This window comes from Hordeum vulgare, chromosome 4H (assembly GCF_904849725.1).
Source record: "Hordeum vulgare subsp. vulgare chromosome 4H, MorexV3_pseudomolecules_assembly, whole genome shotgun sequence".
Taxonomy (NCBI): Eukaryota; Viridiplantae; Streptophyta; class Magnoliopsida; order Poales; family Poaceae; genus Hordeum; species Hordeum vulgare.
In genome coordinates, this window is record NC_058521.1 from 381,198,825 (window position 1) to 381,343,003 (window position 144,179).

The window sequence follows — 144,179 nt, forward strand, 5'->3', positions numbered from 1 at the left end:
TACCTAGTCCAGGTTTATCGCCTATCTGAGAGTAACCCGTACGGAAGTCCGGCCGAGGTTTCCGCCACGGCCTCAAACGATGTGCGCAGGGTTCCCAAGCCCACCATCTGGGTGCCACTTGGTACACCGTGCCACTGCCTACCGCATCACGGCCCACCTCTCAGGTCAGCACCATGCACGGCCTCCAACATTACTATAAACACCAGAAACTACTTGCAACTCCTGGACCGAGTACTACGCGATTAATAGGCCGAGCGGGGTCATATTTCAGGCCCAGCATGTGGTAGTATCTAGTCTTGGAATACATACACGGAATTCAGTTCCTAAGGACAGTTCCAATGAAACAACCCGCCATGTACTCCTACACAGCCTTTCACCGGTACCTTTACCAACTCAAGTTCAACACACAACCTTTGCCTACCGAACACATTCCACATTTCTGTTCATCTCCCAGATGACAGACCATACACAACTGTAAGCATAGCATGCATAGCAGGATAAGGCACATCATAGCTCAAGCAACTACCAGGTATGCTAGGTTGCAAGGTTCGGCTATTTACTGTGACAAGGTTAAGTCATGCAAAGGAAGTGGCTTCAACTATCATGGCAAAAGCAGTTGAAGCATTTGATCTTAAATGCAATAAATACGTGCAGGAGCAAGAACATGGGAGTTATCGGAATGATCAAAGGGGTTGCTTGCCTTGTTGCTCAGAGGAGGAACGATATCCGTCAGATGGATATTCGGTGGAATCCGGGGGTGCGGAGCCTACCGAAATGAATGGCAACATTCAATAACAATCATATGCACTCAAAATGATGCATGAGCATGGCATGAGAATGCAAGGTGATAAGTTATTATTTTCAACATGTATTAGGTTTAGAGTTGATTTGAATCACATTCGAATAGCAATTCAAACGGGGTATTCTCGGATACCGGTTTAATTGATTCGATCTGATGCTCAGATCAACTTGATGTTAACATGCATGAAATGTCATGTTATGGTACTGAATTGTAATTAGGACAGTGGTGAACATTGTATATATAATGAAATTTGAATATTTTTGCAAATTCCATTTAAAAGGTGATTATAAGAATAGAATTATTCCTTATTCCACAATTTAGGGTTCTGTAACTTTTTTAAACATGGTTGAAAATAGCATAATCAGAATCATTGAATTTTTTTGATACTTTTTCATATATAAATTATTTTCGTTGGAGTTACAGATTAATTTCTATGATTTTTACAATTTTTAGCAATTTCCTGAATTAGTTTTATACTGGAAATTCTATTTATTGCATGAGACTGACGTCAGCAGGTCAGCCGACCTGTTCAGGTCAAACCTGACAGGGGGGCCCCACTGGTCAGCCTCTCTGGGATTAATCCCGCGCTGACCAGCCCTAACTGAGGTTTGACTTGGCCTTGGGCCCACTTGTCAGTGAGTGATTAGGTGCTGAGCTACTGGGTTAGCTTTGCCACGTCGGCATCCACCGGCGGCGAGGTCGTCCTTGCCGGCGGGGAGCCTCCGGCGACCACCAGCACGGCGGAGGGGCTCGGAAACGGCGCACAGGGGGCCAAATGCTGCGCGGAGAGCACCAGAGGAACGCCACGTCTCCCGCAGCTTCATTTCTGCACCTAGCCGGGGCTGATCTGGCCGAAGATGACGCCGGCGACGAGCTTGGCGGCGGCCAAGGCTCGGGCGTCATCGGAGTCTTTGAATCACAGGGATCTACGCTCGGTTCTTACCTGCTACAGCGTCTAGCGTCGACCAGGAGCTGCTGGTGCCCTCGGAAGGACGAGCTGATCATCGGAGGGCTACCGGCGACGAGCGGCAGCGGCGGTCCTCGTCGGGCTCCGGTGAAACTAGAGATAGAGGAGGGGATCGAGGGGAAAAACTTAGGGGAAACGACCGCATGCTCACGGGGAGTGCAGAGCAGAGCTTAGACGGCTCGGGGAAGGCCTGGGGCGACGAATCCACGGGAGAGGTCCGGCGGCCGGAGGTGGAAGACGACGGTGTTGCGGGAGTTGAAAGGCTCAAGGAAGCTTCGGCTTCTACAGAGATGACCAGGGCGACGAGGCAGAGCTAATGGCGTGCTCTGGGAGGGAATCCTATGGCCAGGGGCACGGGCAGCTCGAGCTCGAGCTCAGCTCTAATGGCGGCAGCAAGGAGGAGGAGGAGATCCGGGAGGAGGAAGAGAACCGAGGCGGGGAATGGATAGGGGAGGCCCTGCGAAGCTTATCACCATCGTCGCCAGCGCGAGGCAGCGGCCAGGCAGGCACGCAGGTGCGTGGCCGCGCCGGAGGGGGCGGCGGCCACCTCCTGCTGCCTACTGGCGCGAGGGAGGGGATGAGCCAGGGATGGGCCGGGCCAGGCTTAGGCGACAGGTAAGGTTTTTCCATTTTTTTCTGTTTTTGTTTTTCTGTTTTGCTAATTATTGTTTTGCTAATTAATTCAGCTCCAAAACAATAAGTGAAAACTATTTTAGACCTCTTGAAATATTTGTTATCATATCCCCAACCATTTCCAAGGTTTTCAACATTTTTGGAAATTTATAGTTTCTGATTTCAAATTTAAAACTTGAAACCAGTAGCCTTTTTCATTTATTCAAAAAGCTTAAAGTGTCAAGAAAATAGTTTTCTCCAATGCTCATTTACTTTCATGATTTATCAGAAAGTTTGAACATTTCTTGAGGCCATTTTGGGTTCATTGATTTTGAACTAGTTTGAGATTTCCTTTAATTGAAATGGTGGCTAGGGTTTTGAGTTTTTCCTTTGCCACTTTGTTGTTTTTGTTGAATCTTCTTAGATGCAAATGCAAAGAAGACATGAGCACAATGCTATCTTGCTTAAGGGTTAGGGATGTGACAACTCAGGGATGTGACAACTCACCCCCACTCACAAGAATCTCGTCCCGAGATTTAGAAGTCGTCCGGAATAACGCAGGATACTCAAGTCGGAGACGATCCTCTCTTTCTCAAGTTGCCTCCTTTTCAGAATGATTTGACCATTGAACTTTACGAAACTTGAGGTTCCAACGTCGAGTGGTACGCTCAGCTTGATCAAGAATACGCACGGGGTATTCTCGGTATGAAAGGTTATCTTGTAGATCAAGCGTTTTGTGGTCCACTTCACGGATAGGATCCGAAAAGCAACACCTGAGTTGCGAGACGTGGAAAACATCATGAACCTTGGAAAGATGCGGAGGAAGTTCCAACTGGTAGGCAACTTCTCCTCGTTTGGCAAGAATGCGAAAAGGACCAATGTAACGAGGAGCCAACTTGCCCTTGATACCGAAACGATGGGTACCCTTCAAAGGTGTAACCCGAAGGTAAGCCTTCTCGTCAACTTCAAAGGCCACAGCCTTATGATGACGATCATATTGGCTCTTTTGACGAGACTGGGCTGTTTTCAACTTTTCACGAATAATGCGAACCTGCTCTTCTGCATCCTGGATCATAGACGGGCCAAAGAGTTGCCTCTCTCCGGTTTCTGACCAATTAAGAGGGGTTCGACATCTTCGTCCATAGAGAACTTCAAAAGGGGCTTTGCCCAAGCTTGATTGATAACTATTGTTATAAGCGAATTCGGCGAATGGAAGGCACTTCTCCCAATTCATACCGAACGAAATAACACAAGCTCGGAGCATATCTTCTAGGATTTGATTCACTCTTTCTACTTGACCACTTGATTGAGGATGGAAAGCAGTGCTAAAAGATAAGTGAGTCCCCATGGCATTCTGAAAACTTTCCCAGAAGCGAGAAGTAAAGATACTTCCACGGTCCGAGTTAATTTCCAGGAGAACACCATGAAGAGACACTATTCGAGAGATATATAACTCTGCTAGCTGGCTAGCTGTTATACTCTCACGAACAGGAAGAAAATGAGCCACTTTGGAAAGACGGTCAATGACCACAAAGATAGCATTATTTCCTTTCTTGGTCTTGGGAAATCCGGTAATGAAATCCATGCTAACTTTATCCCATTTCCATTCAGGAATAGCTAGAGGCTGAAGGGTGCCAGCAGGCTTTTGATGTTCTGCCTTAACTCGACGACAAACGTCGCAGTTAGCAACGAACTCAACAATTTCTCTCTTCATCCTAGTCCACCAGAACCTCTGGCGTAGGTCCTGATACATCTTAGTACTACCGGGATGAATAGTGAGAGGAGAATCATGAGCCTCCTTAAGGATTAACTGCCTTACATGTGGGTTCTTAGGAACCACTAAATGATTCTGGAAGAACACAACACCTTGATCATTCATGGAAAATTCTTTAGCGTTTCCGCTAAAAATATTCCCCTTGATCCGTGATATACCCTTGTCACGCCTTTGGCCATCTATAATTTGATCCTTAAGAGTAGGCTTCGCCACCAGGGTAGAAAGGAATCCTTGAGGAACAATATGAAGATTCAACTTCCGAAAGTCCTCATGGAGATGTGGTTGACCTTGTTGTAGCATCAAATTGTTACAATAGGATTTACGACTTAGTGCATCGGCCATAACATTGGCCTTCCCCGGGGTGTAAGTTATCCCTAAGTCGTAATCCGAGATCAACTCAACCCACCGTACTTGCCTGAGATTCAAATCCGGCTGGGTGAAGATATATTTCAGACTTTGGTGATCAGTGAATGTTTCGCAACGATTACCCAGAAGGTAATGTCGCCAGGTTTTTAGTGCATGGACCACAGCTGCAAGCTCAAGGTCATGTGTGGGATACTTATCCTCATGTGGACGCAACTGTCGAGATGCGTATGCGATCACATGACGATCTTGCATGAGAATGCAACCTAATCCTTGTCGCGAGGCGTCGCAATAGATAACAAAGTCCTTAGAAAAATCTGGTGGTAGCAACACAGGTGCGGAAGTCAGGCGTTTTTTCAGTTCCTGAAAACTATGCTCACACTGTGGTGTCCACTCGAACTTTTTGTCCTGCTAGAGGAGTTCAGTTAGAGGCTTTGCAACCTTGGAGAAATTCTCGACGAAGCGGCGACAATAGCTCGCTAGACCAAGAAAACTCCTAACTTGCTTAACCGATTCAGGTTGAGTCCAATCAAGGACAGCTTGAACTCTATCGGGATTGACAGCAATACCCTTACCAGAGATTACGTGGCCTAGATAGGTCACTTCTGGTAACCAGAATTCACATTTTGAAAATTTGGCATAAAGGCGATGCTCTCGAAGTTTCATCAATACCAGCCTTAGATGCTCGGCATGTTCTTGTTCATTCTTTGATTAGATGAGAATATCATCGAGGTATACTACGACGAATTTATCCAAATACTCCATAAAGATTGAATTCATCAGTCGAGAGCAGGTGGCTGGGGCATTGGTTAAACCGAAGGACATAACGGTGTACTCATATTGGCCATAACAAGTAACAAAGGCCGTTTTTGGAATGTCCCCGTTCTAAATCTTGATTTGATGGTATCCCAACCTCAAATCCATTTTAGAGAAGACTGAGGATCCAGGGAGCTGATCGTACAGATCATTGATCCTGGGAGCGGATACTTGTTCTTTATAGTGACGAGGTTAACTGGTCGGTAATCTACAACCATCCGATCCGTTCCGTCTTTCTTCTTGACGAAGAGGACGGGACAAGCCCAAGGAGAAGAGCTAGGACGAATGAAACCTTTGTTCAAGGCCTCATCTAATTGCTTCTTAAGTTCGGCTAGCTCTAGGGGTGCCATCTTATAAGGTCTTCTGGCTATTGGGACAGTTCCCGAAACAAGATCTATCACAAACTCTACATCTCTGTCAGGTGGAATTCCTGGCAGTTCCTGTGGAAGAACATCCGGGAAGTCACGGACTACCGGAATGTCTTCAAGTTCCGGAAGAGGGTTGGCATTTAGGGAATAGAGCTGGCATTTGGCAACTCGAGTGGAGACATTTACTATCTCACCCGAGGGATGGGTAAGTTGGACATTTCTAGAATGAGTATCAATCTTGGCATAGTGAGCTGACATCCAGTCCATGCCCAAGATGATATTAATATCCGAAGATTTCAATGCTATCAATGAGGCTAGAAAAACTAGCCTGTCTACTAGAATTTCATTGTCAGAGGTTATCCTAGAGGTTTTCCATTTACTACCAGGGGTTTGGACAACCAATGGGATTGGCATATCACAAAATGACATGTTATGCAACTGTGCATAACTTTCCGAAATGAAGGAATGGGAAGACCCAGTGTCAAAGAGAACGGACGCTGGGTGATGATTAACAAGAAGCGTACCCAGCATGACGTCGGGATCCTCTGCAGCTTCTTCTGCTGACCAATAGTTCACACGGCCACGTGCAGGAGTTGGCTTCACATAATAAGCTTTGCCCGACTTGGCCTGCCCGACGGACTTTCCGGGTTGCTTGGCACCCACATTCTGAGGACACTCACGGGAATAATGCCCTGGTTCTCCACACTTGTAGCATATCACGTGGTTAGCACGTGGTGCAGCATTGCTAGCTGGACCACCATAAGCTTTTGCTGGAGGGTTGGCCTGATTCGTCTGAGGCGCCACGTAGGATGGCCTCGGAGTGTATCTTGGCGGCAGAGAACTGTTTGGAACCCATAGCCTGCGTTTAGGAAACGCGGAACCAGAAGATGAGCCAAAGTCACGGGAGTGCTTCCTTGTGGCTTCGAAGTCAGTATGACCAGTCTCCACACTGATCTCTTTCTTGACCAAGGCTTGAAAACTTGCACACTCATGGAGGCGTAGGTCTCGACGGAGCTCAGGGCTCAGACCCTTACGGAATCTTGCTTGCTTCTTGGCGTCAGTAGACACCTCCTCTGTTGCATAGCGGGCGAGGTTACCGAACTCGCGGCTATAGGCATCCACAGACAACTTGCCCTGAGTGAAGGCACAGAACTCCTCTCTCTTTCTGTCCATCAGGCCCTCTGGAATATGGTGGAGACGAAAAGCTGCACTGAAGTCTGCCCACGTGGCCACTGGTTCAGCGGGACGCATAGCTTCAAAATTCTCCCACCACAGATTGGCGGGTCCCTCCAGGAAATACCCCGCAAAGGTCACCTTGTCGGCCTCAGACACATTCGCCGAGCGAATCTTGCGTGAGATGCTGCACAGCCAGTCATCAGCGTCGAGGGGATCGACGGAATGATGAAACTTTGGAGGATGCAGCTTCACAAAGTCATTGAGGGACACTGCAGCATTCCTTGGCTGTCGAGCCGTATTCTGCTCAATACGCTCTAGCAGTCGGTTGGTCTCCCTTTTGTTGCTTTCTGCCTCAAGCATCACTTCTACCAGAGAAGGTGGGTGAGGCAGGTCTTCCTGCGAGGCTTGACTACCCTCACCTTGCTCATGAGCAGGGGCACGGTTCAACCTGGTGAACACCATCCTGACAAACAAACTCATAGCTTAGACCAATATCATACCAATACTAACTATGGATTAAGAATGTACTGAACACACGGAATGCGGAAATGAATATCCGAACAACATGGTAACAAGCAACTGCTATATATACACCATGGTTCATACACACCCTTACATAGTTCAGTACAAACTTAATCGAAGAGCAAACTACTGGCATTATGAAACTACTCATCAGAGGCTTACAAGCTTCCTATACATTATTTATCTAGGCCTCCGGAATTCATTTCACATTACATGCATACTTCACAAGTCATGCAGGACTGTGAACGTACGGCTACTACCATACTATCCTTCTGCTCACAGCTCAGGCATCCGCATAGAACATCTCATAGAGACTACCTCCATGACCTGGAAGCTCAACCTGCGGATCAGGAAACACTCTAGACTGAGATCCCTTGGATCCATAAGGACACGGCTGTGGCCTTGGTCCCCTGACTGGTGGTTAGAGGGGTCCCCGAAGAGGTGTGACTCCTCCTATAGCTGGCCAGTCAACGTGGGCCGGAAGATGGGTTCTAATAGGGTTCATCATCTCCATCTCTCCATACCCTGTCTGGACTACCGGTGCCAGCTGCGTCAAAGCTGTCCACAGACGGGCACGGGTAGCATAAAGCTCCATGCGGAGAGCACGAGCATCCCTGTCTCTGTTCTCTAGCATCTCAACAGTGGACTACAGAAGTGGATCCTCCATAGAAGAATCAAAATAGACTCCACTGAGGTATCCCTGTTCACCAGACTGAGAGGCCGGAACATAGCAGAACTCTGAATTCTGCAGCAGTGCATGTCTCGCTCTCATAATAGTCAGCATTGAATAGGCAGCATCCTGTACTGCCATGTCAACGGTGACCCCCAACCCATAGGACCAATGGATTGGCTTCTCAGCTCCAGGGTAGTCCGGAAATACCCTAACAGTGCAGATGTACTGGCTCTGGTTGAAGTCTCGGTACTGTTCCTCCACTGTGTACTCGGGGTACCAGCGGTAACCGCACACCGACATCACCCTGACCAGCATGGCCGTATGACCCGGTACATCAATGCACCTGGTCAGACGTACCACCTGACGAGAAGGACGGCCAGGCATCTGTAAATAGAGAGTAGTGCAAAAGCATCAGAGCTCTGAATGCAAAATTGGGCAGCATAGCGGTTGTAAATGCTCAAAACAAATTTGAGACAACCCAACATGGAATAGCGTAACCACTCAACTATCAAGTTCAACTCTCTGATCATCAAACTTACTTCCTGCTTCCTAGGAATAAAAGAAACCCAATATCTCTAGACCCGTAGTCCTATAATCTACCGATCAAAAACACGAGCCTAGGAGAAGATGAGTAACCTAGTCCTTAATTCCCGCAGAAAGGACAAGGATGACCAGAATAGAATATCTTGAGAAGAGAACAAGAGTGTTACGTTCCGTTCCACAAACAATTCCCTTATATATAACTAAGAAATTCTAGACTCAACTTCGACCAGTTTGGCTTACTAATCCTACAGTCAGTCAGGCTCTGATACCAACGCTGTCGGGACCCCGATCCTAAGCCATAGGAATCCAGCCTGTAACACATCGCATCCCTTTGTGGTCTCACGCACGGTTAACTCCACGGCTGCAGCCTTACCTTAGCCGGGACCGTTTGCGTCTTTTGACTCACGTATGTGATAGTGTCGCTAGCAATCCAATATCAAAGAACCCGGATCGACATGTCTAGTCATAGACCAAAGTGGCAGTACCGCACAAGGACAGGAATACATGACCCAACAAAGCAGGTGTCGGTCATCAACGAACGTAAACGAGTCGTAGCAAGCTACAAGGACTCCATTACGTCGCGTGACATTTCCCCAAAGGGGACAAACACAACAGCTAAGAAGGACACATGCCAGTCAACCAATGTGTCCGGAGCAGTAGCGAACTACCAAGGCTCGTTGGATCACAAAGGGGCATTTCCTTGTAAGGAGTGCTACTAAAGTTCACGACTAGGTAATCGAACCCCATAGATATCAAGTACGACACACGTACGCATGGCATACAGATATGTATAGATACATCGATGGCATCACAACATAACCATAAACATAGAACCTTGATTTAAGAGGCTCGGAAGAGCCACACACATAATATTACACATTAAGGGTCTCACGAACCATAATAACAGTCATACAAATACAAGCCAGCAGAAGAGTTATAAACTGTCTGGGTATAGACAGGGCAACTAGTAGGCACATGGACTGACTATACTACAGAGCCGACGTAGGGCCAGTTCGTAGCTGGGACACCAGCTACTCGTCGTCGTCGATGTCTACGAAGAACCCTCCATTAGGGTCATTAGCAACCTCTGCAACATTTATTAAGCAAACATGAGTACAAGGGTACTCAGCAAGACTTTAGGAGAACTAACTACTCATGCAAGGTATCAAAAGGTATTGTGGGGTTTCATGCGGGAAGCCAGCATTTGACTCGTGGCTAGACAACTTGCATTTTGAAATTAGTTTTGACAACTTGATTTCTCGCACACGAGTCCACTAACACCACAACAATACACTATCGTGGAATGATTCTGTCTCCATACGGAAATGTCGTCCACGACACTCACGCTTATCTTGTCAATTTTATGAGTAGCCATTGAAGTTATCTATGAACAACATATGTCTCCAAGTAGTCCATATCCGCGGACGCGGCTATTCGAATAGATCATAACCCTGCAGGGGTGTACTTCATCACACACGCTCTCGCCACTTATCGCTATGTGCACGTCATGCACCTCGGCAACCTTCAAGCGGAAGCCCAGCGAGGGAGTCGGCCACGACCGTTAACCACACTAGTACCTAGTCCAGGTTTATCGCCTATCTGAGAGTAACCCGTACGGAAGTCCGGCCGAGGTTTCCGCCACGGCCTCAAACGATGTGCGCAGGGTTCCCAAGCCCACCATACGGGTGCCACTTGGTACACCGTGCCACTGCCTACCGCATCACGGCCCACCTCTCAGGTCAGCACCATGCACGGCCTCCAGCATTACTATAAACACCAGAAACTACTTGCAACTCCTGGACCGGGTACTACGCGATTAATAGGCCGAGCGGGGTCATATTTCAGGGCCCAGCATGTGGTAGTACCTAGTCTTGGAATAAATACACGGAACTCAGTTCCTAAGGACGGTTCAAATGAAACAACCCGCCATGTACTCCTATACAGCCTTTCACCGGTACCTTTACCAACTCAAGTTCAACACACAACCTTTGCCTACCGAACACATTCCACATTTCTGTTTATCTCCCAGATGACAGACCATACACAACTCTAAGCATAGCATGCATAGCAGGATAAGGCACATCATAGCTCAGGCAACTACCAGGTATGCTAGGTTGCAAGGTTCAGCTATTTACTGTGACAAGGTTAAGTCATGCAAAGGAAGTGGGTTCAACTATCGTGGCAAAAGCAGTTGAAGCATTTGATCATAAATGCAATAAATAGGTGCAGGAGCAAGAACATGGGAGTTATCGGAATTATCAAAGGGGTTTCTTGCCTTGTTTCTCAGAGGAGGAACGATATCCGTCAGATGGATATTCGGTGGAATCCGGGGGTGCGGAGCCTACCGAAATGAATGGCAACATTCAATAACAATCATATGCACTCAAAATGATGCATGGGCATGGCATGAGAATGCAAGGTGATAAGTTATTATTTTCGACATGTATTAGGTTTAGAGTTGATTTGAATCACATTCGAATAGCAATTCAAACGTGGTATTCTCAGATACCGGTTTAATTGATTCGATCTGATCCTCAGATCAACTTGATGTTAACATGCATGAAATGTCATGTTATGGTACTGAATTGTAATTAGGACAGTGGTGAACATTGTATATATAATGAAATTTGAATATTTTTGCAAATTCCATTTAAAAGGTGATTATAAGAATTAAATTATTCCTTATTCCACAATTTAGGGTTCTGTAACTTTTTTAAACACGGTTGAAAATAGCACAATCAGAATCCTTGAATTTTTCTGATACTTTTTCATATATAAATTATTTTCATTGGAGTTACAGATTAATTTCTATGATTTTTACAATTTTTAGCAATTTCCTGAATTAGTTTTATAGTGGAAATTCTATTTATTGCATCAGACTAACGTCAGCAGGTCAGCCGACCTGTTCAGGTCAAACCTGACAGGGGGGCCCCACTGGTCAGCCTCTCTCGGACTAATCCCGCGCTGACCAGCCCTAACTGAGGTTTGACTTGGCCTTGGGCCCACTTGTCAGCGAGTGATTAGGTGCTGAGCTACTGGGTTAGCTTTGCCACGTCGGCATCCACCGGCGGCGAGGTCGTCCTTGCCGGCGGGGAGCCTCCGGCGACCACCAGCACGGCGGAGGGGCTCGGAAACGGCGCACAGGGGGCCAAATGCTGCGCGGAGAGCACCAGAGGAACGGCACGTCTCCCGCAGCTTCATTTCTGCACCTAGCCGGGGCTGATCTGTCCGAAGATGACGCCGGCGACGAGCTTGGCGGCGGCCAAGGCTCGGGCGTCATCGGAGTCTTTGAATCACAGGGATCTACGCTCGGTTCTTACCTGCTACAGCGTCTACGCGTCGACCTGGAGCTGCTGGTGCCCTCGGAAGGACGAGCAGATCATCGGAGGGCTACCGGCGATGAGGGGCAGCGGCGGTCCTCGTCGGGCTCCGGTGAAATTAGAGCTAGAGGAGGGGATCGACGGGGAAAACTTAGGGGAAACGACCGCATGCTCACGGGGTGTGTAGAGCAGAGCTTAGACGCCTCGGGGAAGGCCTGGGGCGACGAATCGATGGGAGAGGTCCGGCGGCCAGAGGTGGAAGACGACGGCGTTGCGGGTGTTGGAGGGCTCGAGAAAGCTTCGGCTTCTGCAGAGATGACCTGGGCGACGAGGCGGAGCTAATGGCATGCTCTGGGAGGGAATCCTATGGCCAGGGGCATGGGCAGCTCGAGCTCGAGCTCGGCTCTAATGGCGGCAGCAAGGAGGAGGAGGAGATCCGGGAGGAGGAAGAGAACCGAGGCGGGGAATGGATAGGGGAGGCCATGCGGAGCTTATCCCCGTCGTCGCCAGCGCGAGGCGGCGGCCAGGCAGGCACGCAGGTGCGTGGCAGCGCCGGAGGGGGCGGCGGCCACCTCCTGCTGCCTACTGGCGCGAGGGAGGGGACGAGCCAGGGATGGGCCGGGCCAGGCTTTGGCGACAGGTAAGGTTTTTCCTTTTTTTTTCTGTTTTTGTTTTTCTGTTTTGCTAATTATTGTTTTGCTAATTAATCCAGCTCCAAAACAATAAGTAAAATATATTTTAGACCTCCTGAAATATTTGTTATAATATCCCCAACCATATCCAAGGTTTTCAACATTTTTGGAAATTTATAGTTTCTGATTTCAAATTTAAAACTTGAAACCAGTAGCCTTTTTCATTTATTCAAAAAGCTTAAAGTGTCAAGAAAATAGTTTTCTCCAATGCTCATTTACTTTCATGATTTATCAGAAAGTTTGAACATTTCATGAGGCCATTTTGGGTTCATTGATTTTGAACTAGTTTGAGATTTCCTTTAATTGAAATGGTGGCTAGGGTTTTGAGTTTTTCCTTTGCCACTTTGTTGTTTTTGTTGAAACTTCTTAGATGCAAATGCAAAGAAGACATGAGCACAATGATATCTTGCTTAAGGGTTAGGGATGTGAGAGAGGGTAATATTGATAACATGGGTATGAGAACTGGTTGGCGGAACCATCTCATTAACAACCAACAGTGTATTAATATTTTGCTTTTAGCCCCTCTTGTTGTAGGAGAAAATTTGCTTTACGCTAAAACTTACAACCCCACCTGCCATATATGCATATAGTATAGATGAAATTCTACCCCCTCTCATACGTGACTTGCCGGCATATTCAATATGCTGACCTACACGGCTGCAACGTCTTATGTCGCAGATATTTTCTTCGACGAGTAAGAGTACGATTCAGGGTTACGGTTCGCACTCAACTTGCCGTTGGTGTTTATTGGGACTCCACTCCCTTGACTGCTTCCGCTGAGATATTTAAGGTATATATCAATTTTACACTATTTACATGTGATTGCACTTTGATATATACATTGATGTACTGTGTGTGCTAGCATATTGATCCAGGGATGGGACAGATACACAGAGGCTTGAATCGTTTTGAGTCAGGTCGCTACAGAAATGGTATCAGAGCACATGTTGACTGTAGGACGTGACCATAGAAACTGAAAACTTCTTACGATAGGATCTCTCAAAAATCTTATTTTCGAGAACACCTTTCACTTCTCATCTCTTTTGATTTCATCAAATATTCTCTCTCACCTCTAATAGTTATACAATCCCCTTACCCCTTTGACCTCATGAGGAATCAACGGAGCTCTACTTCAAAGTAAAGAGGATTTCAACATGCATTTGAAGAATTGAAGGTGCACCAATTGAAGACTCTCAAGACCCGAAGAATTCGAAGACCCTGAAGCGTTCGAATATTTGAATGACCATTAGAAGTCCAAACCCCTATTATATACCCACGTTAGATACGATGATTTGTGAGCCGTCATTGGTGTGTGTCTTCCGACGGCCACAAATAAAACCTATTCTCAAAAATATTGTTTGTATTGTGTGTATCTCCCTCCCTCTCTTACCCATCTCATCCCCAAAACCTCAACCCTAACAGATGGAGTATGAAGCTGGACTTGTAGTCTCTGGACCAATGACCCAGCTGGAGGCTGATATATGGACTCAAAACATGGAGAACCGCTTCGGGAGCAACTTGATCTCAAGGAAGTATGAAGTGGAACACGCTCTTCAGTACTTTACACAAAGTGCTGCAATCTGGTGAAAAATGCATCATGCCATACAAGGATTTAGTGGAGCAGAAACCTGGGACGAATTCAAGAAGACTTTGTTAAGATCCCGTCTTATTCAAAAGTGCTATGATAATCCGAAGGAGAAGACTTGTGCATGCAAGATCTGTGGAGAAATAGGACATACCCAGGAATACCTGAGTGAAGTGCATGCGGAGATGATGGAGATGAAGCTAACGGCCACCATGATGAAGCAAAAGATGGATGATTTCAAGGAGCACCTCGGAAAGTTCGAGTGGAACTAAAGTACCTCCAAGAGAGACAGATGAATAAAGTTGGCAGAAATGCTTGACCATACCGAACAATGTGGATGGCGGCATTGTAAAGAGTACTTTTGAATTGAAGTTTTTGAGAAGAAATTAAGGATGTAATAAAGGATTGATTATGAAATGAGTATGATTTATGGATGAACCAATATAATTTCATGGTAAACACACTAAAAGCATCCCGCAGAATGGAGTGTGTACCAAAAATAAGTCTGAGGACTATTTTTATGATGGTTATCCCAAGAGTATGATGGAATGAAACACTATGGAATTTAAAGGCAGAGTAATTCCAAGTATGCCTGAAACCCACAGACCCCAGGACTAATAAGGATCAAGTACTATCTTTTTGGAGAAGGAAACTTGTTTTAGCAAACGTTTTCTTAGGAGCATACGAAAACCTGAGAGTTGTGAAGAAACGATAGACGTTTGTTCAGCTTGCAGAATCATTGGATTTATCCGAACTTCGTTCGTGGACAAGAGGAATTCTGCAATGCTTGTGAGGGTGCCCAAGTGTTAGAATACGAGATTCACTAAACCTTATACAAGGTAATGATTTCAGTGCGACATGGCTTGGACACCATGATGACTTACTATTGTCATTCTCTTGCTATTCGGAATGGTAAATCTGAGAGACTTACCCATAGTGAGAGACGACGTTCTTTGAAGCTTTTGTTTGAGCCTTAGATTGGTATAACGAAAGCCCATGTACATGGCACTTGTTGTCACGCATAGGAAATTTTACAGTGAGGATGAAGCCAAGACCCCTCTATCTGCAGGATAACCACAAATGGTAGACCACCATGAGAACCATCGATATGTTATTTAGAATTGGCCATGAGACTGTGAGTTAAAGAAGACCCAGTACCGGAAGAAGCCTATATCCATAGAGGAACCCTCGATTTTGATGGAAACGTTATGAATATAACGGTAGAGCATCACCAAAGGATTTAATATGAAGACTGTGCGAAGTCAGTTGCCAAAACCCCAGAGGATCGTTAAAACATTTTGAGGGACCAGTATCTCTCATTTTAAGTGTGGTAGCATCCCACCTTGCCGGAGGTTGGATTTGTTAGAAGACCCCCAAACCCTAACCTTTCTTTCTAGCCCCTCCGAATCTCGAGGACGAGATTCATTCTAAGTGTGGTAGGTTTGTAACATCCCAAATTTTGGAATGTTAGAATAATTATTAGATTGATTGTTTGTTTGTTTGAGTGATTGAAACTTGAGTGAAATTTGAAAACTTTTCAAAACTTTTGAATGAGAGGGAATAAAATGACTTTCCCCTTCTCCGGTAAATTCAAATTCATCCAATTAAAAGCAATGAGAGAAGATGACATGACTTCTTCAACTATAAAGAATTTGAACGGTGTTTTTCATTTGAATTCTTTCAAATATTTGCCCTTGCTTCTCTATTTTTCTTCCCCGAGAAATACCCCGAAAAATAATTTATTGCAAGCAAGAAAGAGAGGAGGAATATGACCCTCCAAAATGACCAGGGGAACTTTTGATATATTCTGAGACAAGGAAAACACAAACCTTGTGGAGAAAATAATTTTAAAAAAAAGAAAGTAAAGCCTTAGGGGTTTTTTCTGAAAAAAAACATTTTTAAAAAGTTTTTATTTTGGTTTTGGAAAAATGATAATCAATTAGGAAATATTTTTTTGATTGATTTGGTATATAATACCCCATATAAATCTTTTTATTTTGTTTCCTTTTATTAAATTCCCTTGCTGTTTAAAAAAAAAGAATTTTTTTTTTGAAACCGCCAGCAGGCGTAGGAAAGGAGCGAGCCAAATCTCGTGGCCCAGATCCAAAATCCCACGGGTTCTTCTCCACCCAGCGCACCCCTTTTCTTCCTTTCTTTTTTTCTTTCCTTTCTTTTTTTTCCTTCCTTCTTCTTCCCATTTCCTTTTCTTTCTCCCGTGCCCTTCCCTACCCAGCGCCACTGCCCCCTTTTCATGGCGTTACCCCTGCCTCGCCGGGATCCGACGACCGCTCCCCGATCTCGCCTCCCCTTCCTCCCTCGCACCTATATAAACCGCCCCCCCTCGCCCCCTCGGCCCCCTCCTCTTCCCACGCCAGTACGCCGCCGCCCTTGCTGGAGCCCAAGTTCTAGTAGAACCGCCACTACCACCCCACGCAACTACCGCACCTCCCCGCCCCCAACCGACGCCGCCACAAGCACCCCCGCCTCCATCGCATTCCATTTTTCCACCCAGCCCGAGCCCTCGCCGCTCCACGCCGCCACCCTCGACTCGCCGGAGTTTGTCCAGTACGGGAACTTCCCCGACCTCCCCCTGCTTGCCCCCGGCTCCCTCTCGCCTCGCCGACGCCTCCCTCGAACGCCGGAGCCTCGCCGCCATCCTTTGGACCCGCCGGAGACTCGCCGGAGCCTCGTCCCCGTCGACCACCACGTCCATGTTCGCCGGAGAAGAGCCAACACCGGCAGCCCCCTGTGAGCACCCCATCTCCCACTCCTGTAGCCGTCGGATCTAAACGAACGCATCAGATTAGATATCACGTACCCCTTCGGTCTTTTAATTAAAAACCAAACGGTTTTCTTCACTTAAAATTAGCGAGGGAGATTTTGTTTACGTTGCGGCCGTTTGTCCGTTAGTCACCGCAGCACACACACCGTGACCAATCAGAAGATGCCACATGGACCCCCTGTTCACAAATCAGTTTTTTCTTTTTTCTGTTTTAATTCCAAAACAGAGAAAGTTCCAATCTTGTTTTGATCATAACTTTTTATCTAGAGATCCAATGAGGTTGATTCTTTTTCCAGTAGATCACAATTGTTCTTTAGTTTTTAAAAACATATAATGTGTCTATGTTTGAAATTTGAAAATTTGAATTAGAGCAGATTTAGTTTAAACCTTGTTTTGCTTATTGTGGGAGATTAAAAATATATTTTAATTTAATTCTTTTTTCTACTGATCACTAGTGATCTTAATTATCAGAGGTAAAGAATTTCCAAATTATTTGAGTATTTTAGCTCATTCTTTCTTGTGAAACAATGGCTGTTTCACCTGTTTTAAGATTGTGACTAATTTCCTTTCCTTAGTTGTTTTTAAATTATTTTTCTTTTATATTTCAGAAAGATTATGTTTTGTGTCTGTTAGTTAACAGTAGGTTTGCAACAAGTTTTGATTTTTATTTTTATATGTTATCATGAAATCAATTCTAGTTCTCTAATAACTTGCAATTGGTTTCTCCACTGTTTCAAATCCCGTTTGGAAATAATTCCAAATAGTTTTGTGAAAAATACTTTATTTCATCTTAGTTAAATTTATATCTTAGTTCCCTGTTATTATTTTACGTTGGACAAAAACTATTTAGTGTTTGATGTAGTAGAAGACGCCCTAGTCTTATTTGAAGTTTCCTTCGGATTCTTATTCACTCTCTCTTTTGTTTTGATTGCTAGAATGATTGCTAGTATGAGTGCTTATGTGAATGATATGTTTATTATATAGATTTCATCGGAGAGTGACGAGTAGACTATCAAGTTATTTCTCGAGAAATTCTTCTTCGTCAACATCACCAGGCAAGTCATTTGATCATGTATCACCTATGTTTTATTGCATCGTAGTTCTACCATCCTATGCCCAATTTGCATGCTGAGTAGGTACATGGAAATTATGGTTACATATTGTAGTATCATGGGGTAGGCACCCAACGACCCCGTTACTTGGCCCGGGACGACAAATTTCATATTGCTATGCTTGAGTAGACGGGATTCTGGTTGAGAGTTTATCACGAGTGATGCGAGAATAATTTAATAACCAATACCGGTTAATTCAAGACTTTTCAAGACCTCATGATGCAATGCAACTCTGGGTGAAGGATGGTTGATCGGCTCCCTGGAGAAACCAGTGGATGACCCGGGATGCAGGAGACGGCCATGACATCTTACGGAAAGCTTCACCCAGGCTCAAAGAGACATACGGATATTTTCAAGACCCAAGGCTTACCTACACAGCCACAAGTCATTATGGGCTCTGGCTTGGTTGGACAACGCGGCGACTCTGGACAGGCGGTGCTAGCAGATGTAGAAGAACGGTAGGAATAGATGGGCACCGACAGGGATTCAGAGGGACCCGTTGAAAGACCATGTTTTGATCATCCGGTCTTCAAACACCCTGAAGGGCGAGGACATACTCGGAGGCAATCAAATCTTGTGGGGAACATGTGCACAACTCTGCAGAGTACTCAAACCTAATCGATTAGCCGTGTCCACGGTCATGGACAACTTGAGCCAAAGGAACTGAAGTTATCTGGAATTCTCAACACCATTACATATATTTGATGAGGGTAATATTGATAACTTCGGTATGAGAACTGGTTGGCGGAACCATCTCATTAACAAGCAACAGTGTAGTAATATTTTGCTTTTAGCCCCTTACGCTAAAACTTACAACCACACCTGCCATATATCCATATAGTATAGATGACATTTTACCCCCTCTCATATGTGACTTGCCGGCATATTCAATATGCTGACCTACACGGCTGCAACGTCTTATGTTGCAGATATTTTCTTCGACGAGTTAGAGTATGATTCAGGATTACGGTCCGCACTCAACTTGTCGTTGGTGTTTATTGGGACTCCACTCCCTTGACTGCTTCCGCTGAGATATTTAATGCATATATCAGTTTTACGCTATTTACATGTGATTGCACTTTGATATATACATTGATGTACTGTGTGTGCCAGCATACTGATCCAGGGATGGCACAGATACACAGAGGCTTGACTCGTTTTGAGTCGGGTCGCTACATCCGGAGAGGGGAGATCGTCGCCATCGTCATTACCAACCTTCCTTCATCCTCAATTCCATGATGCTCTTCACCGTTCGTGAGTAATCTCATCGTAGGCTTGCTGGACGGTGATGGGTTGGATGAGATCTATCATGTAATCGAGTTAGTTTTGATGGGGATTGATCTCTAGTATCCACTATGTTCTGTGATTGATGTTGCTTCTACTTTGCCATGTTTAATGCTTGTCACTAGGGCCCGAGTGCCATGATTTCAAATCTGAACCTATTATGTTGTCGCCAAAATATGTGTGTTCTTGATCCTATCTTGCAAGTTGTAGTCACCTACTATGTTTTATGACCCGGCAACCCCGGAGTGACAATAGCCGGAACCACTCCTGGAGATGACCATAGTATGAGGAGTTCATGTATTCACTAAGTGTTAATGCGTTGGTACGGTTCTTTATTTGAAGGAGAACCTTAATATCCCGTAGTTTCCATTAGGACCCCGCTGCCACGGGAGGGATGGACAATAGATGTCATGCAAGTTCTTTTCCCTAAGCACGTATGACTACATACGGAATACATGCCTACATTACATTGACGAACTGGAGCTAGTTACGTATCTCTCCGTGTTATAACTGTTGCATGATGAATAACATCCGGCATATTCATCCATCACGGATCCAATGCCTACGAGTTTTTCTACTGGTCCTTGCTACGTTACTTGGCCGCTACTGCTGTCACTGGTGCTACAGTTACTCTGTTGCTATTGTTGTTACTTTGCTGCTACTGCTGCCACTTTGCTGCTACTGGTTACTGTTGCTACTGCTGCTATAATACTGCCTTGCTACTGATACTTTGCTGCAGATACTAAATCTTTCAGGTGTGGTTGAATTGACAACTGAACTGCTAATACTTGAGAATATTCTTTCGCTTCCCCTTCTGTTGAATCAATAATTTGGGTTGAATACTATCTTATACGAACTGTAGAACAAGCTGAGATCCTATTGAATAATATCTTGTGCAATGAGAACACTTGGACTATTCCCGAACCACCTCCTAAGCCAACTCCTAAGAAAAGAGGTATTTTATTCCTCATTCCTGAAGATATGCAAGAAGCTAAGAAATCTATGAAAGAGAAAGGCATTAAATCTGAAGAGATCCATGGTCTCAATAACCTGACACAGGTAGTAGAGGTAAATTCTCTTCATAGATTCAATGAGAGTGATATTCCTTTTGATAAACCTGCTAGCTTATGCCTGGATGAATTTGATAACTTTGTTGCCAAACAACAAAGTTTCAATGATTATGTTAGCACACAACTGGAACAGAATGCTCGTATGCTTAGTCATTTAAGTGCTTGTGTGGATAGAAACGTCAATGATCTTAAGCTTTTGAGTAAACATGCCTCTATTGTTACTACTCAGCTAGAACAAGTACTTAAGGCTCAGAATGACTTGCTCAATGAGTTGAATGAAAATTCTTCTGAGTCGTCACTAGAGGCGGTAGAATGACCCAGGAACCTTTGTATCCTGAGGGTCATCCTAAGAGAATTGAACAAGATTCTCAAGGAGTTAGCACCGATGCACCTAGTCATCCTAGGAATAAGAAGAAAGATGATAGGAACCTTCACGCTATCAACCCTGTTGCTCCTACACCCGAGAGTCCAAACGATATCTCTGTCTCTGATGCCGAAACACAATCTGGTGATGAACAAGAACCTAATGATAATATCGATAGTGATGTTCATGTTGATGCTCAACCTAGCAATGATAAGATGTGGAGATTGAACCTGTTGATCTTGATAACCCACATCCTAAGAATAAGAGATACGATAAGAACGACTTCGCTTCTAGGAAGCGTGGTAAAGAAAGGGAACCATGGGTTCAGAAACCCATGCCCTTTCCTCCCAAACTATCCAAGTAAAAGGATGATGAGGATTTTGAGAAATTTGTTGAAATGATTAGACATGTCTTTCTGCAAATGCGTTTGACAGATATGCTCAAAATGTCTCCCTATGCCAAGTACATGAAGGATATTGTGACTAATAAGAGGAGGATACCTGAGGTTGAGATTTCCACCATGCTCTCTAACTATACCTTCAAGGGTGGAACTCCTAAGAAACTAGGTGATCTTGGAGTGCCCACTATACCTTGCTCCATTAAAGGAAACTACGTTAGAACTGCTTTATGTGACCTTGGAGCCGGTGTTAGTGTTATGCCTCTCTCTCTCTTTATCGTAGACTTGAACTAGATAAGTTGACACCCACTGAAATCTCTCTGCAAATGGCCGACAAATCAACTGATTTCCCTATCGGCATTTGCGAGGATGTGCCTGTTGTGGTTGCTAACGTTACTATCTTGAAGGACTTTGTTATCCTGGATATTCCCGAGGATGATGCCATGGCGGTCATCCTTGGAAGACCCTTTTTAAACACTGCAGGCGCTGTTATTGATTGCAACAAAGGCAATATCACTTTCCATATCAATGGTAATGAGCATACGGTGCACTTTCCAAAGAAACAATATCGGGTACATTGCATCAATGCTATCGAAAAACTTCATCGATTCTTATTGGGAGCTTTGAATGCCCTATACCTACTTTTAAGATGAAGTATGATTTGCTTGTTGGGGAGATTCACATCCCCATTGAGGTAACCTAGTGGCTATTCGAAAATTCTCTGTTTTCTTTTGCGATTCATAAAAGTTTGTCAAGGAGACTTGATCAACCTCATTGACGGATTTCTTTCGATGACCATGGGATGGATGAATCGAGGAACCACAAACCTCTGTTCCAAGCTTTCGCCTTCGGTTGCTTGGAGGAAAAATGATAGATTTAGTTTAGTTTTCCCTGTTTTCTGTTTAAGCCTCCCATAGAAATTACCCTGAAAATAGAAGTTCTCCGAATGTCCTGAAAATCAAGTATGATTTTTTCTGGAATTTTTGAAAAATACTGAGACGAAGAGCTAGTCAGGGGGCTGCACCAGTGAGCCACAATCCCTGGAGGCGCGGGCACCCCCTGGCCGCGCCTACTAGGCTAGTGGGGCCCACGTGTACCCCCTCCACTTATTCTAGCTTCCATCTATTTCTCCTACCTCCAAAAAAAATTGTTTCGCAGCTCAAACCCGTGTTCTTGCTCTTCTTGCTAGGATTTTCGATCTCCTTGTGCAAAGCACCATTCACCAAGCTGTTTTGGGGAAATTGCTCCTTGGTAAGTGACTCCTCCATTGGTCCAATTAGTTTTTTCTCTAGTGCCTTATACGTCGCGTATTTTTGCTGCCTTGGTGACCCTGTTCTTGAGCTTTGCAAGCTAATTTTTGTTGGTCCCAAGTAGTTTTGATACGTGATATGGCCTCTAGGAACTTGTGGGCGTAGTTGCTACGAGTTTCGTTGGGGCCTTGTTCACCTTTCCTTAGAGTCAATACAATTTCAGAAATTTTCAGAGATAGAAAAGGGAAAAGATGAGGAGGTTCTTAAGAGGCTCTTCAAGCCGCGACCCACAGGATGATGGGAATGAGAAGAAGAAAACCAAGTATCTGGTCCCCCGAGTTGAAGAAGTTCAAGCGTGCGAGTGGCCAAGCGATGAGTTCTTACGCGCCGCCAGAATTTATGAGGACTTTTAATACTTTCTGGAGAACGCAGGCCTTACCGCCTACACTGAAGATAAGTGTCCGCAATACCTCCTCCTCACTAATATTTTCGGGCAAAGCTTTAACTTCTATCCAAGGAAGAATCCTCCTATGGTTGTGTTTAAGTTATATGATATCCCCCAGCGCATGTCACTCCAGGATTTTTGCAATGTTTGCAAATTGCCTTTTGTTGGGAATATTCATGAACCTCGTCCACGGGACTTGGAGGCTTTCATAGATATTATTGTTGTAGGAGAGGGGAGAGGATTGTCTTGCGCTAGAGCTGCTAGCATACATTTTCCCGTGCTTTGGTACTTCTCTTTATTCATGGGAAAATGTTTGATTGGCCGTGGGAAAGCCGGAGCCCTTAGCTCTGCAGATCTTGCGGTCTTGCGCGAAGCCCTTTATAATGATAAAACTTATAGCTTGGGCGCTATAGTAGCTCAACGGTTGAACACGAACCATTATAAAGGCATTGTCTATGAAGGTATCTATGCTACTCGTCTTGCTGCACATTTTGAGATACCTATTAGACTGGACAAAGAAGAAGAGATTCTTCTTCCTGAGAGATATCTAGATTATGATAGCATGGTTCGCCATGACTTTCTTGATAGAGATATAAATAGAAGGATGATTTATAACCTGGTATTTAGTAAGGGTACTCGTGAGACTATTACTTTGCCTGCTCCTTCTTTGTGCAATCTTCATACAGGCAGGTACATTATTATGCCCTCGGACATCTACGCATATTGGGGCATAGCCCAACCATAGGTGCCCGTGTCCATGCTACCAGTCGAGTACCAGACGCCAGTTTATCAGTGGAAGACAGAGGAGCTCACACAGCAGTGGCATCCCCAATCCACTCCGGAGTACCCCGGAGACGGTTATTTCCCTCCTTGGGAGTAGACCAACTTAGGCCAAAAGCCTAAGCTTGGGGGACTACGTGTTTCTCACCGACTTTATATTCTTGCTCAAGCTTTCGCTTTGTTAGTCGGTGTTCACACTTTGCCACTTTATCATCCATGCTAGTTTATTTCTTTTTCTCGCTTTCTTTTCGTGTGTTTGTCTAGTTTGAGAAAACCCAAAAAGATTTTCTTTTCTTCTTTTGCTTGTTGGGAGATTTCCCGTGTAAATAGTTTTCTTTTTCTTTGGGTCAAGGTAGAAGACCATGGTTACAATGTGTAGTGGCTCTCGCATGCATATATGTTTATCTGTCAAAGAGCCATATTACTTTGTCTTCTCCTTTGTGTTTGTCTGTAGATTCCAGCTTAGTCCAATGCATGAGCACGCTTATTATTGTTCACATCATTCGGTCGTGCAAGTGAAAAGCAATAATGACGATATATGATGAAGTGACTGAGCCTTGAAAAGCTGATATGAACTTGATCTATTTTGTTTTTGTAAATATGACTAGCTCATCATTCCTGATTCAGCTTTGTTGTGAGACAAACATGTTTGCAATGACAACTTAGAGATCACAGTTTCTGGTGCCATGCTTAATTAGCTAGGAGCTTATAATGGTTTGTCTTGGATGCCAACATGAATCTTGAGATGACTATGATGTAGTATGATAGGATGGCATGCTCCTTTGAATGATTCAAGTGGCTTGACTTGGCGCATGTTTACGCATGTAGTTGAAACAAAATCAACATAGCCTCTACGATATTCATGTTCATGGTGATTTATGTCCTACTCATGCTTGCACTCAATGTTGGTTAATCTCAATGCATTTTGATGACTGTTGTCGCTCTCTAGTTGGTCGCTTCCCAGTCTTTTGCTAGCCTTCACTTGTACTAAGAGGGAATACTGCTTGTGCATCCACTTCCATAAACCCAAAGTTGTTCCATATGAGTCCACCATACCTACCTATATGCGGTATCTACCTTCCGTTCTAAGTAAATTTTCATGTGCCACTCTCTAAACCTTCAAGAAATAATCTGTTTTGCATGCCCAAACCGATCATGTGGTGACAAGGGGCGATCAGTATCTTCCATGCTAGGCGTGTTATCCTCGATATGTGTTTATTCACTATCATTCACGAGAAAGCGGTCGGTAATTGGAATGCCCAGTTAAATGCTCAAATCGAAAAGATAATTGCAAACAAAACTCCCCCTTGATTGATGTTGGTATGGATGGCACCCGAGTATTCGGCTAGTCGTGGAGTGTGATTGATCGGTGGTGGGCGAGTCAAAACTTTACTTTTCTGTTTGGGAACCGCCTATAGCATGTGTAGCGTGGAAGATGGTGAAAACTCTTGGTCATTGCGTTGACAATGAAAGCATGCCACCCAAAATTATTATCTCTGTTTTCAAAGCTTGAGCTCTCGCACCTCTGCAAATCAATGCTTCCCTCCGTGAAGGGTCTGTCTATTTATGTTCCTGTTGAGTCATCCTCTTTTTATAAAAGCACCAATTAGAGAGCCCTCTGTCATTTTTTGCTTTGCTTTTAACTATGATTGAGTATGACTATGACTGGATCTTCTTTGCCATGGGTTACAATGTTTTGTCAGCCCTTGGTCTTTGAAGGTGCTGTGCATTTATGTTTTGCGGTCTCAGAAAGAGCTAGCAAGATACCATCTCTTCATACTGCTTCATGATTGTTTTGATAGAAGTGTTGACATTTGAAACTCATTATTATTTGCTCGCTAGCTGATTACGCCATTGATATGAGTTTACCGTGAGACCTAGATGTCATTTGCTTATGTGTTTAGCTTGTGATCTTGCTGAAATTCTAGATATGGGTTAGACATAGTTGCAACAACAATATCAAACAGAGTCCGTAAAAGTTTTTCTTTTGTCTCTTTCAGTTTGTCAACTGAATTGCTTGAGGACAAGCCATGTTTTAAGCTTGGGGGAGTTAATACGTCTCCATCGTATCTACTTTTCCAAACTCTTTTGCCCTTGTTTTGGACCCTAATTTGCATGATTTGAATGGAACTAACCCGGACTAACTCTGTTTTTCGCAGAATTGGCATGGTGTTGTATTTGCGCAGAAATAAAAGTTCTCAGAATGATGTGGAAATTTATGGGGATTTGTTATGGAATATATAAAAAATACTGGCACAAGAATCAACCGGAGGGGTGGAGCTGAGAGCCCAAAAGCCCACCAGGCGCGGCCCGTGTGGTCGCGCCTAGCAGGCTTGTGGGGCCCACGTTGCTCCACCGCCTCCAATCTCAGCTCTATTTAGTCCCTTTCGTCCGGAATAAAATTGAGGAGAAGACTTCATCGTGTTTTACGATACAGAGGCGCCGCCACCTCCTGTTCTTCCTCTGGAGGGTAGATCTGGAGTCCGTTCTCGACTCCGGAGAGGGGAGATCGTCGCCATCGTCATCACCAACCTTCCTTCATCGCCAATTCCATGATGCTCTTCACTGTTCGTGAGTAATATCATTGTAGGCTTGCTGGACGGTGATCGGTTGGATGAGATCTGTCATGTAATCGAGTTAGTTTTGACGGGGATTGATCCCTAGTATCCACTATGTTCTGACATTGATGTTGCTACTACTTTGCCATGCTTAATGCTTGTCACTAGGGCCCGAGTGCCTTGATTTCAGATCTGAACCTATTATGTTGTCGCCAATATATGTGTGTTCTTGATCCTATCTTGCAAGTTGTAGTCACCTACTATGTGTTTTGACCCGGCAACCCCGGAGTGACAATAGCCGGAACCATTTCCGGAGATGACCATAGTATGAGGAGTTCATGTATTCACTAAGTGTTAATGCGTTGGTCCGGTTCTTTATTAAAAGGAGAACCTTAATATCCCATAGTTTCCATTAGGAGCCCGCTGCCACGGGAGCGATGGACAATAGATGTCATGCAAGTTCTTTTCCCTAAGCATGTATGACTACATACGGAATACATGCCTACATTACATTGACGAACTGGAGCTAGTTACATATCTCTCCGTGTTATAATTGTTGCATGATGAATAGCATCCGGCATAATCATCGATCACCGATCCAATGCCTACGAGTTTTTCCTACTGGTCCTTGCTACGTTACTTTGCCGCTATTGCTGTCACTCCTGCTACTGTTACTCTGTTGCTACTTCCGTTACTTTGCTGCTAGTGCTTTCACTTTGTTGCTACTCGTTACTGTTGCTACTCCTGCTATAGTACTACCTTTCTACTGATACTTTGCTGCAGATACTAAATCTTTTAGGTGTGGTTGAATTGACAACTCAACTGCTAATACTTGAGAATATTCTTTGGCTTCCCCTTGTGTCAAATCAATAAATTTGGGTTGAATACTCTACCCTCGAAAACTGTTGCGATCCCCTATACTTGTGGGTTATTAGTGCAGCGTAGAAAATCTCACCCACGGTGAGGAACTGGGGCGGTTGGTCACTCGCTCACCTTGCTGGGCCTGGCCCAGTTGGAGACGAGGCCGCTGGGACTCGACTCGCTACTAGGCTGAGGCTGGGCGGAGGAAGGCCGGGCAAAGACACGCGTGGGCTTGGGCGCCACTTGGCCTCGAGTGAGGAGGCTGGCCAAGGCATGTGTGGGCTGCTGAGGGCGAGCTGGACCGCTAGCACAACTGAGCCGAGGCGATGCGGCAGGAAGCCCTGTTCGCACTGGCCACTGGTTGTCGTCCCCGATCCCGGTTGGATCGAGATGCTTAGGTCAACTCGCGGTCAACTCCAGCAGGCCGACGGCATAACCAGCAAGGGGAGGCTGGATCCGGTTGGATTCCAATGGCGGCTGGGCATCTAGGCTAATGGAGCAGCTTAGCTTGGTGGCGGCGAGCTACGAGATGGCGGGGTTGTCATTCGTCGAGGGCGGGCGGTGGCGCCGTGCAGCGTCTCGAGAGGTGGCGCTCCGGTAGTGGTTGCAGCGATGGGCGATTGCATGGGCATGCCAGGCGGTGCGGGAGGCGAGGTGCAGGTCGACGGGGAGGAGCATGGGCGGGGCATATGGTGGCTGTGACTACTGCGGTCGTCCATGGCGGCTACCGATTTGGGGCCTATGGTCGCCTCGACATGTCCGCGTTGGCCGTGTACAATGTCTGGGTTGGGATTTTGGACGATTTTTGGCCATTGGATGGGGATCTCATGGTCCAAATTTGGATCTGGGGTAGGATTTCGGGAGAGAGAGGGTTGGAGGGATACAGGGGAGGTCTTGAGACAACTCGCTGCAAAAATAGCTAGGGTTAGAATGAGAGAGGTCTCTCCATGGGTGGGTTTATATATAGGGAATGGCCTATGGTGGGCTAGACCTCGTCGATCGGATCGCGATCCGAAGGCCACAAACGCAGGGAGGGGCTATGTGGGTCTAGTGGGCTGTGTAGATGGGCTAGGTGGGGATGAGAGAGAGGTTTGCTACTGTGAAAAATTGTTTTAGAAAATGAAATCGTCTGGAAAGTAAACCGGCAATAGTACTGGCATAGGTTTAAACATTGGGGTATCAAATGATCTCTCATTGCAATGAAATTTGGCAGGTGGTCTACCTACATTAAAATAAGACCGCATGCAAACTTTCAACCCATTCCGAGAATGTTTTCTATACACTTTTAAAAACCAAATTTCTAACAACTATGAATGGATGCATGTTTGAAAAATGACGGCAATGGAGTGTCGGTGCAATGACGATGAAGCGCATGATGCAATGATGAATGTGACACACAATAAATCATACGACATAATGAAATAAAAGGGGAGTCTTTTGGAGCGTTGGTTCCGAGCCGTTAGACCTCCCCACCAATCAGGCCTCGAAGGGGAATTCTCTGCTAGACGAACTTGCGGAGAACGGGACTGCATCACACTACACTCTTCCCCGGTTGCCTAGGAGATCGGGGAGGTGCTATATCGAAAGACCCCCCTTAGATGAAAATGAAAGGCGGGGGTGATGCTATCATGGCTGATGTTAATACCTCGGTCGCTGAAGACCAGTAGGGTGAATCCCTTTTGGCAAGCAAAGAGGGGGAGGCCGGAAAGACCGAGCTCTCTCGAAGACAATTCCGTAGATCCACAAGCCTCCACAGTCGTCTATTCCAGCTTCTCCAAGAGGGGAAGCCATAGTGCCTCCACCAGGGCCGCCCGTAGTAGAGAGGTCCGAAACCGGGTGGCCGACCATGTTGGATAAGGCTTTAAACGACTCCTCCATCGCTGAAGAACACCGCACTCTTCTGGGTGCGGTTTTACACAACAGTTGGTCTGTTGACGGCAGATTGAAAGAAGCTTTTGGTGGCCTGTGGACGGGCTTCAAAGTAAATCACTTAATTTTCCTTTTTACAAAGAAATTTGGATTTATGCATTTATATGCAATCCCTATATATAGTAGCCCGCTAACCGTGTGTGAGTTTGAAAAACTCTTGTGGGGGTCAAATAGCTCATAAAAAGATTTACATTTTTAAAGTGAGCCGTAGCCCCCGAGACTCTGGCAGGATTGAGGAAATCCTGGCGGAGGATTCAAAATTCGATAATTTCGGGAGCATGACACATATAGGTTGTCATGCAGGTCTTTGGCGGCAGCCCCAATACCATGGAGTTGGCAGAGATGAAACAGAAGCTCAAGAGCTCCAAGGAGGAGCTCAACCTTGTCAACAAGTGGTTTGATGACGTGCAAGGTAAGACTCATATCATTATTTTCCTCATTTAAGTGAGATATTTTGGGTTGTATCCTTATGCATGAGTTGTTTTATGACAAACGTTGTTCTCACTGTGGAGGTCAAGGACTTCAAGACCGAGATGAAGAAAGCAAGGCTAGAGGTGTTGAACATAACCTGGAGGCCGAACGAGAAGCCACCAAATTGTCGATGGCAAAGATTGCCAGTGACAAGAAGGAGGGTAGGGTTGTTGAGGTGCAACACGAGCTCGAGGATGCAGTCACTAAATGTGAGGTTCTTGAGCAAAATAACAAGGATCAGGCCTCGAAGTTGACCTCATTGGAGCACGAAGGGAAGTGCAAGGCCACGAGAAGCAGCTCCGCGAAGTAAAACTTATTGTGGATGGTAAGCGATAGTTACTACAATGTGTGTTTGATGGTAACATGTGTGCATTGCTCACACGAGTGTGCCGTTCTCCACGCGCGTTTGCGGATCTCCCGAAGAATTGAGCAAATGCCGCAAGGTACAATGCGTCCCAAGAGGGGAATGCCGAGCTGAGGCTATTCTTGGCACAATTTCAGGCCTCTAAGCAACCTCTCCTCATCTCAGATCAGATGAAATAGTTGATGGAGTTGCATTAGATGGTGGAGCCTGCAATGAAGGACCTCTAGATCAGGCTATGGTCTACAGAGCCGTTGTCGAGTAGCTACTTCAGCTCGATCTAGTAGTTGGTCGACGTCGTGCCTAGGATTGACATCCTAAAGCGTTCTGTTAGCATTGAGGAATCTCGGATGGACTTTGCAAAGACCATGGTGCACTCGCGGAAGTTAAAGATAACCTAAATGGCCACCGGATCCCGGCCGGCTGGAAAGGAGCATAGGCACACCGAGCAGTATTTTCCCATTGTTATGGATGGTGCTCGGGTGATAAAAGCCTTGTGCCCGACGGATGTAATTCATGAGCGATAATGCTAACATGTGTTTGTATGATAGCTTAAACTTTTGTGCTTTAAAATGTTCTTACTTTGCATGGTATTTCATGCTTTGTTAACTTTGACTCATGTGTGGACGTTTTAATCTGAAATTTACTAGTCGTTGGCTTCAACACCCTTGTATATGCTACAAAGGGTGTCTCGACCTCCACACTATCATCTTTGACCGACGTCTCGGTGCCCGAAGGTGATAGTGTGGAGGGGAATTGAGTCAGTCAGACCATGTGGCTTTCGTAATTTCACTTTGCCGTAGGATCTTGACTTAAGGGAATGGTTATTAGCCCCCAGTGTTGTGTGATGTTCGGACAAGTCGAGGTTGAAACCATTATCACTTGGTTTAAGTAAGTACAAACCCTTCGTATAACACGGTGCAACCTCAATTGATTTTTAGTTTCACACTTTTCATTGGATCGCATATCTGTTCGCGCTTATTATGACTGATAGTTTTTGGCTTTCTCCACTGAGGTACTTGACGACGCGAGGTATAAATACAATCACAATGGTTCTCTATTTACCCTTTTAGCCGATCATGCAGAACATAAGAGGCTAAACACAGGATCTCGGCAATCCAACTATTGACCCAAGACATAATTTGGAACCGGTGCATATAACGCAATATCCAAGACGCCGATCACATAATGTAAAAATGGTGTTGAAGTGATGCTTGGGCCGAGCTTTATGGTCGTTCTCCTGGTCAATTAGCCGGTCACCTCTAAGTACGACATGTATCGAACTAGCTTGGTTCGTTATCGAAGAGCGGAAAAAGGAGAAAAGAATATGCAACACAAAGAATGGCCATGAGACCGTAAAATTTGGTCTTTATTTCTCATGAACTCGTCAATTGTGTCCGTACAATGGAAACTTCCCAAGGAACTGTTAAAGATACAATATATGAAAAATTAACTTATAGAGGAAAGTTTTACGCATGGCCTTTACGAGAGGTTTGACTTCCTTATTGTATCCTCCTGCACGTCTGCGCCTTTACTCTACAAGAGGTGCTCCGTAAGAGGAGATAGTGATCGGCAGGTACACCTCATTTAAACGAGGGTCTTGAGAAGTGGCCGTAGTATGTTAGCTTGATGCTGGGTAGGTCCTAGATGGTACCTACTATTGTCTGAAGACGTTATTGACCATATCTCGGTTAAGCCAAACACTTGGTACTTGTATAGTTTGTCTCCAGAACTGCCCATTGTATTTTGAGCGTAGAGTTGTGCCTTCAAGGCACATACTTAGTGGCTAGCAAGGCCATGTTTTAGGGAGTGTATCCCTATTTATATGGAGCATGTGAGGACTTCAGGAACTGCGGCGGCGCTCGGGCTCGTTTGTTAGCCTCTCGTGCCTTGACGGCAGATTGAGATTTTGGAGCCTCATTCCCGATCTGGACTTCTGCTGCCAGAGATGATGTATGTTCCTCAGTCCAGAGTGAGCGCTGAGTGTTGCCATTGACAGTGATGAGACCTTTGAGTCCTCATGTCTTAAGCTTCAAATACGCATAATGGAGGATGGCGTTAAAACAAGCGAACATTGTACGACCGAGAAGTGTGTGGTAGCCTTTGCGATGAGGGTAAATGTCAAAGATCAAGTCCTCGTTGTGGAAGTTGTGACACAAACTAAACACTACCTCCAAAGTTATGGTGCCCGAGGAGCGGGCCTCGACGCATAGGATTATTTCTTTAAAGGTGGTGTTGTTGGGTTTGATCCTTGACGGGTCGACAACCCTTTTCTTCACCTTATCTGCGTAAATTAGATTGAGGCTACCGCATCATCTACGAGGACTCTAGTTAGGTGGTACTCATTGATAATGGGGTCAAGTACCAAGGCCGCCCACCCTCCATGTTGAATATTGGTTGGGTGGTCGGTGCAGTTGTAAGTGATCGGGCATGCCGACCATGGGTTGAAGTTCGGGACTACGAGCTCTATGGCGTAGACGTCCTGAAGTGTGCGCGTCCTCTCCTTCTTTGGTATATGTGTGACATAGATCATGTTCATAGTCTTTACCTCGGGGTGGAATTTCTTCTCGTCTCCATTGTTTTGCCTACGAGTCCCATCATCGTCCTTGCTAAGGGGATCTTGCCCTCTTACTCGGCTATGAGTTTGCCTCCCTGCTTGATCACCCAATGGTTATGGTTGGTGTCACTGGTGGGCTTGTCTTCTGTGTCGTGGATCTCGCATGGCCTATCCATGATTTTTTCCAGCGTGGTAGGTCCATCCAGATTTCCTTTAGAGGGTTTCTTCCGCGGTCCTAACTTTGAATTGCGGAATCCGGATTTTACTATCGTGTCCTCGACATCGTCGCCGTTGCGTCGACGCTTGTTCTTGTTGTGTCATGGTTTCCCATTGCTATCCCGAACTTTAGAAGTGTCGGGATCTCCAGGATGGTTATTTTGATGGGCTAGCCAGCTGTCCACATCCGTGCAAAAGCGCATCATAAGTGAGGTAAGGTCCTACATTATTCTAGGCTTGTCTTGGCTGAGCTGACGAGCTAGCCATCTGTCCCGAGTGTTGTTTCCGAAGGAGGCTATTGCCTTGGCGTCCAAACATTCAATGATTTGGTTTTTCTTAGTCAAGGACACATGTGCAATTTATGTTGTACCATACTTTTTGTGTTTGGGTTTAGTCCTTCCCTCGACCCTGGAGTTGATTAGCATGAGCGGTACGGAGTTGAGTTATGTGGGATAGTATCTTGATAAAATAGGGTGATTTTGTCCAGTGTGAGAGGTCAGACTATTGGCATCTAAGGAATGTGCTTAGAGATAAGATGATAACCGTTCACCCACATCCTCAGCTCCTTGAGACCCTAAAGCTTCACCCAGCCATAAGGTGGTCGGACTACGACCATAGAAGATGCCTCTAAGTCATTGGAATATGGCCACTACTCCGCCCGACCACCACCCATCGTGTTTATGATGAACATGGGCATGAAGGACTAGGTCATGTTGGACCACAACCTCTTGGCTAGCGACCAGGCATAGCAAGTCCCCGTTCTCCTCACCTATCTCATGAGCACCGTGCTCATGTGATGCTTGGGAAAATATGTGTTTAACCTCACGGATGACATTCTTATTTCACCCAATAAGAGGATGAACAGCTTAGTCTTGTTTGGCCAAGCCCCAAGGACGCCGATCGCCATGCCCCTCGAGAGTAAGGTGTCATCTCGAGAAGGCGGGATTCTCGAAGCAACCTAAAGATAGCGGAAGTCTACCCTATCCAGGACAATACGAAGAATCGACATGGTTGGGAAACCATGGAAATGACAAAGAAGCCGAAGACGTCAACAAGCGATCCTGCTCCGACTAAATCCACAATGCGAAGAAGCCTCAACGATTCAAGCCGATGAAGCCTTTGGACAGAGAAGGAAAATATAAAGCTTCTTCTTGGTCCAAATCAAGGACGAGAGTCCTAATTGGGTGAAGGTGAAAACCTGCTAAAGGTGATTCACCCGCTTGTCGAGCCACAACCTTGGGAGTGGATGACTGTTCTATACTCTTGGGTGACCAGCTCATCCAGAACCCTCGCAAAGCATCCCCGTCGGTAGAACCTATTCTGGACACCCAGTCTCCGAGCTTAGACTCATGGCCGAGACCTGACCCAGAACCCTTCACGAGAAACCTTCGAATACCACTTCAACACCCTCGAGGATGAAGACCACCTGCGACCATAGCTTGCCTGCCTTAAGGGAGTCAAGGACTTTCCCGTCAGCAGGGAGCTACGCGAAGATTTTGACAGTATGCTCTATCATGAGACATCTAGATGTCACTAACCGGCATGAGCAGCCCGAGACCAAAACCCACACACACTATCTTGCCACATATTCCGACCTTGGAATGCACTTGCAAGCCAGAACCTTGCACGAACTTAGTGCACAAAGCCCTTGACCCTCGATCAAGCCTAACTTATTGCCAAAACCCCGCTCACGGACAGACAAGGACGTGCAGAGCATTCGAAGCTGTATGATCAAGCACCTCAAGACCCCCAACAGCAACATGGGGACATGAAGACTACCTCCGACTCAAGATTTTGTATCTGTCCAACACCTAGCCTTGAAATCTCGGGGACGAGATTTTCTTAAGGGGGTAAGGTGTGTAACACCCTACTTTTAGCTTTCCTGACCAATTAACTTATTTCAAAAATTAGGACCAATTAAAACATTTTGTGAATGCTTGTGATGCTTGAAGTAACTATTATTTGCTTGCTTGCTTGTATGCTTGTATTTGATTCTCAATAATTCTTGTTACTTTCCAGACTCTCCTCCTTAGCCCAAAACTCCTGCCTCATGATCATGCCATCTGTTTAGGACCAGAAACTATTTTTACCAAACAATATTTTCACCAAAAAGCATTTCTTTGAATTAAGCTTTCAAAACCCCTAAGATGGGATTTGTACTACATGTCCTCAAATTAGGGAATTTATTTTGCACCAATTATTTTATTTAAAACCCATTGTCAAAATGGCTTCCCAAAATCACAATATTATTATTTTAAAGGTTATTTTACTATTTTATTTAAGTGCCTTCCTGGGAGGCTAGAAATGGTCTCTTATCAAGGAAAGTAATTTTTATTGCTTCAAAAATATTTGAGAAAATTTAGGTAAACTCAGTGGACACATATATTACATATATATGAGTTTCAACACATGGTCATCTTGAAAATATTGGCAAGCCCCTTCAAAACCCTTCGTGCCTATTTCATGCTTTTGGAATATTTCTATAAGAAATATTCTCAGTAAATTCCTGTAAAACTGTAACATGTCACATATGATATATGATGATATTGCCAAGTTTCATCTCAATCCAAGTTGATTTGACTCCCCTAATTATTCTAAAACCATATTTGTACACATCCAAGTTTGAGCAACTCTACATTGCCAAGTGTATCCAATTGTGCTCAAATTTGGTAGACATGTTCTAATACTCCAATAATGCATCCACACCAAGCGGTGCATCAAGGAGAATAGAAGAACTTGTCCCAAGCCCCTTAAAACCCTCTCTGTTGATTTCAGACTTTGGGAATCTTTACATTATAAAGTTTGTCCAATTGACCCCAAACTTATTGGGCATGCTTTAATGCTCAAATAATGTCCCCACACCAAATATTGGATTTGTGGGAATTTATTTGAATAGCTTTGTAAGGAGAAGGCCACTTCTGCCCTTTCATGGGTTTTCCAAGTCTACATTGGAAACCTTCTCCACCAAATCCCAAATTTGGTGTCCAAGCCTATTTTCATCTATTATTTGATCCTGTTAAGTTTCATATCATTTTAAGTTCGTCTTGTTGCCCTGACACTCATCAAACACCTTGTGTGCACTCACCAAAATGGCTACTTTGGCCCCTTCCACATTTACCCTTGAGCTTAAACTTTTACCACTATCTTCCCTATTTACCATTTTACTCCAGTAGCTTAGTCACGACCACTGGTCAGTTATTGGAGAGAGACTCCTTTGAACCACCCTTCATTTTCACCATGGCAACACCATTTTTATCCCTCTTGCCCCACTTATACTTAAGCCAAAGCCCACATCTCTTTCCAGAGGGTCCCTAGCATCTCAAGGCATCATTTCAAACCAAGATATGGCATGCTCATGTGGAGAAATAGGAGCACGTCTGCAAGTTGAATTCTGGCTGAAATGTAGCATTGTACAGCAAATGCTAGCCACCCTTTGCTGCTTGAGCTCAAACTTGGTAGAGTTGTAGTCCTTGTATAGCTAGAACTGTTAGACATCATTTCAACCCAAAACCACCCCACTTTAAACCACTTATGCCTGCCCCAAGTTTGTTGTTGCAAACTTGATCAGAGTCCAAACCTATTCAAACCAGCTCTGCTAGCTACCAAACTCCAGAATCTCCTTCCTGCATGTATGCCTTATGCATGGGACATGTTTGACAGGTTGTAAAGGCCCTGTGGACACAGGTGGCCGCGGTGACCACCTCCGTGGCATGCAGAATCAGTGCTCTGCACCTTAAGCTATTGTTGCATGTCGGGTCCATCGATGGCCGCGTGTCCTAGCACGCCAAGGCAATCCCCTTGACCGGTCCAAGCCCTCCCCAACGACAGGATGCAGCCAAGGTGGCTCAGGCACACGTGGCCACCGTGCCCAGAGAGCACCAGGGAGCATCCGAGATCTATCTCGTCTCCCCCTCTCCATACGGCCTCCCCGAGCGCCCTGAGCCCTCTGATCCACTTCCCTCTCTCCCTAGAAATCTCCCGAACCTCCCCTTTCGAGCCTTGCCCTCCTCTCCTCCTCCCATGGCCGCGAGGCCACTGATTCGGCTCACCCAAATTCGAGCTTCCCCGAGCTCCTCCTCTCCGTCTGGTTGGCGTGGAGCACCCCCTCTTCCTTCTTCGTGCCCTGCCGCCGCCGTTTTCCCTCTAGGGCACCGTGTGCATGGAGCCACGGCGGCCGACGGCCCTCCCTACGGCTCACTACTAGAAAAAAGGTTATTAGTGGCGCACCTGTTTTGTCTATTAATGGCGCCCTATAGGTGCGCCACTATTATCACGCCACTACTAATAAATAGTAATGGCGCACTCCTGGTGCGCCATTGTTAATCTACATAACAGTGGCGCACCACCTAGTGCGCCCTTACTAGGCCCAGAAGTGCGCCACTACTGTGGGTTACTAATGGCACACTTTTAGATGGTGCGCCACTATTATGAATATTAGGGAAAAAATTAATTTTCTGATATTTGCACAGGTTACTAAATAAATTACAACACAAAATATAAGTGATGTAGAAGTGAGTGAGACATATTCTATACAATGGTTTTGTAAAATATCATCACATCATCTCGAAAATAACGATACATAGTGATGTAGAAGTAATCATCATAGTCAATGAGACATCATATAACAAAAGTTGGTCACTAGTCATAATCACAACTCCTCCTCATCATCATCGTCAACTCTAACACATTGTAGCACATCATCACATCATCTCGGAAATAGCTAATAATCATCATACTCATTACCACCAATACTATTTAATACATTGTAGCACATCATCACATTAACACATTGTAGCACATCATCACATTGTAGCACATAATAAAACATTGTACCTAGGACCTACTCCTCTGCTTAGGTAGAATATCATAAAACAAGATAGGCCCTGACTCTCCATTATGGAGAATGGATATCATATTGTCTCCAATTCTTGGCCTACGCACAATGTTGCTTCGAAGTAGCTCCCTAGGATAGACCATACATTTTTGCCAATCTTTGATTGTCATGACTTTATGGGTTTTAGAAATCTGGTACGAACAGGAGTAAATCAAATACCTAGGCTGAGCTGGCCGTGCTGGTCATATCATCATAACATCAACACGACCTCTTGGTAACATCAGATGAGGCACACAATATTCCAAGATTATCTGTTGAAAAACATAGTATTAGCTTTGTAGCTAGCAATGTAGTTTAGTTTTACAAGAATTTATGCAAAAGATGCATGCATGTCGTAATAGTAGAAAATCTTACCATGCAATCTCCATGCATGTTGTCGTAGTTCACCACGTGCACTAGTGGCACATATTGACAATAATGTTGGGGAGTTTGCTGATAGGTATTGTAATTGTCAAGATAATTGATGAATTGATCAAGATGATGTTTCTCCTTACAAGTTAATTCTGCTTCATCATTGTAGTAATAGGTTCTGTCTACCATTTTCCGTACATTATTTGAAGAATGAAAATAAGATGTCAATGGAAATAATTTGTCAACTATTTTTAAATAAACAATATAAATTACTTAATAAATGTGGTTGAGAAACTCACATAATGGTAGAACTAGAGGCGTCTGCACATCGACCCACATGTCGATATTACCTTCACTTTCATCTTCCGGACGAATATCAAAGGTGACAAGTATACAAGGCTCAAATGCATAAGCCTTGCATAGTGCTACCCAAGTTTTGCATTCAAAAAAGGAGTACGTGTCTGCATTGTACAATTTTACGGCAAAAGTATAACCATGCCCGGTCCTCAAGTGAACTATCTTTACCTCCATATTTATTTCAGTACTGAAACCAATCTTATCCAACACATAATGTCTTGCATGGTAGGGGATACGCTAGTAGAATAGTAAGAAATAAAAATTATGAGTTGAAGCAAAAGAAGTCATGCTTAATTACGAAAAAAGACTTGTCGTTGTGACTTATTGTATCCACTTCAAAGTCCTCATCCAGCATGATGCTGAAGTGCCTATCATCAACTAGGAAAGGCGTGTCGCAAAGGTCGCGCTTGTCTTGGAAGTGTTCGCACATAACGAATTCTTCGTCATATGACATTTCCTAAAATAGAGAAAATTTTGGCATGACATTTACTAAAAAGTGGACATATGGAGCACGTGAAATTTGCCGTAACAGAAATGAATCAACATTTTGGCAAAACAAGCAAAGCTACCAAACATGAAGAGCACTCTTTTGGTGCAAAGGAAGTATCAAAAAGGAAAAGCATGAATGAACAAAAATAAAGAACATCAAAATTATACTTTCATCTTTGTCAGATAATAATTGGCAAACATCATATCATAGGAGGGGAATGTGAGGATTAAACAGGACCATCACAAGTTAACAACAACAGCTAATAAATTTTTACCCAAGAGAGCATAGCAACAAGGTTTAATCAACCCCATAGATTTCAGAGTGACACTCCTCATATCTTATGATCAACTTAAGATTTTTAAAAAAAGATTCAGGTTCACCATAGGGCATAGCTTTCTTGTCGTTGAGATCCAGATAATATAGAGATGACAAGAGCGCAAGTGTTTCCTTCTGGAGATTGTAAAACTACACTACAAGCAGGCCAACAAGATGACAAACAGATAACTATTTCTCAGTCTGGAATCAATTTGTTTTGACGATCAAAATCAGAACATGATAGGAAAAAGGTTTAAGCAACTCCATCTTATAGTCATAGCATGGGAGGGGAATGTGAAGAAGATTAAACAGCACCAACCCAAGTTAACAAGAGCAGTTGCAACATTTTTTCTCCAACACAGGATAGCAACAAGGTTTAATTAACTCCATATCACTTGGTATTGACGCTGATGCCTTATGATCATAGCGCGGTAGGAGAAGATAATCTGAAGATTAAAACATCACTAAACTAAGCTACCAGTAGCTAGGAGTACTTCTTGTGACTGATAAACAACACATGGATGGCGCAAGATGTTTCGATTGGAAAATGAGTCCCCTCATCCATTAAACAAGAAAGATGTTCTTGAGAGATGAGCGAACCAATTTCTGTTTTGTTTGACCTAGTATACAAATCCTTCAAGATGTGTGGATGTAGAATTACAAGGTATACATGCCTGACCACAGGTGCATGAACCTTGCTTGCCATGAACTATCAAAGGGAAGTGCTACCGATAGCGCGACGATCATCGGTGAAAGAGGATTTTGAGTCCTATGCCCGCTTAGGTCGATCACGAAGACGAAGACAGGAGGAAGGAGATAGTCCACTTCGCAGTCGGGGCGGCGTAAAACATGGCTAATTATTGGATGGCAGGATGGATCATACATGAGCTCTACCACCATCTGCGATGAGTTCTTTTTTACTGGAGGTTTCTTCTTTGGAACTCGCACTTGTAGGAGCGCCAACATTAGTGATTGAATCACTGGAACAAGTAGGGTGCTGCTTGTCATCTTCTGTAGACGAGTTTCTATCACAATGCAACAAAAGTGATTGGTTGGGCAGCTCAAAGCTGATAGCACCAAGGGACCAGATAATAATTCCTTCAGGGATAATCTTGAACACCTGGCCCTTTTAGAACCATGTGTTCCAGAATTTAATTTTGAGCATTGTTGTCGTGGTGTCAAATTGTCTTCATTGAGTAAGCAGAAATAAATCTGTCTTCATTGGAATGTTTAAAAGGAGTGTTGTACTCACCTTCCTTTTCTAGTGGAATTTTTATATTAGTGAAAATATCTTGGCTTTTTTAGCCTTAAAAAGTGATCACAATGCTTGAGAATTTTAGGAAGCAGCAGCTAATAAATCAGTCGAATCATTCGTGCTGTCATTGTCATCTATCATTTTTCCGCAGGATGGTACACACAACACAACCCTAGGATATGCAAAGAGTGCCACAATAAAGGCACCAAAGCACTTCACTAAAAGTGCATTATGCAGTGCTAAAAAATGGATACCTTGGCAATGGGGCTATTTCATGAAAGATACCAGGCACGGATGTTTTTAGTACTCAATCAGAACTCACAATGTTAAACAAAGAAGACACGAATCCTTGGTAAAGAGGCAAACCGAAGATGAAGGTGCAGGAATTGAAGTTGAACAATGCCTAGAAAGTGTGGATGAATGCTACAACCACTTCAGACACACAGAAACGAGTGCAATACACATCTCAGGAAGGGATCTGGTTATAGACTGAATTGTGTCACATTTCATTTAGTCGCCTAAAGTAAATGTTAGCCATATCCACCTATCATTCTACTCCTAGTTCCATCCAACACAAGGAGAAATATGCCACTTCCTTACACACATATTGAATCATAACGCCAGAACCAGTAGCTAGGGGAACAAAGCAGGCGTGAAGGGAGGGAGGGTGGGCGAGAGGGGTAAACCTCGTGGCCGGAGGAGGAGAGCGCGATGGAGGCAGAGGGGGAGGCGGCAGTGGCCGGCGCGGTGGCCGGCGCGGGTCCGAAGGAGGAGGAGGCCTCGCTCGTCGGAGGGAGGAGGCGAGGACCGGGCAGCGGGGGAGGAACCCTGGCGGCAGCGCTCAGTCAATCGGCAGGGGAGGACCGGGCGGCGGCGGGAGGTGGTTAGGGCCGGCCGAAGGGGGAGGAGATAGGGGAGGGAAGAGTCCATACAATGGGGGCGAGGGTTACCAATGGCGCACCTCCTAAGAATGCGCCATTGGTTACCAGGGTTACTAATGGCGCACCTGGTGTGTGGTACGCCATTACTAGTTTTGAAAAAAAAATTGAAAAAAAATTGTTAGTAGTGGCGCACCGTTGGTGTGGTGCGCCATTACTAATTAAAACTAGTAATAGCGCACTTTCCCCTGGTGCGCACTGCTAAGTCTCGGAAGGGTGTGAGGCCAGGACAAAAACTAGTAATGGCACACCGCACACCAGGTGCGCCATTAGTAATATGGCCAATAATGACGCACCTGTATCTGGTGCGCCATTGCTATATAGAAGTGGCGCACCGCATACATGGTGCGCCATTAATGTCCATATTAGCTATAGCCTTTTTTCTAGTAGTGGCTATCCCAACCCGACTCCGCAGCAGCCTCTCCCTGGCCTCCTTCTCCCTCTCCAGGGACACCCCATCCTCCGGCGCGTCCTCCCTCCCATCTCCTCCTTCTTCTGGTGGCCAGAGCGCCATCCCCAGGGATGCCATCATCAGCCTTCACCGCGGCCAGGGCCCCCTCTTTCCAGTGCTCCTTTGTGGGTGGGGGGGACACCCCTGGTTGGGTGCGAGGCTCTTCCCGGAGTGCTCTGGTGGCCGAGCCTTGCCGGGGGCGCTATGAGCCGTCAAGAAGCGTCGTCGGTGCGTCGGGCCTCCCCTCCTATGTCGAGGCACGCGGGAGCGCGCGAGGAGGAAAAAGGGCCTGCCAATGCGGCCGACGACCCCACTGGTCAGCCTCTAAACCGTGGGTCGGGCCCGTCGGTCTGGTTAAATGTATGCGCCCCACGGGCATTGCGTTTCCCAGCACCGAAAGCGCATTCCGCCGAGTGCGCCATCGACGTGGCCTTCTCATGCGCCCGCAGAGGTTACTGGGCCGGCCCATGGCACCCAGCCACTATCTGCCGCCCGGTGCGCCTTCTGGTTAAGCCCTCTCCTTTCCTTTTTCTTTTATTAGGAAACTTCATAAATCCATCAAAAATTCATTTGAAGTCCAAATTTGATGATTTAAATTTCTGCATGTTCCAAAAATCAAGACCAATCCAAAAATGTGTTTTGCACATTTTTCCAAGCAAGTTCTCTGTTATGTCTTTACTCAAACATAGATTTGAATATATTTTCCCCCACCTTTCCAAAATCTTATAGGGTTCAAATCCACTCCAAATAGAGTGATTCCAAATTCCAGAGCCTTCTAATATCATACCCTATTTTTAGAGCCTTAGCCAACATTTTTATATGGTATATTTCTATTGCAATAAAAAATTAGCTCCCTTTTTCTATTTATCCAATATTGAAAAATCCCTAGTATATTCACCTCAACTCCTAATCCAGTGAAACAACTTACTATATGTTTCTAAAATTATGCTGTGTAAAATGAGTTCCTCCACTCATTTTTATCCGAATGTTTTCTGTAGACTTGTTTTAGGATCACCTGTTCTTCCTTTCATCCATTCAAAATTCCCTGATGATCCAAATATCCTATAGCAAGCTTCATGTATTTTTCTTATGACCGGAGAGGTCCAAGAAAAATAAAAATTCTATTTATATAACACTTTTTGTTCTGCTTGATGTGTGGCTTACCGTGATTGTTTCCGACGATAGTTGATGGAGTAGACAGTGTATTCGGAGTTGGATCGGAAGACCTCGAATACCCCAAGGACTTATGAGAGCAAAGGCAAGCAGCCGTTTGACCATGTTTGAGCAAATGTTATATTGCATGCTAAGTAGAACAAATATTTCTGTTGCATGTGATCATAAGTAATCAGTAAATCATTGATATGATGTTACCGATGGCTCCTCCGGAGCACTTGCATTTGAGCATGATCCTACAACCTATGAGGGTCATGCTAATATCATGTTGACAAGTAAAGCGAAGAATAGTAGAAGCAAGAGCTTGATGATGGCAAAATTCAAATGTTTATGAAAACCCCGTCGGGTGCCACTAATGCCCGAGGGTGATGATGAGTTGGGTGGCCACTTTTGGAGAAGTGGTGCACCGGGTACTTTGGTGTGAATGGTTTTGGAAATGGGATTAGAATTTTGATGTATCGATCGTCCCAACCTTACATGTGCGATGATACGTCTCCAATATATCTATAATTCTTTGTGGTTCCATGCTATTACTTTGTCAACTTTGGATGTTTTGTATGCATGAATACGCTATTTTATATCTTTTCTCGGACTAACCTATTAACTCAGTGCCAAGTGCCAGTTTCTGTTTTTTCCATAATAGAAGATACACAGGGGACTTGAGAACCAAGGCAAAGGACCTCGGGGGAGGTCACAAGCCCCCTAGCCACAGCCTGGGGGGCGCGCCTAGCAGGCTTGTGCCCCCCCGTGGCTCCTTTGCGCTACTTCTTCCGCCTATAAAGTGTCTAAAAATCCAAAACCACCAGAGAGAGCGACGAAAATACTTTTCCGCCGCCGCAAGCTTCTGCCTCCGCTAGATCCCATCTAGGGACCGTTCTGGTTCCCTGCCGGAGGGGGGATTCGGACACGGAGGGCTTCTTCATCAACACCATTGCCTGTCCAATGATGCGTGAGTAGTTCACCACAGACCTTCGGGTCCATAGCTAGTAGCTAGATGGCTTCTTCTCTCTCTTGGATCTTCAATACAAAGTTCTCCATGATATTCATGGAGATTTATCCGATGTAACTTTCTTTTGCGGTGTGTTTGTCGAGATCCGATGAATTGTGGATTTATGATAAGACTATCTATGAATATTATTTGAGTCTCCTCTGATCCTCGTAATTAATGTGAATATGCATGATTTCGTATCCTTGTAATTCTCTTCGAGTTGTGGGTTTCGTTTGGCTAACTTGATCTATAATTATTGCAATGGGAGAAGTGCTTGGTTTTTGGTTCATACCATGCGGTGTCCTCACCTAGTGATAGAAGGGGTACCGAGGCACGCATCGTGTTGTTGCCATCAATGGTAAAAAGATGGGGTTTATATCATATTGCATGAATTTATCCCTCTACATCATGTCATCTTGCTTAAGGCGTTACTCTGTTTGTTATGAACTCAATACACTAGATGCATGCTGGATAGCAGTCGATGTGTGGAGTAATAGTAGTGGCTGCAGACAGTATCGGTCTACTTGTCTCGGACATGATGCCTATATGTATGATCATTGCCTTGGATATCATCATGACTTTGCACGATTCTATCAATTGCTCGATAGTAATTCGTTCACCCACTGTAATACTTGCTATTATGAGAGAAGCCTCTAGTGAATAATATGGCCCCCGGGTCTACTTCACATCATATTTTCAGATCCACACTTTTACTTTGTTGCACTTTCCACCTTCAGATCTCACCTTGCAAATAATCGTGAAGGGATTGACAACCCCTTTATAGCGTTGGGTGCAAGTTTGTTTATTTTTGCGCAGGTACATTGGTGCCTCATCTTGATACTCCTACTAGATTGATACCTTGGTTCTCAAACTGAGGGAAATACTTACTGCTACTGTGCTGCATCACCCTTTCTTCTTCAAGGGAAAAACCAACGCAAGCTCAAAAAGTAGCAAGAAGAATTTCTAGCGCCGTTGCTTGGGAGGATCAAGTCAAGAATAGTCTTCCGTCAACGTGCCAATTTCTGGCGCCATTGCCGAGGAGGATCAAGTCAACAATAGTCTCCCGTCAACGTGCCAATTTCTGGCGCCATTGCCGGGGAGTATCCAAAGTGAAGCATATCCAAGTAACTGTCGCAGACTCATCTCTTGCATTTACATTATTTTCCTTTGGCCTCTCGTTTTCCTCTCCCCCACTTCTGAAAAAACAAAATTTACAAAAATATTTGCCTTTTTTCGTTCGCCCTTTTCTTTCGCTTGCTTTCTGTTCACTTGTGTGCTTGTCTGCTTGCTGAGTCACCATGACTGAAAACACCAAATTGTGTGACTTCTCGAATACTAATAATAATGATTTTATTAGTACTCCGATTGCTCTAGCCACTAGTGCGGAATCATATGAAATCAATACTGCCTTGGTGAATCTTGTTATGAAAGAGCAATTTTCCGGCCTTCCTAGTGAAGATGCCGCATCCCATCTTAATACCTTCATTGAGTTATGCGATATGCAAAAGAAGAAAGATGTGGATAATGATGTGATAAAATTTAAGCTATTTCCATTCTCATTACGAGATCGAGCAAAAACTTGGTTTTCATATTTACCCAAAAATAGTATTGATTCTTGGAACAAGTGTAAAGATGCATATATTTCCAAGTATTTTCCACCGGCTAAGATTATCTCTCTCCGTAATGATATCATGAACTTTAAGCAACTAGATCATGAACATGTTGCACACTCTTGGGAGAGACTGAAATTGATGATTAGAAATTGTCCCGCTCATGGCTTGAGTCTTTGGATGATTATACAAATCTTCTATGCTGGTTTGAATTTTGCTTCTAGAAATATCTTGGATTCTGGCTTCGTGGAACTTCCATGGAAATCACACTAGGAGAAGCCACAAAACTCCTAGATAATATCATGACAAACTTTTCTCAATGGCACACTAAAAGGTCACCTACTAGTGAAAAAGTGCATGCTATAGAAGAAATTAACTCTTTGAGTGCTAAGATGGATGAGTTAATGAATTTTTTTGCTAGTAAAGGTGCTCCTCTAGATCAAAATGATATGTCTTTGTCTTCCTTGATTGAGAATAGAAATGAAAGCTTGGATGTTAATTTTGTTGGTAGGAATAATTTTGGCAACAACAATGCTTATAGAGGTAACTTTATTCCTAGGCCTTTTCCTAGTAATCCCTCTAATAACTTTGACAATTCCTACAACAAGGCTCATGGAAATTACAATAAATTACCCTCTGATGTTGAGAGTAATATTAAAGAGTTTATCAACTCGCAAAAGATTTTCAATTCGTCCATAGAAGAAAAACTGCTCAAAATTGATGACTTGGCTAGGACCGTTGATAGAATGTCTCTTGATATTGATGCTTTGAAATTCAGATGTGCTCCTCACAAGATTAAAATGGATGAAACTTTGAAATCTATGCGTGTTTCCACGAATGAGAGTAAAGAAAGAACCACCCAAATTCGTGCTAGACATGAATGGCTTAAAAAGGCGTCTTCTCGTGATGAGAATCACGAACATCTTAAAGTGCTTGGTGTGACTCCTATTGAATTCTTGTTTTCTAATGTCAATCCTAATGATGATGGGGCTGGATATGAATCCACTTTGGTTGATAAACTCCCAAATGATTCATAGTCTATTTTCCTTAATGCTAAAAGCACTGAAAGTGGAGTAGAGGATATCAAAACTTTGAGTAGTGATGAAATTACTACTTTGGGTTTCAAGGAATTCAATTATGATAGTTGCTCTTTGATTGAATGCATTTCCTTGATGCAATCTATGCTAAACTCTCCACATGCCTATAGCCAAAATAAGGCCTTTACCGATCATATCGTTGATGCTATGATGAAATCTCTTGAAGAGAAACTTGAGTTGGAAATATCTATTCCTAGAAAACTTCATGATGAGTGGGAACCTACTATCAAAATAAAGATTATAAACTTTGAATTCAATGCTTTGTGTGATTTGGGTGCTAGTGTTTCCGCTATTCCGAAGTCTTTATGTGATGTTCTAGGCTTCAATGAGATTGATGAGTGCTCTCTTAATTTGCATCTTGCGGATTCTACTGTTAAGAAACCTATGGGAAGGATCAATGATGTTCTTATTATTGCAAATATGAACTATGTACCCGTGGATTTCATTGTGCTTGATATTGATTGCAATCCGACATGTCCCATCATTCTTGATAGACCTTTCCTTAGGACAATTGGTGCTATCATCGTTATGAAGGAAGGGAATATTAGATTTCCATTTCCATTAAAGAAGGACATGCAACACTTTCCTAGAAATAAAATAAGATTTCCTTATGAATCCATGATGAGGGCTACTTATGGTTTGAGCACCAAAGACGACGATACTTGATGCTATCGCCTTATGCCTAGCTAAGGGCGTTAAACAATAGCGCTTGTTGGGAGGCAACCCAATGAATTTATGTTTGCTTTTTTTGCTTTGTGTTTTGTTGTCTCCACACCATCATAATTTTGTTATGATTTTGTTTTTTGTGTTTGTGCCAAGTAAAACCTTTATGATTAGTTTTGGTGATGGTTGTTTGATCTTGGTGAAAAAGATAGAAACTTTGTGCTCAGGAAATTATTTTTAATTCCTATCCAGAAAGAGATTTTGAGTTTATTCTTTTTGCTGCTGGTTGATATGCAAATTGACCTAAATATCCTATTTTTTTAGAATTTTTGGGATACCAGAAGTATACAATGTATATAGATTGTTACAGATTGGTATGTTTTTGACAAATTCTATTTTTGTTGTGTTGATTGCTTATTTTGATGAAACTATGGATAGTATCGGGGGGTACTAGCCATGGAAAAGTGAGAATACAGTAATCTAACATATATCTAAATAGAAATCAAGATTGCTACAGTACCTAAAGTGTTGGTAGTTTGATTTCTTATGCTAATGATATCACGAGTTTCTGTTTAAGTTTTGTGTTGTGATGTTTTCAAGTTTTGGGTGATGTTCTCATGGACAATGGGATAAAGAGAGGAAAGAGCTTAAGCTTGGGGATGCCCAAGGCATCCCAAGCCAAATTCAAGGACACCAAAAAGCCTAAGCTTGGGGATGCCCCGGGAAGGCATCCCCTCTTTTGTCTTCAATCCATCGGTAACGTTACTTGGAGCTATATTTTTATTCACCAAATGATATGTATTTTGCTTGGAGCGTTGTGTATTATAGGAATCTTTTCTTTTTGTTTTGTCACAATCATCCTTGCTGCACACCTTTTTGAGAGGGACATGCGCTCATCATCAATTTGCGAGAATACTCATTGAGCTTCACTTATATCTTTTGAGTTAGGCAATTTAGCTCGGATGTGCTTCACTTATATCTTTTGAGCTAGATGACTTTGCTCTAGTGATTCACTTAGATATTTTTAGAGCACGGCGGTATCATATTTTTAAGAAATAATAACTCTCGATCTTCACTTATATCTTTTTTAGAGTGCTCTCTGTAGCTAACTTGGTGATTGGCGTGTGCTATGAAAGTAGTCCTAAAGATGATAGGCATCCAAAGAGGATATAATAAAAACCTCCATATTCAAGTGCATTGATTAGTAAGAGAAGTTTGATTCCTAACAATTAAGTTTTGAGATTTGGATTTGGTAATATTTGAGTTATGTTAGTAGGGTGTTGTGAATCTAGAAATACTTGTGTTGAAGTTAGTGATTCCCGTAGCATGCACGTATGGTGAACCGCTATGTTAGGAAGTCGGAGCATAATTGATTTATTGATTGTCATCCTTTGTGTGGCGGTCGGGATCGCGCGATGGTTAACACCTACCAACCCTTCCCCTAGGAGTATGCGTTTATCATTTTTTTTGATTACTAATAAAACTTTCGCAATAAGTATATGAGTTCTTCATGACTAATGTGAGTCCATGGTATAGATGCACTTTCACCTTCCACCATTGTTAGGCTCTCTAGTGCCGCGCAACTTTCGCTGGTGCACAAACCCAACATATAGCTTTCTCAAAACAGCCACCATACCTACCTATTATGGCATTTTCATAGCCATTCCGAGATATATTGCCATGCAACTCCCACCGTTCCGTCTCATGACTTGTGCCGTCACTTTCATATTGTCATTGCATGATCCTAAGCTAGATTGTTGCACATCCCGGTACATTGCCGAAGGCATTTCCTATAGAGTCATCATTGTTCTAAGTATTGAGTTGTAAGAATAAAAAAAATGTGATGATCATCATTATTAGAGCATTGTCCCATGTGAGGAAATATAAAAAAATACGCCAAATATGCCCACCAAAAAAATGAAAAGAGGCCAAAGAGCCCAAACAAAAAAGAGAGAGAAAAAGAGAGAAGGGACAATACTACTATCTTTTCCACACTTGTGCTTCAAAATAGCACCATGTTCTTCATGATAGAGAATCTCTTGTTTTGACACTTCCATATACTAGTGGGAATTTTCATTATATAACTTGGCTTGTATATTCCAATGATGGGCTTCCTCAAAATTTCCCTAGGTCTTCGTGAGCAAGCAAGTTGGGTGCACACCCACTAGTTCTCCTTTTGAGCTTTCACACACTTATAGCTCTAAGTTCATCCGTTGCATGGTAATCCCTACTCATTCACATTGATATATATTGTTGGGCCTCTCCATAGGCCATTAATACGCCAAGTCATTGTGACCATCTCCTCCTTTTTGCCTCACAACCTCCACCACACTCTATTCCACCTATAGTGCTATATCCATGGCTCACGCTGATGTATTGCGTGAGAGTTGAAAAGGTTTGAGAAATTAAGAGTGCTAAAACAATTACTTGGCCAATACCGGGGTTGTGCATGATTTAAATTCGTTGTGTGGGGATGATGGAGCATAGCCAGACTATATGATTTTGTACGGATAACTTTCTTTGGCCTTGTTACTTCAAAAGTTCATGATCACTTTGCTAGTATGCTTCAAGTATTATTGTTTTCATGTCAATAGTAAAGTATTGTTTTGAATCTTACGGATCTGAAGATTCATGCCACAAGAAAGAAGTTACAAAGGACAAATATGTTAGCTAGCATTCCACATCAAAATTTCTATCTTTATCACTTCCCTACTCGAGGACGAGCAGGAGGTAAGCTTGGGGATGCTTGATACATCTCCAACGTATCTATAATTTTTTATGGATCCATGCTATTATCTTGTCAACTTTGGATGTTTTGTATGCATGAATATGCTATTTTATATCTTTTTTGGGACTAACCTATTAACTCAGTGCCAAGTGCCAGTTTTTGTTTTTTCCGTGTTTTTGACCTTTTTCACAGAAGAATATTAAATGGAGTCCAAACAGAATAAAACCTGCGGAATGATTTTTTCCATAACAGAAGATATCCAGGGGACTTGAAAACCAAGGCAAAGGACCTCGGGGGAGGTCACAAGCCCCCTAGCCGCGGCCTGGTGGGGGCCGCGCCTAGCAGGCTTGTGGGCCCCTCGTGGCTCCTTTGCCCTACTTCTTCCTCCTATAAATTGTCTAAAAATCCAAAACCACCAGAGAGATCCACGAAAATACTTTTTCGCCGCCGCAAGCTTCTGTCTCCGCAAGATCCCATCTGGGGACCGTTTTGGTGCCCTACAGGACTAGGGATTCGGACATGGAGGGCTTCTTCATCAACACCATTGCCTCTCCGATGATGCGTGAGTAGTTCACCACAGACCTTCGTGTCCATAGCTAGTAGCTAGATGGCTTCTTCTCTCTCTTGGATCTTCAATACAAAGTTCTCCATGATCTTCATGGAAATCTATCCGATGTAACTTTATTTTGTGGTGTGTTTGTCGAGATCCGATGAATTGTGGATTTATGATCAGATTATCTATGAATATTATTTGAGTCTCCTCTGAGCTCCTATATGCATGATTTCGTATCCTTGTAATTCTCTTCGAGTTGTGTGTTTCGTTTGGCGAACTTGATATATAATTCTTGCAACGGGAGAAGTGCTTGGTTTTGGGTTCATATCGTGCGGTGTCCTCACCTAGTGACAGAAGGGGTAGCGAGGCACGCATCATGTTGTTGCCATCAAGGGTAAAAATATGGGGTTTATATCATATTGCATGAATTTCTCCCTCTACATCATGTCATCTTGCTTAAGGCGTTACTCTGTTTGTTATGAACTCAATACACTATATGCATGCTGGATAGCGGTCGATGTGTGGAGTAATAGTAGTAGATGCAGACAGTATCGGTCAACTTGGCTCGGACGTGATGCCTATATGTATGATCATTGCCTTAGATATCATCATGACTTTCGCGATTCTATCAATTGCTCGACGGTAATTCGTTCACCCACCGTAATACTTGCTATTATGAGAGAAGCCTCTAACGAATGGCCCCCGCATCTACTTCACATCATATTTTCAGATCTACACTTTTACTTTGTTGCACTTTACACCTTCAGATCTCACCTTGCGAATAATCATGAAGGGATTGACAACCCCTTTATAGCGTTGGGTGCAAGTTTGTTTGTTTTTGCGCAGGTACATTGGTGCCTCATCTTGATACTCCTACTGGATTGATACCTTGGTTCTCAAACTGAGGGAAATACCTACTGCTACTGTGCTGTATCACCCTTTCCTCTTCAAGGGAAAGACCAACGCAAGCTCAAGAGGTAGAATGCGACCACGTTACCCTTTATGGGACGGGGCCTTGTTGATTACTCTGGTCGATGCTAGCAAAGAGCCACATTACTAGTGGCGGGTGTGATGTGTGGTCACTCTCGTGACAGGGTCGTGCTAGGTAGGGCAACTATGCCGTTTTTACGTGTTCCGGGCACACCGTTGGTCCCCACATGGATGATACTGTCCAGAGTCGGTGCTCGTAAGACATAGATCATGTGGGCTGGGTACCAATCGAGTGGATCTCTTTGTCTAGTATCGTCAGGGGAAAGACATTGATAGGGTACTTACCTCGGGTATGCTATATACCGCGAGTCATCGATGACACGGGAGTTTCCCGGATCTCGTGGGTACAACGTACAACCTCTGCAGAGTGTAAAACTATTCGAGTAGCCGTGTCCACGGTCATGAACAGTTGGGTAATCTTGCTTAAACTACGTCGTGTCGTTTCCGCATAAATCAAGAGTGTGTGTGTTTAATGATGTTATCTGAGAAAGATTTGATACGACCAAGTTTGGTGACTTGGCATATCGGGTGAACCCGAAGTGTTCAGCCCACATCAGATATTTTGATATTTGTAACCTGTTCTTCTAAATACCATCTAGCTTATGATGCACATCCATCTATGATCATGTTTATTACAGTTAAGCTGCTATCCACCAATATTGCATATTACTTGTTACCGTACCAACTACATTACCCATATCATGGGCTGTTTGCGAGTACATTCAAAGTACACATTGGCTTGCCACTATTTATTTCATTGACCAGGTATGCGAGAACAGGATATGGTGAAGAGTAACTTGGTGAATTTGCTGCGAGCTAGGATGCTTCCTAGCCAGAATGTGTGTAGGTTAAGGCTAATGGCATTGGTTCACGCTTTCGACCAATATTTCCGCTATTGATCTAGTTGGGTGTGTTGGCCCTCAAGGTCCTATATATGTAAGACTTGACCACAATGGTCATTTATTGTATCAAACGGTATGTATGGATGTAAGACTCTTGTTATTCAGTTTCTGTGTGTTCACTGAGCATTGATCTCTGGGATCACTAAGCACGTTCATTCGGCGATCTTGACTCGTAAGTCGTGGTCCCCACACATACACACCAGCGCCCTTTGTTTCCCCCGATGTGAGAACCTCCGTATCTGAACCCTGTTTGTTGTAGATCCATTCTGGCGTCCTGCTATTTTTATAGGATCGCCATGATGTTTTAGCACAAGCATGTCTGTTGCTGAGTTGGTAGCACAGTCATCTTCTAAGCAAGGGATCTGGGTTCGAATTCCAGAACTCCCTATATTTTTTGGCACAACCATGGCCAACCCCGTTTCAGTTTCAGTTTGTTTAGGTTCAGGTTTAGCGTGTGTGTATGCTCATCTAGAGAAGGAACCCAGTTTTATCACAAGTGCACCACCTAGCCGAGATGGTCAACCGAGTGAGCTAGCATGGGATCAAATCCCCACGGCCTCTCTTTTATCTTTACCGTGTGTATTTATTTATTTTCTTCTGCATGCATGTTGCATCCATATCTTATGATCTCGTGTGCTTCGTAGCTAGTTAGCCTTAACCCCGTTGGATATGAGCTATATATTTAAAATGACTAGAATGACGGGTAGTATCACATGAACCACTTTATTTTGTCGTTTAAAAACTTAAAATATATTTAGGTCAGATCTGGACAGATTTTGAAGTTAAAACATGGGGTCAGTTCGGAGATGCTATATGATGTTTCCGGCCTCATTTAAAATTCCTAGATAGGTAGTTTATTTGTGCTTCACCTCTTTCTATGTTTAAACAACATTTAACATTGCGTGTGCGTAAACGTGAGTGAATTACATAATTCGTATGTTGAGTTTCGTCAATATGCAACTTGTTGCATATTGACCTTCACTTAATGTGTAGTGTTTAATTATTGTGAATTGCCATGCCATGCCTTACATAATTGAAATGGACTTGCATCATATTAGCTTGCGCATCATATCGTGCATGTTTCATGGTGAATATCGTGTGTTGATTCTTGTTTCTGGTTTGCTTCTTCTTGATAGAGTTCTGATCCGCTTCGGAGAGTGAGGATCCGTTCGACTACGTTGGTTCGTCTGCTTCACGGATTCGATCTTTTTCCAAGCGGGATCTCAGGCAAGATGATCAATTCCCTAGATACCATTACTATCATTGCCATGCTAGTTGTTTCATTTCAATCGCTATGCCTGGCTGCCTACCACTTGTTAAATTTCAGCCTCCCAATATTGCCATGAAAACCTCTGATCTTTCCACGACCTAGCAGACCACTGTTTGGCTATGTCACTGCTTGCCCAACCTTTTGATAGGATTTCTAGTTACAGGTGCAGTTGCTTCCATGTGACAACATGGGTTCCTTGTTATATCACCATATTATTTAATTTACTGCTTGCTCAGCCTATTTAATTTAATGCACCTATAGACTTGGTAAGAGGTGGAAGGCTTGGCCTTCTAGCCTGGTGTTTGGTTCCACCTTTGCCGCCTTAGTTTCGGCTACCGGTGTTATATTCCATAACTGAGCACTCCTAACACGCTCGAGGTTGTTATGGGGACCCCCCTGATAAGTCGTTTTACTTTAAAACTGGTCTCGCAAGGCACAACTTTGGTACTATTTGCCTAATAACTAATGAACCGCATAGGGAGTAATTAACCCAAGGAATTTTCATTAACCCCCGGGCCAGTGCTCCTCATGAGTGTTGGTCCAAAACAGAGCCACTTGCGGGGGCCACCCGGGGCAACATGGGGGATGTCTATCCACACATCGTACGTACTACTCATCCGGTCGTGTCCTGAGAACATGATACACGGCTCCTATCGGGTTCGTCGACATGTCGGGCGGCCTTGAGGGACTTGTTTTATCTTTTACGAAATATCTTGTGCATCAGGATTCCGGTGATGCTTTGGGCTATCTTAGAGTTGAGGTTTCCCACTAAGGCATTCAAGGAGATCACGAGTTTCGTGATCGAGGCATTCTATGCGACTTATGGTAATTTGTGATGGACTAGTTGGAGCACTCCTCGAGGGTTAAATCTTTTGGAAAGCCGTGACCGCGGTTATGTGGCAAAAGTTGGAAACTTTGTGTAACATCCGGTTCTAGAAAACTTGAAGTAAGCTTAATTAAAATCTTATCAACTATGTGCGTAACCATGACTGTCTCTTTTGTAATCTCCTTCTACGACTGAGGACACGGTGGGGTTATGTCGTACGTAAGTAGGTGTTCATGATCATTCATTTGATCATCATTAGTTCCCGTCCGAATATGCGTATATCATCCCCCTCTTATTCTTGTACTCCTAAGTTAGCCACCTCAAATAAATGTTTAGTCCCTTCGTGCAGCCTCACCACTTAACCATACCTCACCGACTAAGCTTTGCTAGTCTTGATACCTTTGGAAATGAGATTGCTCAGTCCCTGTGGCTCACAGATTACAACAACACCAGTTGAAGGTACAGGTAAAGCGATACTTTGACGTCAGCGCAATGATTGTTCTAATTGGAGTTTCTTCTTCTTCTTCTTCTTCTTCGATCAAGGATGGGTTCCAGGCCCACAACCTGGGATAGCAAGGATGGACGTCGTTCTTTTACCGTTAGTTTCAGTCCATAGCCGAACCCTGCTCTCCTACATGGTGATTGAATAAGTTGATGTATTGATGTGATATTATTGTACCTTGTGGAAAGTGTAAGCCAAATCCATATACTCATCTCTACGGTACATGTACTTGTAAGGATATCCATTCTTGCAAAATGACAAGATGCGCTTCTATCCCTGTTGAGGCCCTCGCCTCACAATAAGGATAGGATTGCATCTTCGGCATGACAAGTTGGTATCAGAGCAGTACCGACCTAGGAGCCCCCTTGATTGATCGAACTTGGCCGAGTCGAGTCTAGTGCAAAACTAATTTGAGTCTAGTTATATATCTCAGAGTCAGATTCTTATTTTTCTCTGCTTCTATGATCTCATGAGGAATCTTGACGTAATAATTTTAATTCTACTCCTCTTCTTACTAAAAAAAATTAGGATCACACGGATATTTTTCGAATCTATATGATGTCGATGTGACGGAGTTCTGACTTGGTGCCTCCTGTTGTGTTGATTTTATTCTAGGGAGTGGAGATCCATGGGATTCTTGAGCACATTATTATAATTCAGATTTCTTAGTATAACAGGACGGAGGATGTTCGAAATTGCTTCAATACTAGTAGTGGTGAGATAAGCCCGGCATCCCTAGTACTGGTGCAAAGAGTTCGGGTGTACCGCCATACTTAGTTTCGTTGTGTTTTCGAGGGTCTGAGATAGATGAGTTTCCAAGATCTATCGTTATGTGTTGATGGATGTGATACGCTGGACGAGTAGTGTTATGCCTCGGAGTTGAGTGATGTATTTTACCCCTTGTATCCACGGACCCGATTGCATGACAAGAAATTTTCATAAGTTCTTAGGTAGGAGTTCAAGTAGTTACCTATAGAAAAATCTTCCAACAGATGCATGATGTGAGGTTGGGGTTCGACATCTAGTGGATTCATTTGTTCACGGTCGTTTTTACACAGGATTGTCTCGAAATATGTCATCAGTATGCTTCGACAAGCCCTGTAGTTCGCTACGCCTAGGGAGCATATTCGACCATCATTTCAATATGAGAATCCAATGTACGATGGAGCCCGTGCCATCCTATCCACGAAAATATTGGATACAATCTCTGTCATGAATTTGTTCGAGCTTGTTTCATAGGCCTCATACTTTGTTTTGTTGGAGTATGGTAATTCAAGTTGCTTTGATATCAAGTGGTGAATTCATATAGTTCCATGAGGTCTTCTCACATTTTGATGGGAATTCTAATTCTTTTGCTCAATGAAATTCTTGTCAACCAAAGTTTTCATGTTAATTCTTTTCAACCAGAGTGCTTCTAATCAAGCTAATTCAATCTTCCCCAATATATTTGCAAGATCAACCTCTCATTTCTTTCTAGAGTTCATTTCATCTGTCCCAAGTTGTCTTCGTTTTTCCCCGCCCTCCCGCCCATTTATTCAGTGATTAGATCTCATCCAAGTCCATTTCTTTTCACGGTGCTTCCGCTATCTTATCTTCTAGATTCTATTGAGTGATTCTTGTAAGGATTCTCAGGAGTTTCTAGTTCATCATCCTTTATTCATGTTCACTCCGATGGATTTAATTGAACCTTTCGGTTTTCATCATATCCTTTCCATCCTTCAAATTCTTTCCCATGTTGGAAACTCTTATCAAGTCTTTCTTGTTTTCATATCTCCCTATTCTATCCAGAGTGTTCAAGATATCTGAGGGTTTCTAGTTTTCAATCTTTTCAATTATTTTGAGGTTCTCACCTCTTCAAATTTTGATTTATACTGGTGAAATATCTCTCTTCCTAAGCACTGTTTAAGATCATTGGTTTCTTTTGAGTGGGCTCATAACCCACAGGTTTTCCCAGGATCTTACCTAGCTATTCTAATCTTTTCCAAAGATCTCAAATATTTTCAAGTGTGACGTAAGAATGATTCCATCAGTGATACCCCTTCTCCAAGATTTATTCGAATTAATTTCCTTTGTTGGCTCAACTTTTCCTTATTCATTACTCCGGGTGTCTCGGTAATTCATGGTATTGTTTATTGCCATCATTCTCAGCTTGGAAGACCGAAGGAGGGTTTCTCTTAAATCTTGTTCGTTCTTTTGAAGATTGTCATCTCATCTTGGTGTTATTCCTTCTAATTGTTTCCAATCATGAGAATTCGTTCACAATCTATCTGGTGCATTTCGGAGTTGTTTTCATTCTCGATCCTCCGAAGGCCATCATTTCATAAGATTTCTCCGTTCTGAACTTTCATCTTTCGTTCTCAAATTCTTCTCAATTGTTGTCTCTTTGTTCGTATCTCAACTATTCTGGTGCCTCATTCAAGTTTTATTCTTCATTCTTCTTCCCAATGATCTAGTTTCTATTCTCTCGTTCCGGAGTTGTTGTAATGTTGCTCTTTTTACATATTATCTAGTGTTGTCAAGATTGCGTTCTTTCCTTTCTTATTCATTTAACCGGGGTGTTGTGTTTTCTTTCATGTTCTTTCCTTGCTTTTCAATTTAGTTGGTTTGTTGTGAATCTTGTCAAGATCTTTCCATCTTATCATTATTTTGGCTCGATTTCCTACCGAAGTGCTGCCAAAATTTTGTTTGAATTCTTGCTTGTTTCTCATTTCATTCTCCATCTCCTTGAAACCTTAAAGGATCGTTGGTTTCACTCATTTCTCAAAGAAGAAACTATTTTTTACCTTTTTCTCTTGTCTTCCTCTTCCCCTTTTCATTCTTAGATCTCGGGGCGAGATATCTTGTTAGTGTAGGAGAGTTGTAACAGCCCGAGACCGACGCACCAGAAAATTCCCCTTTTATTCCGTTGCTGCAGTGTGATTAGATTGTTTGTCCTATTCGTGATCACATTGTTCACATCATCCGCATTGCATCTCCACTCCATTGCCGTCAGTTTTCAAAACATGCATCCATTTCTAGTTGTGAGTTCTCTCCGTTTTTGTCGTTGACCAATTTGAGACCAAGCACACATGCACACGCCCGTGGCATCGATTAAATATTGTTTTTAAAAGAATGTATAAATCTTTCTCGTATTGGGATAAAGATTGGTGTGTGTTCTTATTTTAATGTCAGTAGCCTCTTGCTAAATTTCGTCGTAATCGGAGTTCGTTTCATACATGAACCGTTAAACCTATAGCGGCACTATAGTCGGTCAATTGTCGGACGTTTTCGTATTTCAAACTCTGTCGCCGGGTTGTCGTTTTCCCTCTCATCCACGCCTACCACCTCTGCACAGTGCACCGACCAGCCCGCAACCTAGACCGGAAAGCCTCTCGGAATCCGAAACATACGGTTGTGACCGTGTCAGACCCAATTTTTACCTCACTTCAACTATAGTTTCAAAATCTGACTTTATTAAAAAAATTCAAAAACCAATGTTGTGTGTGCCGTTATTGTCATTGTGTGTTTGTATGCTTGAATGAGTGGATTCGAAAACTATATTTTATGACATGATTATTTCCAAAGACCTTTTTCTTATTTTTGACTATTTCAATAGCTTGCTTCGGGTTGCACTACAAGTCCCTAATGACAAGGGAGTGCCTTTACCCAAAGATGGTAATCTGGTTTTAGAACTATTTTAACTCTCTGATATCATAAAATAGTTATTTTTCAAATTATCTCCCTATTTTATATGCATGTCCATTTCTAAGGCCAGAAATGATATTTCTATATGAAAAATTACTTTTCTGCCTTAGAAAATTCTAAGAAAATTTGGAGATACTCACACGACATATATTTTCCATACTAAGATTTTCAACCCATATTTATACTCAAAATATTTGAGAAAACCCTTGAAAACCTATTCTATGTGTTTTGATCTTTTGAAACCAAAGGAAATATTTCCAATATAATCCTAGAACATCCCAGTTACCTTCCCAAGCTATATTCGGTGGCCACACCAAGTTTCACCTCATTCCAAGGTGGTTTGGCTCACTAAATAATCCTAAAATCCTCTCTGTCGAGAACCAAATTGAAACACCTCTACATTGCCAAGTTTATCCAAATGTCTTGAAACTTTGCAGGAGTGTTCAACACCCCAAATGAGGAGTCTCTTCTAAAAATGGGATTTGCAAGGCCCACATTCCCTTTGGAAGGTACAAAACTTCCCATTTGGGGATGATTTCAAGTTTGCATTGCCAAAGTTGTCCAATGAAGCTCAAATTTGGTGGAGCATTCTATTTTGGCACCAAACTCAATCCTGTTAACTTTCATCACCAGTGGTAAAGTGTAGCTACCCCAAACACCTGTCGAACACCTTCTGCCAGATTTGAAAATTAGCTCCTACCTCACTCCACACCCATGCATTTTACTCCAAACTCTTTGACCAAACATCCAGCACCACTCCTCAACTGCAGAAGAGTGGCCCCTCCTTGAATCCAATCAGAAAAGCCAAAACCCAATTCTAGTTTCTGGTTCAAAGGTGGCATCACTCCTTTAATCACCGCCATGGCCAGCAGAGAGTCTCTCGGCTCTCAAACGACTAAGTATCTTTAGACCTAGCCCCAGGACACGCCAGACACGGCCAAGGCGCCCCAAAGCGTGCCAGCATGCCGTGGCATGCCAAAACTACGCTCTGGGTACCGTACAGGGCGCACCCGAAGCAAAGGTGGCCAGCCCCGGCTGGTTCAAGCCTCCCCCCATTGCCCATTCACGTCCCAGACAACCCCTCTGTATCACGGGAGCCTCAGGGCCCCTCCTCCCTCGCTCTGTTGACCGGAGCTATGCGTGCCTGCGTGCGCCAGATTGGCCAAAAGACCGTGGCCACGCATGCATGCTCCTCCTCGCTCTCTCTCCCTCTCAGTGAGTCACATGGTTCCTAAACCATGTCCGCAATACCGTTGTTTCGACCCTGAGCACTCACTACCCCTCCTGCGAGCCACGGTGCAACCACTCGCGTTTCCAGCTCGGTGCACTGCTACCTCTAGAGCTTGCGTTGGTTTTTCCATTGAAGAGGAAAGGGTGATGCAGCACAGTAGCTGTAACTATTTCCCTCAGTTTGAGAACCAAGGTAGCGATCCAGAAGGAGTATCAAGACAAGGCACCAATGTACCTCCGCAAAAACAAAAAAACTTGCACCGAACGCTATAAAGAGGTTGTCAATCCCTTCACGGTTATTTGCAAGGTGAGATCTGAAGGTGGAAAGTGCAACAAAGTAAAAGTGTAGATCTGAAAATATGATGTGAAGTACACTCGGGGCCATAGTGTTCACTACATGCTTCTCTCAAGATAGCAAGTATTACGGTGGGTGAACGAATATTGTCGAGCAATTGATAGAATCATGCAAAGTCATGATGATATTTAAGGCAATGATCATACATATAGGCATCACGTCCGAGACTAGTAGACCGATACTGTCTGCAGCCACTACTATTACTCCACACATCGACCGCTATCCAGCATGCATCTAGTGTATTGAGTTCATAACAAACAGAGTAACGCCTTAAGCAAGATGACATGATGTTGAGGGATAAATTCATGCAATATGATATAAACCCCATCTTTTTACCGTTGATGGCAACAACACGATGTGTGCCTTGCTACCCCTTCTGTCACTAGGTGAGGACACCACACAGTATGAACTCAAAACCAAGCACTTCTCCCAATGCAAGAATTATAGATCAAGTTGGCCAAACGAAACCCACAACTCGAAGAGAATTACAAGGATACAAAATCATGTGATGGGGTTATAGTCCTAGGGTAGGGTCATAGGCCTGCCTCATGGGTCCTACCCAAGGACTACCCTTCATAAGGGATAAGGCCCTTAGTCAGTTTCGACTGAATTAGGGACTTCCCATCATCCAGTCGGTGATGAATCCTCCATCATCCAGTCGGGGATGAGCATTCGGAGCGTATCAAACTTACCGACTGGATTCCACTCTGTACATCATAAGCCCCCTGGAGGGCAACGGTCATATGTTTCCACGTACCTTTATTAGCATTTAAGACATACGTTACCTGTAACGTAGGCATTTATTCACCACTACTCCACCCCTGTGCACCGAACCGTTGTGAAGGGCAGCGCACACTATATAAGACACCCTTCCCCACTGGTGCAGGGGTTAGCAATTCACTTTAATCCATATTCCACTCGACAACAAGCTCCCAAGAGCACTGAGACGTAGGGCTTTTACCTCCACCGTAGAGGGGCCTGAACTCATACAACCTCGCTGTAGCTAAGGCTCTGCCCATCCTTTCGTACCCTACACATCTACTATCAGACTTATACCCACGACAGTTGGCGCCCACCTTCGGGCAGGCGTCTAAGCGACTTCCAGCGAGTTTGCGACTACATCTTCTCATCATGTCATCCGGTGGATATTTGAGCATGGGTCACGAGATCCTCTTCGGCACTCTTTCCTTCATCGTCGATGATCCGACATGGCTGCGGGATGCCCCTCTTGACGTCTAGGAGCTCCCCAGTCGCGGGGCTACGCACTTCCGTGCCGACGTCCCGCGTTATCCTTCATCTCCATCAGTCGGCTCCGGTGTCGACCTACGCTACCGTCGCTTGCCGCAACAAGCGGTCCCGCCGTCGGCGACTCCAGTGTTGGGTGCAACATGCCCAGGCATGCCAGAACGCGTCCTCACAAGTGGCGGTCCTAGAGTCGGTTGTGGTTGCGCCGCTGCCCCAGCGCTCGGACTCAGTTCCAACTGAGTTTCCTTCCGAGTACTTGGGTCGCGGGCCTGCAGCTGAAGTGCACATGGCCAACTCCCATGAAAGTCCCCACCAGACCGGCCGGAACGAGCACGAGGTCGGCGAAACATCCAGCGCTCGCCGTCAGCCCCGCCGTTCTGCCAATCGGCACACTCGGCGGAGCAACGTGGAGGTGTTCCGCACACCCGTCCTCAACCTTGCTGCCACCGCCAAGATAGCCGATTCCCTCCAGCCGACTGATTCAGAGGCTGGCAGAGGGATTGAGCAAATCCGTGCCCTCCTGCACACGACGCAGCAGCAAAATTCGGCGGTCTCCGAGTCGCACAACAGGATTCACAATAGTTCTGTTCACGCGAACACGCATCGGTCAGTTCACAGCCCCGGTTCTCATCAACGACACAGGGGAGGCAGCCGTTCCATGAATCCCGAAGATCGTCGCCGCTCACGCACCCCTCCGCGGGGTGGGCCCTACGGGCCCCGACATCATGATGATCGAGGTTCAGTCGGTGACACTTATGATCCAAGGCCCGATGCGAGAGGGCATATCGCCCAGAGGAGGGTCGACAGGGGCCGAGCCCACCGCGATGGTCATGATATGGACCGTCCGAGTGGAACCAGGACCATCGTCTCTGGTCCCGAGTGTTTCAGTCGAGCCATCCGTTCGGCTGACATCCCTCCCAACTTCCGATTGGCGACGGAGATCAACAAGTTTATAGGAGAATCCAAGCCAGAAACGTGGTTGGACGACTACCGAGCGGCAGTCCAGGTCGGAGGAGAGGACGACCACGTCGCCATGAAACAAGTCCCTCTGATGCTCGACGGCTCGGCACGAGCGTGGCTGAACCAGTTGGCTCCCTCAAGCATCTACAGCTGGGCAGATCTGGCCCGAGTCTTCATCAGGACCTTCGAAGGGACGTGCAAACGCCCTGCTGGCCTCGTGGAGCTCCAGCACTGTGTCCAGAAGCAGAATGAGCCCCTGCGCGATTTCATTCAGCGTTGGACGACCCTCTACCACACGGTGGAGAACGACACAGAGCACCAAGCAGTCTGCGCCTTCAAGGCAGGCGTGCGGTACAGAGATCTGTACCTGAAGTTCGGTCGAATAGACGACATCTCCATGAGTAAGATGATGGAGATAGCGGCACGCTATGAAAATGGAGAAGAAGAGCACCGCATTGGTAGCGGCAAGCACAAAGTAGTCGCCGATGGTGATGGGAATAGCACTCGGAAGCAGAAGCAGAAAGCTCCGTCCACTCCGCAGGCAGAGGCCGCAGCTGTTACCAATGCCAAGTTCAAGGGCAAGGGGAAGGCTCAGTTCACCCCCAAGAAGAAGAAGTTCGGAAACCCCATCCTGGACTAGCCATGTCCAATTCACACGAAGATGGATGATGAGGGCAACGGCATATATCCGAAGCATACCACTCGGCAATGTCGCCTCCTGATCCAGGGGTTCGGGGTAGGGCAATGAAAAGGATGAGGAGGACAAGAAGGATCCGTTCCCCCAAGTCCATGCAACACTGATGATTTTTGCTTACGTTGAGAGCAAGAGTCGACTGAAGCTGGTGAACAGGGAGGTGAACATGGCTACGCCGACCAACCCCACGTTCCTCAAATGGTCTCAGACTGCGATCACCTTTGACGAGTCGGATCATGCAGCACACGTAACCACCCCATGGAGGCAGGCTCTAGTCGTCGACCTGGTGGTGGAAGGAGTCTGACTACGCAAAGTCCTCATGGACGGCGGCAGTGGCTTGAACATCATGTACGCTGACACTCTCAATGGAATGGGCATTCCGATGTCCAAACTTAGCGAGAGCAGCATGCAGTTCCATGGAGTCGTCCCTGGACAAAAGGCCAAGTCACTCGGCCAGATCGCGTTGGACATCGTCTTCGGCTCCGACAAGAACTTCCGCAAGGAGAAGATGACGTTCGAGGTGGTGGACTTCCAGAGTGCGTACCACGTAATTCTAGGCCGCCCGGCGTATGCGCGTTTCATGGACCGTCCATGTTACGTGTACCTGAAGCTGAAGATGCCAGGCCGAAAAGGTGTGATCACTATCACCGGCAATCGGCAGTGGGCCGAGGAGTGTCTGCAGCAGGGATCGAGGATCGCTGATCAGCATATGGCGGTCCTCGAGCTTGACGAGTACAAGAAAACAGTCGACCCCACTGACTTGATGCGTTCGAAGAAGCCAGCTTCGGAGTCCGCATTCCAATCGGCGGGAGAGACGAAGAAGGTCAGCATCCACCCGACGGACGACACCGCTGCCCCGACGAACATCTCCACCACCCTCGATCCTAAATAGGAAGCCGAGCTCATCCAATTCCTCCGTGAGAACTGGGACATCTTCGCATGGAAGCCCGCTGACATGCCAGGTGTACCCAGGGAGTTGGCTGAGCACCGACTGCATGTGGATCCCGCCGCTCAGCCTGTCCGAGAACGCCTGCGTCGGTCCACCGCGCACAAGAGGAAGGCAATCGGAGAAGAGGTGGCTAAGCTTTTGGCAGCCAACTTCATTCGCGAGGTACACCACTCCGAGTGGCTCGCCAATGTTGTCATGGTGCACAAGAAAGACAAGTCGCTCCGAATGTGCATCGACTTCAAGCATCTCAATAAGGTCAGCCCGAAAGACCATTTTCCGCTCCCCCGCATCGATCAAATTGTCGATTCAACTGCGGGTTGCGAGCGTTTGTCATTCCTTGATGCCTACTCGGGCTATCACCAGATCCGTCTGTATGGCCCCGATGAATTAAAAACAGCCTTCATCACCCCATTCGGGTGCTTCTGCTACATCACTATGCCATTTGGTTTGAAGAATGCAGGAGCAACCTTTATGCGCATGATCCAAAAATGCCTCCTCGACCAGATCGCGGAATGTGGAGGCGTATATGGACGATATCATAGTCAAGTCACGCAAAGGTTCCGACCTGCTGACTGACTTGGCAGAAACATTCGCCAACCTTCGTAGGTACGATATCAAGCTCAACCCAGCCAAGTGTTCATTCGGCATTCCCAGCGGAAAGTTACTCGGTTTCTTCGTTTCCGAACGAGGGATCGATGTCAACCCCGAAAAGATCGGGACCATCATACGAATGGAGCGGCCGGTCAGAATACACGATGTTCAAAGACTCACAGGTTGCCTAGCGGCTTTGAGCAGGTTTATCAGTCGACTCGGTGAGAAGGCACTTCCTCTGGACCGACTCATGAAGAAATCAGATACTTTCGAGTGGACAGACGAAGCCCAAATCGCATTCCACGACCTCAAAGTCCTACTTTCCACCCAGCCGGTTCTTACTTCTCCGCTCAGTAAAGAACCCCTTGTTCTGTACATCGCGGCTACAAATCAAGTCGTCAGCACTGTTCTCACCGTCGAACGGGAAGAAGAAGGAAGAGCATACAAGGTTCAGCGGCCAGTGTATTATGTCTCCGAAGTCCTGACTCCTTCCAAGGAGAGGTATCCCCATTATCAAAAACTTATCTACGGGATTTACATGACTGCGAAGAAGGTGGATCATTATTTTCAAGACCACTCGGTGTCCGTCGTTTCTGATGCTCCGTTGTCGGAAATCCTACACAATCGGGACGCATCGGGCCGAGTGGCGAAGTGGGCAATGGAGATGTTATACTGCGACATCATGTTCGAGGCCAAGAAAGTTATAAAGTCTCAAGCTCTGGCTAACTTCATAGCAGAATGGGTAGAACAACAGCAACCGGCCCACATCTACTCGGCTCATTGGACAATGTTCTTCGATGGTTCCAAGATGTTGAATGGCTCCGGCGCTGGCGTTGTGATCATATCGCCAAAAGGTGACAAACTCAAGTATGTGTTGAAGATACACTTTGATTCCTCCAACAACGGGGCAGAGTATGAAGCTCTCCTTTACGGACTACGCATGGCCATCGCACTCGGCGTCCGTCGCCTGATGGTCTATGGCGATTCGGATTTGGTGGTGAATCAAGTGATGAAGGAGTGGGACGTGAGGAACCCCACCATGACCACATACTGCAATGCGGTGAGGAAGCGCGAGAAAAAGTTTCAAGGTCTGGAACTCCACCATGTTCCGCGACTGAAAAACCAAGCAGCTGATGAATTGGCAAAACTCGGATCCACTCGAAGACCAGTCCCGAGTGACGTCTGCCTCGAGCACCTCCACCTTCCCTCAGTTAAAGAAGATCCTTTCACGGAGGAACAAGTACAACCAAAGAGCTCGACAGATCCGACTGAAGTCGAAGTCCCTGCTGTGGTTGATTTGAGCATGGAGATTCTTGCTATCATCCCCAATTGGACTGTGTCGTTCATTGCATACATCCTGAGGCAAGAATTACCAGAAGACGAAGTCCAAGCCAGACAGATCATCCGTAGGTCAAAGTCGTTCACAGTCATTGATGGCCAGTTGTACAAGGAAAGCGTTTCAGGCGTTCTTCAATGATGCATCTCCCCTGAGGAGGGACAGTTAATCCTGGAAGAAATTCACTAAGGAACCTGCGGTCATCACGCCTCCTCAAGAGCAATCGTCGCCAAAGCATTCAGAGCTGGCTTCTTCTGGCTGCAGGTGAATGAAATGGCGGAGGATATGGTCGACCGATGTGAAGGCTGTCAGTTCTACTCTAACAAGTCCCACAAGCCAACTTCTGCGTTGAAGACAATCCCTCTTGTTTGGCCGTTTGCAGTATGGGGATTAGATACAGTCGGTCCATTCAGGACAGGCCAAGGGGGATTCACACATCTGTTGGTGGCAGTCGACAAGTTCACAAAGTGGATTGAAGCCAAGCCCATCAAGAAGCTCGACACCCTTACGGCCATCAAGTTTGTTAGGGACATCATCTCCAGATTCGGGGTAGCTCACAGCATAATCACTGACAATGGAACAAACTTTGACTCGGACATATTCAAAAGTTTCTGTACAAGCCAAGGTATCCGAGTGGATTTTGCATCTGTGGCGCATCCCCTAACAAACGGGCAAGCGGAGCGGGCGAATGGACTTATGCTGCAAGGTTTGAAGCCTCGACTCCTGCGAGAAGTGGGACATGCCGCCGGTGCATGGATCACCGAGCTGCCTTCGGTGCTTTGGGGTCTCCGCACAACCCCAAATAGATCTACAGGGCGATCCCCGTTCTTCCTCATTTACGGAGCAGAGGCAGTCCTTCCGAGTGACTTGCTTCACAACGCTCCACGAGTTGAACTCTTCTCCCAAGCTGAAGCAGAGCAAGCAAGGCAAGACGGAGTGGATCTTCTAGAGGAGGAGCGCGAGATGGCACTGACTGGCTCAACCATTTATCAACAAGATCTCCGGCGTTTTCATGCGCGACACGTCAGAAGTCGTACATTCCGAGAAGGCGACTTGGTGCTCCGAGTGGATCAGCACAGACCTCACAACTTGGCTCCCGCCTAGGAAGGACCCTTCATCATCTCCAAGGTGCTGAACAACGGAGCATATCGACTCTACAACCTCGACAGGGAAACGGACGAGCCGCAAGCATGGAACGGAGATCTCTTGAAGCGCTTCTACACGTGACCGTCGACTGAAGCAATGTAAAGAACAAGTATCGTCGAAGTAATACAAAGCAGATTGAGCTTTTGCAGATTCAAAATTCCGCGCTCGCAGACTCCGGTCTCAAAAAAAAACTTAGCTGCGAACCAGAGTCGCCTAAGTATAAACTTTCCCCGAGTGTGCACTAAACGTCGCACTCGGGGACTTAGCTGCGATCCAGAATCGCCTAAGTAATAACTTTCTCCGAGTGTGCACTAAACGTCGCACTCGGGGACTTAGCTGCGATCCAGAATCGCCTAAGTAATAACTTTCTCCGAGTGTGCACTAAACGTCGCACTCGGGGACTTAGCTGCGATCCAAAATCACCTAAGTAATAACTTTCTTCGAGTGTGCACTAAACGTCGCACTCAAGGACTTAGCTGCGAACAAGAATCGCCTAAGTACAAACTTTCTCTGAGTGTGCACTAAACGTCGCACTCGGAGACATAGCTGCGATCCAGAATCGCCTAAGTACAAACTTTTTCCGAGTGTGCGCTAAACGTCGCACTCGGGGACATAGCTGCGATCCAGAATTGCCTAAGTAATAACTTTCTCCGAGTGTGCACTAAACGTCGCACTCGGGAACTTAGCTGCGATCAAGAATCGCCTAAGTACAAATTTTCTCCGAGTGTGCACTAAACTTCGCACTCGGGGACTTAGCCGCGATCCAGAATCGCCTAAGTACTAACTTTCTCCGAATGTGCACTAAACGTCGCACTCGGGGACTTGTCTGCGATCAAGAATCGCCTAAATAGAAAGCTTCCTTCGAGTGTGTCTTACAGATCCACTCGGAGGCTTAGCAGACCCTCATTGAGGCTCATGTAGATGTCAAGACAACTGAAAATTACATGAGTAGCAGAACCTCATTGAGACTCATGTAGATGTTTAGACAACTGACAATTACATGAGTAACAACTCGCTCCGAGTACGACCTTACAGTCGCACTCGAAGACTTAGCCGCGATCAGGAATCGCCTAAGTACACAATTGCCTTCGAGTGTATCCTACAGATCCACTCGGAGACTCAGCAGACCCTCAGTGAGGCTCATGCAGATGTCAAGACAACTGACAATTACATGCTCCGCATGTTTGCAATTGGCTTCACCAAGAAATGCCAAACAAAAACCATGAGCCAAAATCGTGTCAACAACTCTTTGGCAAAGGAAGAGTAAAAGATTCGATTCAAATTCAAAGTTCGTCTGAAGATAGTTGGTTTGGTGTAGATCACGCTTATCCACACCGAACCACGAATGTGACGGCCAACAGCAGTGGCCAAAGTTTCATACAACTAACACTCGCCATACCGAGGTAAAAGTTTTCTCAAGCGTCGTAAGGACAGGCAATGGGACTGGCAGGCTCCACGAAAGTGTCAGGGTCGATCCCGTCTGCGATGCGAGTGGTGCTCTCAAGGAAGGTCTCCATGAAATCTTCGGATCGAAGCTTTTTGGTGTTGGCGACTTGCAACGCCTTCACCTTCTCTTCACGAGCCTCCTTGCAGTGCACTCAGACCAGCGACAGCGCCACGTCCGCACCACAGCGAGCCGCAGACTTCTTCCACGCCTGCACTGGGTTCGGGACCTCCTCCAGCCGAGTCATCAACCCTTCCATCTCTTGCCGAGACTCGTCTTCGGGCCACAACTTCTTGTCGATTCGGTCGACGACCTCTCTCAGTCGACCGATGAAAGGTCCCACTTTGCCCAAGCGAATGTGCGCTCGGAGCATGTCTCGATTGGCGTCCTCGCCGAGTGGAACGTTCGGAAGAACCGACCGCTCAACGTCAGCTGCTTCAGCCTCATCGTCCATGCAAAAATCTGCAAAGACAAGATGAGCAAAAAGTAAGCGCAGAATGAAATACACAGTCAAGAAGCACTCGGAAAAACAGGACTTACCACCGAGAAGCGCAATCATCTTCCTTGCCCAGTCACTTACGTACTTCTCCTGTGCTATGCACCGCCTGTTCATCACCTGCATCTATCCCATTAGCTTGGTTCTTTGTTTCCCCATTTTCTCCATTTCGGCCACGAATGCCTTGTTTGCCTCACGGGACTCCTCCAAGGACTTCTCTCGTTCAGCCAGAACACCCTTCATACCAGCCAAGGCAAGCATTGCTGCATCCAGTTCTGCAGCAAACTGAATCTTTTCAGCCTTCAGAGTGTCGTACGCTGATCCCATCTCGCAAGTCTTCTGCAAGTCAGCGCCAAGAGACGGTCAGACACATTCAACAAGGACAACAATAAAAACTCGAAGTTCTTCAGACCCCTGCCGACGCAAGCAGTCGACAGCGGTCTCGGGGACTACTACTGGGTTCACTGAGAGTGACCCCACTGGCATGAACCTCAAACAGGTCCGCCCTATTGAGATACATAACAAAAAACAAGCCTACGAGGTTACTACTACCCGACCTGAGTAAAATTACACTCGGGGACTCATCCAGTAGGTGCACTCGGAGTGCCCCCGCCGGTAACATTCGAACAGATTAGCTTTGATCTGATCAAGTTAAAAGAAAATGTATACAAAGACAACTGCCGGTGCAAGCACTCTACAGAAGTCTCGGGGACTACACCCACTGGGTTCACTAAGAGTGAACCCATTGCAAAATAATCATACTGTATCCGAGTACATTGCTTAAACACCCAGTGGGTTACACGGGCAAAGTAAATACTTACTAGCCCACTTACTCGGATATCGTCCCGGAGTTCCAAGCTTCGCTTGTACACAGACGCGATGGAGTCGTACGCTCTCTTGGCATCACCCGCCATCAACTCCACGTGCACCATGGCCTCCTTGGCAGCTCCCACCTGATCTTCCGGGAGGCGCCGGGCGTCGTACTAGACAGTCGACGGACCTGGCATCACAAGAGACTCCTTGGGCATCCCAAGTCCTGCTCCAGTCGGTTCAGCAGCGATAAGCGCCGTTTCAGTCGATGGCATCGTCTCAGTCGGCGGCGCATCCATGGCGGGAGTAGTAACTGGTGGAACAGCCTCAAGGACAGGCACCGCAGCTTGCTCAGACCTCTTCTGGTCGCCCTTCTCCACATAAATCACCTGTGAGGGAAACCCGACCGAACGGCGTGAGACCACAGGAAAAAGGCAAAACCAAAGACAGAATTCGTGATGCCATAATGTAAGCTCTCAGAATCGCCACGACGCACCTGGCTGGGATGTGACAACATTGTCTGTATCCATGGGATCGTCTCCCTGGCGTGGCGGAGAGGTGGCGGAGGTGGCAGCTCTGTCGAGTAAAATTCACTCGACCAATAAGCATGAGTTCAATCAAATACTGGAAGAAGATAGAAGAACAATGCACTTACGCTGAGGTGACGGGAACGGTGATACTCATCCGCGACAAAGCCTTCCGAGGCTTAGATCCACTCCGTTTTGCCACCTTAGAGGGCTGGCCCGCAGGCTCAGCAGAAGAGTCCCTGGTCCTCTTTGTGCTGGTAAGGCACTCGGAACCACAGGAGCAGCTGGCAGGGCACTCGAGGCAGATGGAGGAGCCGACGGAGCCACGGGTTCATGACGGCGTTTAGTTCGAGGCTCTGGTGGTGGGGGTGGTGAGTTATGTTCCTCATTTTCCTCTTCTTCTTCTTCGGACTCCTCCTCCGTCTCCCCACTGTCGGAGACGTACTCGACGCTCTCCACGCTGCCCTCCTGGCTACCTTCCTCTTCCTCGGCCGGATTCCCGTTCGAGACAGGAGAAAACCAGTTGGTCCACGCCTGCACGAGATACAGTCGACAACATCACACGTCAGACGGTGATACAAGAAAAAGCGATAAATCTAAGACAATTGTGTGCACTCGACAAGTTATACTCACCTCATTCGGAGGAGGGTTGTCTGTGCGGAAGGGCTTCAATCGCCGGGCTCCTCTGGGGTTATCGCACGTGCCTGTGATGTTGAGGACCCACGTCGCCACCACCTCCCCGGTCACACACTCAGGGTTAGTCCGAGTGGAGTCCTCAGGCCCCGTGTAGTGCCACATGGCGTGCTGTCGAGCTTGCAAAAGCTGGATACGCCGACCCAGAAACATCTCTAGCAAATCTATGCCAGTGACTCCCTTTCGGACGACCTCTACCAGCGCATCGACCAAAGGCTGGATCTGGATCTTCTCCATCTTCGTGAGTGCAAGCTGCCTAGGTGGAGCCGGTCGGTCTAGGCTAAAAGGTGGCAGTCCATTGGCGGCATTCGGGCAAGCAACGTCCTGGTAGTAGAACCAAGTCGACTGCCAGTTCCTAACGGACTCAGACAACTAAGGAGCTGGATAGCTACCTTTACTTTTCTTTTGGAAGCCTAAGCCTCCGCAGAGCTGGAGGATGTGAGTTTTGTCATCCGACTGGCTAAGTCTTTTGATGGTTTGAGATCTAGTAGAGAAGATGTGCTTAAAAAGCCCCCAATGGGGAGGACTGTCGATAAAACACTCGCACAGCACGGCGAAGGCAGCGAGATGAGCTATTGCGTTGGGAGGAAAATGGTGGAGCTGCGCCCCGAAGTGGTTCATTATATCTCTGAAGAAGGGATGAGGAGGCAGAGAGAAGCCTCGGTGCACGTGACTGAGCAGCAAGACGCGCTCCCCCTCCTGGGGCGCCGGCTCCGTCTCGCCCTCCGCCGGCAACCTCCACGTCTTGTGCTCGATCATGCCGTGCTCCACCAGCTCCAGCATGTCCTCCTCCATCACCGTGGAGGGGAGGAAATCCCCCTGGATCCAACCCGCCGACAGTGCTCGCTGCCGCCGCTGAGCAGGAGCCGCCGCCTTCTTATTCTTCCGCGCCTCGAGCTTGCTCGTCTGCCCCTTTGTCATGGTGGAGGCTGCAGATCCGCGGGGGAGGATTAGAAGGAAGGAGCTCGGGATGTGCAGGAGGTCGCGAGAGAAGCGGGGCAAGTGCGAGCTATCAGGCGAGTGCAACGAAAAACCCTCGCTATAGAGGTTTAAATAAGGTTCCGACTGGGTCACTAGCAGGTGGCCCCGAAATCTTATCCCCCGATCGGTCGCTACGATATTAGTGGAGGAGATGAAGGCACGGAAAATGAGGCGGCAGATACTACTCGATTACGATGTCATCATCCCCGCCGAGCGCGCGGCAACCGAAATTTGAGGATCCCAAAAAATCCGTCGCTGTCAGTTGACGGGTCATGTCAAAAGATTCCACGGAAGCACTCGGTCGCTGACGGTTCGTTTCACAGATACATCCACTCGGATCACTGGTAAGAGGATAAAATGGATCGAGGCAAACAACGCCAAAGTCACATCCATACCAGTCGGGTCCGTACTCCAAGCATCGCTTCGTCGTTCCAACCCCAATCCATTCGGGGACTAATGATGGGGTTATAGTCCTAGGGTAGGGTCATAGGCCTGCCCCATTGGTCCTACCCAAGGACTATCCTTCATAAGGGATAAGGCCCTTAGTCAGTTCCGGCTGAATTAAGGACTTCCCATCATCCAATCGGTGACGAATCCTCCATCATCCAGTCGGAGATGAGCATTCGGAGCGTATCAAACTTACCAACTGGATTCCACTCTGTACATCGTAACCCCCCTGGAGGGCAACGGTCATACGTTTCCATGTACCTTTATTAGCATTTAAGACATACGTTACCTGTAACGTAGGAATTTATTCGCCACTACTCCACCCCTGTGCACCGAACCGTTGTGAAGGGCAGCGCACTCTATATAAGCCACCCTTCCCCACTGGTGCAGGGGTTAGCAATTCACTGTAATCCATATTCCACTCGACAACAAGCTCCCAAGAGCACTGAGACGTAGGGCTTTTACCTCCACCGTAGAGGGGCCTGAACTCATACAACCTCGCCGTAGCTAAGGCTCTGCCCATCCTTTCGTACCCTACACATCTACTGTCAGACTTATACCCACGACATCATGCATATAAGAAATCAGAGGAGACTCAAATAATATTCATAGATAATCTGATCATAAATCCACAATTCATCGGATCTCGACAAACACACCGCAAACGAAAGTTACATCGGATAGATCTCGAAGAAGATCATGGAGAACTTTGTATTGAAGATCCAAGAGAGAGAAGAAGCCAACTAGCTACTAGCAATGGACCCGAAGGTCTGTGGTGATCTACTCACGCATCATCGGAGAGGCAATGGTGTTGATGAAGAAGCCCTCCGTGTTAGAATCCCCCCTCCGGCAGGGTACCAGAACGTGCCCCAGATGGGATCTTGCGGAGACAAAAGCTTGCGGCGGCGGAAAAGTATTTTCGTGGCTCTCTCTGGTGTTTTTAGATTTTTCGAGAATTTATAGGCGGAAGAGGTAGGGCAGAGGAGCCACGGGGAGCCCACAAGCCTGCTAGGCCCTCCCCCTAGGCCGGGGCCAGGGGGCTTATGACCTCCTCCGAGGACCCCTGCCTTGGTTCTCAAGTCTCCTCTGTATCTTCTGTTATGGAAAAATCATTCCGCAGGTTTTATTCCATTTGGACTCCGTTTAATATTCTCCTTTGTAAAAGGTCAAAAACACGGAAAAACAGAAACTGGCACTTGGCACTGAGTTAATAGGTTAGTCCCCAAAAAGATATGAAATAGCATATTCATGCATACAAAACATCCAAAGTTGACATGATAATAGCATGGAACCATCAAAAATTATAGATACGTTGGAGACGTATCATGCACCGTCGGCGGCCTATAAATAGGCCTCCCCCCTCGCTTCAGCACCCTAATCCCACTCCTCGAGAGCCTAAATTGCACCCCTAGCCACTCCATTTGAGCACAGCGAGCTCCTGTGCTCGAGATCGACCGAGGCCCCGTTGCTTCGGAGCTCCGCCGATATCGGGCTATAGGCCAGCTCCGATGCTCCTCTCTCCTTCTGCGTGACCCTAGAAGCCTCACGGAGCTTCCCCATCACCTCCCCGAGCTAACCCAGCCTGTAACACCTAGTTCATCAACCTCCCAAATCGGCTGCGCCGCAGCCACTCGTTGCCGGTGAACCAGGGCCTCCCGATTGACCCCTCAACCACCAACAGGTAGGCGACGGTGAGCTGGTTCCACTCCTGCCATCAGTTGGGCTCGAGGGCGCCGGTAGCGTCGCCGGCGTGCCATCCCCCCTCTGTCCAGAGCTGGAAGACGACCCCAAGAGGTGGGGCACACTTGTCGGTGGCTCTTCTCTCTCCCCCTCTCTCCTCTCTGCTGCTGACCCCACGGGCCCGCACGTCAGGTTTGAACCTAGCTGGCCAACTAGGCGAGCCCAAGGGTGAGGCCGAGCGAGGCCTGAGCCGTAGCCCCTTTTTTCTTTTTCTTTTTAATCCAGTTTTCAAGGATTTTTGTAAAATTTGTTATACAATATAATTTAATTATTTTTCCACCATAATTCTTCTATAAACGAGTAGAGCTATTGCACAAATTTTTGAGATAACTTTTCTGTATAGCAATAAATAAAAAGGCTAATTTGAATATTTTAGCTTCCGTTAAAATGACTTTAAAATAATCCTTTCACCAAAACCAGAGATAAATATTGTCAAAATGATAATATAGATTTATTAGAATAAAGGAACATTTTTAAAGTGAGTTTGTGCTATGTTTTTGAGTGAGCTACTTATTATTTTATTATTTACTACCACGATAGATACCGCGTTTGACGAAGGAATTGGACTTGAAGACCCCAAAGACCCCGGATACTTAGTTGATCAAGGCAAGCAACCCTTTGACCATGTTTGAGAAAATATCGTATTGCACGCTAGTAGAGAGATTATTCCTGTTCCATATGATCATGAATATTCCATAAATAATCGATATGATGTTTCCGATGGCTCCTCCGGAGCACTTGCATTTTGAGCATGATCCTACCACCTATGAGGGTCACGCTAATATCATGTTGACAAGTAGAGCTAAGCATAGTAGAAGCATCATCATGATGGTGGTATATATAAAAGGTTTATGAAAACCCCGTCGGGTGACACTAATGCCCGAGGGTGATGATGAGTTAGGTGACCACTTGTGGAGAACTGGTGCACCGGGTATATTTTGGTGTGAGTGGTTTCGAAAATGGGAATAGATTTATGATGTGTCGACCGTCCGAAGCTTACATGTGCGATCATGTTACCCCTTTATGGGATGGGACTCTGTTGATTAATCTGGTTTGTGCTAGCAAAGAGCCACATTACTAGTGGCAGGAGTGATGTGTGGCCACTCTCGTGATGGGGTCGTACCAGGTAGGTCGACCATGTCGTTTTTATGTATTCCGGGCACACCATTGTTCCCCGCATGGATGATACTGTCCATAGTAGGTGCTCGTAAGACGTACATCATGTGGGTTGGGTACCAATCGAGTGGATCTCTTTGTCTAGTATCGTCACGGGAAAGGCATTGATCGGATACTTACCTCGAGTATGTTATATACCGCGAGTCGTGGATGACACGGAAGTTTCCCGGATCTAGTGGGTACAGCGTACAACTTCTGCAGAGTGTAAAACGTGTCGAATAGTCGTGTCCACATTAAAGGACAGTTGGGCGCTGCTGCTTAAACTACATCCAGTCGTTTCGGCATAAACCAAGTATCTGTGAGTCTAATGGTGATATCTGAGAAAGAGTTGATACGACCAAGTTTGGTGACTTGGCATATCGGGTGAACCCCGAGTGTTCAGCCCACAATACATATGTTGATATCAGTCACCTGTTCTTCTAAATACCATCTAGCTCAAGTTGCATATCCATCTATGATAATGTTTATTTAACTGTTAAGCTGCTATCCACCAATATTGCATATTACTTGTTATCATACCAAATGCATTATCCATATCATGGGCTGTTTGCGAGTACATTCAAAGTACTCACTGGCTTGCCACTAGTTATGTTATTGACCAGACATGGAAGGACCAGAGTTTGGAGAAGAGTACGTCATCGGAGACGGACCTGTGATCTAGGACGCATCCCAGTTAGAATGCGTGTTGTTGTAGGCTGATGGGATGGGCACCCGCTTAGCCCCATGATTTTCGCTAGTAGATGTATCAGTGTGAGTTGGCCTTATAGGCCCTGCCTGTGTGAATTTGACCTTGTTGGTAATTTGTTGTATTATTTCGGTATGTCGGATGTAAGACTCTTAATATTCAGTATTTGTGTGTTCGGTGAGCATTGATCTCTGGGATCACTTAACACGTTCATTCAGCGATCTTGACTCGTAAGTTGGGGTCCCCACAGAGCTGGTATCAGAGCCATCCTGACTATAGGAAGCCTTAGGTAGCATGGACGATAGCCAAGACGAGCACTGCACTGAGCCGTTACACTAGAGATTTTTTGCACCCACAAAAATTAACTAACCCTCTCCTACAACCTTGTAGATGGCCTTCGTACCTGAGATGCTTCTGCAAACAGGCTTTCCCCTACTCTTGGGAGATAGTCTCGAGAAGTGTCAAGTACTCCGCACGCCCATTTTCCTCAACCACGAGCACTGGGTCAACGCCGACACAAAAGAATATCACGTGGATGTGATAGTGAAGGCTAATGACTCCCCAACTAGTTGGTTCTACGAAGGACCAGAGATGGAGAATCTCATGTTGGCAGTGGAGACAGCCACACGAGAGGCGCTCGTGCGTCTCCGCGATATCGTTCCCGAGATGGCGAACGAGCCGGCCACTCGTCACTTGCCTTTTATTAACGATGGCATTGACGGGAGTTGGACTCTTAACCCAACCTCGGGGGACGGAGCACCTCTCAGGTTTCAGACCTACTTCAGCCTCTCCGCCGACACCTTGACTCACCTTCTGATCAAGGAGTTCGTGACGTTTCGCCAAGAGCTGCACCAAGTCAAGGACCTACTTCTCGTGGAAAAGATGAAGACCCGCAAGGTCAAGAAGGAAAGAGCACCCGGAGGGCAGTCATCCATTGCCTTCCGAGGAGGTGTACCACCGCTCCAGGCCACTCCTATTGAGAGTCGCTGTCTGACCGCGAAATAATATACTGAGCTCCTCACCGCTTCGCCAACAAAGAGACGTCGTGATGGACCGCTCCCATCTCCCACACCTGTGATGGAGAAAGGTATCGATGAGGATGAAGATGAAGATCCCGCTGAGCCTGCCTACTAGACCAAGTAGTCCGCCGCTTAGAAGAACGTCTTAGGCAAATTAGGAGACTCCCCATGCGTAGTTGAGTCCATGTATCGGTTCATTAGAACCATGAGTGTTGTGTGGTCATGCATGATGCAAGCCGCATTTCTTCCTTAGGTAGCTTGTAAGCGACTACATAACTTGTTTTAAATTCAATGCATCAGATTTCCCAAAAATCATTTCTTAACTCGCACACTAGCACAGTACCAAACCCCCATATCTAGGAGCATCCTCCCTTATGATTGCCGACCAATTTGGCATATTGACTTGTCTACTCCCCTGGTAGGATGGTGATTTCAACATGCACCATGACCTTCGGCAACCCCAACTCTGCCACCTCTAGTCAGCAGCAGGGAACCGGTGGGAATGCTCAAGCTGGAGATCACCACAAGCAGCAGCAAGGCGATATTCCTCCGCCACTGCCTCCTCCGCAGAGCGTGACTGTGGCTCAGTTCCTCCAAGCTTTCCGAGAGGAACGTCAAGCCAACAATGTCACCATCCAGCAGCTGGCTCAAGTCTTGGTGAACAATCCACCGCAAAACGGAAATGGCAATGGTCGCTCTACTTTGTATGAGTTTATGCGGACTACGCCTCCTATATTCACAAAGATAACTAAACTCTTGGATGCCGATGACTGGATCCACACTATCAAAGACCTCCTCGCGCTGGTCAAGTGCACTGATGATCGCGAGAAATTCCTTTATGCTTCTCACTATCTCGGAGGCACGGCCAGAGCTTGGTGGGACGGGTTCCAGATCATGCGAGAAGGGCAAACTATCACTTGGGCAGTATTCAAGGAAGGATTCCGCACTGCACACATTCCCCCTAGAATGATGACCATTAAGAAGCAGGAATTCCGAGCCTTGAGGTAAGGAAGTGGAACCGTAAAGGAGTATCTGCAGAAATTTAACCTCCTGTCTAGATATGCAACGGAAGACGCCAACACTAAAGCCGCAAAGGTGGAACGCTTTATGAAGGTATCTGCAGCAGTCACTCCAATATCAGCTGGTCGTCTGCGAATGCCGGACCTTCTGCGATCTGGTGACCAAGGCCCTCAAGTTGGAGGATAAGCATCGTGCAATGGACGACACTTGTAAGCGCAAGATGATGGGTAGTGGAGGACCTAGTAACCTGAAGTGACGCCCATGGCAGTCAGCCCTAGCAAGACCCAGCTATCAGCAACAGCAGTACAAGGCACCAACATTCCACCAGAACTACCAGCCCCAGCAGCAAGTCAGCACCAAGCCAACAATTAACCGGCCCAATAACAGTGGAGTCAAGCCCAACATCCCAGGGCAGGTTACCTCCTTTGGATGTGGTCAGACTGGGGACTACTTCAGGCAGTGCCCCAACAAGAAGCCCGATGCACCACGCCCGAATGCGTCAAATCAAGGACAAGGTCAAGGAGCAGCAGGCAGGAACCAAGCTCCCCACAATCAGAAGTACCACAGCAGGCGACGTATAAATCACATCTCCGCCAAAGGAGCACAGGAAGACTAGGACTGCATTCTGGGTACGTTCCTCGTCAACTCCACCCCACCAACAATATTGTTTGATTGTGGTGCTTCACATTCTTTTGTTACTTAGAAGTTTGCATAAAAATGTGGTTTGAAGCCTACCCTACTTAATGGGCAAATGACAGTACATACGCCGGTAGTAGTGCTAAGGACCAACCCAGGATGTAGAGGAGTCCGGATCAATATTAATAGGATAAGCTTCTCAGAAGATCTCATCGTCATTAAGTTGCAAGTCTTAGAAGGGATCCTTGGAATGGATTGATTGGCCAAGCACTAGAGCATCTTGGACTGTGCCAACATGACTATTACCATGACAAGCGACCAAGGGGTCAAAGTCAAGTATGTCCCTGAGCCTACATCAACTCAAGTCCCTGAGGTAAATTGCCTATGGGGAGAAGAGTTGGACCGAGTGCCAATAGTTTGTGAGTATCCGGACGACTTTCCTGATGAGCTGCCAGGCATGCCTCCTGACAGAGACACCGAGTTCATCATTGAGCTCATGCCCGGGTCAAGGCCTATCTATAAGAAGCCTTATAGGATGGGATCCGAAGAGGTAGCAGAGTTGAAGAAGCAGCTGGATGAGCAACTCAGGAAGGGATTCATCCGTCCGAGTGTATCACCTTGGGGATCACTTGTCTGTGTGTGTCTAAGAAGGATGGGACATTCAGAATCTGTGTCGATTACCGTTCTCTCAATGAAGACACGATCAAGAACAAGTACCCACTACCCAAGATTGAAGACTTATTTGACCAGCAAAATGGAGCCAAGGTATTTTCCAAGATCGATCTCCGATCTGGATATTACCAACTGAAGATACGACCCAAAGGCATACCTAAGACTGCATTCATGACCCGGTACGGTCTATACGAGTGCACCGTCATGTCATTTGGGTTAAAAAATGCCCCAGCATACTTCATATACCTCATGAACAATGTCTTTATGGAATACCTGGATAAGTTTGTCGTCGTCTTCATCGATGACATATCAATCTTCTCCAAGTCCGAAGAAGAGAATGAGCAACACTTGAGGTTAGTTTTGGAAAAGCTTTGAGAGCACCAACTTTATACCAAGTCTAGCAAATGCAAATTATGGCTCCACGAAGTTGGATTCTCGGGTTATACCATGAAGGCAAACGGATTGGCAGTCGATCCCTCTAAGATCACCCCAGTAACCAACTAGGGATCACCAATCGATGTGAAGGAAGTCAGAAGTTTCCTCGGACTTGCGGGATACCACCGCAAGTTCGTAGAAGAGTTCTCCCGCATCGCTCGACCAATGACTCAGCTCTTGAAGAAAGGCAAGCAGTTCAAATGGACGCCGGAGTGTGAAGAAAGCTTCCAGGAGTTGAAGAAGAGATTGACTACCGCCCTGGTATTGGCAACTCCATATACCAACAAGGAGTTTGTGATATATTGTGATGCCTCTAGAACCGGGCTCGGTGGAGTCCTAATGTATGACGGCAGGGTCCTGGCTTACCTGTCACGGCAACTGCGCCCGCATGAGGAAAACTATGCCACGCATGATCTTGAGTTGGAAGCCGTAGTGCATGCCCTGAAAACATGGCGTTATTACCTTCTGGGGAAGCGATGTGACATATACACCGACCACAAAAGTCTAAAGTATATCTTTACTCAAAGGGAATTGAATATGAGGCAGCGAAGATGGTTGGAGCTAATCAAAGACTACGACCTCAGCATTCAATACCACCCCGATAAGGCCAATGTCGTTGTCGATGCCTTAAGCCGGAAGGCCAGCACCTTGCATGTTATGCTCAAGGAAAGGCTGCCCTCCTTGTATACACAGATGGAAAACTTTGGGTTGGAGCTAGTTGAACCACAATTCCTAGCTAATCTTCGTGTCAAACCCACGCTAGCAAACGACATCGAGGAGGACCAGAAGGGGCACAAGAGCATCGAAGGCATCAAGAAGAAGATCCAGGTAGGCAAGGCCCTAGAATTCTTGGTGGATGAGCAAGGAGTAGTGTGGTTTGGGAAACGTTTATGCGTACCCAAAAACGCGGAACTCAAGGACTTGATCCTACAGGAAGCTCATGACACACCCCTACTCTATTCACCTTGGTGGCACCAAGATGTATCAAGACCTCCGGGAAAGATTCTGGTAGCATGGCATGAAGAGGGAAATAACATCCTATATCACCAAGTGCGACGTGTCGCAGAGGGTCAAGGGTGAGCACCAATGGACTGCTGGATTGCTACAACCTCTCCAAGTGCCCGAATGGAAGTGAGACAAAATTGGCATGGACTTCATCACCAATGTGCCGAGATCGAGCAAAGAGCACAACTCCATATGGGTCATTGTCGACCACAAAACCAAGGTGGCCCATTTCATTCCAGTCAAAACAACTTATGATGGTAGCCAGTTGCCTAGCCTATATATCCATCATATTGTAAGCCTCCATGGAATCCCCAAAGATATAGTATCTGACCGAGGCACACAATTCACCTCAAGGTTCTGGAAGAAGTTCCAAGAAGCTCTCGAAACCAAGCACTCTTTCAGCACCGTCTTCCACCCGTAGACGGGTGGATAGACAGAGAGAGTGAATCAGATACTCAAAGATATGCTCTGTGCTTGTATCTTGGCACATCGGACCAAATGGGAAGACTGTCTGTCGTTCTCTGAGTTCTCCTACAAAAACAGCTACCAGTCGAGTCTCTAGATGGTCCCATTTGAAGTGCTATACAGACGGAAGTGTCGCACCCCTCTCAACTGGTCCGAGATTGGCGAAGGACTGATTTTCGGACCAGAACTTCTTCGTGAAGCAGAATACAAGGTGTAACTTGTCCGGGAGAATATGAAGGTGGCCAAGTCATGACAACAGAGGTACGTGGACTCTAGCCGCAGGGAATTGGAATTCAACCTCGGAGACCACGTGTATCTTCGCATCACACCTCTCAAGGGAACCAAGCATTTCCACGTCAAAGGCAAATTTGCTCCAAAGTTCATTGGACCTTTTAAGATCACGACAATGCGTGGAGAAGTTGCTTACCAGCTGGAGCTACCACCGGAACTTTTGGTTGTGCATAACGTCTTCCACATGTCACAAGTCCGGAAGTGTCTGCAAGCGTCGAACCGTCCAGATCTTTATAAGGAAATTGACCATCAAGACAACAACCTCCAACCAGACCTCACCTATCGTGAGAGGCCGATCCGCATCCTGGATGAAGCAGAGCGTTGCACCAGAAGACACACCATCAAGTACTTCCAGGTTCAGTGGAGCAACCACACCGAGGCAGAAGCAACATGGGAGCATGAAGACTATCTCCGATCCAAATTTCCGCAGAGTGTTAGGTCTGGATCAACCCCGTAATACCCCAAATTTTCATTGGCTTGTCCACTGGATTCTCCTAACCTACTTCCCGACCGTTCGATTATAATTGGAGGGTAATGAGCTAGTTCTTTTTCCTATATACATAAATGAATCCCTATACTAACCTAAACTGTAGGGATAGTACCCTAGCGCTGCGAGCCACATTTCTTTGGGATCCAGCCCCGACCACCTCCTTCGATTTCAACCAGTGGCCAATTCCCCCGGATCCACCGCAGCCAGCCGAATCCAGCCAGCCTACCCAATTCCTCCCTTTTCTCGACTGCTGGATTGCGTATGGATGGCCAGGGGAGCCTCCCAGCCCCCACGCTCGCTCATGTACATGCCTCCTATCATGGCGCTCGATCCCTGGATCTGGAGAGCCGTCACCACCTTCGCCACTTACCGGGCGCCGGCGAGCGCTGCCGCTGGACCAGCATCGCCGGAGGCTAGCCCCTGTCGCCCGCTGCTCTACCTTCACTTCTTTTTCTTCCATGACCTCTCCCTCTAATTTCTCTCTCTCTCTCTCTCTGTCCAGGACACTCCATGGTCGTGCCCATAGAAGCCCCGACGGCGCCGCCATAGGAATTGGCTGGATCCGTAGAACCTCACCCGGATCGATTGTCCTTGGCACCTGTTCTTCCTGTTCCGAGACGCCCCATGCCTCGCCGCCGCTCCCAAGTCTCGTCGCCAGCAACCGTGTTGACCCATCTCCTTCAGCTCGCTCGTAGTGAGCGCACGGACGCACATGGCCGCAGCCAGCATGCGGATGCACAAGGCCGTCACCCAGGTCCAGCCACCTCCAGCGCTGCGCCCTCGAGCGAGACATGGACGCCAACGCCCTATGTTTCCCCCACTATGAGAACCTCCATATCAGAACCATATTTGTTGTAGATCCGTTTTGGCATGCTGAGATTTTTCTAGGATCGCCACTATGTTTTAGCACGAGCATGTCAGTATCTAAGTTGGTAGCGCATTCATCTTCTAAGCGAGGTATTTCGGTTCCCATCGTAGAATTCCTTATATTAATTTTTTCACAAACATGGCTAGCCACGTTTCAGTTTCAGTTTGTTTAGGTTCAGGGTCAGCGTGTGTTTATGGTCATCTAGCGAAGGAACTGAGTTTTATCACAAGTGCACCACCTAGACTAGCTGGTCAATCGAGCGAGCTTGCACGCTCAGTTCCTAGTTTCGAATCCATCCATCCCCAATTTTGGTTGGTTTCTGTTTTGCCATTTATGTGTCTCATTCAGATTCCAAGGGCATACTTCACCCTTAGTCAAACCCTTTAATGTTCAAACACTAGTTGTAGCATAGGTGGTGAAGCCACGACGCTAGCACCGTGAGGTCCAGGGCCTCTCTTTTATTTTCACCCTGTGTATTTATATTGTTCTTCTGCATGCATGTTGCATCCATGTCTTACGATCTTGTGTGGTTTGTAGCTAGTTAACCGTAACCCCGTTACAGATGAGCTATATATTTCAAACGACTAGAATGACATGTAGTTTCATGTGAACCACTTTATTTTGTCGTTTAACAAACTTAAAATATGTTTAGTTCAGATCTGGACAGATTTTGAAGTTAACATATGTGGTCAGTTCAGAGATGTTATATGATGCTTTCGACCTCATTTAAATTTCGTAGATAGGTAGTTTATTTGTCGTTCACCTCTTGCCATGTTCAAACAACATTTAATATTGTACTGTACCTGAAATGGAGTGAACTAAATAATTCGTATGTGGAGTTTCGTCATTATGTAACTCGTTGCATATTAAGCTTCACTTAATGTGTAGTGTTTGATTGTTGTGAATTGCCATGCCATGCCTTGCATAATTGAAATGGCATGCATCATATTAGGTTGTGCATCATATCGTGCATGTGCCGTTGTGAATATCATGTGTTGATTATAGTTTCTGGTTTGCTTCTTCTCGATAGAGTTCCTATCCGCTTCGGAGTGTGAGGATCCGTTCGACAACGTAGGTTCGTCTGCTTCACGGATTCGATCTTCTTCCAAGTGGGATCTCAGGAAAGATGATAATTTCCTAGATACCATTACTATCATTGACATGCTAGTTGTTTCGTTTATATCGCTATGTCTCGCTGCTTACCACTTGTTAAAATGTCAGCCTCCCAACATTTCCATGAAAACCTCTAATCTTTCCACAACCCAGCAAACCACTGTTTGAATATGTTACTGCTTGCTCAGCCTTTTGATAGCCTTTCTAGTTGCAGTTGCACTTGCTTCTATGTGACAATATGGGTTCCTTGTTACATCACCATATTATTTGCTATTTAATTTAATGCACCTATATACTCGGTAAAAGGTTGAAGGATTGGCCTGCTAGCCTTGTGTTTTATTCCACCTTTGCCGCCTTAGTTTCAGTAATTAGTGTTATATTCCATAATTGAGCGCTCCTAACATGCTCAGGGTTTTTTTGGGGACCCCCTTGATAATTCATTTTAGCTTGAAACTGGTCTCGCAAAGCCCAACTTTGGTACTATTTGCCTAATAACTAATGAACCGCATAAGGAGTAATTAACCCGAGGAAACTTAATCAACACCCGCACCAGTGCTCCTCATGAGTGTTGGTTCAAAATGGAGCCACTTGCGGGGGCCAACCGGGGCAACCCGGGGGATGTCTATCCGGCCATCGTACGTACTGCTCATCCGGTCGTGTCGTGAGAACGAGATACGCGGCTCCTATCAGGTTCGTCAACACATTGGACGGCCTTGCAGGACTTGTTCTATCTTTTATGAAATATCTTCTGCATCGGGATTCCGGTGATGTTATGGGCTACTCAGAGTTGAGGTTTTCCACTAAGGAATCCGAGGAGATCACGAGTTTCATGATCGAGGATTTCTATGCGGCTTCTGGTAATTTGTGATAGACTAATTGGAGCACCTTTGCACGATTAAACCTTTCAGAAAGTCGCGCCCGCAGTTATGTGGAAAAACTTGGAACATTTGTTCAACATTCAGTTCTAGAAAACTAGAAGTAAGCTTAATTAAAAACTTGCCAACTGTATGCGTAACCATGACTATCTCTGTTGTGAGCTCCTTCTCCGACCGAGGACACGGTGGGGTATGTCTTATGTAAGTAGGTCTTCAGGATCATCCATTTGATCATCATTAGTTCCCGTCCGATTGTACGTAGATCATCTCCCTCTTATTCTTATACTCATAAGTTAGCCACCTCAAGTAAATGATTAGTCACTTGCTGCAGCCTCACCACTTAACCATACCTGACCCATTAAGATTTGCTAGTCTTGATACCTTTGGAAATGAGATTGATGAGTTTCTATGGCTCACAGATTAGTACAACAACAGTTGTAGGTACAGGTAAAGCGATACTTTGACGTGAGCACGATGGTAGTTCTATTTGGAGTTTCTTCTTCTTCTTCTTCTTCTTCGATCTATGATGGGTTCCAGGCCGGCAGCCTGGGATAGCAAGGATGGACGTTGTTCTTCTACCATTTGTTTCCGTCCGTAGCCGAACCCTGCTCTACTACATGGTGATTGAATATGTTGATGTATTGATGTGATATTGTTGTAGCTTGTGGCGAGTGTAAGCCAATTCCATATATTGATCTCTTCAGTACCTGTACTTGTAACGATATTCATTCTAGCAAAACGGCGGGATGTGCTTCTATCCCTGTCGAGGCCCTCGCGCCAAAATAAGGATAGGATTGCATCTTGGGCGTGACAATTTGGTATCAGAGTAGTACCGACCTAGGAGTCCCCTTGATCGATCGAACTTGGCCGAGTCGAGTCTAGTGAAAAACTACTTTGAGTATAGTTATAAATCGAGGAGTAGGATTCTTTTTTTCTCCTCTTCTATGCTCTAGTGAGGAATCTTGATGTAATAATTTTTATTCTACTCCTCTTCTCACTCAAAAAAAATTTAGGATCACGCGGATATTGGTTGAATCTATATGATGTCGATGTGACAGAGTTCTGACTCAGTGCCTCGTCATGTGTTGATTTTATTCCGGGAAGTTGAGCTCCAGGGGATTCTTGATCACATCCTTATCATTCAGATTTCTTAGTATCTCAGGACGGAGGATGTTCGAGATTGCTTCAATACTAGTATTGGCGAGATAAGCCCGACATCCCAAGTACTGGTGCAGAGAGTTCGGGGATACCGCTATACTTAGTATCATTGTGTTTTCGAGGGTCTGAGATAGATGAGTTTCCAAGCTCTCTTGTTATGTGTTGACAGATGTGATACACTGGACGGGTAGTGTTATTGCTAGTAGTTGAGTGATGGATTTTACTCCTTGTATCCGTGGACCCGACTGCATGACCAGAAAATTTTGGATGTTCTTAGGTGGGAATTCAAGTAGTTACCTACAAAAAATATTCCAACAGATGCATGATGTGAGGTTGGGGTTCGACATCTAGTGGATTCGTTTGTTCACCTCGTTTTTACGAAGGATAGTCTCGATATATGTCATGAGTATGCTTCGACAAGACCTGTAGTTCGCTACACCTAGGGAGCATATTCAAGCATCATTTCAATATGACAATCCAATGTACGATCGAGCCCGTGCAATCTTATCCACGAAAATATCGGATGAAATCTCTGTCATGTATCTGTTCGGGCTTATTTCGTAGGCCTCATCCTTTGTTTTGTTGGAGTATAGTAATTCAAGTTGCTTCGATGTCAAGTGGTGAATTCATATCTTTCCAAGAGTTCTTCTCATATTTTTATGGGAATTCTAATTCTAGTGCTCAATCAAATTCTGTTATCAAATTCTTGTCAACCAGAGTTGTCATGTCAACCAGAGTGCTTCTCTTCAAGCTAATTCAATCTTCCCCAATATATTTGCAAAATCAATCTCTCATTTCTATCCGGAGTTCATCTCATCTGTCCCAAGTTGTATTTGTCTTTCCTCGCCCTCCCGCCCTTTTCTTCAGTGATTAGATTTCATCCAAGTCCAATTCTTTTCATGGTGCTTCGACTATCTTATCTTCTGCATTCTATCCGGTGATTCATTGTGAAGATTCTCAGGAGTTTCGAGTTCATCATCCTTCATTCTTGTTCCCTCCGATGGATTCAATTCAACGTTTTGGTGTTCATCATATCCTTTCCATCCTTTAAATTCTTTCCCATGTTGGAAATTCTTATCAAGTCTTTCTTGTTTTCATATCTCTCTATTCTATCCGGAGTGTTCAAGATATCTGAGAGTTTCTTGTTTTCAAACCTTTAAATTATTTTGAGGTTCTCACCTCATCAAGTTTTGATTTATACTGGTGCAATATCTCTCTTCCTAAGCATTGTTTCAACAGTGGTTTCTTTTGAGTGGGCCTATAACCCGCGGGTTTTCCTAGAATCTTACCTAGCTCTTCTAATCTTTTCGAAAGATCTCAAATCTTTTCAAGTGTGACGTTAGAATGATTCCATTAGTCATATCCCTTCTCCAAGATCTATTCGAATTAATTTCCTTTGTTGGCTCAACTTTTCCTCATTCATTATTCCGAAGTGTCTCGGTAATTCATGGTATTGTTTCTTGCCATCATTCTCAGCTCGATAGACCGAAGGAGTCTTTCTCTTAAATCTTGTTCGTTCTTTTGAAGATTGGCATTTCAGCTTGGTGCTATTCCTTCTAATTGTTTCCAATCATGAGAATTCCTTTCATATGTATCTGGTGCATTTTAGAGTTGTTTTCATTCTTGATCCTCAGAAAGCCATCATTTTAGAAGATTTCTTCGTTCTCAACTTTCAGCTTTCATTCTCAAATTCTTCTCAATTGTTGTCTCTTCATTTTTATCTCAATTATTCTGGTGCCTCATTCAAGTTTTCTGCTTCATTCTTCTTCCCAACGATCTAGTTTCTATTCTCTCATTCCGGAGTTGTTGTAATGTTGCTCTTTTTACCCATTATCAAGTGTTGTCAAGATCGTGTTCTTTCCTTTCCTATTCATTTAACCAGAGTGTTGTGTTTTCTTTCATGTTCTTTCCTTGCTTATCAATTTAGTTGGTTTGTTGTGAATCTTGTCAAGATCTTCCCATCTTATCAAAATTTTGCGTTTATTTCCTACTGAAGTGCTGCTGAAATTTTGTTTGAATTCTTGCTTGTTTCTCATGTCATTCTTTCATCTCCTTGCAACCTTCAAGGATCGTTGGTTTCACTCATTTGTCAAAGAAGCAACTAATTTTAGCTTTTGATATTCTCTTCCTCTTCCCCTTTTCATTCTTAGATCTTGGGGCGAGATCTCTTGTTAGTGTTGGAGGGTTGGAACAGCCTGAGGCTGATGCTCCAGAAGATTCCCCTTTTATTACGTTGCCTCCGTGTGATTAGATTGTTTTCCGCATTCGTCATCGCATCATTCGCATCATTCGCATTGCATCGACACTCCATTGTCGTCAGTTTTCAAAACATGCATCCATTCTTAGTTGCGAGTTCCCTCTGTTTTCGTCATTGAACATTTTGAGACCAACCACACACGGACGCGCCCGCGACATCAATAAAATATTGTTTTTCTAAAAGCATGTATAAAACTTACTCGTATTGGGTTGAAGCTTGCCATGCATTCTTATTTTAATGTAGGTAGGCTGTCTGCCGAATTTCGTCGCAATCGTAGTTTGTTTCATACCCGAACCATTAAACCTATAGCGGCACTAGTATCGGTCAATTGTGGGATGTTTTGGTATTTTAAACTCTGTCGTCGGGTTGCCGTTTTCCCTCTCATCCCCGCCTAGCACCCCTGCACAGTGCACCAACCTGTCCGCAAGCTAGTCCGGAAAGCCTCTCGGAACCCAAAATATACTTTCGTGACGGTTGGGTGCGGATCAACCCCGTAATACCCCAAATCGTCATCAGCTCATCCATTGGACTCTCCTAACCTATCTTGCGACCGTCCGATTAAAATCTGAGGGTCACCAGCCAGTCCTTTTTCCTGTATATATAGATGAATCAATAGCCAAACCTAAACTCTAGGCTTCCTACCTAGCGTCGCCAGCCACATTTCCTCGGGATCCAACCCTGACCACCTCCCTCGATTTCAACCAATAGCTAATCCCCCTAGATCCACCACAGCCGGCCGAATCCATCCAGTCTACCCAATTCCTCCCTCGTCTACACTCCTTGATCACGGATGGACGGCTAGGGGAGCCTCCCAGCCCCCACGCTCGCTCGTGCACGAGTCTCCTGTCATGTCGCTCGATCCCTGGATCAGGAGAGCCGTCACCGCCTTCGCCCAGCCACCGGGTGCCGGCGAGCGCCGCCGTTGGACCAGCTTCACCAGAGGCCAGCCTGTGTTTCCCGCTGCTCCACGTTCTCTTCTTTTTCTTACATGACATCTCTCTCTAATATCTCTCTCTCTCTGTCCAGGACACTTCATGGTCGTTCCCATAGAAGCCCCGACGGCGCCACCATAGGAATTGGCCAGATCCATCGAACCTCGCCCAGATCCGTGTCCTTGCCACCGGTTCTTCAGATCCTGGGTTGTGCATCATATCGTGCATGTGCTGTGGTGAATATCGTGTGTTGATTCTTGTTTCCGGTTTGCTTCTTCCCCTTAGAGTTCCGATCCACTTTGGAGTGTGAGGATGTGTTCGACTACGTTGGTTCGTCTCCTTCACGGATTCGATCTTCTTCTAAGCAGGATCTCAGGCAAGATGATCATTTCTCTAGATACCATTATTATCATTGCCATGCTAGTTATTTCGTTTCTATCACTATGTCTGGCTGCCTATCACCTAGTAATTGTCAGACTCCCAACATTGCCATGAAAACCTCAAATCTTTCCACAACCCAGCAAACCATTATTTGGGTATGTTACTACTTACTCAGCCTTTTGATAGCGTTGTTGGTTGCAGGTGGAGTTGCTCCCATGTCACAACATGTGTTCCTTGTTATATCACCATATTGTTTGCTATTTAATTTAATGCACCATTATACTTGCTAAAAGCTGGAAGGCTTGGGTTTGTAGCCCGGTGTTTTGTTCCACATTTATTTTGTCGCCTTAGTTTCTGCTACTGGTGTTATATTCCATTATTGAGCGCTCCTAACACGTTTGTGGGGATCCCATTGATAATTCGTTTTAGCTTAAACCTAGTCCCGCAAGTCCCAACTTTGATACTATTTGCCTAATAACTAATGAACTGCATAGGGAGTAACTAATCTGAGGAAACTTAATCAACACCCGGGCCAGTGCTCCTCATGAGAGTTGGTCCAAAATATAGCCACTTGCGGGGGCCACCCGGGGCAACTCGGGGGATGTCTATCCGGCCACCGTACATACTGCTCATCTGGTCATATCTTGAGAACCAGATACGTGCCTCCTATCGGATTCGTCGACACATCGAGCAGCCTTGGTGGACTTGTTTTTTATCTTTTATGAAATGTCTTATGCATCGAGATTCCGGTGATGTTTTGGCTATCTTAGAGGTGAGGTTTTCCACTAAGCAATCCAAGGAGATCACGAGTTTCGTGATCGAGGCCTTCTATGCGGCTTGTGGTAATTTGTGATGGACTAGTTTAAGCACCCCTGCAGGGTTAAACCTTTCGAAAAGCCATTCACGCGGTTATGTGGCAAAACATGGAAACTTTGTTTAACATCTAGTTCTATAAAACTTGTAGTAAGCTTAATTAAAAACTTGTCAACTGTGTGCGTAACCGTGACTGCCTGTTTCGTGAGCTCCTTCTCTGACTCAGCACATGGTGGGGTTATGTCCGACATAATAAGGTGTTCAGGATCATTCATTTGATCATCATTAGTTCCCATCTGATTATGCGTAGATCATCCCTCTCTTATTCTTGTACTCGTTAGTTAGCGACCTCAAATAAATTCTTAGTCGCTTGCTGCAGCCTTACCACTTAACCATACCTCACCCATTAAGCTTTGCTAGTCTTGATACCTTTGGAAATGAGATGGATGAGTCCATTTGGCTCACAGATTACTACAACACCGGTTGCAGATAGAGGTAAAGCGATATTTTTAGGTGAGCGCGATGATTTTTCTATTTGGAGTTTCTTTTTCTTCATCATCGATCTAGGATGGGTTCCACGGCGACATCCTAGGATAGCAATGATGGACATCATTCTTTTATCGTTTGTTTCCGTCCATAGTCAGACCATGCTCTTCTAGTTGGTGATTGAATATGTTGATGTATTGATGTGATATTGTTGTAGCTTTTGGCGAGTGTAAGCCAATTCCATATACTCATCTCTTTAGTACATGTACCTGTAATGATATACATTCTTCCAAAATGACGAGATGCGCTTCTATCACTGTTGAGGACCTCACACCAAATTAAGGATAGGATCGCATCTTGGGCGTGACACACGTCCCACACCTTGTCCATCCCCTCCTATCCCAATCCACCACCACATCCTTCCTCAACCCCAAAGCCCCCAACACCGCCTACTCCCACCTCACACCACTACTGGACAGCAGGCCTGCCGGAACCCCACGGTGCTCTACCTCCCTTCCATCCTTCCGCCAAACCATTGGTCACCCCATCTCCCTTGTGCCCGACACCACCTCACTCTCCACTCCTACGAGCTCCTACCCCACTCGCCGCCACCTCCCTTGCCACCGGCCACCACCACACGCCCTCCTACAATAAGATCTGATAGCATGGCACACCTCCTCCTTCCAGCCATGTTGCGCTCCTTGTGGTAGTTGGAATAAAAAAACTACCCTGATCCTAGTCCCCATGGATCTATGCCCTCACGCGTTTGGTGGCTGGATGGGAGGGCCAGCGAGGTCCAGCATGTCGGAGACGGGAAGCAGCGGTTCCCCAGGCCTCATGTTGATCCCATGGCCTCGTGCTCCCCGTACTCACTTTCCTCGTAGGTCAATTGAGCTACATGTTGCAGGGATGCACGGGACAACCACATCTCCCCATCCATGGCATTACTGCTCGCCATGCATCAAAGAAGCACCGCCACCCCTTAGCCTCCCCTCGCCACTCCGTTAGATCTGACTAGAGCACTGCATAAGGGACATCCAACTGCCCACCTTGTTGTCATGCCTTTGTCATCAAATCAGGAGCCCACCCACCCACGGGGGTGGCCATCACGGCATCAAGGCCCCTTGAGTCAAACGTCGTACTGCATTCTCTCGTGCGTGCAATGTAGGTGTAGTTTGGTGCCTTGTTTGTGATCTACTGCGGCTCTGTTGGTCCTCAAATGAAGCTGTGTTGATCCTCAATTGCAGCTCGGCTAGGTGCTAGTGCTGATTTTGTGTGTATGTATGTATGTGTGGCTGTGTAAAACAACAAAATCGATGTATTATGTGCATGAGCATCATCAACGTCCATAGATAGTGGCGCAAATCAAAAATTGCGTGTGTAGTTTGGTTTGCTTGGTTGTGTAGTACTTTGATTTTGTTTGTGCGGTTCAATTGTTTGTTAAATTATTCAAAGAATGTTGGTCGGAGGTAACAGTGTTATGATGCAATGTAATTTATGCACACCACTTGCCCCTATTCATGCAGCGCACTAAACATTTACCATGTAGTCTAGATGAATTTACAAAACAAATTAAACAAAAACCAAAATATTTCGAAGAAGCTCACTTTTTATTAGATGTAGTTCACTCGTTCATTCATGTGGTTCACTCATTTGCTCTACATGCATAAAAAATAAGAATAATGGAAACAGACAACATAAACTCATGCAACTCAATTTAGTGTCGGGGATCACTTCTTTCAATGTGAATTGCATAAATTTTTCATGGAAACGATAAAAAAAAGTAATGAGATTTGATTCCCCATAGCGTTGTGGTTCACTTACGTCAGGTTTATAGTGTGGTCCACTTCCTCGCATGAGAAAATTCACGTCGAAAAAAAGGAACTATGAAGTTTGCATGCCCGTTAGATGTAGTGCGGTCTTTAATCCGATGGAGTGTGTTATTCTATCTAATGCGGTTCACACGTCGATTTTGGTGACATGAAAAACAGAATGTCCGCATTTCGGTAATTTCAAAATGCGGACATATTTCCAATAGTGTGTCATTTGCATTGTTTCTATGAGCAATTTGGAAAAATTTATGAAAATACACTTGTTGCCACTCTATGGCAGCCACACAATTTTCAAATTTTATTTAAGCCCGTGAGGAATCTCAACAAATGACCTACATATGAAAGTTGTGCCTATTCCATAGCTTTCCAACACTGTATCACACGCCTCATTTCGACGAGCGGCTAAAAAACTGCTCTCAGAACCTTACCGAAAAAACAATAATTCAAAACATAGAATTTCACATTTCACTATATTTGAAACTACTGTCTTAGACCGTAAGGAATTAGAGATTATTATATCAATGAAAAATTATGCCTCGACGATATCTTTCCAACACTTACCATTTGCATAATTCCGACTAATAGTTTAGAAAAATTCACAAAATACGCCCACTGTCACCCATCACGCACCCATCGTTTTCGAAACTGCTCTCAAACGGAAAGGAATATCGAAAAGTGTTCGACATGATGAAGCTTCGTATTCTCCGTAGATATCCAATAGTATATTGTATGCCTAATTCCGACAAATGTTCTAGAAACTGGAGTGAAAACAGTGCAGAGAAATGTATGAAGTCATTTCTGCTCACATTGAAGTGCTCGACCGATGGAGATGAAGTGCACTCGGGTTAACCATATAGTTCGGAAGTGATGTCAGAATAGTTATTCTGCACCAAATGTCAGAATAAACAGTATATATATATGGAAAATGCATTCTACCACATAGTGGAGTAAGACTATTCATCATCTAGTGTGTAGGTGTGAGTTATTCTTCATTCTAGGTAATCTTACGATTGTCTCATAAATAAATTTTGTTTTGTATACAAATATTTACATGAATATTGATTGAGTACATAAAATTTGGCTTAAGAAAACAAAAATACAGGTCATGAGACCAGAAAAATTACATTTTATGTATATTTTCCACTATGGTTTTTCATTTGTAACTTCTTGTAGCGTAAAATATTTTTTCTGTTTATTTAATATTTTCTTAGGTTCTCTTTTTAGGAAGTAAGAACAAAATTACGGACCATAAAAATATGGTGCATCGATGGGAAAATAGAGGGGGTGTAGAATAACTATTCCTCGCCCAGGGTGATGACTACATATACAACCGGTCTATTCTGCTATTATTAGCAGAATAGTTATTCTACTAACACCTCCCAACTGCATGCTCAATGGTAGTGCACCGCATCCCTATCAAAACGAGCAATGTAATGCCATGAAAAACAGGCACACGTTTTTTCAAAACCCATTTTTAAACCGTTTGTCGGAGCAAGGCATATAATATAGCATTTTATTGCCATGGAAAATTCCCAACTTGGTCATGTTGAATACTTTTCAAGATTCCCCGCGGTTTTGAGAGCAGTTTCAAAAATAGTAGGCGCATGACGAGGTGTAGGGAGCATATTTTCACGATTTTTTCTAAACTGCTCATCGGAATGAAGAAAACGATATGGCGTTGGAAAGATATCATCAAGACACATCTTTGTCATTTATATTTGTCTCACTAATTTCTTATGATTTGAGAGTAATTTTAAATTAACTAAAAAACGGAATTTTGTTTTTAAAAAATTTCGTTTTTTCTATACATTTTTTGCTGCAATTTTTGAACCATTCATCGGAACTAGGCGTACGATACGACATTGCAAAGCTGTGGAAGAGGTGCAACTTTCGTATGTTGACCATTTGTTGAGATTCCTCACGGATTTAAATGAATTTTCAAAAAAGATGTGGCTACCTACGAGTGACAGCGAGTATATTTTCGTAAATTTGTCCAAATAGCTCATCAGATGGATGCAAATGATATGGCATTGGAAAGGCATCAACGAGGTGCAAATATTTCATGTACAACTCCCTCCCTAGTTCCTTACGGTTTAAGAGCAGTTTTGAATTTACAAAAATGCGGACACTCTAATTTTCGCGTCACCCAAATCACCACGTGAACCATATTAGACAGAAGACCGCACTGCATGGGACTGAAGGCTGCACTCCATCGAACGGGCAAATGAACTTCATGGTTTCTTTTATTCACACTTGAAATATTCCAAATGGAAAAGTCGAGCGCACTTCAAATCAAGCATAACTGAACCGCAACACTACTAGAAGTGAACCTCTCGAGCTTATGTATCGTTTCTTTCACATTACTTTTTGTTATCTTTTTTAACACATAATATATTTTACGCGCATTAGCTGGTTGACTGGAACTATACCTGCGCATTGGTAGCCCAACCCGGCCGGCCCGACCCAAACCGACCCGAAAATCACGGGCCGGGTCGGGCCTATTTATCCCATCGGGTCGTGCCTCTTGGACCTAGTCGGGGTTTTTCTGGTTCGGTTCGGGCTTGGGCCCAAAATGAAGGCCCGACGGCCAGGTCGAGCCGGGCCCGGACCTGGGTTTTTAGCGCCCATCTTTTTGGGCCTGGCCAGAAACCCAGCCCGCCCGAGTAATGCCTAGGTAGAAGTGGAACGCATACATAGAGCGAGTGGATTGCATAATTTCGGATTTGTTTTCCTTTCTTACTGCATGGGCAAAGATAGTGAGCTGCTCGGTGAGGAGTGTTTACACGGACAAAAAACATGAGCCACACGGTCGAGAGAAATGAACCACAACACGGTGTTGGGGCGGACTACTTTTAAGACAAAATTATATACATGCACCTGAAAACAACACACAATGTGCCTAAAAAATAAATTCCCCGAACCATACAACTCAGCCCGCCGCCCGACTACACAATGCATGGTAACCGAAAAAGGGTTCGTAAATTGATACTAATCTACAATGACAGTTCAAGTAGATTGCCTGAGAACAAAATAAGCTAGCTGCTCATCCAGGGCTACCAAACCGCATGCGCACTACAAATGAATGATAACAAATAGTGAGCAGCACTCCACTTTGATTTTTCCAATAGAAATCACAAATAATAATGTGTACCACACCAAACCACACAAGAGCCATGACGAAGTATCTCGTCGACGTTTTGGATACTAACCAGACAAGGTGCCCACCCCTGCTCTCGTTCTAGCCATGTTACCACCACAACGAATCACCCGTAGGTGTTTAGAGTGCCAAACCGCACTGTGCACCCTGCCAAACCGCATGGCATGCCCATTCAAACTACAAAGTGGTTCAAACGAACCCAAAAATGAGAAAATAAAATAAAATTGCATGCATAGGAAATGAACTGCAACAATCCGATTATGTGGATGGCATCAATGGCGACCAAAACGAACTGCAACATGGGGCATGGCACCATCGGTGACCTGCAGGGTTGTGGAGCGAAATTCTCAAGTATCAGGTGGACTTGATGATCTTAATGTCCATGACCCCATCTCAACAGGTAGACGCAGGGGATCCAGCTTCCTGGGCGCACGTGCGGCCATCGGCCCTCTCCCAGTGTAGGATCAGACCTTCACGGGCACGCAGGGCTGCTCGATTATGCGAAGCCTGGCATGGGTGGGGCCAAGTCGAGGTCCATGATCACAACGTAGCCACCACCGCCATCTCTCCTGTGCAAGAAGAGCCTCAAATACAGTTCCTCCCCCAGCTCGTCCTCGTCCTCCTGCAGCGCAACGAATGGGGTCGTCGACTGCTAATAGTGCTGCTCCAGGGGGTGGTGGATAGTGGTTGTGGGGGTGGGAGGGTGCGGGTGTGTGTTGGGGTCGATGAGGGAGACGCGACCCTGGGAGAGGATCCGTTGCTAGTAGTCCTCCCTTCCGTGCGCCCTCGCCGGCAAGGGATCCTAGCGTTGCTCATTGCTCTCTTTGGGGAGGCAGTGGTGGTGGAGGGTGTGGTGGTCAGGGCTGGGAGGGACGTCGACAAATGAGAAGCACCAGCCGGCGACAGGGCCGTGGAGGTAGAGGTGGCCGAGGGGTTGTGGGGCGGGGAGGAGTGGGGGTGGTGGGGTGTCGTGGGGATGGGAGGTGGTGGCGCGCTGGAGGGGGTGGGTAGTGTGATGCAGCGGGCAAAGATGTGGTTCGGAGTGGGAGATCATGGGAGAGACACGAAGGTGATAAGATGAGTGTTTTTTTGCCCCATGCAGTGCGGGTTAGATCATGGACGAGAGGATAAGGTATCATGGAAGTGTTAGTAGAATAAGAGAAGTGTAATGAGAAAAGACACACCCTATATATATAAACACTATTTTGATCCTGAGATAAGAATAATATTCTGATCCCGCGCTGACTCGTCCCAGCAGTAGCACTTGAACTTTCCAAGATGCTCGGTTGAAATTCCACTAAAAGTGTGCAAATGGGACTTGCGATATACCGATTGAAAGCTATGGACACCCTGGTAACAGCCTAGGTTGAATTTTTGTCAAAATGTTCATGGTTTAAGACCAGTTTTGAAAACCGTGTTTGTTCATACAAAAAACGTGAATCGTATTTTCGATCCTATTTCTAAAGCGTTTGTCGGAATGAGGCAAATGAGATGGCGATGAATAGATGCGGCAAATCCCCTCATTTCATACGTTGAAAGTTTTTCAAATTACGTACGGTTTAAGAGGAATCTTGAAAATGGCAGAATTTATGAAACCGAATTGTTGGGTTAGTATTTCGAGGTTAATTTGAAAATGGCCAGTCTGATTGATGCAAATGAAAATGCACAATTTTTCATATAAAAAGTTTTTCCAACTATTAACGGTTTAAAAGTAATTTAGAAAACAGAAGAAGTTGTACCGAGTTCGTATTTTCTCTTTCCTTTCTCAATAGTTTTTCGGAATGGAGCTAATAATATGGCGTTGGAAAGCCTCAGAAAATGCGAAACTTTTATATGTAAATTGTTTTTTTCCAATTCCTAACGGTTTTATGTCAGTTTTAAAAATGGCGAAAATGTTTTTTGTCCGTAGTTTTTACAAACTTTATCTGAATGGGGCAAATAATATACCGTTCAAATGCTACGGAAAATGCGAAACTTTTTCAAGTAGATAGTTTTTTGTGGTTCCTAATTGTTTTAAAGATCTCAAAAACAGAGAGATCATGCGTTCTATCTTTTTAGCGAAACACATACTTCGAAAATGCACCGTGTGAAGAACTTGACCTTCTCGCCATGTCCACTTGAGCTTCACTCTGTTTTCCACGTGCTGTTTTTTGCTTTTAACACTTCATCCACTCACCTTGGTAATATTCTTCAAATGGGGCTTGCGATATACCGTTTGAAAGCTATGGACACCTTGGTAACAACCTAAGTTAATTTTTTGTCAAAAGTTTCATGGTTTAAGAGCAGTTTTTAAAACCATTTTTGGTCATACAAAAAAACGTGAATAATATTTTTCATCCTATTTCTAAATAGTTTGTCGGAATGATGCAAATGAGGTCGCGTTTAATAGCTGCTGCTAATCCCCTCATTTCATATGTTGAATCTTTTTTCTAATTCTCTACGATTAAAGAGGAATTTAAAAAATGGCGGACCTTATGAAACGGAATAACCGGTTTCCTATTTCGGAGTTAATTTGAAAATGGTTAGTCCGATAGACGCAAGCGATATGACATTGAAAAGATTACAAAAATGCGCAATTTTTCATATAAAAAGTTCCCTCGAACGAAGAACGGTTTAAAAGTAACTTAGAAAACAATACAAGTTCTACCGAGTTCTTACTTTCACGTTAATTTCTCAATGGTTTCTTAGAATGGGGCAAATGACATGGCATTGCAAAGCTTGATAAAATGCAAAACTTCTATATGTAGATTGTTTTTTCCAATTCCTTATGGTTTTAAGTAAGTTTTAAAAATGGATAATTTTATTTTTGGATGTAGTTTTTGCAAACTTTATCGGAATGGGGCAAATAATATACCCTTCAAAAGCTACGAAAAATGCGAAACTTTTTCATGTATATAGTTTTTTGTGATTCCTAACCATTTTTAACCAATCTCAAAAACAACAAGATCATGTGTTCTGTCTTTTTCGCGAAACACATCCTTCGCCGTGTGAAGAATTTGACATTCTTGCCATGTCCACTTGAACTTCACTCTGTTTTCCACGTGTTTTTTTTCTCGTAACACTCCATCGACTCACCCTGGTAATATTATCCAAATGTGGCTTGCGATATACCCTTTGAACCCTATGGACACCATGGTAATAGCCTAGGTTGAAATTTTGTCAAAATGTTCATGGTTTTAGAGCAGTTTTGAAAACCGTTTTTGTTCATACAAAGAACGTGAATCATATTTTCAATCCTATTTCTAAATTTTTTGTCGGAATGAGGTAAATGGGATGGCATTGAATAGCTGTTGCAAATACCCTCATTTAATCCCTTGAAAGTTTTCCAAATTCTCTACGGTTAAGGAGGAATTTAAAAAATGACAGAATTTCTGAAACCGAACAGCCAGGTTCGTATTTCGGGGTTAATTTGAAAAAGGTTGGTCCGATCGACGCAAATGATATGGCGTTGGAAAGCTTATGAAAATAAGCAATTTTTCATATAAAAAGGTTCTTCCAACTATGAACGGTTTAAAAGTAATTTAGAAAACGATAGAAGTTAAACCGAGTTCGTATTTTCACGTTAATTTCTTAGTGGTTTCTTGGAATGGAGAAAATGATATGGCGTTCGAAATCCTGAGCAAATGCAAAAAATTTATGTGTACATTGTTTTTCCCTTACAGTTTTAAGTAAGTATTAAAAATGGATACAAATGTTTTCTCACTCTAGTTTTTACAAACTTTATCGGAACGGAAAATGCAAAACTCTTTCATTTAGCTGGCTTTCTTTGATTCCTAGCCGTTTGCAAGCAATCTCAAAAAAGCGAGATCAAGCACTACTATTAGAAAGCCTACCATTAGCTCTGGTTTTACTGTTAGCAGTAGCGCTGCCCCGCTACTGCTAACACGCTACAGCTAACCTGTTAGCAGTAGCGCTGGATTAAAGCGCTACTGGTATCTAATTTAGCACTAGCGCTGGATTAAATAAAGCGCTACTGCTAGGCCAGCGCTACTGCTAATATTCCAGTGCCCCCTCTACGTATTTGTGCATGCTCTAAATAATAGTTTCATCGTATCATAATAAACATGCATTATTATCATCATATCATACACATAAATTAGTCTTGTCATTTATACCATCATCATCATTATCCAACACATATATCGTTATCCAACACAAATATCATCAAATCTCGAAAATAGTGATACACACAAGTCATGGCACCACAACTTTCATCACCCCTATCTAAACCATCATGTAGAAGCGAAGACCGATCAGCATGACCAAGACCGCGACTATGTAGTACTTTTTGAGGCACCCGTTTCGCTCCGTCTCTTGCTATAGCATCCACCTCAAGTAACTCATTTCCACTTCGGTCGAACCCTCTATGGCTAGCGCCCGGGTACGTGTCCACCTGGGCCTGAGCGTCTAGCTAGTGGTCGTATACTCCTGGAACCCTCCCAATGATTATGACATAGCAGTCATTCACCATCTCCAATCTATGTACCTGCATTGTAAGTTGATTAACAACGATATATAATATGCAACATAATGCACTTGAGAGACACAAAGAGGCATAGTTAGCAGAATACAAGCAGTAAACATAAATTACGAAGTTCCTCATACAGAAACTAATTATCTAGAGCGATGTATGCGCTAGTTCATTGAAAGCCTGTAGTACTAATTATAAACACACACATTGTCATCGGTAATTACTCCTCCATGTCGGCGCCCCAATCTTCATAGTCAGGGATGAATGACCAGAGCTGGTTGAAACGCTTTAGGTCCAGACGCTAAGCACGTAGCAGTTCACGAACATTATCAAGCCTCATTGGCCCACGGAAGAACATCCCTCCTTGTTAGACGACCTACTTCATGATCACTTGGGCAAGTTCACACTGTATGGGATAAAACTCAGCTTGGATTCCATGATCCGGTGTGGTTCCTATGCTTGTGGCCTAGTTAACAATCTCGAAATTGCCGGAATTAGGTGAAATGTCAATGCGATGTATATCCCTTCTTTACTTGATCATGGAATGCATGAGGTAGAATCCATGAGCCTTACTAGAGTTTGGTTGTTGGATGCATCGGAAGTCGGTCTTATGGCTGAAAGCTCTTTATGTGCGTGTAATCCTTTTGCTCGATGTTCTTCGACGAGTCCAAATACAGAGCATGGGAGTATTGTGGGTACAAGCAGATGAGGATTCCCCACCCACCCACCCCCCCCCCCCACTGCGCAAAATAGGTACACCTCAAATTAGCCTCAATGCTTGCAAAGGAATGATCAAAACATACGAAAGGATATCTGTGATGACTTACGTGGGATGATAAGGTAGGAGAATCATTTCCTTATCCTTATTAGCAATCATGAAATCGCTGATGTACTTGCTCTCATAGTCACGGTGCTCTTTGCAGACTGCCAAGAAGCTCTCATGCATATAGTATGGGTCCGCGATGTATATATATTCTATGTTCTCGCACCTGATGATGTAGTTGAGATGCATCGCATACATGCAGATGAACTAAAAATCCAGCTTGGTCATGTGGAACATGTCATAGATGTAGTCAAATCGCAGGATGAACTTATCCATGGGCCATCTATCGACGTATGACATCGCACCCGGATCCTGAGCCGGGTAAAGCGCGTATCCTGGTTTTTCCGTCCTCTGAAGTCTTCTCTCTATGCCCAGCACGTCATCCTGAAGTCTCCTTAGATCATTGTTATGTATGTTCTCTAGCGCTTTCTGAGGTACGATCGGGTTGCCGACTATATGGAAATGATCTGCACCTACGACATGTATTTTGTCTACCTCCCGGGGCTTTAGAGGCGGCTGGCTGCTTGAAGCAGCTCTGGCGCCTTTAGATCCTTTCTTCTCCGGTCTCCTCCTTTGCTTCTTGGCGTGTGGCGGTAGTGAGCCTGCTATACCTTACCTAACCACCACCCCTAGCATCGTCGGGCTAATTACCAGTGGACAGTCCCCGTGTTGTTCTTGCTGGGTAGAGGTGGCATCTGGAGGCGTCTCCTGCGTAGATCGCATGAAGAGATACTTTTTGCAATCACCCGTAGGACGTTGCGGCTCCAACAATTCAGGCAACATCAAGTCATCTCCATGCTCATAGCCTGACTCATACTCCCGAGCATCGTCATAACCGGTATTGATATATTGGTTAGGGTCATCAGCATCCTCCTCAATGACATCATCAGCATTTTCTTCTTCGACGGGGTGATGTCACCTGGCACTAATGGAGTCTCTCCCTCGCCGCGTCGATCGCTATCACCCACCGCGACAGGTGCAGGTAATTGCGTTAGTGGTGTGCAACCGGTTCATACCTTGTTGCGGAGTTGTCGTTGGTGTGCAACCGGGCGCCTCAACACGAAGGTGAGTCTTCGACCAATGAAAGATCCAGCTCTTGCATGCGCCAAACTTTTTAGGGGTCTCGTCGTCATCGACTGGTGTCGGAAGAGGCAAATAGTTGAAGCCCACTTTCACACATGCCACGCAAACTTTAAAGACGCCATGGGAATCTGTCGGTTGTGGAGCATGCGGTCCTTCGGCTTCATGACCGTTGCCTTTCCACATCCACTTTCTGGTCGTTGACATCATACAGTAGGGTGCACGGGGTTTCATCGGCCTGCGAAGACATGACTACGACGTCAGACATCCGAAAGGCAACTGAAACGAAAGATAATATAGACGTGGTGGTGAAGTGTGTATGACGCCTAATTACCATGTTGGCATTGAGCTCAGCCAAAGACGAAGTCCCACGGAGCACGCCAGAGATGGAGAACGGGCTGTTATGAACCAGAGCGAGACCAGGTATGGGAGCATGTGCAGTTCTGTTAACAGGTGTTGATGGTGCGATGTGCGCCAAATTGCTCCCGACAAAGCTGAGAAGGGGAAAGTCCTCTCGCCCTTTTTCTGGATTCCTCCGCGCAAACTCAAAAACTACCAGAACCAATTGGCCCAAGGAAGCTTCCATAGCTGCATTTACCTTATCATCGATTACCTTGGCTAGCTCTTCTTTGGTCTCAACTTTGCTCTTAGCGACCGCTTGCGCGACCTTCTCGTTGATGGTATGTTGAGAAAGCTGTCGTCTCTGCTTTATTTCCTCCGGATTCCGGTAGTAGCACTTCAACCACGAGGCGCCATCTCCGACGCCGTGCACACGTCCATAAGACGGAGGTTTCTGCATCGAGATATTTTTAAGTATGTCCAGGGCCCGGTTTAACGTGTTGTCCCACTTCGGCCTCGCCAACGACTGAGACGACCCGTCGCTTTCGGCTGCCTTTTGGTGCTGATCTTTCTACAAAAGGAACGTCGATAGTTTACAAATCTGACAAAACTTGTTACCGAATTGATTGGAAGCTAATTAATATAAGGTGGTAATAGAAGAATTACCAGTAGTCTCATGAACTCCCTCGTGTTCGGGTCCATGGAAAAGACCTTATTGACGGGGTCCCACTTGTGACGGGCCGTGATCTAGTCACGCTCCTGCGAGTCGGTGTACTCCTCCAAGGGGTATTCGATTCCATGACTTTCATGTTTGGCATCCTCCTTGGCCCATACATGTCTCTTCCCCTCGTCACCACGGCTTCCATGGCGGTGGGCAGGCGTGTTCCTGGCCTATAGCTCCTTCATTTTCTCCAACTTTTTATGCGCTTCTTCTATAGCGCAAGTCTCGTTGAATTTTTCGAAGTCCTCTTCCGTTAGTGACGGATTGTCAGCATGAATCTTGGACCATGGTTCATTCTTCAGAATCGATTTTTTCAGGGAGTTATTTTCCAAAAAAAATCATACTAAATTTTCATGGAGTTGTGAGAACTTTTATTTTTTAGGATATTTTCTATTGCACGGATAAAACGGAAAACAAGGGGAATAATAACTTTTCTACTAAAATAAAATAAGGAACAGAAAATAAAAGTTGGGTGTAGAATGTTGTGCTTTCTAAATTCATCCTTCTCATTCCCGTAAAAAAAATCCATCAATAAGGTTGATCAAGTCCTATTGACAAACTTTTTTCAAATGACATGGAACCGTTGAAGTGCCAAATAACACTAGTTTACCTCAATGGGGATGTGCATGTCCACAACAATAAGTATATCATATTTATTTTTGTCTATAAGAAGAGGAAATTCACAGTCTCCAATAGTGAACGTTGGAATTTTACAATGGAGCGGATGCTATGGACTTGAGATTGCTTCTTCGGAAACAGTACCGTATTCTCATTACCATTGACATGAAAAGTGGCATTGCCTTTGCTTCAATCAATAACAGCCCCTACAGTATTCAGAAAAGGTCTACCAAGGATGATCGACAAACTGTCGTCCTTGGGAATATCAAGAACAACAAAGTCCGTTAAAATAGTAACGTTTGCAACCACAACAGGCACAACCTCACAAATGCCGATAGGTAAAGCAATTGATTTATTAGCAATTTGAAGAGAGATTTCAGTAGGTGTCAATTTATTCAAGTATAGTCTATGATATAAAAAGAACAGCATAACACTAACACCAGCTCCAAGTTCACATAAGGTGTTATAACATAATTTTCTTGAATGGAGCATGGTATAGTGGGTACTCCGGGAGCTCCTAATTTCTTTGGTATTCCACCCATAAATGTTTAATTAGCAAGTATAGTGGAGATCTCAGCTTCCGGTATCTTTCTTTTATTAGTAACAACATCTTTCACATACTTAGCATAGGGATACATTTTCAGAACATCAGTTAAGCGCATACGTAAGAAAACAGGTCTCAGCATTTCAGCAAAACGCTCAAAACCATCATCATCCTTTTTTTATGGTTTAGGTGGAAGGGCATGGGTTTTTGAACGCATGGTTTTCTTTCTCTACCATGCTTCCTAGCAATGAAATCTCTTTTATCATATCTCTTATTCTTAGGTTGTGGGTTATTAAGATCAACAATAGCTTCAATCTCCACATCATTGTCATTGCTAGGTTGAGCATCTACATGAACATCATCATTAATATTATCACCAGGTTCATGTTCATTATCACATTGTGTCTGAGCATGAGAAATAGAGATATCATTTGGGTTCTCATGTGACTCTATATCAGGTTCACTAGCAGCATGCAAAGTCCTATCGTCATTCTTTTTCTTTTATTAGAAGGACCAGGTACATCAATATTAACTCTCTGAGAATCTTTCTCAACTCTCTTAGGATGGCCCTCGGGATACAAAGGTTGTTGAGTCATTCTACCACCTCTAGTCACAACTCTAACAGAATGATAATTGTTCTTACTAATCATCTCATTGAGAAAATCATTTTGTGCCTTAAGTACCTATTATACTTGAGTAGTTACCATGGAAACATGTTTACTAATAATCCTAAGGTCATTAACCGTTCTACTCATATAATCACCCAAGCGATCAAGCATGTAAGCATTATGTTTCAATTGTCTACTAACATAAGCATTGAAATTTTCTTGTTTAGCTACAAAGTTATCAAATTCACCCAAGCATGTACTAGCAGACTTGTTATAAGGAATATCACCTTCGTCAAATCTACGAAGAGAATTTACCTCTACTACCTGTGTCAGGTTATGAAGACCATGTATTTCTTCAATAGGTGGTAGATTCTAAACATCTTCAGCTTTAATAACTTTTTCTTTCATAGATTTCTTTGCCTCTTCCATATCATCAGGACTGAGGAATAGAATATTCGTTTCTTCGGAGTTGGTTTTGGAGGTAGTCTGAGAATAGCCCAATCATTATCATTGCTCAAAATATTATTCAATGATAGTTCACCTTGTTCAACAGTTCGTTCCTTGAAAACACAACCAGGACAACTATGTAGGTGGTCCCTAGAAGCATCGGTTAGTACATTATAAAAGATATCAAGTATTTCATTTTTCTTGAGAGGATGATCAAGAAAAGCATTAAGTAACCGGAGAAGCCTCACCTGATCTTGTGGGAGACTCTCTTATTCAATTTGCACAAAGTTAAATATTTCCTGCAAGGCAGCTTGTTTCTTATGGCAGGAAAATATTTTTCAGAGAAGTAGTAAATCATATCCTCTGGACTACGCACACAATCAGGAGCAAGAGAATTGAACCATATCTTAGCATCACCCTTCAATGAGAACGGAAATAGCTTAAGAATATAGTAGTTTTCCTCATCAGTAAATAGAGTGGATATATCATTCAATTTAGTAAGGTGCGCCACAATAATTACAGATTCATAACCATGATCAGGGCCGACCCTCGTGTATGGCCAGAGGGGCGATAGCCCAGGGCCCCAGGCGATCGGTGGGCCCATGGTGTAGTACGCATATATACTATAGTCTAGTAAAAATAGGCAAGAAATAGTATACAAAATGAAAATAATGTGAGATAGCTAGCGATTGGGTAGCATCATTCGGCGTGACTCACGCAAGATCCAAGGCACGATTGCTTATTTTCCTTCATCTCGTCGGTTCGTCTAATGGTCTGCATCCTCTGGTTGACCATGAACCGCCGGCCTGCATGTCACTGCTCGGCGCCTCGCCGCCTCAGCGGTCGTTGCGCGCGCCGCACGACATTCTGACAGTCCGACCATCCGGTGTCCGGCAAGCCGGTCATACATATATAGTATACGGTATACATCCGGGAAAGTCTGCCACTTGGTAAATTCATTTCTGCAAGGAGGCTCTCTCGTCACCGTGAGTGCAGCACAGTAGTCAGTACGCATCTTCTATCCATGTTCTTGCTCCATCCCCCAATCTCCAATTTAACAATTTTAGTAGTTTATTTTATCCTTTAGTTAGTATGTGCGTATTCAACTATTCATTCATGCCTTTCTTAAATTTCAGTAGAAACATAGTTCTAAAATTTTAATGTCTAATATGCTAATTCAATCTTTCATAGTATTCATCCGTTCTAATTTTTTGTCATTTTGTGCACATGTTTAGGATACCAATCATCCCATGTATAAATTTCAAATTCTATGTATCCTTTTTTCTTCATAATTTAAGACATTAGCTTGCCATGTTGCCTAAGAAGATACAATTATCGGGTGCTGAAGAAACACGTGAAGAACAAAACACCGAAGCGATGAAGTATTATTGTTGTCGATGTAATCTATCAAATTTTCTTATTTTCTGAGGTAACTATGTCATGTTAGTTCCATTTTGCTATATTTTTAGTACTCGTTTTGTACCTAAATATTTATAGTTGAGGATAATTAGAGGAGGGAGTATTATTGTTGTTGATGGAGTCAGTCAGAATTTGGATATTATGGTTGTCGATGGAGTCAGTCAAATTATGATAATCAAATTCTAAACTAATGATGTATGTTTGAAAGTTACTCTTAGTAAGTTATATATATACATGTTTACGAATCACACACACATACGTATATATGTTCTTAGGACATAGGAGCCCATGTTGTCGAGTTCGCCTAGGGCCTCCAGAAACACAGGGCCGGCCCTGAGCACGAAAAGGATTAGATTCTACCAAAGTAATTAACTCAGGATCGATAGAGAATTCATAATCCTTATCAGTAGTACAGATAGGTGAAGTAGAAAACTTGGGATCATTTTGCATTCTTGCATTCAAAGATTTTTCCTTCCACTTGCATAGTAATTTCTTAAGATCATCTCTATCCTTACAAGCAAGAAAGTCCCTAGCTACTTCTCCTTCCATAAGATAACCCTCAGGTATATTAGGTAATTCATACCTAGGGGAGTTAGGTCTAGCAGGTGAGTCATAGTGTTCAGTTTCATCAGATTCGACAATTTTATCAATTTCAGCATTCACTCTAGCAATTTGTTCATCAAGTAATTCACCAATTGGCACAATAGTATCAAGCAAAGTATCATCGTAAGCATCATACACAACATAAGTAGCATCATTAATTACTTGCGGCAAATCAGATTCAGTAGCAGGTGGTGGTGTCGCAAATTTACTCATAATAGACCGTGAATCATGTGCAGAGCTAGAAGGCAGTTCCTTACATGTCTTCGTAGTTGTGGGGTAGATCTTGGTTTTAGCGTCTTTCAGATTCTTCATAGTGGTCAACAAATATGAATTCCAAGTGACTCAGAGAATATAGCTATGCTCCCCCGCAACGGCGCGAGGAAAAGGTCTTGATAATCCACAAGAATAGGGGATCGCAACAGTTTTCGAGGGTAGGGTATTCAACCCAAATTTCTTGATTCGACACAAGGGGAGCCAAAGAATATTCTCAAGTATTAGCAGCTGAGTTGTCAATTCAACCACACCTGAAAAATTTAATATCTGCAGCAAAGTATTAAGTAGCAAAGTAATATGGAAGTAATGGTAACGGTGGCAAACGTAACAGTAGGAGTTTTGTAGTGATTGTAATAATAGAAACGGAAAAGTAACTCAGCAAAGATCGTTGGCAAGGTATCAGTGATAGATAATTATGTTGGATGGCATTCATCATGCAACCGTCATAACATAGGGTGATGCAGAACTAGCTCCAATTCATCGATATAATGTAGGCATGTATTCCATATATAGTCAGACGTGCTTATGGAAAAGAACTTGCATGACATCTTTTGTCCTACCCTATCGTGGCAACGGGGTCCTAATGGAAACTAAGGGATATTAACGCCTCCTTTTAATAGAGAACACCAAAGCATTGGCACTTAGCAAATATATGAACTCCTCAAACTACGGTAATCACCGAAAAGAATCCTAGTTATTATCATCCTGGGGGATGCAGATGATAACCCGTAATAGGTGTCTATAGCTTCCAAGATAGGATCAAGAACACATATATATTCATGAAAATATAATAGGTTCAGATTTGAAATCATGGCAGTCGGGCCCTAGTGACAAGCATTAAGCAGAGCAAAGTCATAGCAACATCAATCTCATAACATAGTGGATACTAGGGATCAAACCCTAACAAAACTAACTCGATTACATGATAGATCTCATCCAACCAATCACCGTCCAGCAAGCCTACGATGTAATTACTCACGAACGATGGAGGGCATCATGAAATTGGTGATGAAGGATGGTTGGTGATGACGACGGCGTTGATTTCCCCTCTCCGGAGCCCAAATCAGACTCCAGATCTGCCCTCCCGAGGAAGAACAGGAGGTGGCGGCGGCTCCATACCGTAAAACATGATGAAATCTTCTCTCTCATTTTTTCTCCGTAGATAGGAATATATAGGAGTGGAAAATAGGTCGGTGGAGCTTCAGGGGCCCCACAAGCCAGGGGGCGCGACCTAGGGGGGTCACGCACTACAGGCTTGTGGCCTGGGGTTGGCCCCTCTCTGGTAGATTCTTTCTCCATTATTTTTCATTAAATCCAGAAATATTCTTCATAAATTTTCAGGTCAATCTGAGAACTTTTATTTCTGCACAAAAATAACACCAAGCCAATACTGCTGAAAACAGCGTCAGTCCGGGTTAGTTCCATTCAAATTATATAAATTAGAGTCCAGAATAAGGGCAAAAGAGTTTGGAAAACTAGATACATTGCAGACATATCATATAGCCATCCGTGAAACTATTGCTCAACAAGTGGGCCTTCAAACGGCCACCATCAAAAGGGTTGAAAAAATCCTTCTTTGCATTTTGTACACGGACATCTAATCCCAGTCCATTTATTTGCATACATGTCCATCACTGCGGATTGCAAGTATCGCTCCACCTTCCTTCCACTCACCTTCATGACTGCACGGTATAACAAGCAAAAGGGTTATAAAGAAAATGCCTGCATGCATCAAAGTCATATAAAAATTTGGCTTGATCTTGCCTAAAAATAGGACATGTCGAGTTTGGTCGAAATTCGCCGAAAACAGAAATAAATCGACATTTCGACAAAACATAAGCAACTCACGGGGCATGTCACTCACACAAATTCCTTCCTATGGCAAACACACGTATTCCCATTATTGAAATGCACAACTTTTTACTCACCTATATATACCCCGAGAGAGAGATTGTGCACGACTAATAAATAGCTAGATCTAGTTGTTGTGAGGAGAGATGACTCTAGCTAACTTGTGGAGAGGGATAGAGATGACCTAGCTAGCTAGATCTATATGTGTGGAAGGAGGGACAGCCAAATAAATGTGAAACCTAGATTGAGAAGAGGCCATTTATGGAGGATAATTAGTGTGGAGGGGGCCTTAATGGGGAGAAAAGAGAGGTAGAAAGAAGAGAGACGAAGGGCAACAATGGCAACTTAGAGAAAGGAGAGGAGAAAAGAGGGGAGGGGGCAAATGGGTGAGGAAGGGGGAGAGGGTGTGTGTGTGGGGGGGGGGGTTGATGAAAGCTGCCCATAGCCACGCGTAGCAGTTGCGCTTTTTGGAAAGCAGCGCTACCACTAAGTTGGGCCGAATAGCAGTAGCGCTCCTTCCAGACGAGCGCTACTGCTACTAAACTTAGCAGTCACACTTTTTACGTGGACGCGTTGCTACTACTGCTACCGTCGATGGCCTCGTGGGGCCGCCTTTAGCAGTAGGGATTTTTGCATATCAAGCGCTACTGCTAAGGCCATTATCGGTAGCGCTTGGCAGAGACAGCGCTACTGCTAAGTAGCAGCAACGCGCGATATGTTACAGCGCTACTACTAGGATCTTACCTATAAGGTTTTTCCCACTAGTGATGTGTTGTGCCTTTATCGCGAAACGAAGCTTCAAAAATGCACCGCGTAAAGAACTTGACCTTCTCCTCATGTCCACTTGGACTTCACTCTATTGTACTTTGGGTTGCTTTACACAATGAACTACTCCATTATTTTATTTTGACCTTCTTAGCTTTTTTATTTTGAACTTCTATGTATTTTTGTAAAGAGGGAAAATAAAACTGGTATGTTTTCCCTATAAGGAATTCCACGAGTTTAATTTGAATTTCTCATCTTCTTTATTCGAACTTCTTCATTTTAATCTTTAGTAACGAGAAAAAAATATAATTGTTTCATAAATTTCGAACTTTTATGCTATTTTAATTTAATTTCTTCATAAACTTCAAACTTCTTGAAACAATGTATTCGAGAGGCGATGCAACATTTGTTATGCTTTTTTATACTTGTGACGGTCTGAAATATTTTTATCTAAGATTCATGCAGTGTGGTAGTTGACCTTCCCGTTGTTTTCACGCTAACCTTCTGTCGCGTATTTTTGTTTGTAATTTCTCACCCTTTCGTCGGTGTTACACAAATGATAATTTTTTACCTTTCTCCAACCGGATACTTGAATTTATGGCAAAAAAATTGGAACTTGCCTTTTTATTCATCTTTCAAACATTAAACACACACCATCTAGTGTGTGAAGTTTCTACGATTTTATAATTTGATCTTTTTATTTGCGTTTTTTTAATATTTTTTTGTTCGTTATATAAAAATAAAAAATTCAAACTCGACATCAAACATGTTGAGGGAATAATTTTTTGGAAGCACTACATGGTTCTTCTTAGTCAGTATGTATGAACTTCCACGAACCTTATTTTGAAGCACTACGTGATTTTTTCCACGAACAGAATGCATGAACTTTCAGGAACCACAATTTTTTCCGAACTTTCATAGTGACGACATTTTCAATTTAACAATCTTGAGGACATGAACTTTAGAACACACGCTATAACATAAATTATTCAAAGTACACTGGTTCATCAAAACTAGAATAGTACCACCATCGTATAGAGAATAATAAAAGGGAGAGGACGAATTTTTTTCACGTAATGCATGCATCCGAATGACAATATGTTACAAGGTGGGATCGCATTCACTGTAGGGGAAACCGACACCTATGGGAAACCCGAGGAGTCCCTTGATCATTCGGCGGGGAGAGCGGAGCTAGAGATCAACACCGACAGGGTCTTTTACCCAGGTTGAGGCCACTTGGCATGTAAAACCCTACTCCTGCTTAGTTTGTATTGTGTACTTACTGTAGGGTGGTTTGCTACAGTAACTTAGTAGGTGATTAGGGTGTCTCGGATCCCAAAAAGTCCAACCCCTGAGAATGAGCCTTGGGCCTCCTTTTATAAGCAAAGGGGTCAACAACAGTGTTCTCATGGGGTGCATAGTGAACAGTGTTCACCGCTCTTCTTCTTCGGCGGTGTGAGCGGCAGCAAATGCCTTGTATGACCCCTGACCTACGGCAAGGTGGTCACGACACGTACCCAGGTGAATCGACACCTGGGTCTTGTGTTGGCACATGAGGGATGTCCTAGAGCGGCTAGATTTTGGTAGAAATGGGGAGGAGACCTAGCGAGCGGAAGGGGCTTGCTGGCCTGGAGTCTCTGTCGGATGACTTGGTCACCTTCCCGGCAAGAAAGGTTTGTCGGGGGCTTGAATACTTTCTCGGCAAGGAGAGCTAGCTGGGGGATTTGCCAGTCTGTGTGGGCCCTCCCGGCAAGGGAGGCTTGCCGGGGCCTTGCTAATCTCTGGGAGCTTTCCCAGCGCAGTGAGCTTGTCGGGGCATTGGGAATCTTCCCGGCAAGGGGAGGCTTGACGGGGCCTTGCATTTCGAGGCCTTGTACTCCACACCCCTGGAGAGAGGGAAGGGCGTGGCCTTGGTGGGTCTTGAATTGCCATCCTGCAGTTCCTCTTTGTGTATTGGTGTGAGGGGCGTCGCCGACGCCTGTGCACAAGTCTGGGGCACAAGGGACCCTAGTATCTAGTGCACCGACAAGAGCCCCCGGGCCTGGGCCATGCACGCGCGCGGGGAGTTGCTGGGCGAGGCCCAAAGTAGTGCACGAGATTCCTTGCGAGGGGACTTTGTAGCTTCAGAGCCGTTGTAGACTTCCCTTCCCCACGTCACTCATCCTGCGCGCGAGGTGGAGAAGTGCACGCACAGTAGTCTCCCCACCTCCCGACGCGTTACTACCATGTGTGAAGCATGCATAGTAACGGTCAGGCAGGTGGCGTTCGTGGCCATAAAGGCCGCAGTCGTGGCAGGGCCCGCCACCGCATGCACTGGTGCTACAGGGGCGGTTCCTTGTTCGCCCATGATCATGGGTGATTGGGCGAGAGGGGCGGCAGTTTCTGGATTGAGGGAAGCTAGCCCCCCGCGCCTCGCTCTATAAATTAGGAAGTTTCCGAGGGGGTTTTGCTCATCCATCAACTCCTAAAACATTCATCAAACCCAGCTTACATCTGCAGAATCTTCTCTATTTCCGGGTGGCGCTCGCCCCTAATCATGGCTAGGGGACGAGGCAGGCCACAGTCGTCCGCCAGGGCAGCAAGGGTATCCCACTCGGATCAAGCCACAGATTCAGGTGCCGCAGCTACGGAGGGCGGCACGAGTGTCTGTGGTGGAGGAGGGGCGAGGGGCTGCGGTCACCGCGGAGGCTATGGCCGCGGGAGGCGGAGTGCTACTCCAGCAGCTCCGTCTTCTCCTCCGCGGGGCGGGCACTTAGACGGTACGGTGTTGAAGTTCGTCGTGGAACTATATGGCATCCCTCGGGGCCATTTGCACCTCCATCGTCCTTTTGCTAGGGCGATGGAGGCCGCCACCCCCCTGTCTTGTGGTTGCAGGTGTACGGTTGCTCCCACGGAGCTATGCAAGTGCACGCGGAGTACTGGAAAAGTTGCTCCATGTTGCTCGGGCGGGGCTGGAAAGCCTTCACCTGCGCCCACAGCCTCGAGGATGGGCATATCCTCCGCTTTAAGCTAGCGGAGGATAATATGCTATCCGTCAAGTTTTATGGGCACTCAGGTGCACGTCTCGGCTGCTACGAAGAAAGCTCGAGCGGCACGAATGTCCCTCCTCGAGCGATACAATGAGGAGGAAAGCGACGGTAGTGGCGCTCTTGGCAGGTGATACGTCTCCATCGTATCTACTTTTCCAAACTCGTTTGCCCTTGTTTTGGACTCTAATTTGCATGATTTGAATGGAACTAACCCGGACTAACGTTGTTTTCAGCAAAATTGCCATGGTGTTCTTTATGCGCAGAAATAAAAGTTCTCGGAATGACCTAGACATTTACGAGAATTTTTGTGGAATATGTAAAAAATACCGGCGCAAGAATCAACCGGAGACGTGGAGCGAGGAGCCCACAAGCTCAGGAGGTGCGGGCCCCCGTGGTCGCGCCTAGCAGGCTTGTGGGGCCCTCGGGGCTCCGCTGCCTCCAACTCCAACTCCAACTCTATTTAGTCCCTTTCGTCTGGAAAAAAAAGCAAGGAGGAGAGTTCATCGCGTTTTACGATACGGAGGCGTCGCCACCACCTGTTATTCCTCTGGAGGGCACGTCTGGAGTTTGTTCTGGGCTCTGGAGAGGGGAGATCGTCGCCATCGTCATCACCAACCTTCCTTCATCATTCATGAGTAATCTCATCGTAGGCTTGCTGGACGGTGATGGGTTGGATGAGATCTATCATGTAATCGAGTTAGTTTTGATGGGGGTTGATCCCTAGTATCCACTATGTTCTAAGATTGATGTTGCTACAACTTTGCTATGCTTAAAGCTTGTCATTAGGGCCCGACTCACATGATTTCAGATCCAAACCTATTATGTTATCGTCAATATATGTGTGTTCTTGATCCTATCTTGCAAGTTGTAGTCACCTACTATGTGTTATGACCCGGGAACCCCGGGGTGACAATAGCCGGAACCACTCCCGGAGATGACCATAGTATGAGGAGTTCATGTATTCACTAAATGCTAATGCTTTGTTCCGGGTCTCAATTAAAAGGAGAACCTTAATATCCCGTAGTTTCCATTAGGACACCGTTGCACAGGAGGGATGGACAATAGATGTCATGCAAGTTCTTTTCCTTAAGCATGTATGACTATATACGGAATGCATGCCTACATTACATTGACGAACTGGATCTAGTTACATATCTCCCCATGTTTTAACTGTTGCATGATGAATGTCATCCGACATAATTATCCATCACCGATCCTATGCCTACGAGTCTTTTCCTACTGGTCCTTGCTACGTTATTTTGCCGCTACTGATGTCACTTCTGCTACTGTTACTGCTACTGTTGTCACTACTGCTACTATTACTGCTACTGTTGTCACTATTGCTACTGTTACCGTTGCTACTGTTGCTATCACACTACTTTCCTACTGATACTTTGTTGCAGATACTATGTGTTTTAGGTGTGTTTGAATTGACAACTCAACTGCTAATACTCGAGAATATTCTTTTGCTTCCCCTTGTGTCGATTCAACAAATTTGGGTTGAATACTCTACCCTCGGACACTGTTGCGATCCCCTATACTTGTGGGTTATCAAGACTCTTTTCTGGCGCCGTTGCTAGGGAGGCCTAGCACTATTCTCTGATTCACTTGGGATTTATGTCTGTTGATCACTATGAGGAATCCAAGAGGTCCAAAAACTAAAGTCTCGCCCTCAACTACGAGGACGGGTAAGGAACTGCCATCTAGCTCTGCACTTGATTCACCTTCAGTTATGACTAAGTTTGCGACACCACCTCCTGCTAGAAATTTTGATATGTCGCATGTGCTTGATGATGCTACTTCTGCTATCCATGATGCTTGTGATGATGCTTTGCTCGATACTGCTTTTCCACTAGGTGCATTCCTTGATGCACAAATTGCTAGAGTTGCTCCTGAATGTGATCATACTTCTGAAACTGCTGAAATTATTGAAGTAGAACCTGCTATTTCACCTGTTAGAACTAGCTCTCCTAGATATGAATTGCCTGATATACCTGAGGGTTATGTTATGGACAGAGAGATAGCTGAGGACTTTCTTGCTTGTAAGGATAGCTATGATCTTGAGAATTTACTGCGCAAGTGGAAAGAAAAACTCTGAACGCTAGGATGAAGTACGACCCAAAGTTTGCTACTTTGCCTATCTTTGTGACCAATAAGTATTATGAATTCTTTGTCGATCCTGAGTTAATCACTCTGGTCGAATCTGATCCTTTTCATGGTTATGAGTCTGAAACGGTTGTAGCACATCTTACTAAGCTGCACGATATAGCAACCCTATTCACGAGTGAGGGAAAGATCCGCTACTACTATATCCTTAAGCTGTTTCCTTTCTCGCTAAAGGATGATGCTAAGACTTGGTTCACTTTCTTGCTCCTGGTTGTATGCGTAGTCCCCAGGATATGATCTACTACTTCTCTGAGAAATATTTTCTTGCCCATAAGAAACACGCTGCCTTGCAGGATATATATTACTTTGTGCAAGTTGAATAAGAGAGTCTCACACAAGCTTGGGGGAGGCTTGTCCAGCTAGTGAATGCTTTGCCTAATCACCCTCTTGGGAAGAACGAAATACTTGATATCTTCTATAATGGACTAACAAATGCTTCTAGGGACCACCTAGATAGTTGTGCTGGTTGTGTTTTCAGGGAACGAACTGTGGAATAAGCTGAGATCCAATTGAATAATATCCTGTGCAATGAGAATGCTTGGACTATTCCCGAACCACCTCCGAAGCCAACTCCGAAGAAAAGTGGTATTCTATTCCTCAGTCCTGAAGATATGCAAGAAGCTAAGAAATCTATGAAAGAGAAAGGCATTAAATCTGAAGATGTCAAAATCTACCACCTATCGAAGAGATCCACGGTCTTGATAACCCGACAGAGGTAGTAGAGGTAAATTCTCCTCGTAGATTCAATGAGAGTGATATTCCTTTTGATAAACCTCCTAGCTTATGCCTAGATGAATTTGATAACTTTTTTCCCAAACAACAAAGTTTCAATGATTATGTTAGCAGACAATTGGAACAGAATGCTCGTATTCTTAGTCATTTAAGTGCTTGTGTGGATAGAAATGTCAATGATCTTAAGCTTTTGAGTAAACATGCCTCTATGGTTACTACTCAGGTAGAACAAGTACTTAAGGCTCATAATGACTTGCTCAATGAGTTGAATGACAATTCTGTTGGAGTCGTCACTAGAGGCGGTAGAATGACCCAGGAACCTTTGTATCCTGAGGGTCATCCTAAGATAATTGAACAAGATTCTCAAGGAGTTAGCACTGATGCACCTAGTCATCCTAGGAAGAAAAATAAAGATGATAGGAACTTGCATGCTAGCAACCCTGTTGCTGTTACACCCGAGAATCCAAACGATGTCTCTGTTTCTGATGCTGAAACACAATCTGGTGATGAACATGAGCCTAGTGATAATATCGATAGTGGTGTTCATGATGATGCTCAACCTAGCAATGATAAGGATGTGGAGATTGAACCTGTTGATATTGATAACCCACAACCTAAGAATGGGAGATGTGATAAGAATGACTTCATTGCTTGGAAGCATGGTAAAGGAAGGGAACCATGGCTTCAGAAACCCATGCCCATTCCTCCCAAACCATCCAAGAAAAAGGATGATGAGGATTTTGAGCGATTTGTTGAAATGATTAGACCTGTGTTTCTGCAAATGCGTTTGACAGATATGCTCAAAATGTCTCCTTATGCTAAGTACATGAACGATATTGTGACTAATAAGAGGAGGATACCTGAGGTTGAGATTTCCACAATGATCGCTAATAATACCTTTAAGGGTGGAACTCCTAAGAAACTAGGTGATCCCGGAGTGCCCACTATACCTTGCTCCATTAAAGGCAACTACGTTAGAACTACTTTATTCGACCTTGGAGCCGATGTTAGTGTTATGCCTCTCTCTCTTTATCGTAGACTTCAATTGGATAAGTTGACACCCACTGAAATCTCCTTGCAAATGGCCGACAAATCAACTGCTTTCCCTATCGGCATTTGCGAGGATGTGCCTGTTGTGGTTGCTAACATTACTATCTTAACACACTTTGCTATTCTGGATATTCCCGAGGATGATGCCATGGCGTTCATCCTTGGAAGACCCTTTTTAAACACTGCAGGGGCTGTTATTGATTGCAACAAAGGCAATGTCACTTTCCATGTCAATGTTAATGAGCATACGGTGCACTTTCCAAAGAAACAATATCGAGTACATTGCGTAAATGCTATTGAAAAAACTTCATCGATTCTTATTGGGAGCTTTGAATGCCCCATACCTACCGTTAAGATGAAGTATGATTTGCTTCTTGGGGATATGCACATCCCCATTGAGGTAACCTAGTGACTATTCGAAAAATCTCCAGTTTTATGTCATTCGAAAAATGTTTGTCAAGGAGACTTGATCAACCTCATTGACGTATTTCGTTTGATGACCATGAAATGGATGAATCTAGGAGTCACAACCCTCTGTTCCAAACCTTTACCTTCAGTAGTTTAGAAGAAAAATGATAGATTTAGCCTTAGTCTTTCCTTTCCTCAGCTTTTTGCGTCCCGTAGAAAAGTGTCCCAAAAATAAAAGTTCTTCAATTGCCGTGAACATCAAGTATGATTTTTCCTGGAATTTTTGAAAAATCCTGAGACGGAGAGCTAGTCAGGGGGATGCACCAGTGGGCCACAAGCCCAGGAGGCGTGGACACGCCCCTGGCGACGCCTACCACGCTTGTGGGTCCCACGTGGCCCCCTCCACTTATTCCAGCTCCCATCTCCTTCTCCTACCTCTAGAAAAATTCATTCTACAGCTCAAACCCGTGTTCTTGCTCTTCTTGCTGCAATTTTCGATCTCCTTGTGCAAAGCCCCATTCACCAAACTATTTTGGGGAAATTGTTCCTTGGTATGTGACTCCTCCGTTGGTCCAATTAGTTTTTTCTCCAGTGCCTTATTCGTTGCGTATTTTTGCTACCTTGGTGACCCTGTTCTTGAGCTTGGCATGCTAATTTTAGCTGGTCCCAAGTAGTTTTGATGCATAATATGGCCTCTAGACACTTGTAGGTGTAGTTGCTATGAGTTTCGTTGAGCCCTGTTCACTTTTCCTTTGAGTCACTAAAAATTTCAGAAAAGGAAGATGTTCAGGAGAAACTATCATGGTGGTTCCTCAAGCAAGAGGGGGCCCCGTCTCGTGATTCGGGAGCCCGATCCTTACCAACCGAGGAACGCACAGGTACAACCATGTGAATGGCCTTTTGATGAATTCATGATTGATGCAAGTTTCAAAGATGAGTTTGATATATTTGTTCACAACGCCGTACTTGAAGAATTCATCTCCCATAAATGTGAACAGTATACTTCTCACATTGCCTCTTTTGTTCGTAGAATCAAATTTTCAGCTCGCCGTGACACATCCATACTGTTTGATCAGTACGAAAAATCGTATACCATGGATTTAGAGGATTTCAATAGAATTTGCAAGATACCTGATTGGGGTAGTCTCAATGATCCTCCTAAGTCTTCGGTTAGAGATGTTATCTCTAGTATAACTGTTGGAGAAACTAGAGATATTACGCAGGCTACCATGCAGAGCATTCATTTTCCTGTCTTGCATTACTTTGCCCTCTTCATAGGTAGATGCATTAACGGCAAGATTGAGCATTGTCACCTCTGCGCACCTGACCTTAGTATTCTTAAGAGCGCAGTAACGAGTGATAGAAGTTTCAACATGGGAGCTATAATCCCGAGAAGGCTAAATAATAATGCTAATGAAGGGGATTTCTTTGGTGGGATCTATGCCACTTGCATAGAAAATTTTCTTGGAGTACCCATCCACGAAGGAGATCTCCCGCTCCATACAGCTTTCCTTGATCGCGCCGCTATGACACGCTATCAGTTCCTTGAGAGGGATAATGAATCCCTCCTATACGGGTTAATATTTAACCGACAGCGTGTTTTACATATTACCCTTCCTGCTCCTGCCTTCTTTGTCTTTCAGGTAAAATGGAGATATTACATAACCAGAGGAGAGGCAGAGGAGTATGAGAGGGAGGCAAAGGCTGCTCGCCTCCGTGATGCAGCTATTCAGGTGGTAGCTGCCATGTTCCCGTACAACCCCCATTGTGATTTTGTTTATCGCCCGGACCAGCCATGGGAGTAGACCAACTTAGGCCAAAAGCCTAAGCTTGGGGGAGTACGTGTTTCTGACCAACTTAATATTCTTGCTTACACTTTCACTTTGATAGTCGGTGTTCACACTTTGCCACTGTATCATCCATGCTAGTTTATTTCTTTTTCTCGCTTTCTTCTCGTGTGTTTGTTTAGATTGAGAAAACCCAAAAAGATTTCCTTTTCTTCTTTTGCTTGTTGGGAGCTTTCCCGTGTAAATAATTGTCTTTTTCTTTGGGTCAAGGTAGAAGACCATGGTTACAATGTTTAGTGGCTGTCGCATGCATATCTGTTTATCTGTCAAAGAGCCATATTACTTTGTCCTCTCCTTTGTGTTTGCTTCCAGATTCCAGCTTAGTCCAATGCACGAACACTCTTATTATTGTTCACATCATTCGGTCGTGCTAGTGAAATGCAATAATGACGTTATATGATGAAGTGACTGAGGCTGGAAAAGCTGGTATGAACTTGATCTATTTTTTTCGTAAATATGATTAGCTCATCTTCCCTAATTCAGCTTTGTTATGAGAGAAACATGTTTGCAATGACCACTTAGAGATCATATTTTCTGATGCCATGCTTAATTAGCTAGGAGCTTATAATGGTTTGTCTTGGATGCCAACATGAATTTCAAGATGATTATGATGTAGTATGATAGGATGGTATCCTCCTTTGAATGATTCAAGTGGCTTGACTTGGCGCATGTTTACGCATGTAGTTGAAACAAAATCAACATAGCCTCTATGATATTCATGTTTATGGTGATTTATGTCCTACTCATGCTTGCACTCAATGTTGGTTAATTTCAATGCATATTGATGACTTTTGTCGCTCTCTAGTTGGTCACTTCCTAGTCTTTTGCTAGCCTTCACTTGTACTAAGCGGGAATACTACTTGTGCATCCACTTCCGTACACCCAAAGTTGTTCCATATGAGTCCACCATACCTACCTATATGCGGTATCTACTTGTCGTTCCAAGCAAATTTGCATGTGCCACCCTCTAAACCTTCAAGTAATAATCTGTTTTGCATGCCCGAACCGCTCATGTGGTGACAAGGGGCGATTACTATCTTCCATGCTAGGCATGTTATCCTCGATACGTGTTTATTCACTATCACTCACGAGAAAGGGGCCGGTAATTGGAATGCCGAGTTCCATGCTCAAATCGAAAAGATAATTGCAAACCAAACTCCCCCTGTATTGTTGTTGGTATGGACGGCACCCGAGTATTCGGCTAGCCATTGAGTGTGATTGGTCGGTGGTGGGGAGTCAAAAATTTACTTCTATGTTTGGGAACCGCCTATATTATGTGTAGCATGGAAGATGGTGAAAACTCTTGGTCATTGCGTTGACAATGAAAGCATGCCACCCAAAATTAATTATCTCTGTTTTAAAAGCATGAGCTGTAGCACCTCTGCAAATCAATGCTTCCCTCTGCGAAGGGCCTATCAATTTGTGTTTCTGTTGAGTCATCCTCTTCTTATAAAAGCACCAATTAGAGAGCACCTACGTCATTTTTATTCTTTGCTTTTAATTGATATTGACTATGACTGTGACTGGATCTTCTTTGCCATGAATTACAATGTTCAGTCAACCCTTGGTCTTTGAAGGTGCTCTGCATTTATGTTTTGCGGTCTCAGAAAGAGCTAGCGAGATACCACCTCTTCGTATTGTGTTATGATTGTTTTGGTTGAATTGTTGACATTTGAATCTTATTATTGCTCTCTAGTTGATTTCGCCATTGATATGAGTTTACCATGAGACCTAAATATCATTGCTTATGTGGTTTGCTTATGATCTTGCTGGAAATCTGAATATGAGTTAGACATAATTGCAACAACAAGATCAAATAGAGTTCGTAAAAGTTTTTTCTTTTGTCTCTTTCAGTTTGTCAACTGAATTACTTGAGGACAAGCAAGGCTTTAAGCTTGGGGGAGTTGATACGACTCCATCGTATCTACTTTTCCAAACTCTTTTGCCCTTGTTTTGGACTCTAATTTGCATGATTTGAATGGAACTAACCCACACTAACGCTGTTTTCAACAGAATTGCCATGGTGTTGTTTTTGCGCAGAAATAAAAGTTGTCGGAATGACCTGGAAATTTACAAGGATTTTTTGTGGAATAAAAAAAAATACTAGCGCAAGAATCAACTCGAGACGTGGAGCGAGGAGCCCACAAGCCCAGGAGGAGCGACCCCCCTGGTCGCGCCTAGCAGGCTTGTGGGGCCCTCGGGGCTCCGGGCCTCCAACTCCAGCTATATTTAGTCCCTTTCGTCCGAAAAAAAAAATCAAGGAGGAGAGTTCATCACGTTTTATGATATGGAGGCGCCGCCACCACCTGTTCTTCCTCTGGAGGGCAGATCTGGAGTCCGTTCTGGGATCCGGAGAGGGGAGATCGCCGCCATCGTCATCACCAACCTTCCTTCATCGCCAATTCCATGATGCTCTTCATCATTTTTAGTAATCTCATCTTCGGCGCGCTGGACGGTGATCGGTTGGATGAGACCTATCATGTAATCGAGTTAGTTTTGATGGGGATTTATCCCTAGTATCCACTATATTGTGAGATTGATGTTGCTACTACTTTGCTATGCTTAAAGCTTGTCACTAGGGCCCAAGTGCCATGATTTCAGATCTGAACCTATTATGTTCTTGTCAATATATGTGTGTTCTTGATCCTATCTTGCAAGTTGTAGTCACCTACTATGTGTTATGGCCCGGACACCCCGTAGTGACAATAGCCGGAACCACTCCCGGAGATGACCATAGTATGAGGAGTTCATTTATTCACTAAGTGCTAGTGCTTTGTTCCGGGTATCTATTGAAAGGAGAACCTTAATATCCAGTAGTTTCCATTAGGACCCCGCTGCCACAGGAGGGATGGTCAATAGATGTCATCCAAGTTCTTTTCCTTAAGCACGTATGACTATATACAGAATGCATGCTTACATTACATTGACGAACTGGAGCTAGTTACATATCTCCCCATGTTATACCTGTTGCATGATGAATGTCATCCGCCAAAATTATTCATCTCCGATCCAATGCCTATAAGTCTTTTCCTACTGGTCCTTGCTATGTTAGTTTTCTGCTACTGTTGTCACTGTTGCTACTGTTACTGCTACTGTTGTCACTACTGCTACTGTTACTGCTACTCCTGTCACTATTCCTACTTTTACCGTTGCTACTGTTGCTATCACACTAGTTTGCTATTGATACTTTGCTGCAAATACTAAGTCTTTCAGGTGTGGTTAAATTGACAACTCAACTGCTAATACTCGAGAATATTCTTTTCCTTCCCCTTGTGTCGAATCATCAAATTTCGGTTGAATACTCTACCCTCGAAAACTGTTGCGATCCCCTATACTTGTGGGTTATCAGCAGGTGAGGATCTCAGGGGGTCAAGTCGCAGTACGACTCCCCAAGCTCTGACTGACTGCCGACACTATAGCCGGGGACCGCTCATGCCTCTCCCCTACCCGGTGGGATTACTTTGTCGTAGCCGGCATCAATGCCTCGTCTGTGAGGAGGCGCGGTCGCGGGCTCCGGCTTCTTTATCCCCTCCGGTTGCCCTGTCCTCCGCCCCCGTTCTCCTACGCGCAGTGCTGGTCCAAGAGAAACCAGCCTGGGTTGCACCGGGAGTCATCCTGCTTTTTGTGTTCTTGAAATTTTGTCCAGCGAGCACGTCCCTCGCCAAGAGACAGTACCATAGGTTAGAGTAGCCAAAATCATTCATGTAGTATGTCTGAGTTTGTTTCAAACAAATGAATGAAATGTTGTTTCAATTGCGTCTGATCCTTCCCCTTGTATGATATGCCTTTTAAATTTTCCGAAAGCTTGCCGGTGATACGTCCATTTTGCATCATGCTTTTATGTTGATATTTATCGCTTTATGGGCTGTTATAACAGTTCACGGTACAATACTTATGCCTTTTCTGTCTTATTTTATAAGGTTTACATGAAGAAGGAGAATGCCGACAGCTGGAATTCTGGTCTGAAAAAGGATCAAGTTTAAGATACCTATTCTGCGCAACTCCAAAAGTTGTGAAAATCAACGAGGAATTATTTTGGATTTAAAAAAAAATATTGGGCGGAAGAAGTACCAGAGGGGAGACACCAGGAGGCCATAAGCCTGCCAGGCGCGGCCTACCCCCCTCGTCGCGCCTAGGTGGCTTGTGGGCCCCCTGTTGCCCCTCCGGCTCCCATCTTTTGCTATAAGGAGGGTTTCATCCCAAAAAAAATCAGGAGGAGGCTTTCGGGAAGAGACGCCGCCGCCACGAGGTGGAACTTGAGTAGAACCACTCTAGAGCTCCGGCAGGGCCGTCCTGCCGGGGAAACTTCCCTCCTGGAGGCGGAAATTGTCGCCATCGTCATCACCAACACTCCTCTCATCGGAGGGGACTCATCACCATCAACATCTTCATGACCACCATCTCATGTCCAAACCCTAGTTCATCTTGTAACCAATCTCCGTCTCGCAACTCCGATTGGTACTTGTAAGGTTGCTAGTAGTGGTAATTACTCTTTGTAGTTGATGCTAGTTCGATTAATCGGTGGAAGATCATATGTTCAGATCCTTAATGCTATTCAATACCTCTCTGGTCATGAACATATTTATGCTTTGTGAGTAGTCACTTTTGTTCCTGAGGACATGGGATAAGTCTTGCTATAAGTAGTCATGTGAATTTGGTATTCGTTCGATATTTTGATGCATTGTATGTTGTTTTTTCTCTAGTGGTGTTATGTGAACGTCGACTACATGACACTTCACCATTATTTGGGCCTAGAGGAAGGCATTGGGAAGTAATAAGTCGATGATGGGTTGCTAGAGTGACAGAAGCTTAAACCCAAGTTTATGCGTTGCTTCGTAAGGGGCTGATTTGGATCCACTAGTTTAATGCTATGGTTAGACTTTGTCTTAATTCTTCTTTCGTAGTTGCGGATGCTTGAGAGAGGGTTTAATCATAAGTGGGATGTTTGTCCAAGTAAGGACAGTACCCAAGCACCGGCCCACCAACATATCAAACTATCAAAGTAGCGAACGCGAATCATATGAACGTGATGAAAACTAGCTTGACAGAAATTCTTACGTGTCCTCGGGAGCGTTTCACCTCATATAAGAGTTTGTCCAGGCTTGTCCCTTTCTACAAAAGGGATTCAGCCATCTTTCTGCACCTTTGTTACTATTGTTACTTTCTACTTGCTATGAAGTATCTTATCACACAACTATCTGTTATCGATAATTTTAGTGCCTGCAGAGAATACCTTGCTGGAAACAACTTGTCAGTTCCTTATGCTCCTTGTTGGGTTCGACACTCTTACTTATCTAAAGGACTATGATAGATCCCCTACACTTTGGGGTTATCAAGACTCTTTTCTAGTGCCATTGCCAGGGACTGAAGCGCCTTTGGTAAGTGGAATTTGGTAAGGAAACATTTATATAGTGTGCTGAAATTTATTGTCAGTTGTCACTATGAAACTAATCCTTTGAGGAGCTTGTTCGGGGTATCTTCACCTAGAACGAAAGCACAAGGAGTTTCTCCTCAACCTACTACACCTACTGAAAATATTTGTTATGAAATTCCTTCGGGTATGCTACAGAAATTGTTGGCTAATCCTTTTACATGAGATGGAACATCACATCCCGACTTGCATCTAATCTATGTAGATGAAGTTTGTGGTTTATTTAAGATTGCAGGTTTTCCCGAGGATGAGGTCAAGAAAAAGGTCTTTCCCTTATCTTTGAGGGATAAACCATTGACATGGTATATGCTATGTGATGATACTGGATCATGGAACTACAACCGATTTAAATTGGAATTTCATCAAAAGTTTTATCCTATGCATTTGGTACATCGTGATCGGAATTATATCTATAATTTTTTGCCTCGTGATAGAGAAAGTATCGCTCAAGTTTGGGGGAGGCTTAAGTCAATGTTATATTCATGCCCCAACCATGAGCTCTAGAGAGAAATTATTCCTCAAAACTTTTATGCTCGAATTTCTCATGATAATCGCACCATGCTTGACACTTCTTGTACCGGATCTTTTATGAAGAGAGATATTGACTTCAAATGGAACTTATTGGAAAGAATTAAACGCAACTCTGAAGATTGGGAGTTTGATGAAGGTAAGGAGTCAGGTATGAATCTCAAGTTTGATTGTGTTAAATCCTTTGTTGAAACAAATTCTTTTTGTGATTTTAGCGCTAAACATGGACTTGACTCTGAGATAGTAGCTTCATTATGTGAATCATTTGCTGCTCATATTAATCTCTCTAAAGGGAAGTGGTTTAAATATCATCTTCCCTTAGAAGTCAATGTGGTTAAACCCAATCTAGTTGAAGAGAAAGTCATTGCTTATAATGATCCTATTGTTCCTAGTGCTGACAATGAGAAACCACCTTTCCCTGTTAGAATAAAGGATCATTCTAAAGCTTCAACTATGGTACGTAGGGGCTACATTAGAACACCTACACCCCTGAGAAAATTATAATTGAACCTAGCATTGATATTATCAAAGATCTCCTGTCCGACAATGTTGATGGCCATGATATTCACTTCTGTGAAGATGCTGCTAGAATTGCTAAAGCTCATTCTAGAGACAAACATAGGCCTGTTGTTGGCATGCCTCTTGTCTCTGTTAAGATAGGAGATCATTGTTATCATGGTTTATGTGATGTGGGTGCTAGTGTTAGTGCAATACCTCAGTCTTGATATGATGAAATTAAACACGAGATTGCACCTGTCGAGATGGAACTTATTGATGTCACTATTCAGCTTGCCAATAGAGATACTATCTGCCCTTTGGGAATTATTAGAGATGTCGAAGTCTTGTGTGGTAAAACTAAGTATCGTGCTGATTTTCTCGTTCTTGCTACCGCACAAGATAGCTTTTGTCCCATCACATTTTCCAGACCTTTCCTCAATACTGTCAATGCTCATATTGACTATGAGAAGCAAACTGTCACTGTTGGCTTTGAAGGTGTGTCACATGAATTCAATTTCTCCAAGTTTGGTAGACAACCTCATGAAAAAGAATTGTCTAGTAAGGATGAAATTATTGCCCTAGCTTCTATTGATGTGCCTCCTACTGATCCTTTAGAGCAATAATTGCTTGAGCTTGAAAATGATATGCATATGGATGAAAGGAATGAGATAGATAGAGTTATCTTTGAACAACATCCTATCCTTAAGAATAATTTGCCTTTTGAACTGCTTGGAGATCCACCCCCACCAAAGGGTGATCCTGTATTTGAGCTTAAACAGTTACCTGATACTCTTAAGTATGCTTATCTTTATGAAAAAGAGATATATCCTGTTATTATTAGTGCTAGCCTTTCAGAGCATGAAGAAAAAAATTTATTCAAAACTCTGAGGAAGCACCGTGCTGCTATGGCATATACTCTTGATGATCTTAAGGGCATTAGTCCCACTCTATGCCAGCACAAAATTAAAACCGATCCTGATTCCAAACCAGTTGTTGATCATCAACGGAGATTAAATCCTAAGATGAAAGAGGTAGTAAGAAAAGAAATACTAAAGCTCCTGGAAGCATGTATTATATATCATGTTGCTCATAGTGATTGGGTAAGTCCGGTGCATTGCGTCCCTAAGAAAGGAGGTATTACCATTGTCCCTAATGATAAAGATGAATTGATCCCACACAGGATTATTACTGGCTATCGGATGGTAATTGATTTTAGGAAATTGAATAAAGCCACCAGGAAAGATCATTACCCCTTGCCTTTTATTGACCAAATGCTAGAAAGATTGTCTAAACACACACACTTCTGCTTTCTAGATGGTTATTCTGGTTTTTCCAAATACCTGTTGCGCAATCTGATCAGGAGAAAACCACTTTTACCTGCCCTTTCGGTACCATTGCTTATAGATGTATTCCTTTTGGCTTATGTAATGCACCTGCTACCTTTCAAAGATGTATGATGGCTATATTCTGTGACTTTTGTGAAAAGATTATTGAGGTTTTCATGGATGACTTCTCCGTCTTTTGATGATTGCTTCAGCAACCTTGATCGAGTTTTGCAGAGATGTAAACATACCAACTTTGTCTTGAATTGGGAGTAGTGACACTTTATGGTTAATGAAGTCATCGTCTCGGGACATAAAATTTCTAAAAGAGGCATTGAAGTTGATAAGGCTAAGGTTGATGCGATCGAGAAAATGCCATGCCCTACAGACATTAAAGGTATAATAAGTTTCCTTGGTCATGATGGTTTCTATAGAAGGTTCATTAAGGACTTTTCTAAGATTTCTACGCCTCTTACCAATCTCTTGCAAAAGGATATTCCTTTTATTTTTGACGATGATTGTAAGGAAGCCTTTGAAATACTTAAGAAGGCCTTGATAACTGCACCTATTGTTCAACCACCTGATTGGAACTTACCTCTTGAAATTATGTCTGATGCTAGTGATTATGCTGTTGGTGCTGTTCTAGGACAAAGAGTTGATAAGAAATTGAATGTTATTCTATATGCTAGTAAAACTATAGGCAGAGCCCAAAGAAACTATGCTACTACTGAAAAATAATTTTTAGCAGTTGTGTTTGCATATGAAAAGTTCAGATCTTACATTGTTGATTCCAAGGTTACTATTCACACTGATCATGCTGCTATTAAGTATCTCATGGAAAAGAAAGATGCTAAACCTAGACTTATCAGATGGGTTCTCTTGCTACAAGAATTTGATTTGCATGTTGTTGATATTAAGGGTGCTGAGAACCCCGTAGCAGATAACTTGTCTAGGTTGGAGAATGTTCTTGATGACCCACAACCCATTGATGATAGCTTTCCTGATGAGCAGTTCAATGTCATCAATGCTTCACGTAGTACACCGTGGTATGCTGATTATGCAAATTATATTGTTGCCAAATATATACCACCTAGTTTCACATACCAACAAAAGAAGAAATTCTTCTTTGATTTGAGTCATTACTTTTGGGATGATCCTCACCTTTATAAAGGAGTAGATGGTGTTAGTAGACGTTGTGTACCTGAGGATGAACAGGGACAGATCCTACAGAAGCGTCACTCCGAGGCTTACGGAGAACACCATGCGGTAGATAGAACTACACACAAGGTATTGCAATCCGGTTTCTATAGGCCTACCATCTTCAAGGTTGCTCATAAGTTTGTCTTGTCTTGTGATGAATGTCAAAGAATATGTAATATCCGTAAACGTCAAGAAACGCCTATGAATTCACTTGTCATTGAACCATTTGATGTTTGGGTTTTGATTATATGGGACTTTTTCCAAAGTCCAACGGGTATACTTATATCCTAGTTGCTATTGATTACATTACTAAGTGGGTAGAAGCTATCCCAAATAGTAGTGCTGATCATAACACCTCTATTAGGATGCTTAAAGAAGTTATTTTCCCTAGATTTGGAGTCCCTAGAAATTTAATGACTGATGGTGGTTCACATTTTATTCATGGTGCTTTTCGTAAAACGCTTTCTAAGTATGATGTCAACCATAGAGTTGCATCTCCTTATCATCCTTAGTCCCGTGGTCAAGTAGAGCTAAGTAGTAGAGAGATTAAACTAATTATGCAAAAGACTGTTAATAGGTCTAGAAAGAATTGGTCTAACAAGCTTGATGATGCACTGTGGGCTTATAGAACTGCTTATAAGAATCCCATGGGCATGTCTCGGTACAAAATGGTTTACGGTAAAGCATGTCATTTACCTCTTGAGCTAGAGCATAAGGCTTATTGGGCAATCAAAGAGCTCAACTTTGATTTCAAACTTGCTGGTGAGAAGAGGTTATTTGATACTAGGTCACTTGATGAAAGGAGAATTCAGGCATATGAAAATGCCAAGTTGTTTAAAGAAAAAGTTAAGAGGTGGCATGATAAAAGAATACAAAAACGTGAGTTGAATGTAGGTGATTATGTCTTGCTATACAATTCTCGTTTAAGATTTTTTGCAGGCAAGCTTCTCTCTAAATGGGAAGGTCCTTACATTGTTGAGGAAGCATATCGTTCCGGTGGCATAAAGATCAACAACACGGAAGGTAATTTTCCTAGAGTGGTAAATGGGCAAAGAATCAAGCATTATATCTCAGGTACTCCCATAAATGTTGAAAGCAATGTTATTAATACCATAACTCCGGAGGAGTACATAAGGGATATTTATCAGCCTGTTTCAGACTCCAAAAACGAAGAGGTATGTGATTCGGTAAGTAAACCGACTCCAAAACTTTTCCAGTAGCAATTTTTCTCCATTTCGGAATTTTTAGAAAAATAGAAAATTTAAAGTAGTCCGGGAAGCGCACGAGGAGGCGACAAGCCTGCCAGGCGCGACCTACCCCCCTGGCCACGCCTGGGTGGCTTGTGGGCACCTCGTGTGCCTCCCGGACTCCGTTTTCTTGCGAAGTACTCCTTTTGGTCAGGAAAAATTCTTTATATATTATCCCGAAAGGTCTCACCCTCATATCAAGCAAATATCCTCTGTTTTCGTTTCGAGCTACTGTGCACACAGATCTAGATCGTTATGGCGTCCCCCAAAAGTTCCGAAGGACAAGTTCTTTGAGAAGGTCATCAATCCCTACCTCGCGGGAGTGCTGCAACACCCTCAATCTATCGAGATGCATGCAGGGGTGCTGCACATCCGTGATGTTGAGGGGCCAAGAGACCAGAAGCGTGGAGGCTAGGCTCGAAGCAATGGAGCAGCAAGTCTTCAAGTGCCAAGGGATGGTGCAACACGGACTCAACGCCAACCATATGATGATCACGGAATTCACCAACAAGCACAAGATCGATGCCAATGACATCGGGAAGCACCTCTCCAGGCTCTATGATAGAATTGATCACCTCCAAGCCCAGATCTACGATCTACAGAACCAAAACTGTGAGTATGAGTATAGATTTAAATCAATACGGTTGGCTGCAGATTTGTGGATTCTCGAGACTCAATCATCTTTCCATGATGGAGCACCTATGCCTTGGAAGACGGAGAATCAACCCCAGATTGCAAAAACTCCACCACCATCACCTTCGAAGGAAGACAACTAAGCACGGGTATGGGCACTCCTCTTGTCTTGTGCCAAGCTTGGGGGAGTTGCGCCGGTATCGTATCACCATCACATATTTTGCCTTTACCTTTTTCATAGTTCGATCCTTTTTGGTTTTATCTTTCTCTAGTAGAATAAAGTTCTTAGTGATCTAGGTTTAAGTTTTGCTTTGTGTTACCCCCAATGTATTCGAGCTCGTGAGTCATATAATAAAGAGTGTTTCAGTTAACGGCCTTGCTTCATGCCATGATCTAAAGAAAATAATAATAAAAGAACAAAAGCATGAAAGATCATGTAATGATCTTGTGGGAAGTGATGGCTTCACATATAAAACGAATGTTGATTGAAACTTATTGTGGGTGAACAAACGTAGACCTTGGTCATTGTTGCAATTAATTGGAAGTAGTAAAGAAGGAGAGGTTCACATATAAATATAACATCTTTGACACCGTCTATGATTGCGAACACTCATTAAACTATTACATGCTTAGAAGTAGATGTTGGACAAGGAAGACAACATAATGAATTATGTTTGCTTGGTTCCAAACAATGTTATATGACTAGAGATCCTTAGCATATGACAATTGCTTCCACCTCTTATCAGCCAAAAGTTCCGCAGTAAGTAGAGATACTACTTGTGCATCCATAAACCTTCAACCCGGTTTTTCCATGAGAGTCCACCATACCTACCTATGGATTGAAGAAGATCCCTCAAGTAAGTTGTCATCGGTGCAAGCAATAAAAAAAATTGCTCCCTAAATATGTATGATCTATTAGTGTGTGGAAAATAAGCTTTGTACGAACCTGTGATGAGGAAGACATAAAAGTGACAGACTGCATAATAAAGTTCTTTATCACAGGAGGCAATATAAAGTCACGTTCCTTCACACTAAGAGGTCACACATCCAAACCTCAAAAGCGCATGACAACCTCTGCTTCCCTCTGCGAAGGGCCTATCTTGTACCTTTACTTTTTGTCCTTAAAAGAGTCATGGTGATTGACACCAATTCCTTATTTCGCCTTTATCTTGGCTAACGTCATGTGCTAGGGAAAGAACTATATTCATATGTAAACTTGGAAGTAAGTATCCATGAATTAATGTTGTTGACATTACCCTTGAGGTAAGTAGTTGGGATGCGAAACTATAAGCCCCTATCTTTCTCTGTGTCCAACTGAAACTTTGATCTCATGAGTACCACGTGAGTTTTAGCAATTGTAGGAGACGAAGGGATGATTGAGTATGTGGATTTTCTTTAAAAGCTCTTATTTGACTCTTTCCGATGTTATGATAAATTGCAATTGCTTCAATGACTAAAGGGTATTGGTTGTTAAATGTCAATAAGCTTCTTGATCCATACTTTACTTTGTGAAGGAATTATCACTCTAGCATAAGAGATTATGTGACGTTATTGCTGTTCTAATTATGATCATGATGCCTGCATGTCCGTATATTTCTTGATCGACACCTCTATCTCTAAACATGTGAGCATATTTATTGATCTCGGCTTCCGCTTGAGGACAAGCGAGGTCTAAGCTTGGGGAAGTTGATACGTCCATTTTGCATCATGCTTTTATGTTGATATTTATCGCCTTATGGGCTGTTATTACACTTCACGGTACAATACTTATGCCTTTTCTCTCTTATTTTCTAAGGTTTACATGAAGAGGGAGAATGCCGGCAGCTGGAATTCTGGTCTGAAAAAGGAGCAAGTTTGAGATACCTATTCTGCGCAACTCCAAAAGCCGTGAAAATCAACGAGGAATTATTTTGGATTATATAAAAAATATTGGGCGGAAGAAGTACCAGAAGGGAGCCACCACGAGGCCACAAGCCTGCCAGGCACGACCTACCCCCCTGGTCGCGCCTAGGTGGCTTGTGGGCCCCCTGTTGCCCCTCCGGCTCCCATCTTTTGCTATAAGGAGGGCTTCGTCCCAAAAAAATTCAGGAGGAGGCATTCGGGAAGAGACACCGCCGCCACGAGGTGGAACTTGAGCAGAACCAATCTAGAGCTCCGGCAGGGCCGTCCTGCCGGGGAAACTTCCCTCCCGGAGGGGCAAATCATCGCCATCGTCATCACCAACACTCCTCTCATCGGAGGGGACTCATCACCATCAACATCTTCATCAGCACCATATTATCTCGAAACCCTAGTTCATCTCTTGTAACCAATTGCCGTCTCGTGACTCCGATTGGTACTTGTAAGGTTGCTAGTAGTGTTAATTACTCTTTGTAGTTGATGCTAGTTGGATTACCCGGTGGAAGATCATATGTTCAGATCCTTAAAGCTATTCAATACCTCTCTGGTCATGAACATAATTATGTTTTGTGAGTAGTCACTTTTGTTCCTGAGGACATGGGATAAGTCTTGCTATAAGTAGTCATGTGAATTTGGTATTTGTTCAATATTTTGATGCGTTCTATGTTGTTTTTCCTCCAGTGATGTTATGTGAAAGTCGACTACATAACACTTCACCATTATTTGGGCTTAGAGGAAGGCATTGGGAAGTAATAAGTAGATGATGGGTTGCTAGAGTGACAGAAGCTTAAACCCTAGTTTATGCGTTGCTTCGTAAGGGGCTGATTTGGATCCACTAGTTTAATCCTATGGTTAGAGTTTGCCTTAATTCTTCTTTCGTACTTGCGTATGCTTGCGAGAGGGGTTAATCATAAGTGGGATGTTTGTCCAAGTAAGGACAGCACCCAGGCACCGGTCCACCCACATATCAAACTATGAAAGTAGCGAACACGAATCATATGAACATGATGAAAACTAGTTTGACAGAAATTCCTATGTGTCCTCGGGAGCGTTTGTCCAGCCTTGTCCCTTTCTACAAAAGGGATTGGGCCATCTTGCTGCACCTCTGTTACTATTGTTACTTGCTACTTGCTACGAAGTATCTTATCACACAACTATCTATTACCGATAATTCCAGTGCTTGTAGAGAATACCTTTCTGGAAACCACTTGTCAGTTCCTTCTGCTCCTCGTTGGGTTAGACACTCTTACTTATCGAAAGGACTACGATAGATCCCCTACACTTGTGGGTCATCAGCCGGCGTGACTGGTTCTTCCGCTATTGCTTTGAGGAACGGATCCTTAGCAATTCGCTTGAGGGGTCGTTACCAGCAAGGCTTCTTGCAACACTCACTACAACCGTTAGATCGCCGAGCGAGGCTCGACGCGAAATAAGGTGATGTGTAGCTGCTTAGACTTTTGAACAGGTTCGAAACAGTGTGAAGGCGCTCTGTGGCCGTTCAGGTCGTTGAACTAGTTCGAAATGGAACTAAGGCGCACTGATCCTAACAAGGTTCCATCTACGCGCAGGTTTATCAAACAAGGTTTGGGATCTTCCAGAAAGGAAACAACGTATCTACTCTGAAATCTTATCTGAAATATTTATCACTTACCTGTCGTGTCGCGACACTTCTCCCCATGGCGCTTGAGTCCTTTGCCGGGGTCTCAAGTCCACCGCAAGCAAGAGACTATACTTTTCCGGCAACTTCCCATCCGGCAAGGTACTTGCCGACAGTTCTTGAATGCCATATAGAAGGGGTTACCGGAGCATAAGTCCTTTTCCTGTTTTACCAGGCCGTGCTGACGGAGCCCCCGAGCGCATCTTTGGCGACGACGCAATGCTTCTCATGGGGAAACCATTTCGGCTGGAGTGGTGCCCGGGTTCCGGGGATAGTACGCGCATTCTCAACGGCTATGCATCACTTCGTGAAGGTGCGTCGGCCGAAGTATGCGTCGGAGGCCTCGCCGAAGCCCCTAGGCACACCCGCGACAGTAGCGCACTGTACCGGAGCGACGCGTCAGCCTAATGCCTTCAAGCTCGAGGTCTCTGTCTCCCTAGCCTGGATTCATGCGGCAAGGGGCCCGCGCATGCGTTAGGAGGCCGTGGCAAAGTAGAGCGACCAACGCTGCGCCATGCTTCGAGGGACCGCAGTGGTGCACGCTACTTCCCAAGATCTGACGCGGAACTTGATTGAATCCGCGAAAAAGCTCTCGACCACCGCCCCCCCTACCCGGCACACCAAAGATGTCGGGGAAACTCACACCTATGCGAAACTCAAGGAGTACCTTGATCATTCGGCAGGGAGAGAGAGGTACGGAGTCGAGAGTGGAGCTAGCGATCAACACCGGCAAGGTATTTTACCCAAGTTTGGGCCGCTTGGCGCGTAAAACCCTTATCCTGCTTAGTTTGTATTGCATACTTACTGTAGGGTGGTTTGCTACAGTAACTTAGTAGGTGATTAGGGAGTCTCCGATCCCAAAAAGTCCAACCCCTGCGAATGAGCCTTGGGCCTCCTTTTATAGGAAAATGGGTCACCAATAGTGTGCTCATGGGGTGCATAGTGAACAGTGTTCACCTCTCTTCTTCTTCGATGGTGTCACGGGCAGTAAATGCCTTGTGTGACCCCTAACCTGCCGCAAGGTGGTCGCGACACGTACCCAGGTGAATCGACACCTGGATCTTGTGCTGGCACATGAGGGATGTGCTGGAGCAGTCGGATTGTGGTACAAACGGGGGAGGACACCTGTCGAGCGGAAGGGGCTTGCTGGCCTGGAGTCTTTGTCGGATGAATTGTTCACCTTCTCGGCAAGGAAGGCTTGCCGGGGGCTTGAATACTTTCCTGGTAAGGAGGTTTTGTCGGGGGCTTTGCTAGTCTGTGCAAGCCCTCCCGGCAAGGGAAGCTTGCCGGGGCCTTTCTAATCTTCGGGAGCCTTCCTGTTGCAGTGAGCTTGCCGGGGCCCTGGGAATCTTCCCAGCAAGTGGAGGCTTGCCAGGGCCTTGCATCTGGAGCCCTTGTACTCCAGGCCCCTAGAGAGAGGGAAGGGCGTGGCCTTGGTGGGTCTTGAATTGCCTTCCTGCAGTTCTTCCCTGTGTACTGCTGTCAGGGGCGTCGCCGATGCCCGTGCACAAGTTTGGGGCACAAGGGACCCCAGTCTCTAGTGCACCGACATTCACATATCGACCTTTTGCCATTTTTATGTGAACTTCAACCGATCAACACACAATAATCTTCGACGTTGACGAAACAAACTTCTTTGAACACATAATGTAGTGAACCACATTGTTTGAACTTTCCTCCACCCTCTCCATAGTCGGGTCACACCTCGTATCAACATGAACTGTCACTGTCTAAAATGCTACTGCACCTCACTGGTTATATCAATGAAAGTATAGTGATTCACACGATGTCCAATTAGTGTAGCGCATCTAGCTGTCAAGGTTGCGTTGGCGGCGACTCTGCTGTGAGGCGAGCCACCAGCAAGAGAGGAGGCCATGGAGAAGGTGCTGCCATGCGAGGAGCAGTTGCAAAAGGCATGGTAGAGGTGGGGGATAAGGTCCAACGGTCGTCGGAGTCCACGTGGACCCTACTGGCTTCCCCCAATCGGCACCAAATGCTGCTGCCACGTCCCCCAGGCAGGGTTAGTCCAGACGCCTTGGAGAGGGAGGTGGATCGGCAAAGCAGGGCAGTGGGCCACCAGTGGTCGGCATGATGGAAGAAGTCGGGGAAGGGAGGTGGCTCGCCGCGGTCCACCTTGGCGTGATGTGCTTCTGAGGCCTTCGTGTGAACTACATGCGCGACAGACTCATGTTGTTTGTGTGAGCCGCCGGCCGCGGTGGGGCTGACGGGGGATCCATGGATCCTGTTTGTACAGGTGCGATGGAGGCAAGACCTGATGGTCGGCGTCATCAACGGACAATGGAGGCGCTGCAAGAAGTATGAAGGCAGGGCCACCTTGGCTTCTCTCAGGGGGCGAGGGTGGAGGTTGTGGGGCATGCGACTGACATCGTTCCAATGGCTGACGTTGTAGGGCAGAGAGGTGAGGGCGGCGGTGGGAGGCTGAGGCAGGCGCGGGAGAGGAAGGTAGAGGAGGATCCCAGATTCAATGTTTAGCTAGCCGGGGCGTTGCCGGATGTAGGTGGCTGGGTGGGGAGGTAGGGAAACTGGGGTGTGGAGTGGGATGTAGGTGGCCATCGTCTGCCGGTGTGCCGGGGCGGCCCAGTCGGGGATTGGATTGGGGGGATGCAGGGTCTGACGGCACATGGGGGAGACGGGAAGCCGAGAGATTAGAGAGAGGTGCAGGAGGTGGGGGGCGGGCGATAGTTTTTTGTTGTTGTCTGAGTTCAGAACACCTCATCGCGCCCTTATAAGCATATCGGGATCAGAATAACTATTATGTTCCTAGGATCAGAATAGTGTTATATATATATATATATATATATATATATATATATATATATACCTTAATTTGGTCAAACCATCACCTCTTGTTGTCGGTCAAGAGGGACGATCTAGACCACGCGGGCCCACGAGTTGGTGCGTCGTCGATGATCAGTTGAGAGGGACTAGAAGAACACCATCGCCTACATGTGGCCAAATTTAAATAGGAAAAGGTTATGGCCCGGTGTTTAAATACACAATGCACACCACACCACGATGTGGCATGCGCATGGCTCAGAAAACTAAACATACTAGTTATATATGTATGTATACTATACCTAGGTTATGGTCGTATGGTGCCCCTCCACCCCAGACATGCACACACCCTGCATACACCCACACGACGCACACAACTAGGGTGGTGTTCCAGCATTTTCAGTCAAAGGTATTACATATATATAACCTACGGGGCCACCGATAGGTGTGTTATCATCAAAAGCCGTACAACGTAGGCATGGTCCACACACACACAGATGCGTGCACATATGCACAAGCTAGAAATGCACACACACACGTAATATGATGTTCCAGCGTTGTCAGCAAAAGGAATGGCATGCATATAAAGCCTAGGGCCCACCGATAGGTGTGTCATTGAAAGCCGCAAAACAGAGGCTTGGTCGATACACAGACATGTATACCGCACAACGGAGGCATGTGCAACACACAAAAACAAACACGCGCACGTGCGTCCACACAAACACACACACGCACGCACACACACATGCACACACATGCATGCACGTAGGGTTGGTGTTTCAACATTGTCACTCAAAGGGATGACATACCCAGGCACCCACCGATAGGTGTGTCGTCGAAAACCGCACAACGCAGGCATGGTTGAGACACACACGCGCACACACACACACACACAATTTCAAAATAACAAAAAAAATTACTCTCAATATTTTCAGAACAAGGATCTGAAAACTGCACAACAAAGACATGGTTGACACACACACAAAGTTTCAAAACAACAAAAGAAAATTAATCAATATTTATTTAGCCGGATTGACATATCACAATAGACATTTACTACTAAATGCATGTAGTGATCGTATGCCACCGGCTAAATGAACCTTGAGATATAGCAACTTCCCAACCGGTCACCCATGCTTGGACTACTTCACCCAAGGTACGCTTAACTTTCGAGTTCTATTTGAATCGAAGGGGATTGGAAGCTGTATCTTGAGGATAATGATTCCCACCCAGTATTTCTAAGGCATTTCACAAAGGGCACTCGTGGGACCAGCTATGTATCGTCGACGTTTATGGTAGTACTAGAAATCATATGCGATAGTGGCATGGTGGTGTTGCCAACGCTTGCATGGATGACGTATCGCATTATGCTTGATGGCCCGATGCTTCTCTTTCTCTCCAGCCTACTCCACCGCGTTCTCCACGTCAAGGAGGTTGATGACGGGACTGGCACTTCACTGACAAACAATTGGGGGAGTGGCGGGAGACGTATACGGGGAGTGGCGGGAGAAGCGTGTTTCGATATAACAGAATTTTAATATAAAATGAAGAACTTATGAAAAAAGGACGCGCGAGCTAGCATGCCACATGTGCACAGAGTCCTTACAAACGCACTGGCTCCAGACGGATGTATAGAACTGCTCTAAATTATTTTTTGTTCATTTGGCCTTTTTTATACAACATTAATTGATTTTTCTACTTATTCAATGTGCGTAATTCAAATTTGAACTAAAAGCACAATCTCCATATCACCAAAATGGGTTGAAAAATCATATTTGTGTCCTTAAGTCCATGTTTAGCTCACATGCAACGAATGTGAACGGATTACAAACATCTCGCCATCATGAATAGGTCGCAAGCATTGAGAAACTTGGCTTTTAGATCCCCATAAATCTAAAATTCGCATGAAATTATTGAAACTTACCCTCGGGTCATGACACGACACTTATATGCCGCAGTAAAAAAGTTGAAAATTTTGGGACAAGTCTCTTGCCCAGGAGAACTTCTCTCAAGAAGCATCGTGGTATCGATAGGGAACATGTCACCTGTGTGGGCGGAACTACATTAAATGCATTTTCTTTGCTTAATTTATTTCTACAGCCAACATAGAGTAATACAGGTGCATTGCTAAAATGTGGAATTATTCAGGGCTCGTTTGCCGCCCTTAATACATTAATTGTGTTTTCTAGCCATTTAACGTGCATAATTCAAATTTGAACTACAAGCACATTCTCAAGTGCACCAAAATGGGTTAGAAAATCATTTATGTGTCCTTGGGTCCTTATTTAGGTCCCATGCATCAGATGCATGCAGTGAATGTGAATGGATTACAAAAATCTCGGTGTCGTGACTAGGCCGCAAACATTGAGAAAGTTAGCTTTTAAATCTCCACAAATACAAAACTCGTCTAAAATTCTTGAAACTAACCTAGTTTCGTGACACATCACTTATGCGACATGGTAATTTTGTGACCAATTTAGGACAAGTTTTGGGACAAACCTCATAGGCATTGGAGATTCCAACAAGCTTCGTGGTTTAAATAGGGAACATGTCACCTTTGTGGACCAAACGACATGAGTTTTCTAGGTGCTTAATGTGAAGAACTCAAATTTTAACTACGAGCACGTGCTCCACGGAACCAAAATGGATTATAACCATTTTTTCCTTTGGTCTCTGTTTATATCCCATGCACAGAAGGTGAATGAATTACAAATATCTTGGAATTTTTACTTGGCCGCAAACATTGAGAATCTTGGTTTTTAAATCCTTGAGAATCCAATGCTCATATGAAATTCATTAAACTTACCCAATGTCATGCCACGACACATATATGGCGTGCTAATTTTTGTGATGAATTTGGGACAAATATTGGCACATGCATCTTACAAGCCAAACCTTCTTCAAGAAGCCTTGTGACTTTTATAGGGAACATGTCACCTTTGGGAGCGAAACTACATTTAATGTGTCCTAATCTAGTGCACCAGTTCGGACCTTTTTAGACATTAGTTGAGTTTTCTAGGGATTTAATACATGTAATTAAAATTTTGAACTAGAAGCACATGCTCTAGTGCCTGAAAATTTGTTGTAAAATCATTATTCTGTCTGTGTGTGCTTGCTTAGGTCTCATGCAACGAATGTGAATGAATTAGAAACACTTAGGCATGATAGCTCAGCCGTAATCATTGAGAATCTAGGTTTTGAATTTCCGTAAATACCAAACTCATATGAAATTCATGAAACATAGAGGCCTTGGTACCATACGGTTTCAAATTTGAGAAGGCTCACACAATAACAGGCAGTGCAAACATTTTGGAACAAATAGTTTTCATGTTATTATCATAAACAGTAGCATTATGTGAATCGTGTGCCTTTCGATAATCATTTGGTGACATGCGTCCAAGTTTTTTAACTTCATATGGGGGTGTCCTATGTGCACCACTTCGATGACATGAAGTGTGTGAGCTTTCTGTCGCGCACGCTCGATGGGACGCGTGAGAGTTGTCCACCGCGCAGGCTCAATGGGACACATGAGAGGTGTGCGCCGTGCAGCCTCGACAGGGCGCATGAGTATAGACTGCTGTGCAGGCTCATCGAGAAGTGAGACATTGACCTCCACCATCCGCTCAGGTCGCTCCCTACATCTGAATTAATGGTCTCCAACCCGCTATTTATCCATTATCATGTGGTTAATGCCTGGACGGAGGGACTAGTTTGCTTGTGACCGCATTGCCCCGCTCAACGAAGCATTGTTTTGTTCGTGCTTCGCTAAGAACTTGACTCCTCACTTGTTTTTGACTCGTATACATGTACCTACGAACAGAATAATACAACAACAAATTCACACCAGAAAAGCACAATAATTGTCTTACATATTCAGGATAATAAGAAATATCACATGCGTCAACTCCCCAAAGAAACATGTGCAAAAGAAGAAGGAAGAGTCTGAAGAAGGAAGACACATATAGCAATCTGGACCGCTGCTGTCTAATAGTTGATGGATTGCTGGGTGCGGAGTTCCTCAATCTCCTTCTGTATCACCTCCATGACCTCCATATCCTCTAGCCTCTTCCTACGCTATCTTCTGCATTGCCGCCAAGGCGCATGCTTTTTTCTAGAGAGCATTGTTGCTCTCCTTCACGGACGCATGAAATTCCTGGACTTGCGCCACGCATTCCGTCACCAGGCCATCGTGCTTGATGTGGACCTTTGCCAAGTATTCCAAAAGTTCTTCGGCGATGTCTTTCAGCCTCCACTTTGAGGCACTTTTCTCCACGAGCAGTTTCTTCCAGGCGGTGGTCTTCTCCTCCTGCTCATGGCGCTCGTTGTGAGGCTTCACCTTCTCACAAATAAGTTTCACGATGAAGCTGGTCGCCTTGTTAAGCAAGGCATTCCTCTTCTCCAGCAACTTCACAAAGGCATCGATCTCCTCCTTCTTATTTAGCTCAGCACACATGTTGACACTAGTTGAGGAATACAACAATGCTATGTCGTCTAGTTCAGCTCCGAGGTGAATGCGCCTGTGATTGTGAGTGCCCTCACCTCTCCGCGAAAGATCCTCCGGGGCGTCCGCGGTGCGGCTGGACATCTCTATGGTGGCAAACGTGACTTGCTTGGAGCTCTGTTGCGCTTCCCTGGTGCGACAGCGGGACCTATCGGTTGCTTCCACGACCTTGGTCTTTCTACCCTGGTTATATCTCAACACAGTACGCCCATACCGTCCATGGTAGACACAAGGAACGACTAACAAGAAAGGCATGTTTTTTGGTGATTGGCAGAGGAATGTGCGTCATATTCAAGTAGGTCTTTTTATAGCCTACTAGTAAACAACTGCTAAGTGGGAAAACATTTAGGTTTTGTAAGTTTGAACTGATTTGCAATAAATTAAAGCATGGTAATTTGAAATGTGATGGGAAAGAAGCTCAAAAAGTATTGATGGTTTTGGTTCCAAAGCCCGAAACGCTTTCGGCTGGTCATAGTCGGAGTAACAAAAGTAGTAACACAGATTGCACATAAGCAAAAATAGTGATGTGGCCGGTAGTTAATGAGGAGAGAGGAAAATAGAGTAACATATTATGTTACTATCACAAAGCTCTTCCCAATGCAAAATGACTCTACGAAGCAATAACTGAAGTCATTTATCTTACCACATCTATGACACTACCCACTATGAAGGTAGTAACATAGACTAGTAAAATATGCATGTTACTACTCTAAGCTACTCTCCACTATGACTACCCTTAGAGTTTTTAGAAACCATGTGGGATGGCCTACGTGGGCCCATGTTCTAGGGTGTGTGTATGTGTCTACCCACTATTACACACGGTCCACACACCCTCATCATGCCCGATGGATGGGTTGGCGCACCTCCCGCGTGTGCCAGGACAAGAAGTGGAGCCCTTCCCAGTGATCCATGATGTACAGGTCCTAAGCATGCCGCACAAGTAAACAAATGACATGACACAAAAATTAAGGAAGAGAGAGAGCGCTTTGGGTATCAACGTAGAATGGGTTTTGTGGGGACTCCGACTTACGAGTCGAGATCGTCGAGTGAACGTGCTCACTTATCCCACAGATCAATGCTCACCGAACACACAGATACTGAATATTGAGAGTCTTACATCCAAGTAACAAATTAGTACATCACGTAACCGAATGGTCAAGTTCACATGGATACAACTAGTAGCGGAAATATTACGGCTAAGCGGGTGCCCATGCCATCAGCCTACACCAACATGCATTCTGACTGGGACGCGTCCTAGTTTGCAGGGGCGTCTCCTGAAGACGTATTCTTCTCCAAACTATGGTCTTTCCATGTCCGGTCAATAATATAACCACTGGCAAGCCACTGTGTACTTCTGTATGTACTCGCAAACAGCCCATGATATGAACAATGCAAGTGAAGGATAACAATAATATGCATCTTTGGAGGATAACAACTTAACTGAAATAAACATGATCATGGGTGTGCAACATAAGTTAAATGTTGATTTGAAGAACATGTTACATATATCAACATATCTATCAAGGGCTAAACACTCCGGGTTGTCCCTATATGCCAAGTCACCAGACTTGGTCATATCAAGTGTTTCATATTAACACCAGTTTAACACATACTCACACACACTTGGTTTATGCGGAAACGAGTGGACGTAGTTGAAGCAGGATTTCCCAACTATCCTTGACCGTGGACACAGCTATTCGAATAGTTTTACACTCTTCAGAGGTAATACGCTGGGCCCACGAGATCCGGGAAACTTCCGTGTCATCCACAACTCGCGGTATATAACATACCCAAGGTAAGTACCCGATCAATGCCTTCCCCTGACGATACTAGACAAAGAGGTCCCCTTGATTTGTACCTAGCCCGCATGTTGTACGTCTTACGAGCACCGACTATAGACAGTATCAACCACGCGGGGACCAACGGTGTGCCTGGAGCACGTAAAAATGGCAGAGTCGCCCTACCTGGCACGACCCCATCACAAGAGTGACCACACATCACTCCCACCACTAGTAATGTGGCTCTTTGCTAGCACCGACTAGAGTAATTAACAAAGCCTCATCCCACAAAGGGGTAACGTGGTTGTACATGTAAGGTTTGGACGGTGCACACATCATAAATCTAATCCCATTTCCGAAACCATACTCACACAAAATACCTTGTGCACCACTTCACCAAAAGTGTCCACCTAACTCATCATCACCCTCGGACATTAGTGACACCCGACTGGGTTTTCATAAACCTTTGATTTATACCAAGAACATGCTCATGCTACTGCTATTCTAGCTTTACTTGTCAACATGATATTAGCGTGACCCTCATAGGTGGTAGTGTCATTCTCAAAATGCAGGTGCTCCGAAGGAGCCTTCAGTAACATCACTTCAATGATTTACCGAATACTTAAGATCACATGCAACGGAAATACTTGCTACACTAGCATGCAATATAACATATGCTCAGTCATGGTGAAAGGGTTGCTTGCCTTGGTCTGCTAGGTATCCGGGTCTTCGAGGTCTTCCGCTCCAACTCCTTCCTCACACGGGTTTTTCTATCGACGTAAGAAATAAATGCAATAA